General features: G+C 51.6%; 2 protein-coding genes across 2 annotated transcripts in view; one reads left to right on the top strand and one right to left on the bottom strand.

Moving 5' to 3' along the window:
* Positions 1-20,666, top strand: part of cdhr5b (cadherin-related family member 5b) — a 177,436-nt gene extending 156,770 nt beyond the window's left edge. Inside the window, exons 15-18 of the mRNA XM_059976391.1 lie at positions 9,818-10,069; positions 11,512-11,763; positions 15,767-15,930; positions 20,223-20,666. Of these exons, the coding sequence (XP_059832374.1) occupies positions 9,818-10,069; positions 11,512-11,763; positions 15,767-15,930; positions 20,223-20,666 (1,112 nt within the window). The remainder of the gene's footprint in view (positions 1-9,817; positions 10,070-11,511; positions 11,764-15,766; positions 15,931-20,222) is intronic.
* Positions 20,667-45,247: 24,581 nt separating this feature from the next.
* On the bottom strand, positions 45,248-143,495 carry LOC132397450 (interferon regulatory factor 3-like). The gene is made up of 10 exons (XM_059976267.1): positions 143,225-143,495; positions 142,654-142,819; positions 109,329-109,515; positions 109,130-109,245; positions 103,625-103,685; positions 77,719-77,856; positions 71,650-71,772; positions 62,301-62,669; positions 49,180-49,292; positions 45,248-47,484 (listed from the first exon to the last, which is right to left on the bottom strand). Exons 1-10 carry the CDS (start codon positions 143,236-143,238, stop codon positions 47,323-47,325), a joined length of 1,449 nt encoding a protein of 482 aa, XP_059832250.1. The 5' UTR covers positions 143,239-143,495; the 3' UTR covers positions 45,248-47,322.
* Between the last annotated feature and the right edge of the window lie 684 nt (positions 143,496-144,179).

The following is a 144,179-nucleotide window of genomic DNA, read 5'->3' as shown; positions in this document are numbered from 1 at the left end:
CAGTACCGCCCCTCCCACAGTGTGACCCTCCCTCCGTACCTCCCCTCCCACGGTGTGACACTCCCTCAGTACCGCTCCTCCCATAGTGTGACCTCCCTCCGTACCTCCCCTCCCACAGTGTGACACTCCCTCAGTACCGCCCCTCCCACAGTGTGACACTCCCTCAGTACCGCCCCTCCCACAGTGTGACTCTCCCTCTGTACCACCCCTCCCACAGTGTGATCTCCCTCCATACCGCCCTCCCACATTGTGACACTCCCTCAGTACCGCCCCTCCCACAGTGTGACACTCCCTCAGTACCGCCACTCCAGCAGTGTGACCTCCCTCCGTACCGCCCCTCCCACAGTGTGACCCTCTCTCAGTATCACCCCTCCCACAGTGTGACTCTCCCTCAGTACCATCCCTCCCACAGTGACCCTCCCTCAGTACCGCCCCTCCCACAGTGACCCTCCCTCAGTACCGCCCCTCCCACAGTGAGACCCTCTCTCAGTATCACCCCTCCCACAGTGTGACTCTCCCTCAGTACCATCCCTCCCACAGTGACCCTCCCTCAGTACCGCCCCTCCCACAGTGTGACCCTCTCTCAGTACCGCCCCTCCCACATTGTGACACTCCCTCCGTACCGCCCCTCCCACAGTGTGACACTCCCTCAGTACCGCCCCTCCCACAGTGTGACACTCCCTCAGTACCGCCCCTCCCACATTGTGACACTCCCTCAGTACCGCCCCTCCCACAGTGTGACTCTCCCTCCGTACCGCCCCTCCCACAGTGTGACCTCCCTCCGTACCACCCCTCCCACAGTGTGACACTCCCTCAGTACTTCCCCTCCCACAGTGTGACACTCCCTCAGTACCGCCCCTCCCACAGTGTGACACTCCCTCAGTACCGCCCCTCCCACATTGTGACACTCCCTCGGTACCCGCCCCTCCCACAGTGTGACACTCCCTCAGTACCGCTCCTCCCACAGTGTGACTCCCTCCGTACCGCCCCTCCCACAGTGTGACACTCCCTCAGTACCTCCCCTCCCACAGTGTGACTCTCCCTCTGTACCACCCCTCCCACAGTGTGACCTCCCTCCATACCGCCCTCCCACATTGAGACACTCCCTCCGTACCACCCCTCCCACAGTGTGACTCTCCCTCCGTACCGCCACTCCAGCAGTGTGACCTCCCTCCGTACCGCCCCTCCCAGTGTGACCCTCTCTCAGTACCGCCCCTCCCATAGTGTGACCTCCCTCCGTACCGCCACTCCCACATTGTGACACTCCCTCAGTACCACCCCTCCCACAGTGTGACACTCCCTCAGTACCTCCCCTCCCACAGTGTGACACTCCCTCAGTACCACCCCTCCCACAGTGTGACCCTCTCTCAGTACCGCCCCTCCCATAGTGTGACCTCCCTCCGTACCGCTCCACCCACAGTGACCCACCCTCAGTCCCACCCCTCCCACAGTGACCCTCCCTCAGTTCCGTCCCTCCCACAGTGACCCACCCTCTGTACCACCCCTCCCACAGTGACCCTCCCTCCATACCGCCCCTCCCACAGTGACCCTCCCTCCGTACCGCCCCTCCCACAGTGTGACCCTCCCTCCGTACCGCCCCTCCCACAGTGTGACACTCCCTCAGTACCGCCACTCCAGCAGTGTGACCTCCCTCCGTACCGCCCCTCCCACAGTGTGACCCTCCCTCCGTACCGCACCTCCCACAGTGTGACACTCCCTCCGTACCGCCCCTCCCACAGTGTGACCCTCCCTCAGTACCGCCCCTCCCACAGTGTGACCCTCCCTCAGTACCACCCCTCTCACAGTGTGACACTCCCTCAGTACCGCTCCTCCCACAGTGTGACACTCCCTCCGTACCGCCCCTCCCACAGTGTGACCCTCCCTCAGTACCGCTCCTCCCACAGTGTGACCCTCCCTCAGTACCGCTCCTCCCATAGTGTGACACTCCCTCCGTACCGCTCCTCCCACAGTGTGACCCTCCCTCCATACCGCCCCTCCCACAGTGTGACACTCCCTCCGTACCGCCCCTCCCACAGTGTGACACTCCCTCCGTACCGCCCCTTCCACAGTGTGACACTCCCTCCATACCGCCCCTCCCACAGTGTGACACTCCCTCCGTACCGCCCCTCCCACAGTGTGACACTCCCTCCGTACCGCCCCTCCCACAGTGTGACACTCCCTCCGTACCGCTCCTCCCACAGTGTGACCTCCCTCAGTACCTCCCCTCCCACAGTGTGACCCTCCCTCCGTACCGCTCCTCCCACAGTGTGACACTCCCTCAGTACCGCTCCTCCCACAGTGTGACCTCCCTCAGTACCTCCCCTCCCACAGTGTGACACTCCCTCAGTTCCGCTCCTCCCATAGTGTGACACTCCCTCCGTACCTCCCCTCCCACAGTGTGACACTCCCTCAGTACCGCTCCTCCCATAGTGTGACCTCCCTCCGTACCACCCCTCCCACAGTATGACACTCCCTCAGTACCGCCCCTCCCACAGTGTGACACTCCCTCAGTACTGCTCCTCCCATAGTGTGACACTCCCTCCGTACCTCCCCTCCCACAGTGTGACCCTCCTTCAGTACCGCCCCTCCCACAGTGTGACCCTTCCTCAGTACCTCCCCTCCCACAGTGTGACACTCCCTCAGTATCTCCCCTCCCACAGTGTGACACTCCCTCAGTACCTCCCCTCCCACAGTGTGACACTCCCTCAGTACCGCTCCTCCCATAGAGTGACCTCCCTCCGTACCACCCCTCCCACAGTGTGACACTCCCTCAGTACCGCCCCTCCCACAGTGTGACACTCCCTCAGTACCGCTCCTCCCATAGTGTGACCTCCCTCCGTACCACCCCTCCCACAGTGTGACACTCCCTCAGTACCGCCCCTCCCACAGTGTGACCCTCCCTCCGTACCTCCCCTCCCACGGTGTGACACTCCCTCAGTACCGCTCCTCCCATAGTGTGACCTCCCTCCGTACCTCCCCTCCCACAGTGTGACACTCCCTCAGTACCGCCCCTCCCACAGTGTGACACTCCCTCAGTACCGCCCCTCCCACAGTGTGACTCTCCCTCTGTACCACCCCTCCCACAGTGTGATCTCCCTCCATACCGCCCTCCCACATTGTGACACTCCCTCAGTACCCGCCCCTCCCACAGTGTGACACTCCCTCAGTACCGCCACTCCAGCAGTGTGACCTCCCTCCGTACCGCCCCTCCCACAGTGTGACCCTCTCTCAGTACCGCCCCTCCCATAGTGTGACCTCCCTCCGTACCGCCCCTCCCACAGTGTGACCCTCTCTCAGTATCACCCCTCCCACAGTGTGACTCTCCCTCAGTACCATCCCTCCCACAGTGACCCTCCCTCAGTACCGCCCCTCCCACAGTGACCCTCCCTCAGTACCGCCCCTCCCACAGTGAGACCCTCTCTCAGTATCACCCCTCCCACAGTGTGACTCTCCCTCAGTACCATCCCTCCCACAGTGACCCTCCCTCAGTACCGCCCCTCCCACAGTGTGACCCTCTCTCAGTACCGCCCCTCCCACATTGTGACACTCCCTCCGTACCGCCCCTCCCACAGTGTGACACTCCCTCAGTACCGCCCCTCCCACAGTGTGACACTCCCTCAGTACCGCCCCTCCCACATTGTGACACTCCCTCAGTACCGCCCCTCCCACAGTGTGACTCTCCCTCCGTACCGCCCCTCCCACAGTGTGACCTCCCTCCGTACCACCCCTCCCACAGTGTGACACTCCCTCAGTACTTCCCCTCCCACAGTGTGACACTCCCTCAGTACCGCCCCTCCCACAGTGTGACACTCCCTCAGTACCGCCCCTCCCACATTGTGACACTCCCTCGGTACCGCCCCTCCCACAGTGTGACACTCCCTCAGTACCGCCCCTCCCACAGTGTGACACTCCCTCCGTACCGCCCCTCCCACAGTTTGACACTCCCTCCGTACCTCCCCTCCCACAGTGTGACACTCCCTCAGTACCGCTCCTCCCACAGTGTGACACTCCCTCCATACCACCCCTCCCACAGTGTGACCTCCCTCAGTACCGCTCCTCCCACAGTGTGACTCCCTCAGTACCGCCCCTCCCACAGTGTGACCCTCCCACCGTACCGCTCCTCCCACATTGTGACCCTCCCTCAGTACCGCTCCTCCCACAGTCTGACTCCCTCCGTACCGCCCCTCCCACAGTGTGACACTCCCTCAGTACCGCCCCTCCCACAGTGTGACACTCCCTCAGTACCGCTCCTCTCATAGTGTGACCTCCCTCCGTACCACCCCTCCCACAGTGTGACCTCCCTCCGTACCGCCCCTCCCGCAGTGCGACACTCCCTCAGTACCTCCCCTCCCACAGTGTGACACTCCCTCCGTACCGCCCCTTCCACAGTGTGACACTCCCTCAGTACCGCCCCTCCCACAGTGTGACCCTCCCTCCGTACCGCTCCTCCCACAGTGTGACACTCCCTCCGTACCGCCCCTCCCACAGTGTGACCCTCCCTCAGTACCGCCCCTCCCACAGTGTGTCACTCCCTCAGTACCGCCCCTCCCACAGTGTGACACTCCCTCAGTACCGCCCCTCCCACAGTGTGACTCTCCCTCCGTACCTCCTCTCCCACAGTGTGACACTCCCTCAGTACCGCCCCTCCCACATTGTGACACTCCCTCAGTACCACCCCTCCCACAGTGTGACACTTCCTCAGTACCGCCCCTCCCACAGTGTGACACTCCCTCCATACCGCCCCTCCCACAGTGTGACACTCCCTCAGTACCGCCCCTCCCACAGTGTGACACTCCCTCCGTACCGCTCCTCCCACAGTGTGACCTCCCTCAGTACCTCCCCTCCCACAGTGTGACCCTCCCTCCGTACCGCTCCTCCCACAGTGTGACCTCCCTCAGTACCTCCCCTCCCACAGTGTGACACTCCCTCAGTACCGCTCCTCCCATAGTGTGACACTCCCTCCGTACCTCCCCTCCCACAGTGTGACACTCCCTCAGTACCGCTCCTCCCATAGTGTGACACTCCCTCCGTACCTCCCCTCCCACAGTGTGACCCTCCTTCAGTACCGCCCCTCCCATAGTATGACACTCCCTCAGTACCGCTCCTCCGTCAGTGTGACTCTCCCTCTGTACCACCCCTCCCACAGTGTGACCTCCCTCCATACCGCCCTCCCACATTGAGACACTCCCTCCGTACCACCCCTCCCACAGTGTGACTCTCCCTCCGTACCGCCACTCCAGCAGTGTGAGCTCCCTCCGTACCGCCCCTCCCAGTGTGACCCTCTCTCAGTACCGCCCCTCCCATAGTGTGACCTCCCTCCGTACCGCCACTCCCACATTGTGACACTCCCTCAGTACCACCCCTCCCACAGTGTGACACTCCCTCAGTACCTCCCCTCCCACAGTGTGACACTCCCTCAGTACCACCCCTCCCACAGTGTGACCCTCTCTCAGTACCGCCCCTCCCATAGTGTGACCTCCCTCCGTACCGCTCCACCCACAGTGACCCACCCTCAGTCCCACCCCTCCCACAGTGACCCTCCCTCAGTACCGTCCCTCCCACAGACCCACCCTCTGTACCACCCCTCCCACAGTGACCCTCCCTCCATACCGCCCCTCCCACAGTGACCCTCCCTCCGTACCGCCCCTCCCACAGTGTGACCCTCCCTCCGTACTGCCCCTCCCACAGTGTGACACTCCCTCAGTACCGCCACTCCAGCAGTGTGACCTCCCTCCGTACCGCCCCTCCCACAGTGTGACCCTCCCTCCGTACCGCACCTCCCACAGTGTGACACTCCCTCCGTACCGCCCCTCCCACAGTGTGACCCTCCCTCAGTACCGCCCCTCCCACAGTGTGACCCTCCCTCAGTACCTCCTCTCCCACAGTGTGACCCTCCCTCAGTACCGCTCCTCCCACAGTGTGACACTCCCTCCGTACCGCCCCTCCCACAGTGTGACCCTCCCTCAGTACCGCTCCTCCCACAGTGTGACCCTCTCTCAGTACCGCTCCTCCCATAGTGTGACACTCCCTCCGTACCGTTCCTCCCACAGTGTGACCCTCTCTCAGTACCGCTCCTCCCACAGTGTGACACTCCCTCCGTACCGCCCCTTCCACAGTGTGACACTCCCTCCGTACCGCCCCTCCCACAGTGTGACACTCCCTCTGTACCGCCCCTCCCACAGTGTGACACTCCCTCCGTACCGCTCCTCCCACAGTGTGACCTCCCTCAGTACCTCCCCTCCCACAGTGTGACCCTCCCTCCGTACCGCTCCTCCCACAGTGTGACACTCCCTCAGTACCGCTCCTCCCACAGTGTGACCTCCCTCAGTACCTCCCCTCCCACAGTGTGACACTCCCTCAGTGCCGCTCCTCCCATAGTGTGACACTCCCTCCGTACCTCCCCTCCCACAGTGTGACACTCCCTCAGTACCGCTCCTCCCATAGTGTGACCTCCCTCCGTACCACCCCTCCCACAGTATGACACTCCCTCAGTACCGCCCCTCCCACAGTGTGACACTCCCTCAGTACTGCTCCTCCCATAGTGTGACACTCCCTCCGTACCTCCCCTCCCACAGTGTGACCCTCCTTCAGTACCGCCCCTCCCACAGTGTGACCCTTCCTCAGTACCTCCCCTCCCACAGTGTGACACTCCCTCAGTATCTCCCCTCCCACAGTGTGACACTCCCTCAGTACCTCCCCTCCCACAGTGTGACACTCCCTCAGTACCGCTCCTCCCATAGAGTGACCTCCCTCCGTACCACCCCTCCCACAGTGTGACACTCCCTCAGTACCGCCCCTCCCACAGTGTGACACTCCCTCAGTACCGCTCCTCCCATAGTGTGACCTCCCTCCGTACCACCCCTCCCACAGTGTGACACTCCCTCAGTACCGCCCCTCCCACAGTGTGACCCTCCCTCCGTACCTCCCCTCCCACAGTGTGACACTCCCTCAGTACCGCTCCTCCCACAGTGTGACTCCCTCCGTACCGCTCCTCCCACAGTGTGACACTCCCTCCGTACCGCCACTCCAGCAGTGTGACCCTCCCTCAGTACCTCCCCTCCCACAGTGTGACCCTCCCTCCGTACCGCTCCTCCCACAGTGTGACCCTCCCTCAGTATCGCCCCTCCCACAGTGTGACACTCCCTCAGTACCACCCCTCCCACAGTGTGACACTCCCTCTGTACCTCCCCTCCCACAGTGTGACCCTCCCTCAGTACCACCGCTCCCACAGTGTGACCCTCCCTCAGTACCACTCCTCCCACAGTGTGACCCTCCCTCAGTACCGCTCCTCCCACAGTGTGACACTCCCTCAGTACCACCCCTCCCACAGTGTGACTCTCCCTCAGTACCGCCCCTCCCACAGTGTGACACTCCCTCAGTACCACCCCTCCCACAGTGTGACCCTCCCTCAGTACCGCTCCTCCCACAGTGTGACACTCCCTCCGTACCGCCCCTCCCATAGTGTGACACTCCCTCCGTACCTCCCCTCCCAGTGTGACACTCCCTCCGTACTGCCCCTCCCACAGTGTGACACTCCCTCAGTACCGCTCCTCCCACAGTGTGACACTCCCTCAGTACCACCCCTCCCACAGTGTGACCCTCCCTCAGTACCGCCCCTCCCACAGTGTGACACTCCCTCCGTACCGCTCCTTCCACAGTGTGACCTCCCTCATTACCTCCCCTCCCACAGTGTGACACTCCCTCCGTACCGCTCCTTCCACAGTGTGACCTCCCTCATTACCTCCCCTCCCACAGTGTGACACTCCCTCCGTACCGCTCCTCCCACAGTGTGACAATTCCTCAAAATCACAAGAGGTTCTGCAGATGCTGGAAATCCAGAGCAACACACACAAAATGCTGGAGGAACTCAGCAGGTCAGGCAGCATCTACGGGGGAAAAGAAGCAGACAATGTTTCTGGCCAAGACCCTTCCCCAGGACTGGAAAGGAAGGGAGGAAGATGGCAGAATAAAAAGGAGGGGGAGGGGGGAGGAGGACCAGCTAGAAAGTGAGGGGGAAACCCAGCTGAGCAGGAAAAGTAAAGGACTGGAAAAGAAAGAATTTGATGGGAGAGGAGAGTGGAGCATAGGAGAAAGGGAAGGAAGAGGGGACGCAGCAGGAGGTGAGGGGTAGAAAGAGGGGATGCAGGGGGAGGTGATGGGTAGGTGAGAAGAGGGAAGAGGCCAGAGTGGGAAATAGAAGAGGGGAGGAGATAGGATTTTTTTTACCAGAAGGAAAAATTGATATTCATGCCATAGGTCGGAGGCTATCGAGGCGGAATATAAAGTGTTGCTTCTCCACCCTAAGGGTGCCCCATCTTGGAACAAGAGGAGGCCATGAACTGACATCTCAGATTGGGAATGGGAATCAGAATTAAAATGCTTGGCCACTGGGAAGTTCCACAGAGCTGCTCAATTATGCAATCCTACAATTTATGACGGGTCTCACCAATGTAGAGGAGGCTGCATCGGGAGCGCAGGATACAGTGGGCAACCCCAGCAGATTCACAGATGAAGTGTTACCTCACCTGGAAAGACTGCTTGGGGACCTGAATGGAGGTGAGGGAGGTGGTGACTGGGCAAGTGTAGCACTTTGGCTGCTCCCTGGGATAAGTGGCAGGAGGGAGATTAGTGGGGAGGGACAAATAGACAAGGGAATCACAGAGGGAGTGATCTCTGTGGAAAGTGGAGAGGGGGGGAGAAGGTAAAGATATCTTTGGTGGTAGGATCCCTTTGGAGATGGCAGAAGTTATGGAGAATGATGTGTTGAATGTGGAAACTCACGGGGTGGTAAGTGAGGACAAGAGGAACTCTATCCCCAGTAAGATGGTGGGATGATGGGACGAGTGCAGATGTTCGGGAAATGGAGGAGATGCGAATGAGTACAGCACCAATGGTGGAGGAAGAGAAACCCTGTTCTTTGAAGAAGGAGGACATCTCTGATGTCCTGGAAAGGAAACTACATCTAGGCAATAGATGTGGCTAAGATGAAAGAACTAAGAAAAGAGAATAGCACTTTTACAGGAGACAGAGTGGGAAGAGGTATCTTCAAGATAACCGTCAGAATCAGCAGGCTTATAAAAGATGTGGGTCAACTATTAGTCTCCAGAGATGGAGACAGAGAGCTTAAGAAAGGTGAAAGAGATGTCAGAAATGGACCAAGTGAATTTAAGGGCAAGGTGGAAGTTAGAGGCAAAGTTGATGAAATTGAAGAGCTCAGCATGGGTGCATGAAGCAGCACAGATGCAGTGGTCAATGTAGTGGAGGAAGATTTGGGGAGCATTACTGGGAAAGGCTTGGAAGATAGACTATTCTACATAGTCAAAGAAGAGGCAGGCATACCTGGGGCCCATGGGCACTCCTTGAGTCTGGAGAAAGTGGGAGGAGCCGAAGTAGAAATTGTTGAGGGTGAGGACCATTTCTGGCAGCCTGTAAGGGTGGGGCTGGTACTGGAGGGGAACTAGTTGGTTCTTTTATTGAGAAAGAAGCAGAACGCTACAAGACCACCTTGACAGGGATTGAGAAAGACGCAGAGAGAATTCCTCAGAAGCACTCCTTCCACAATGTGACGAGTGGGAATGGGAGTCCAGGAATATTCAGAGGGAGGGATGGACCACAAGCAGTAGGAGGTAAATAGGCCTGAGAAGATGCCATCACAAGGAAATGTGACCTGTTCCAACACAGACTATCCCACGGTAGAGTGAGAGCCCGATCTGTACCCAAACACAGATGGGAACTGTATACCTGACCCATCACTGGATCCTAGGATCACACTTCCCACTGCATCTCTCTTTATTAAAATGAGCTCCTTTCAAACCAGCTCCACCCTCCGTGAAAACAACAACAGCTCGGGGAACTGGACCATCGGAACCAGTGACTCACACGGCCAGGACTGTGTCAGCCCACACGTCCAAGAACCCACCCAGGACCTCTGGAACTACAGACGGACAGCCCCCTGGACCCCGACCTACATCAACCAAACCTCCAGTCATTGGGACAACACCAAACCTGGGCACCTCAGGAGCTGGGCCATCCTCGTCTAAGCACCCCGGCCCCGGACCAGGAGTAACAAGTAAGCTAGTGGGATCACACTGTGCCAATTCCCCAGCACGTGTCCCTGGTAGAGTCCACTACCCCATTCCCCAGCACTTCCTGAGAAACCGGCGGCTCAGCAGCAATGCTCATCCCAACTGTGTCCCACATGTCCCAGCTGAGTGAGCGAGTCCAGCCAAGGCAGATCTCCCACTCCGCAGTACCGCCACTCCAGCAGTGTGACACTCCCTCCGTACCTCCCCTCCCACAGTGTGACACTCCCTCCGTACCTCCCCTCCCTCCGTACCTCCCCTCCCACAGTGTGACACTCCCTCCGTACCTCCCCTCCCACAGTGTGACACTCCCTCCGTACCGCTCCTCCCACAGTGTGACACTCCCTCCGTACCGCCCCTCCCACAGTGTGACTCTCCCTCCGTACCGCTCCTCCCACAGTGTGACACTCCCTCCGTACCTCCCCTCCCACAGTGTGACCCTCCCTCCGTACCTCCCCTCCCACAGTGTGACACTCCCTCAGTACTGCTCCTCCCATAGTGTGACACTCCCTCCGTACCTCCCCTCCCTCCGTACCTCCCCTCCCACAGTGTGACACTCCCTCAGTACTGCTCCTCCCATAGTGTGACCTCCCTCCGTACCGCCCCTCCCATAGTGTGACCTCCCTCAGTACCGCTCCTCCCACAGTGTGACACTCCCTCAGTACCGCTCCTCCCACAGTGTGACCTCGCTCAGTACCGCCCCTCCCACAGTGACACTCCCTCAGTACCGCCCCTCCCACAGTGTGACACTCCCTCAGTACCACCCCTCCCACAGTGTGACCCTCCCTCCGTACCGCTCCTCCCACAGTGTGACACTCCCTCAGTACCGCCCCTCCCACAGTGTGACACTCCCTCAGTACCACCCCTCCCACAGTGTGACCCTCCCTCCGTACCGCTCCTCCCACAGTGTGACACTCCCTCAGTACCGCCCCTCCCACAGTGTGACACTCCCTCAGTACCACCCCTCCCACAGTGTGACCCTCCCTCCGTACCGCTCCTCCCACAGTGTGACCTCCCTCAGTACCACCCCTCCCACAGTGTGACCCTCCCTCCGTACCTCCCCTCCCTCAGTACCTCCCCTCCCACAGTGTGACTCTCCCTCAGTACAGCCCTCCCACAGTGTGACCCTCCCTCCGTGCCGCCCCTCCCTCAGTACCATCCCTCCCGCAGTTTGACACTTCATCAAAAGGTGTGGGCAGGTCCATGCATATTCGGAGGTGGGATGAACCACACAGAATAGTAAGTAGACAGCAGAGTGGAGATGTTGTGACAGGGAGCTGTGACCTGTTCCACCACGGACCATCACACAGTAGTGCAAGAGCTGAACACACACGGGCACCGTATCCCTGACCCATCACTGGATCCTGAGATCCTGAGATCACCATCCCGCTGCCTCTCGCTTTATTAAAGTGAGCTCCTTTCAAACCAGCTCCACCCTCCGTGAAAACAACAACAGCTCGGGGAACTGGACCATCGGAACCAGTGACTCACACGGCCAGGACTGTGTCAGCCCACACGTCCAAGAACCCACCCAGGACCTCTGGAACTACAGACGGACAGCCCCCTGGACCCCGACCTACATCAACCAAACCTCCAGTCATTGGGACAACACCAAACCTGGGCACCTCAGGAGCTGGGCCATCCTCGTCTAAGCACCCCGGCCCCGGACCAGGAGTAACAAGTAAGCTAGTGGGATCACACTGTGCCAGCTCATCACTGCATGCCCCTTGTACATCCTCGCTTTTGTATTCTATTCCCTTGAAATGAATATTAACATTGCATTTGCCTTCCTCACCACAGACTCAACCTGCAAATTAACCTTCAGCGAATCCTGCACAAGGACTCCCAAATTCCTTTGGGCCTCACATTTTTGTATTTTCTCTCCATTTAGAAAATAGTCAACCCTTTCATTTCTTCTCCCAAAGTGCAGGACCATACACTTCCTGACACTATTCCATCTGCCACTTCTTTGCCCATTCTCCTCATCTGTCTAAGTCCTTCTGTAGCCTGTCTACTTCCTCAAAACCACGTGCACCTATCTTCATATCATCTGCAAACATTGCAAGAAATCCAACAATTCCAACATCCAATCATTGACATATTATGTTAAAAGAAACAGTCCCACCCTTTGCCTCATGCTAATCAGCCACTGCTTTATCCAAACAGGAATCTTTCCTGTTATACTGTGGGCTCATAGTCAGTTATGCACCCTCATGTGCGGCAGCTTGTCAAAGGCCTTCTGAAAATCCAAGTACACAACATCAACTGATTCTCCTTTGTCTCTCCTGCTTGTTATTTCTTCAAAGAATTCCAACAGATTCGTCAGGCAAGTTTTTCTCTTGAGGAAACCATGCTGACTACAGCCTATTATATCATATGTCTCCAAGTACCTCGAGACTTCTTGTTTAATAATTAACTCCAACATCTTCCCAACTACTGAGTTCTGTCTATCTAACCTATATTTCCTTTCTTCCGCCTCTCTCCCTACTTGAAGAATGGAGTGACATTTGCAATTTTCCAGTCTTCCAGAACCATTCCAAAATCTAGTGATCCTTGAAGGATCATCCCTAGTCCTTCATGATCTCTTCAGCCACCTCTTTCAGAACTCTAGGCTGTACACCATCTGGTTCAGTGACTTACCTACCTCCAGACCTTCCAGTTGCTCAAGAACCTTCTCTCTAGTTATGGTATCTTCACATACTTCATGCCCCCTGGTACCTGGAACTTCTACCATACTGCTACAGTCTTCCACAGCGAAGATTGATGCAAAATACTTATTCAGTTCCTCTGCTATTTTGTTGTCCTCCCCATTGCTATCTCTCCAGCATCATTTTCCAGTGGCCTCTATCCACTGTCGCCTCTCCTTTATGCTCTATGTATCTGAAGACAGGGTAAATGCAAGCAGGCTTTTTCCACTGAGGTTGGTTGGCACTACAACCAGAGGTCATGGGTTAAGGGTGAAAGGTGAAAAATTTAACAGGAACATGAGGAGAAACTTCTTCACTCAGAAGGTCGTGAGAGCGTGGAACAAGTTGACAAGTAGTGCCTGCAAGCTTGAATTCAATGTTTCAGAGAAGATTGGATAAGTACATGGATGTTAGGGGTATGGAGGGCTATGGTCCAGGTGCTGGTTGATGGGAGTAAGTAGTTTTAATGGTTCATAATGGACAAGATGGGCCAAAGGGCCTGTTTCTGTGCTGTACTTTTCTATCATTCTATGACTCTAAGACTTTATTTCCTGAAGTGTAGGAGAATGAGAAGAGATCTTATAGAGACATACAAAATTATGAAGTGTATAGGTAGGTTGATTGTAAGCAGGCTCCTTCCCCTCAGGTTGGGTGAGACTACTAGAGGTCATAGGTTAAGGGTGAAGGGTGAAATGTCGGGGGAATTTCTGCACTCAGCGGGTTGTGAGAGTGTGGAATGAGCTGCCAACACAAGTGATAGATACAGGTTCAGTTGCAATACCCTTAGTACTGCTCTCTCCCACAGTGCACCCCTCCCACCCAGCAGCCATGGTCCAGCCGTAATCCCAGCAGCCAACTTGTGTCCCAATGCGTGCCTGTGCCTATCTGAGGAAAACCTATGGGTCCTAGCAACTCACCTGCTCTTCCTTCCACAGCCCACGGGGAACCCCTCTGTGCCCACCTCTGGTATCTAACTCTGCCCTGAGAGGTGGCATGGGGTTGGGGGCCACATGGTCCTCTGAATAAGGGGCAGAGGAAACAGCAAAGCTTCCCAGTGTGCAGTGGCTGGAGAGTGGCAACAGCTCACACTGCCCCCAACAATGAAAGGGTCAATGTGTGATGGCTGTGGGCCAGTACTCTGGAGCTTAGCAAAATGGGGGGAGATCACATTGAAACCTATTGAATACTGAAAGGCCAAGAGAAAGAGGATGTTTCCAATACCGGTGGAGTCTTGGGCCAGAGAGCACAGCCTCAGAATAGAGGAACGTCCTGGATTGGCGTATTGCTCATGTGGTTCCATTGTTTAAAAAGGGTTCTAGAAGTAAGCCTAGCAATTATAGACCTGTCAGTTTGACATCAGTGGTGGGTAAATTAATGGAAAGTATTCTTAGAGATAGTATTAATAATTATCTGGATAGACAGGATCTGATTAGGAGTAGTCAGCATGGATTTGTGCATGGAAGGTCATGTTTGACAAACCTTACTGAATTTTTTGAAGAAGTTACGAGGAATGTTGACGAGGGTAAGGCAGTGGATGTAGTCTATATGGACTTCAGCAAAGCCTTTGACAAAGTTCCACATGGAAGGTTAGTTAAGAAGGTTCAGTTGTTAGGTATTAATGCTGGAGTAATAAAATGGATTCAACAGTGGCTAGATGGGAGATGCCAGAGAGTAGTGGTGGATAATTGTTTATCGGGATGGAGGTCGGTGACTAGTGGGGTGCCTCAGGGATCTGTTATGGGCCCAATGTTGTTTGTAATATACATAAATGATCTGGATGATGGGGTGGTAAATTGGATTAGTAAGTATGCCGATGATACTAAGGTAGGAGGTGTTGTGGATAATGAGGTGGGTTTTCAAAGCTTGCAGGGAGATTTATGCTGGTTAGAAGAATGGGCTGAACGTTGGCAGATGGAGTTTAATGCTGAGAAGTGTGAGGTTCTACATTTTGGCAGGAATAATCCAAATAGAACATACAGGGTAAATGGTAGGGCACTGAGGAATGCAGAGGAACAGAGAGATCTAGGAATAGCAGTGCATAGTTCCCTGAAGGTGGAGTCTCATGTAGATAGGGTGGTGAAGAAGGCTTTTGGAACGCTGGCCTTTATAAATCAAAGCATTGAGTACAGAAGTTGGAATGTAATGTTAAAATTGTACAAGGCATTGGTAAGGCCAAATTTAGAATATTGTGTGCAGTTCTGGTCACTGAATTATAGGAAAGGTATCAATAAATTAGAGAGAGTGCAGAGACGATTTACTAGGATGTTACCTGGGTTTCAGCACTTAAGTTACAGAGAAAGGTTGAACAAGTTAGGTCTCTATTCATTGGAGCATAGAAGGTTGAGGGGGGATTTGATCGAGGTATTTAAAATTTTGAGAGGGATAGATAGAGTTGACGTGAATAGGCTGTTTCCATTGAGAGTAGGGGAGATTCAAATGAAAGGACATGATTTGAGAGTTAGGGGGCAGAAGTTTAAGGGAAACATGAGGGGGTATTTCTTTACTCAGAGAGTGATAGCTGTGTGGAATGAGCTTCCTGTAGAAGTAGTAGAGGCCAGTTCAGTTGTGTCATTTAAGGTAAAATTGGATAGGTATATGGACAAGAAAGGAGTGGAGGGTTATGGGCTGAGTGCGGGTAGGTGGGACTAAGTGAGATTAAGAGTTCGGCACGGACTAGGAGGGCCGAGATGGCCTGTTTCCGTGCTGTGATTGTTCTATGGTTAAAATGGATTAGGAGGAATTTCTTTAGTCGGAGAGTGGGGAATCTATGAAATTCATTGCCACATAAATGAATGTGGAGGCCAAGTCATTAAGTATATTTAAAGCAGAGGTCATAATTTCTTAATTAGTCAGGGCATCAAAGGTTACAAGGAGAAGGCAGGAGAATGCAGGAGTTGGATAATAATTTAACCTATGATGAAATGGCAGAGCAGACTCGATGGGCCAAATGGCCTCATTCTGCTCCTGTGTCTTATGGTCTTGTGTTCTGTTTTGCAGACAACCAGACGCGCCAGCTGTTGCTGTATGACGCCAGACACATGGCGGCAGTCGGTGTGCCTCTCTCCCTCCTCCTAATAATCTGTATCATTGTCATCGGAATTCTCCTCCGGGACGGCGGATGGGCCAAACTCAAGCGAAGGACAGCAGCACGCTTAAAGAGTGTAAGTTATCAACACCTGCCTGACAGGGACAGGGAAGTAGGGGGAGGCAGGAGCTGGGTCTGGTTAATCAGTGGTGGCTTGTTGAGCCAGCTGGAGGAGTGGGGTTCATGGGGACAAGCTCCCACTACCTACTAAATGCTCCTAATGGCACACATCTCAAATAGCCTCTGACAGCCAAGTCCTGCTCCTGACCTTCAGTGTGGCTCAGCTACTAAGCCCAGTGGAACTGTTTCTACTGACAGAAGAAGGGGCAAAGACGGATTACTGGCACCTTAAAACCAGTCACTTCGGGCAGATGGGGCTTGCCAGCTGTGTTGGCAACTCACCTGGAAGAAGGTAAACTCTGATCTCAAACCTCCACTGCACTGTGGCTGTACCCACTGATGGGGAAGGCCTGGGGGTAAACCCCAGAGGCCCTAAGCCAGTCCTACATTGAGTTTAATGCTGACTGGTAACTCACTGGTACCAACCTCAAGGTTCAAGGTGCCTTTATTAAAGTATATACAGCTCTGAGATTTGTCTTTTCCCACCACCCACTGTGTCGGTCTCTGTCTTTCCTTTGCACTCTTCAGCTGCATGGAGATGGGTGGAGGAGCCTGCTGTGGCCACATTGTTCTGCCCTGGCTTGCGTTCTGGCCTGTGTAGACAGCTGGGTTGCAGCATCCATGATCAACCCCGACCACATGAGGACCTCTCTACAGTCTTGGGCTCGGTGTAGGTGTAGTAGAGAGAACAAGGATGTGGTCAGGGGCAGGGAACTGGAGGTAAACCAGCAGCATGTTGGCCAAACATGGTCGGCAGCTCTGGAAGGCCCCAGGGTGGATAATAAGGGTCCCAGCCCCACACCTTCGACACAATTGAACACTTCCGTTTCAGCAATATAAGCCATAGAGCACAGAAATAGGCCCTTTGACCCAACTGGTCAATGTTGACTATGGTGGCTTCCTGACCTTGTCCCATTTACTTCATATCCCACTAATGCAGGAGTTTCTAATGCCATGGACCCCTATCATTAGAAACAAACATAGAAAACCAACAGCACAATACAGGCTCTTCGGCCCACAATGCTGTACCGAACATGTACTTACTTCAGAAATTACCTCGGGTTGCCCATAGCCCTTTATTTTTGAAGCTCCATGTACCTATCCAGGAGCCTCTTAAAAGACCCTATCACATCCACCTCCACCACCTTTGCTGGCAGCCCATTCCACGCACTGTGGAAGGAAGTTTAAAAAAAACTTACTCCTGACATCTCCTCTGTACCTACTTCCAAGCACCTTAAAACTGTGCCCCCTCGTGTTAGCCCTGGAAAAAAGCCTTTGACTATCCACACGATCACTGCCTCTCTTCATCTTATACACCTCTATCAGGTCACCTCTCATCCTCTGTCGCTCCAAGGAGAAAAGGCCAAGTTCACTCAATCTATTCTCATAAGGCATGCTCCCCAATCCAGACAACATCCTTGTAAATCTCCTCTGCACCCTTTTTATAATTTCCACATCCTTCCTGTAGTGAGGCGACCAGAACAGAGCACAGTACTCCAAGTGGGTCTGACCAGGGTCCTATATAGCTGCAACATTACCTCTCGGCTCTTAAAACTCAATCCCATTGTTGATGAAGGTCAATGCACCGTATGCCTTCTTAACCACAGAGTCAACCTGCGCAGCAGCTTTGAGTGTCCTACGGACTCAGACCTCAAGATCCCTCTGATCCTCCACACTGCCAAGAGTCTTACCATTAATACTCTATCCTGCCATCATATTTGACCTACCAAAATGAACCACCTCACACTTATCTGGGTTGAACTCCATCTGCCACTTCTCAGCCCAGTTTTGCTTCATATCAATGTCCCACTGTAACCTCTGACAGCCCTCCACCCTATCCACAACACCTCCAACATTTGAGTCATCAACGAATTTACTAACACTTCCCTCCACCAAGTCATCCAGGTCATTTATAAACATCACAAAGAGTAAGGGTCCCAGAACAGATCCCTGAGGCACTCCACTGGTGACCGACCTCCATGCAGAATATGACCAGTCTACAGCCAGTCTTTGGCTTCTGTGGGTAAGCCAATTCTGGATCCACAAAGCAAGGCCCACTTGGATCCCATGCCTCTTTACTTTCTCAGTAAACCTTGCATGGGGTACCTTATCAAATGCCTTGCTGAAATCCAAATACACTACATCTGTTGCTCTTCTTTCATCAATTGTGTTTATTCACATCCTCAAAAAATTCAATCAGGCTCATAAGGCACGACCTGCCTTTGACAAAGCCATGCTGACTATTCCTAATCATATTATGCCTCTCCAAATGTTCATAAATCCTGCCTCTCAGGATCTTCTCCATCAACTTACCAACCACTGAGATAAGACTCACTGGTCTATAATTTCCTGGGCTATCCGTAATCACTTTCTTGAATAAGGGAACAACATCTGCAACCCTCCAATCCTCCAGAACCTCTCCTGTCCCCATTGATGATGCAAAGATCATCGCCAGAGGCTCAGTAATCTCCTCCCTCACTTCCCACAGTAGCCTGGGGTACATCTTGTCTGGTGCCGGTGACTTATCCAACTTGATGCTTTCCAAAAGTTCCTGCTCATCCTCTTTCTTGATGTCTATAAGCTCAAGCTTTTCAGGCAGCTGTGAGTTATCCCTACAATCGCCAAGATCCTTTTCCATAGTGAATACTGAAGCAAAGTATTCACTAAGTACCTCTGCTATCTCCTGTGGTTCCATACACACTTATCCACTGTCACACTTGATTGGTCCTATTCCATCACATCTTGTCCTCTTGCTCTTCACATACTTGTAGAAGAAGTGAACCAAGATGTCCATGGACTCAGCTTGGGGACCCCTGTTCTTCTAGTTGTCCGTCGTATCTGACGATGACAGGTACCCGGAAGGGAGGGTTTTTAAAGTGGGAAAGCTATTGCACAGGGATGGTTCCACTTTCTCGACCTCAGACGTCCGGGTCCACAGGGTTGCAGTGGATGACCGCGACTCTCCTGTGCCTTGCCATGCCCTTCGCTCTCCACAGAGCATTGCCGATGGATCTGCACTGGCAGTTGATCTCATCTGCCCAGTCCGCCAGAGCTGTCTCTGCATGCTAGAACAGGCATGTCCTTAATACAATGGAGTAAGAGGCCCAATGGCTACTCTCACCTAGTGTAGCTTGCCTCTCAAAGTGGTGTACCAAGGTGTGACAACTGTCACACACCTCTACTTGGAGTCGCAGGTGAGGGCTGAGTATCTGGTGGACACCAACGTTGAGTGAGCTGCCCAGAATAGACAAGCAGCTTCACCAGAGGTGCTAGCCCTCCCGGGGCACCTCATGTATTCCTCTAAATTATTCCTATCCATGTACCAGCCCAAGTGACATTTTAACGTTAGTGTACTTGCTTCAACCACTTCCCCTGGCAGCTCGTTCCATATAGTCACTACCCATGGGTGAGAAATTACCATTAAATCATTCTCCAGGGGCAGAGGAGAATGAGGAGAGATTTGATCGAGGTATACAAAATCTTGGGGGAATAGATAAGGTAAAAGTAAGCAGGCTTTTTCCACTTTAGTTGGGTGAGACTAGAACTAGAGGTCAAGGATTAGGGATGAAAGATGAAATGTTTAAGGACAACATCTTCACTCAGAGGGTGTGGAGAGCTGCGGGTGGAAGTGGTGGATGCAGGTTTGATTTCAATATTTAAGCAAAGTTTTGATAGTATGTGTATGAGAGGAATACGGTCCCGGTGCAGGTTGATGGGAGAAGGCAGTTTAATAGGCACTTGAACCAACGTGGATAACTTCACTCACCCAACACTCAATTGTTCCCCAACCGATGGACTCACTTTCAAGGACTCTTGTTCTCAATATTTATTGCCAATTCATTTATTGCCTTTATATTTATATTACCGTTTGTATTTGCACACTTTGTTGGCTTTTACACATTGGTTGCTTGTCCGTCTTGTGTGTAGTTTTAATTGATTCTATTGTGTTTCTTTCGAATTACTGTGAATGTCCACAAGAAAATGAATCTCAACATTATATATGGTGACATATATATATTTTGATAATAAATTGACTTTGAACTTTGAGTTCAACATAGACAAGATGGGCCAAAGGGTTTTGTTTCCGCTCAATGACTCTCACCCTAATCCCGTATACTCTTGATTGAGACTGCACTTCCCTGGGCAAAAGTTTATGACTACTCACCCTCCCTGTGCCCCTGTAATAACCCAGTAGATGCTGATGCCCAAACAAAGATCAGCCACTAATTTCCATGATAATTCTTTCAGTCTCCCAGACAGTCACACTCGTCAGAGGGTGACCCAGTGCAGTTCACAAACCAGGGCTTCCTGGTGGAAGAAATGTTGAAGTCATCCCTGAAGACAGGGCAGTTACCACAGGAGAGCATGCCTGTGGTCACAGCCAGCGCTCTCGACTCTGTCTTGGAACCGGCCGTGGACAGCAGCCCAGGGAAGTTGGGAGCGATTGGGAGCAGGAACAATCCCGGGGATGACTGTGATGGGAACTCGCTGGAGGAGGTCACGACGGACGGTGAGGTGAAGTCCATCCTCACCAAAGAGAGGAAGGCTGCAGAGGGCTACAAAGCCGTCTGGTTCAAAGAGGACATCGAGCCACAGGCCAACGAGGAGCGAGTGATCGAGTGCCCAGAGGATGACGACGAAGGAAAGGATGGTTCCGACAATGATGATGGCGGCTTCTTCTCCAATCTGTGATGGATTCAAAATCAGGTTGAATATCAGTGGGACATGCCATGAAATCCATTGTTTTGTGGCAGAGTACATTGCAAAACATAAAGAAATATAAATTACTATAACACAATATAGATCAAAAATTAATAGGTAGTGGAGAAAGAGGGAAAATAGTGAGGGGCTCATGGGTTCATTGTTGTTTCAGAAATTTGATCATGGTGGGGAAACAATGTTCCTGAATCATTGAGTGTGTCCCTTCAGGTTCCTGCACCTCCTTACTGATGGTAGCAATAAAAGGGGGGCGTGCCCTGTGTGAGGGGGTCCTTAATGATGGATGCTGCCTTTCTGAGGCATCGCCTTTCAAAGGTGTCCTGGGTACTGGGGATGCTACTGCCCGTGATGGAGCAGGCTGAGTTTACAACTTTCTGCAGTTTTTCCTGATGTGGTGCCTTTCGATATCAGATGGTGATGCAGTAGACGTGGGCAGCCCAGGGTCCAGCCCAAAGCCATGGGACGCGGACACACTGCTCACACACATTCTGGACACTGCACTCTGTAACAGGCCCTCACTGATCTCCTGACTCACACTCCCTTGGTGATCCATCTCACAGATTCTCCAACAATGATTATTAAGCATTTGAAATTCAGACAAACCAAAGACCTGAAATATTCTGGAGGTGTCAAAAATTTAACTGACCAAATAGTTTAATAAACTCTGCTGATTCAACTCTGACTCAGACTAATTCCACTGCCCTGCTCTCTCCCCTCAGCCCTGTGACGGTCCACAAACTAATCCCACTGTCCCACACTCTCCCCACGGTCCTGTGTCAGTCTCCACACTAATCCCACCGTCCCACTCTCTCCCCACGTCCCTGTGTCAGTCCCCACACTAATCCCACCATCCCACTCTCTCCCCACAGCCCTGTTTCAGTCCCCACACTAATCCCACCGTCCCACTCTCTCCCCACAGCCCTGTGTCAGTCCCCACACTAATCCCACCGTCCCACTCTCTCCCCACAGCCCTGTGTCAGTCCCCACACTAATCCCACTCTCTCCCCACAGCCCTGTGACGGTCCCCACACTAAACCCACTGTCCCACTCTCCCCACAGTTCTGTGTCAGTCCCCACACTAATCCCACTGTCCCACTCTCTCCCCACAGTCCTGTGTCAGTCTCCACACTAATCCCACCGTCCCACTCTCTCCCCACGTCCCTGTGTCAGACTCCACACTAATCCCACCGTCCCACTCTCTCCCCACAGCCCTGTGTCAGTCCCCACACTAATCCCACCGTCCCACTCTCTCCCCACAGCCCTGTGTCAGTCCCCACACTAATCCCACCGTCCCACTCTCTCCCCACAGCCCTGTGTCAGTCCCCACACTAATCCCACCATCCCACTCTCTCCCCACAGCCCTGTGTCAGACTCCACACTAATCCCACCGTCCCACTCTATCCCCACAGCCCTGTGTCAGTCCCCACACTAATCCCACCGTCCCACTCTCTCCCCACAGCCCTGTATCAGTCCCCACACTAATCCCACTCTCTCCCCACAGCCCTGTGACGGTCCCCACACCAATCCCACTGTCCCACTCTCTCCCCACAGTTCTGTGTCAGTCCCCACACTAATCCCAGTCCCACTCTCTCCCCACAGTCCTGTGTCAGTCCCCACACTAATCCCACCGTCCCACTCTCTCCCCACAGTCCTGTGTCAGTCCCCACACTAATCCCACCGTCCCACAGTCCTGTGTCAGTTCCCACACTAAACCCACTGTCCCACTCTCTCCCCAGTCCTGTGTTAGTCCCCACACTAATCCCACCGTCCCACTCTCTCCCCACAGCCCTGTGACAGTCCCCAAACTAATCCCACTGTCCCACTCTCTCCCCACAGTCCTGCGTCAGTCCCCAAACTAATCCCACTGTCCCACTCTATCCCCACAGCCCTGTGACAGTCCCCACACTAAACCCACCATCCCACTCTCTCCCCACAGTTCTGTGTCAGTCCCCGCACTAATCCCACCGTCCCACTCTCTCCCCACAGTCCTGTGTCAGTCCCCACACTAATCCCACTGTCCCACTCTCTCCCCAGTCCTGTGTTAGTCCCCACACTAATCCCACCGTCCCACTCTCTCCCCAGTCCTGTGCTAGTCTCCACACTAAACCCACCATCCCACTCTCTCCCGTCCTGTGTTAGTCCCCACACTAATCCCACCGTCCCACTCTCTCCCCACAGCCCTGTGACAGTCCCCAAACTAATCCCACCGTCCCACTCTCTCCCCACAGCCCTGTGACAGTCCCCAAACTAATCCCACCGTCCCACTCTCTCCCCAGTCCTGTGACAGTCCCCAAACTAATCCCACCGTCCCACTCTCTCCCCACAGTCCTGTTTCAGTCCCCACACTAATCCCACCGTCCCACTCTCTCCCCACAGCCCTGTGACAGTCCCCACACTAATCCCACCGTCCCACAGTCCTGTGTCAGTTCCCACACTAAACCCACTGTCCCACTCTCTCCCCAGTCCTGTGTTAGTCCCCACACTAATCCCACCGTCCCACTCTCTCCCCACAGCCGTGACAGTCCCCAAACTAATCCCACCGTCCCACTCTCTCCCCACAGCCCTGTGACAGTCCCCAAACTAATCCCACCGTCCCACTCTCTCCCCAGTCCTGTGACAGTCCCCAAACTAATCCCACCGTCCCACTCTCTCCCCACAGTCCTGTTTCAGTCCCCACACTAATCCCACCGTCCCACTCTCTCCCCACAGCCCTGTGACAGTCCCCACACTAATCCCACCGTCCCACAGTCCTGTGTCAGTTCCCACACTAAACCCACTGTCCCACTCTCTCCCCAGTCCTGTGTTAGTCCCCACACTAATCCCACCGTCCCACTCTCTCCCCACAGCCGTGACAGTCCCCAAACTAATCCCACTGTCCCACTCTCTCCCCACAGTCCTGCGTCAGTCCCCAAACTAATCCCACTGTCCCACTCTATCCCCACAGCCCTGTGACAGTCCCCACACTAAACCCACCATCCCACTCTCTCCCCACAGTTCTGTGTCAGTCCCCACACTAATCCCACCATCCCACTCTCTCCCCACAGTCCTGTGTCAGTCCCCACACTAATCCCACCTTCCCACTCTCTCCCCACAGTCCTGTGTCAGTCCCCACACTAATCCCACTGTCCCACTCTCTCCCCACAGTCCTGTGTCAGTTCCCACACTAATCCCACTGTCCCACTCTCTCCCCAGTCCTGTGTTAGTCCCCACACTAATCCCACCGTCCCACTCTCTCCCCAGTCCTGTGCTAGTCTCCACACTAAACCCAACATCCCACTCTCTCCCGTCCTGTGTTAGTCCCCACACTAATCCCACCGTCCCACTCTCTCCCCACAGCCCTGTGACAGTCCCCTAACTAATCCCACTGTCCCACTCTCTCCCCACAGCCCTGTGACAGTCCCCAAACTAATTCCACCGTCCCACTCTCTCCCCACAGCCCTGTGACAGTCCCCAAACTAATCCCACCGTCCCACTCTCTCCCCACAGTCCTGTTTCAGTCCCCACACTAATCCCACCGTCCCACTCTCTCCCCACAGCCCTGTGACAGTCCCCAAACTAATCCCACCGTCCCACTCTCTCCCCACAGTCCTGTTTCAGTCCCCACACTAATCCCACTGTCCCACTCTCTCCCCACAGTCCTGTGTCAGTCTCCACACTAATCCCACTGTCCCACGCTCTCCCCACAGTCCTGTGTCAGTTCCCATACTAAACCCACTGTCCCACTCTCTCCCCAGTCCTGTGTTAGTCCCCACACTAATCCCACCGTCCCACTCTCTCCCCAGTCCTGTGACAGTCCCCAAACTAATCCCACCGTCCCACTCTCTCCCCACAGTCCTGTTTCAGTCCCCACACTAATCCCACTGTCCCACTCTCTCCCCACAGCCCTGTGACAGTCCCCAAACTAATCCCACCGTCCCACTCTCTCCCCGCAGTCCTGTTTCAGTCCCCACACTAATCCCACCGTCCCACTCTCTCCCCACAGCCCTGTGACAGTCCCCAAACTAATCCCACCGTCCCACTCTCTCCCCACAGCCCTGTGACAGTCCCCAAACTAATTCCAAAAGATAGTGAATCTGTGTAATACATTGCCACAGCTGGTTGTGGAGGCAATGTTATTGGGTATATTTAAAGCAGAAACTAATGTGTTCCTGATTAGTAAGGGCATCAAAAGGTTGGGGAGAAGGCAGGTGAATGGGGTTGAAAGAGAAAATAAATCAGCCCTGATGGAATGGTGGAGAATGATCAATGGGCCGATCGGTCTAATTCTGCTCCTATGCTTTATGGTTTAACAACACCATGCTGCTTGATCTTGTAGTTACTGAATATTGTAATCTCTAATAAACTCCTAATGAGACAATTCTCCTCTTGAATTGCTAGTTGTGTAACAAGAGCTGAGCTCTGGCATAGCTTCAGACTTAACTCCAGTTGTGGGTTCAACACACATCCCACAAACCACCCACAAAATCTTCAGATCTCAGCCTGAAACATCAACTCTTTATTCCTGTTCAGAGATGCAGCCTGACCTGCTGAGTTCTTCCAGTATTTTGTGTGTTGCTCTGGATTTCCAGCACCTGTAGTGTTTCTGGCTTCTCGGTAAGCCCATCACCTCTGCTGGGTACCTCGCCAGAATCCTCTGCCCTGGGCCGAAGGTTCATTGGCCCTGTGGCTTCAGCTTTCACCACACGACTTCATGCATCTTCTAGTCAAAGATCCTCCCTCTCCCACGGATGAGGTCTTTGGAGCTTCTGGAGCTCTGGGCTTTTACAGGATGGGTTTGCTAGCCCCATGACCAACCTTCCTCCTTTTTCAGACTGGCCTGGGACCATATGTGGTGGAGTTTTGCAGCCGGGCCAGGACCGTCCATGGTGGACTTCTGTAGCCGGGTCAGGACCGTCCATGGTGGAATTCTGTAGCCGGGCCAGGACCGTCCATGGTGGAATTCTGTAGCCGGGCCAGGACCGTCCATGGTGGAATTCTGTAGCCGGGACAAGATTGTCCATGGTGGAGTTCTGTAGCCGGGTCAGGACCGTCCGTGGTGGAGTTTTGCAGCCGGGTCAGGACCGTCCATGGTGGAGTTCTGTAGCTGGGTCAGGACCGTCCATGGTGGAGTTCTGTAGCCTGGCCAGGACTGTCCATGGTGGAGTTCTGTAGCCTGGCCAGGAACATCCATGGTGGAGTTTTGCAGCCGGGTCAGGACCGTCCATGGTGGAGTTCTGTAGCTGGGTCAGGACCGTCCATGGTGGAGTTCTGTAGCCTGGCCAGGACTGTCCATGGTGGAGTTCTGTAGCCTGGCCAGGAACGTCCATGGTGGAGTTCTGTAGCCTGGCCAGGACTGTCCATGGTGGAGTTCTGTAGCCGGGTCAGGACCGTCCATGGTGGAGTTCTGTAGCCGGGTCAGGACCGTCCATGGTGGAGTTCTGTAGCCTGGCCAGGACTGTCCATGGTGGAGTTCTGTAGCCGGGTCAGGACCGTCCATGGTGGAGTTCTGTAGCCGGGCCAGGACTGTCCATGGTGGAGTTCTGTAGCCTGGCCAGGACCGTCCATGGTGGAGTTCTGTAGCCGGGTCAGGACCGTCCATGGTGGAGTTCTGTAGCCTGGCCAGGACTGTCCATGGTGGAGTTCTGTAGCCGGGCCAGGATTGTCCATGGTGGAGTTCTGTAGCCGGGTCAGGACCGTCCATGGTGGAGTTCTGTAGCCGGGTCAGGACCGTCCATGGTGGTTCTGTAGCCTGGCCAGGACCGTCCATGGTGGAGTTCTGTAGCCGGGCCAGGACCGTCCATGGTGGAGTTCTGTCGCCGGGTCAGGACCATCCATGGTGGAGTTCTGTAGCCTGGCCAGGACCGTCCATGGTGGAGTTCTGTAGCCGGGTCAGGACCGTCCATGGTGGAGTTCTGTAGCCGGGTCAGGACTGTCCATGGTGGAGTTCTGTAGCCGGGCCAGGACCGTCCATGGTGGAGTTCTGTAGCCTGGCCAGGACCGTCCATGGTGGAGTTCTGTAGCCTGGCCAGGATTGTCCATGGTGGAGTTCTGTAGCCTGGCCAGGACTGTCCATGGTGGAGTTCTGTAGCCTGGCCAGGACTGTCCATGGTGGAGTTCTGTAGCCGGGCCAGGATTGTCCATGGTGGAGTTCTGTAGCCGGGTCAGGACCGTCCATGGTGGAGTTCTGTAGCCGGGACAAGATTGTCCATGGTGGAGTTCTGTAGCCTGGCCAGGACTGTCCATGGTGGAGTTCTGTAGCCGGGTCAGGACCGTCCATGGTGGAGTTCTGTAGCCTGGCCAGGACCGTCCATGGTGGAGTTCTGCAGCCTGGCCAGGACCGTCCATGGTGGAGTTCTGTAGCCTGGCCAGGACTGTCCATGGTGGAGTTCTGCAGCCTGGCCAGGACCGTCCATGGTGGAGTTCTGTAGCCTGGCCAGGACCGTCCATGGTGGAGTTCTGCAGCCTGGTCAGGACCGTCCATGGTGGAGTTTTGCAGCCGGGCCAGGATTGTCCATGGTGGAGTTTTGCAGCCGGGCCAGGATTGTCCATGGTGGAGTTCTGTGTTTATGCACATCACATATATGAATGACCTGCTCAACACTGCACATTGGTTCCATAAAGGCTGTGAAAGTTTGTCCAGTCCAGGAACAGGAATTGGATGACATTAAGAACACAGTGGGTGAGAGTCAGGTTTCTCGCTGTCAATGGGAATCCTGACACACTCCTCACGGTCTAGTTTTCTAGTTTCAAGCCAGGTTCTGTGGTGCGTACCTGAACTGTTGACATCACATTTTTGAGAGACAGTCAACCCTACTGCTTAGACAAATTGGGGGGTGGGAACAGGAGAGTGGAGGGTAACAAGGAAAGTTCAGAGGGCATCTTGATCTAAACTGTGTGAAAAGGTGGTGGGTGAATGTTCACGTTCAAGTTTAATCATCATTCAACCATACAGTGTTCATCAGGGCCAAGCTATAAAACACATTACCCACAGCACTCTGCACATACTACAAATAACACATACTGTTATGATAGCAGAACAACATACAATCATAAAGTGAATGAAGTATATAGCCCAAGTCCCTGAGTGGCATGAGTGCAGATTCATATGCAACACTCTGTAAGATTCCACTGATAATGTAATGGCTTCTCTGTAAGGTTTAACTGCCAATGTAATGGTTTCTCTGTAGCAGCAGTGTTTGGGTTATGAATAGAGATAACAGGGGCTTTGGAATGTGCACCATCCAATGAGAGGCGTGTTGTTTCTTTCTTGCATATCTGAGAGGAGGTATTCATAGCTTTAGTTGGCGAGAGATGAAGATGGAAGATATGAGAGGAGCGAGCTGGTAGACCGCAGGATGGAGTGGACTTGAAGTGAGGGTCCAGGAGTCGACAACGCTTGAAGGAAATCGATGAGTTCAAGGACAGAAAACTGTGATCTCCAACATGCACAATAGACTGTTTCATTAAAATGAGCCCTTTTTCTTGTTTTCTGTATAGCCAGATTAAGAATTATATAAAGCTCAGTTGTTTAATTGCATCTGGTGTACCGTCTGATCTTTCACGATACTGAGTTGTAACAGGGGGACACATCACACAGCATCCACACAAGATTTCATCAGCTTGGCGGGGCCAGCGACTATCTGCCCTGAGACTAACGCAGACCACCGAACCGGGTGGGGGGGGGGGGGGGGGGGGTTGTTCCAGCTTGTACTTCTACAGAGCGAACACTGGAGAGCAGCACCAATGGCAAGAGCCAGCATCCCACCCCCCCACCATCCCCAAATCAGTATGGATTCCAGCGACACACACAACATGCTGGAGGAACACAGCAGGTCGGGCAGTATCCGTGGAAATGAACAATCAAAAGTTTCGGGCTGAGACCCTTCGTCAGGATTGAAGAGGGGTCTCGGCCCGAAACGTTGACTGTTTGTTTCCACGGATGCTGCCTGACCTGCTGAGTTCTTCCAGCATGTTATACATGTTGCTTTGACCCCAACGTCTACAGAGTATTTTGTGTTTAGTATGGATTCCAGTATGCCCCCCCCCACAAAGACCTCTGCTTCTCCCACACTGCTTTGGCATCTCCTCCCCTCAGACCTCCAGAGCCAAGGTTACCTCCAACTCACCGCTGTGGGAGGGAGGGGCAACAGTGCCAGAGTTTCTATAGTGCAGTGTGAGCGCACAGCACAAGAGAGAGCAGGGCGGTGGGGTGGAGCGGAGATGTGAAACGCTCAGACCTGTCTGCTCTAATGGAAGAGTCTGACCACGAAAGTGAATCATCTGTACCTGTCATTGTGGCAAGATTGAGCCCTCAGCATTCTGGGGCATAGGGTGGGGGCAGGGTAAATTGGTATATTATTGTCACCTGTACTGAGGTACATTGAAAAACCTGTCTTGTATACTGTCCAAACATTTCAAATGGGCAATTTCAAAGTGAGGGGAAAGTTTTTACTGAGAGTGGTGGGTGCCTGAAACACACTGCCTGGGGCAGGGGTGGAGGCAGATACCACAGAGCCATAGAACATTACAGCATAAAAACAGGCCTTCTGGCTCTTCTTGGCTGTGCCGAACCATTTTTCTGCCGAGTCCCACTGACCTGCACCTGGCCCATATCCCTCCAGACACCTCTCATCCATGTACCTGTCCAAGTTTTTATTAAATGTCAAAAGTGAGCCTGCATTCACCACTTCATCTGGCAGCTCATTTCACACTCCTACCACTCTCTACGTGAAGAAGCGCCCCCAATGTTCCCTTTAAACTTTTCCCCCTTCACCCTTAACCCATGACCTCTGTTTTTTTTCTCCCCTGGCCTCAGTGGAAAAAGCCTGCTTGCATTCACTCTATCTATACCCATCATAATTTTATATACCTCTATCAAATCACCCCTCATTCTCCTACGCTCCAGAGAATAAAGTCCTAACCTATTCAACCTTTCTCAAGTCCCAGCAACATCCTTGTAAACCTTCTCTGCACTCTTTCAACCTTATTAATATCCTTCCTGTAATTAGGTGACCAAAACTGCACACAATACTCTAAATTCGGTCTCACCAAAGTCTTATACAACCTCACCATTACATTCCAACTCTTATACTCAATACTTTGATTTATAAAAGCCAATGTACCAAAAGCTCTCTTTACAACCCTATCTACTTGTGACATCACTTTTAGGGAATTATGTATCTGTACTCCCAGATCCCTCTGTTCTACTGCACCCCTACCATTTACCTTGTATGTTCTACCTTGGTTTGACCTTCTGAAGTGCAATACCTCACACGTGTCCGCATTAAACTCCATCTGCCATTTTTCAGCCCATTTTTCCAGCTGTTCCAAATCCCTCTGCAAGCTTTGAAAACCTTCCTCATTGTCCACTACTCCTCCAATCTTTGTATCATCAGCAAATTTGCTGATCTAATTTGCCACATTATCATCCAGATCATTGATATAGATGACAAATAACAATGGACCCAGCACTGATCCCTGTGGCACACCACTAGTCACAGGCCTCCACTCAGAGAAGCGATCCTCCACTACCACTCTCTGGCTTCTCGCATTGAGCCAATGTCTAATCCAATTTACTACCTCTCCATGTATACCTAGCAACTGAATCTTCCTAACTAACCTCCTGTGTGGGACCTTGTCAAAGGCCTTACTGAAGTCCATGTATACAACATCCACTGCCCTCCCTTCATCCAATTTCCTGGTAACTTCCTCGAAAAACTCTAATAGATTGGTTAAACATGACCTACCATGCACAAAGCCATGCTGACTGTTTCTAATAAGTCCCTGTCTATCCAAATACTTGTAGATCCTATCTCTTAGTATTCCTTCTAATAATTGACCTACTACCGATGTTAAACTTACCGGCCTATAATTTCCCGGCTTACTTTTTGAGCCTTTTTTAAACAACGGAACCACATGAGCTATCCTCCAATCCTCCAGCTCCTGACCCATGGATACTGACATTTTAAATATTTCTGCCAGGGCCCCTGCAGCTTCAACACTAGTCTCCCTCAAGGTCCGAGGGAATACCCTGTCACGTCCTGGGGATTAATCTACTCTGATTTGCCTCAAGACAGCAAGCACCTCCTCCTCTTTAATCTGTATAAATTCCATGACCTCCCTACTTGTTTGCCTTGTTTCCATAGACACCATTCCAGTTTCCTTAGTAAATACAGATGCAAAAAATCCATTTAATATCTCTCCCATTTCCTTAGGTTCCATACATAGCCGACCACTCTGATCTTCAAGAGGACCAGTTTTATCCCTTACTATCCTTTTGCTCTTAACATACCTGTAGAAGCTCTTGGGATTATCCTTCACCCTGACTGCCAAAGGTACCTCATGTCTTCTTTTAGCCCTCCTGATTTCTTTCTTAAGTATTTTCTTACTCTTTTTATACTCCTCAAGCATCTTATTTCCTCCCTGTTGCCTATACTTGTGATACATCTCTCTTTTCTTCTTTATCAGAGTTCCAATATCCCTCAAGAACCAAGGTTCCTTATTCTTATTCACTTTGCCTTTAACCCTGACAGGAACATACAAACTCTGCACTCTCAAAATTTCTCCTTTGAAGGCCTCCCACTTACCAATGTCATCCTTGCCAGAGAACAACCCGTTCCAGCTTTTTAGATCCTTTCTCATTTCTTCAAATTTGGCCTTTTTCCAGTTTAGAACCTCAACCCGAGGAGCAGATCTATCAGATGCTTTTACGAGACATTTAGACAGGCACGTGAATGTGAGGGAAGTGGAGGAATCTGGGCATTGTGTAGGCAGAAGAGATGAGTTCAGTTAGCCATATGACTACTACTTTATTTGGTTTGGTACGATGTGGGCTGAGACACCTCACCCGCGCTGGATTTTTCTGTGGTCAAGGTTTTGTGTTCTAAATCATTACACTGTGCATTGAAGTCAAACAAGAAGTAAACAACAACAGATTGCAAACCAAAGTGTTACAGTTACAGAGAAAGTGCAATGTAGAAAAGCAATAAGGTGCAAGGTCATCACCCTGGTGTGAGCCCCCAAATCCTGACAACAGGGGCACAACTGAGAGCATCCTGACTGGCTGCATCACTGCCCGGTACGGGAACTGTACCTCCCTCAATCACAGGACTCTGCAGAGAGTGGTGCGAACAGCCAGTGATCTTCCCATTATTCAGGACATTTACAAAGATATGTGTGTAAAAAGGGCCCAAAGGATCATTGGGGACCCGAGTCAACCCAACCACAAACCGCGAAACAGTACCGCAGCATAAAAGCCAAGGCCCACAGGTTCTGAGACAGCTTCTTCCACCAGGCCATCAGACTGATTAATTCATGCTGACACAATTGTATTTCTATGTTATATTGACTATCCTGTTGTACATCCATTTATTATAAATTACTATAGATTGCACATTTAAACGGAGACATAACGTAAAGATTTTTACTCCTAATGTATATGAAGGTTGAAAGTAATAAAGTCAATTCAATTCAATTCATAACGAGGTAGATTGTGAGCTCTTATCCTAGGGAACCATTCAATAGTCCGATAACAGTGGGGTAGAAGCTGTCCTGTTGGATGTGCTTTCAGGCTTTGCATCATCTGCCCAATGGGAGAGGGGAGAAGTGAGATGGGGTCTTTGATTATGCTGGCTGCTTTACTGAGGCAGAAAGAAGTCACCATACCAAGCCATGTTGCAGCCTAGCAGAACTAATAGGGGACTACAATATTGAGTTAGGAGTGCATTGCGTCAGAACAGAAGGAGGGTATCCTCAACCCCATGTGGTTAAAATTGAGAACCAGCCAAGGAGCCGACCCTTCAGACGGCAATATTAGTGGCGTCTCAATGCCATACAGCATGGAAACAGGCCCTTTGGCCCAACTGGTCCATACTGACTGTGTTGCCCAGTGAGCTAGTCCCATCGGCCCATCGCCTCTCCTATCCACACACTGTACGCATGCAGAGAGCAGGAGGGTAGCATAGCGTTATTGCAGAAAGGAGCATTTGATGGCTCTGGGCCTGTACTCACAGGAGGTTAAAAGAGTGAGGAAGGATCTCATTGAAACCTATCAAAATTGAAAAGCCAAGATAGGATTGGATATTCCCTGTAGTGGATGAGTCTAGGACCAGAGGGAGCCACCTCAGAATACAGAGCCATCCATTTAGAACAGCAATCAGGAGGAATTTCTTTAGCTAGTGGGTGGTGAATCTGTGGAATTCATTGTGATGGACAGCTGTGGAGGCTGAGTCATTGGGTATACTTAAAGTGGGGTTTGATAGGTTCTTGATTAGTCAGGGTATCAAAATTTACAGGGATAAGGCAGGAGAATGCTTTTGAGATGGATAATAAATCACAAGATCACAAGACAAAGGAGCAAAAGTAGGCCATTCGGCCCATCAAATGACCACTCCACCATGAGCTAAACTATTCTCCCATCTAGATCCAATTTCCAGCTTTTTCCCCATATCCCTTGATACCCTGACTAATTAGATACCTATCAATTTCCTCCTTAAACACCCTCAATGATCTGGCCTCCACAGCTGTATGTAGCAACGAATTCCATAAATCCACGACCCTCTGGCTAAAAAAATTTCTCCTCGTCTTTGTTTTAAATGGGTACCCTCTAATTCTAAGACTGTGGCCTCTTGTCCTGGACTCACCCACCAAGGGAAACAGCCTTTCCACATCTACTCTGTCCAACCCTTTCAACATTCGACGTTGAATCAGCATGATGGAGTGGCAGAGCAGACTCGATATGCTGAGATGTCTTACAGAATCATAGAACCATAGAGAAGTTCAGGATGGAAACAAGCCCATCTAGTCCATGCCAAAATCAGTTAAACTGCCTACTCCCACCAACCTGCCCTGGGACCATAGCCCCAATACCCCTACCTCCCATGTACACGTCCAAAGTTTGCTTAAACATTGAAATCGAGCTTGCATGCACCACTTGCACTGGCAGCTTGTTCCACATTCTCATGACCCCCTGAGTGAAGACGTTTCCCCTCATTCTCCCTCTTAGACTTTTCACCTTTGACCTTTAACCCATGACCTCTGGTTGAAATCCCATCCAACCTCAGTAGAAAAAGTCTATTTACATTTATTACATCTCTACCTCTCATAATTTTGAGGACCTCTATCAAATCTCTCAATCTTGTACATTCTAAGGAATACAGCCCAAACTTATTCAATCTTTCCCTATAACTCAGGTCCTCCAGACCCAGTATTTTCGCTGTACTCTTTCAACCTTATTTACATTGTTCCTGTAGGTAGGTGACCAAAACTGCACACTACACTCTAAATCAGGCCTCATCAATGTCTTATACAACTTCAGCATTGCATTCCACCTCCTGTACTCAATACATTGACTTATAAAGGCCAATGTGCCAAAAGCTTTCTTGGGAGTCCTTGTGCAGAATACCCTAAATATTAGCCTCCAGCTGGAGTCAGTTGTGAAGAAGGTGAATGTAATATTGACATTCATTTCTAGAGGTATAGAATATAAGATGCAGGGATGTAATGTTGAGGCTCTAAAAGGCAGTTGTGAGACCACATGGAGAATTGTGTGCAGTTTTGGGTTTCTTATTTTAGAAAAGATATACTGAAATTGAAGAGGGTTCAGAAGATTCACAAGAATTATTCCAGGAATGAAGGGGTTACCATATGAGGAATGTCTGGCAGCTCTTGTTCTGTATTCCCTGGAGTTCAGGAGAATGAGGGGGGATCTCATTGAAACATTCCAAATGTTAAAGGGCCTGAACAAATTAGACATGGCAAAGTTATTTCCCATGGTAGGGGAGTCTAGGACAAGAAAGCTTGACTTTAAAATTGAAGGACATCCATTTAGAACAGAAATGCAGAGAAATTACTTTAGTCAGAGGGTGGTAAATCTGTGGAATTTGTTGCCACGAGTGACTGTGGAGGCCAGGTCATTAGATGCATTTAAGACAGAAATAGATGGGTTCTTGATTAGGCAGGGCATCAAAGGGCATGGGGAGAAATCAGGGGAGTAGGGATGACTGGAAAAATTGTACCAGCCCATGATTGAATGGCAGGACAGACTCGATGGGCCAAATGGACTACTTCTGCTCCAATATCTTAAGACCCCTGTGGCACTCCACTAGTCACAGGCCTCTTGTCAGACAGGCAAACATCTGCTAGCACTCTCTGGCTTCTCCCTCAAAGCCAATGTCAAATCCAATTTACTACCTCATCCTGAATGCAGAGCGACTGAACCTTCTTACTCACCCTTCCATGCAGGACCTTGTCAATTGCCATGTAGACTACATCCATCTTGCCTTCATCACTTCCCTGACAACTTCCTCAAAAAGATCTATAAGATTTGTTAGATATGATTTACCACGCACAAAGCCATGCTGACTATCCTTAATCAGTCCCTGTATCCAGATACTTACATACCTGGTCCCTTAGAATACCTTCCAATAATTTTCCCACAACTGATGTTAGACTCACGGCCTATTATTTCCTGGTTTATGTTTAGACCCTTTTTAAGCAGTAGAACAACACAGGCTATCACCTGAGCCCCTGGTACCTGTGTAGGCTTTCACAAATAAAACAGAGAGCTTTTTATGTTTTAGAAAAACCATAACACATTTTATTGAACACCAAAGTGCACTAAAACTCTTCCCATGATTACATCATCACACCAGACCAGCCTCTCTTAAAATGAAACCCCAACTCAGTGTTGGTGGTTGTGAATTATGTACACATCCACCATTTATGTTACCCTCCACCTCTCCTGTCACTAAGGATGATCTCAAAATCTCTGCTGGGGCCCCAGTAATTTCTGCAGTTGTCTTCTACACTGGCCCAGGGGATTTATCCACCCTGATTTGCCTCAGGACAGCAAACACCTCCTCCTCTGCAGCCTGTATCAGGTCCATGAAGTCGATGCCTCTTTGCCTCATTACAACAGACTACTGAATAGACTACCATCTATTGAGTAAATACAGATGCAAAAAATTCATTTAAGGACCTCCTTTGTTCTTACATGTCTATACATGCCTCTGCACCCCTTTTTTTCTCTTAACCAAGCCGCAATATCTGTTGAAAACCAAGGGTCCCTACACCTGTTACCTTTACTTTTAATTCTGCCAGGCACATACAAGCTTTGTACTCTCAATATTTCGTTTTTGAAGGATTCCCATTTACCAAGTACAAGTTTGCCGGAAAACAGCCTGTCCTACTTCACACTTGTCAGTTCATTTTAATATGAGAAATAAGAGCAGGAGTAGGCCATCAGGCCCATCGAGCCTGTTCCGCCGTTCAATAAGATCATGGCTGATCTGGCCATGGACTCATCTCCACTACCTGCCTTTCCCCCATAACCCTCAATTCCCCTACTATGCAACAATCTATCCAACTTTGTCTTAAATATGTCTACTGTGGTAGCCTCCACTGCTTCATTGGGCAGAGAATTCCACAGATTCACCACTCTGGGAAAAGCTGTTCCTCCTCATCTTCGTCCTAAATCTACTCACCAGGATCTTGAGGCTATGTTCTTACTTCTAGTCTCAGCTGCCAGTGGAAACAACTTTCCTGCCTCTATCTTATCTATCCCTTCATAATTTTATATTGTGGCGAGCATTGGGACCGTAATGACAGACAAGGAAGCTCTTTAACTCAACAACCGTTTTATTGCGAGTAACACAAAACAGACCGAGCACCCTGACCCAGAGAGTGAACCCCCTCCTCCCAGTCTCACACCGATGGGGGAGGTGACCATCACACACCCTGGTTACAGTTAGAGTGACCCACAAATACACAAGAAATAACTGTATAACCCAAGCTAAAATGTAACAGTAAACAAACTGGAACTTCCCACCACAGTCCCACAAAAGCATTTTAACACAAGAACAATAAACAGTACTGGTCATTAGAAGTGGGCTAGATATGGGTTGGGCTGTCAATCATGCTGCACTTCAGAACATCACAGTATGTTTCTATCAGATCTCCTCTCACTCTTCAGAATTCCAGCGACTCAATCTCTCCTTGTAGTCTAACACCCTCATCTCTGGAATCAACCTGGTAAATCTTGTTGGCACTGCCTTCAAAGCCAGCATATCCTTCTTCAAGTAAGGAGACCAGAACTGCACACAGTACTCCAGGTGTGGCCTCACCAGTACCCTGTATGGTTGCAGCGTGACCTCCCTGCTCTTCAATTCAATCCCTCTAGCAATGGCCAACACTCCATTTGCCTTCTTGATAGCCTGCTGCTTCTGCAAACCAACCTTTTGTGATTCACACACAAGCACGCCCAAGTCCCTCTGCACAGCAGCATGCTGCAATCTTTTACTATTTAAATAATAGTCTGCTCTTTCATTTTTCCTTCCAAAGTGGATGACCTCACATTTACCAACTTTGTACTCCATCACCCAGACCCTTGCCAACTCACTTAATCTATCTATATCTCTCTGCAGACTCACCATATCCTCTGCACAATTTGCTTATCCACGCAATTTAGTGTCATCAGCAAACTTAGATACACTACACTCGTTCCCTTCTTCTAGATCGTTAACGTATATCGTGAACAGTTGTGGGCCAACCAGAGTAACACTCATGTATCCCAGCTCTCTGCTTTCTATCAGTTAACGAATCCTCTATCCATGCTAATACATCACTCCCAACTCTATACATCCTTATCTTATGGATAAGTCTTTAATGTGACACCTTATCGAACACCTTCTGGAAATCCAAGTAAATAACGTCCATCTGTTCCCCTCTATCCACTGCATTCATTGTATCCTCAAAGAGCTCCAGCAAGTTTGTCAAACAGGACCTGCCTTTGCTGAATCCATGCTGCGTCTGCCTGCTGCATCCATTCCTTTCCAGATGCCTCACTATTTAGAAACATAGAAAACCTACAGCACAATACAGGCCCTTCAGCCCATGATGCTGTGCTGAAGGTGTACTTATTTTTAAAATTACCTAGGATTACCCTAGTCCTCAATTTTTCTAAGCTCCATGTTTCTGTCCAGGAGTCTCTTAAAGACCCTATCGTATCCGCCTCCACCTCTGCTGCCGGCAGCCCATTCCACACACTCACCACTCTCTGCATAATAAACTTACCCCTGTACATCTCCTCTGTACCTATGTCCAAGCACCTTAAAACTGTGCCCTCTCATGTTAGCCATTTCAGCCTTGGGAAAAAGCCTCTGACTATCCACACGATCAATGTCTCTCATCATCTTGTACACCCCTATCGGGTCACCTCTCATCCTCCGTCGCTCCAAAGAGAAAAGGCCTAGTTCACTCAACCTTTTCTCATAGGGCATGCTCTCCAATCCATCCTTGTAAATCTCCTCTGCACCCTTTCTATGGTTTTCATGTCTTTCCTATAGTGAGGTGACCAGAAATGAGCACAGTTCTCCATTTGACCTACCAAAATGAACCACCTCATGCTTATCTGGGTTGAACTCCATCTGCCACTGCTCAGCCCAGTTCTGCATCCTATCAATGTCCCGCTGTAACATCTGACAGCCCTCCACACTATCCACAACACCCCCAACCTTTGTGTCATCAGCAAATTTACTAACTCATCCAGGTCATTTATAAAAATGACAAAGAGCAGGGGTCCCAGAACAGATCCCTAAGACACCCAGCTGGTGACCGACCTCCATGCAGAATATGACCTGTCTACAACCAGTCTTTGCATTCTGTGGGCAAGCCAGTTCTGGATCCACAAAGCAATGTCCCCTCAGATTCCATGCCTCCTTACTTTCTCAATAAGCCTTGCATGAGGTACCTTATCAAATGCCTTGCTGAAATCCATATACACTACATCTACTACTCTACCTTCAACAATGTGTTTAGTCACATCCTCAAAAAATTCAATCAGGCTCATAAGGCACAACCTGCCTTTGACAAAGCCATGCTGACTATTCCTAATCATATTATGCTTCTCCAAATGTTCATAAATCCTGCCTCTCAGGATCTTTTCCATCAATTTACCAACCACTAAGTAAGATTCACTGGTCTATAATTTCCTGGGCTATCTCTACTCCCTTTCTTAAATAAGGGAACATCTGCAACCCTCTAATCCTCCAGAACCTCTCCCATCCCCATTGATAATGCAAAGATGCATTCTCCTCCCACACCTCCAACAGTAGCCTGGAGTACATCACGTCCAGTCCCGGTGACTTACCCAATTTGATGCTTTCCAAAAGCTCCAGCACATCCTCTTTTTTAATGTTTATATGCTCAAGCTTTTCAGTCTGCTGTAAGTCATCCCTACAATCGCCAAGATCCTTTTCTGTAGTGAATATTGAAGCAGAATATTCATTAAGTATCTCTGCTACCTCCTCCAGTCCCATACACACTTTTCCACTGTCACACTTGATTGGTCTTATTCTCTCACATCTTATCTTCTTGCTCTTCACGCACTTGTAGAATGCCTTGGGGTTTTTCTTAATCCTGTCTGCCAAGGCCTTCTCATGTCCCCTTCTGGCTCTCCTAATTTTATTCTTAAGCTCTTTCCTGCTGGCCTTATAATTTTCTCGATAATGCCGATGATACTAAGGTAGGAGGTGTTGTGGATAATGAGGTGGGTTTTCAAAGCTTGCAGGGAGATTTATGCCGGTTAGAAGAATGGGCTGAACGTTGGCAGATGGAGTTTAATGCTGAGAAGTGTGAGGTTCTACATTTTGGCAGGAATAATCCAAATAGAACATACAGGGTAAATGGTAGGGCATTGAGGAATGCAGTGGAACAGAGAGAGCTAGGAATAACTGTGCATAGTTCCCTGAAGGTTGAGTCTCGCAGATAGGGTGGTGAAGAAAGCTTTTGGAACGCTGGCCTTTATAAATCAGAGCATTGAGTACAGAAGTTGGGATGTAATGTTAAAATTGTACAAGGCATTAGTAAAGCCAAATTTGGAATATTGTGTACAGTTCTGGTCACCGAATTATAGGAAAGATATCAATAAATTAAAGAGAGTGCAGAGACGATTTACTAGGATGTTACCTGGGTTTCAGCACTTAAGTTACAGAGAAAGGTTGAACAAGTTAGGTCTCTATTCATTGGAGCGTAGAAGGTTGAGTGGGGATTTGATCGAGTTATTTAAAATTTTGAGAGGGATAGATAGAGTTGACGTGAATAGGCTGTTTCCATTGAGAGTAGGGGAGATTCAAACGAGAGGACATGATTTGAGAGTTAGGGGGCAAAAGTTTAAGGGAAACACGAGGGGGTATTTCTTTACTCAGAGAGTGATAGCTGTGTGGAATGAGCTTCCTGTAGAAGTAGTAGAGGCCAGTTCAGTTGTGTCATTTAAGGTAAAATTGGATAGGTATATGGACAGGAAAGGAGTGGAGGGTTATGGGCTGAGTGCGGGAAGGTGGGACTAGGTGAGATTAAGAGCTTGGCACGGACTAGGAGGGCCGAGATGGCCTGTTTCCGTGCTGTGATTGTTCTATGGTTATATGATATCTATCATTACCTAGTTTTTTCAATCTTTCATAAGCCTTTGTTTTCTTCTTGACTAGATTTTCAACAGCCTTTGTACGCCATTCTTCCTGTACCCTCCCATCCTTTCCGTCTCATTGGAAAATACCTATGCAGAACTCCACGCAAATATCTCCTGAACATTTGCCACATTTCTTCTGTACATTTCCCTGAGAACATTTGTTCCCAAGTTATGCTTCCTGATAGCCTCATATTTCCCTTTACTCCACTTTCCTAACTTGTCTGTTCCTATCCCTCTCCAATGCTATGTTAAAGGAGATAGAATTATGATCACTATCTCCAAAATGCTCTCCCTCTGAGACCTGACACCTGATCAGGTTCATTTCCAAATTCCAGATCAAGTACAGCCTCTCCTCTTGAAGGCTTATCTTCATATTGTGTCAGAAAACCTTCCTGAACACACCTAACAAACTTCATCCCATCTGAACTCCTTGCTCTGGGAAGATGCCAATCAATATTTGGAAATTAAAATCTCCCACCACCATGACTATTATTACACCTTTCCAGAATTTGTCTCATCTGCTCCTCGATGTTCCTGTTACTATTGTCTGGTCTAAATAAAACACCCAGTACTGTTATTAAGCCCTTACTATTCCTAACTTCCACCCACAGACGCTCCGTAGACAATCCCTCCATGACTTCCTCCTTTTTTGCAGCTGTGACACTATCTCTGATCAGCAGTGCCACGCCCCCACCTCTTTTACCTCCCTCCCTGTCCTTTCTAAAACATCTAAAGCCTGGCACTCTGAACAATTCCTACCCCTGAGCCACCCAAGTCTCAAGAACTGATCCACGCCCTAAGCTCATCGGCTTTGTTCATGATGATTCTTGCATTAAAATAGGCACATCTCAAACCATCGGTCTTGAGTGTGCCCCTTCTCTATCACCTGCCTATCCTCCCTCTCACACTGTCTCCAAGTTTTCTCTATTTGTGAACCAACAGCCCCTTCCTCTGTTTCTTCAGTTCAGATCCCACCCCCAACAGTTCTGGTTTAATCTCTCCCCAACAGCCTTTGCAAACATCCCTACCAGGATATTGATTCCCCCCCCTCCATCCCAGATTCGAGTGCAACCCGTCCTTTTAGTACAGGTCACGCCTGCCCCAAGAGGTCCAAATGATCCAGAAATCTGAATCCCTGCCCCCTGCTCCAATCCCTCAACCATGTATTTATCCTCCACCTCATTCTATTCCTATACTCACTGTCACATGACACAGGCAGCAAACCCGAGATTACTACCTTTGAGGTCCTGCTTCTCAACTTCTTTCCTAACTCCCTGTGGTCTGTTTTCAGGACCTCCTCCCTTTTTATACTTATGTCATTGATACCAGTATGCACCACAATCTCTGGCTGTTCTCCTTCCCGCTTCAGGATATCGTGGAAACATCCCGTGTTTCTTTCCTGTGTCCACAGAATTGCCTGTCTGACCCCCTGACTATAGAGTCCTCTATCATTACAGCTTTCCTCTTCCTTCCCCTACCCTTCCAGCCACAGGGTCAGACTCTGCACAGCCACTGTTGATTCCCCCAGGTAGGCCATTTCCCTCCCCTCACCATAGTACTTCTTGTTAAGGGGGACACACAGAGGTACTCTCTAGAACCTAACTTTTGCCCTTCCCTCTCCTGACTAGTACCCACTTCTGGCTCCCAAGGCCCCAGTATGACTATTTGCCTATAGCTCCTGTCACCTCCTCACTCTCCCTGACCAGACAAAGGTCCGAGCTGCATCTCCAGTTCCCTAACCCGGTCCCTAAGGAGCTGCAGCTCAACACACCTGGTGCAGATGTGGCCATCCAGCAGGCTGGGAGTATCCAAGACTTCTCACATCTGACAGCCAATGCAGAACACTGGCCTCAGACATATTTCTTATTTCTCACAAATAGCTTATCTCACCTCAACCTCTTGAACCAAAGCCCTCCTACTCTATAAACTGTCTTCTTTTAAATCCATCCTGGAGGTCCAACTCACTGACGTCACGCACTTGCGCAGTTGTGCCTCGATCCTGCCTTAGTGGTAGCTTCAAACATTTTCCCAACTACAGATGTTAAACTAACTGGTCTTTTGCCTCCATCCTTGTTTGAACAGTGGTGTGACATTCGCCATCTCCCAATCAGTTGGGATCTGCCCAGAGTCCAGAGAATTTTAGTAAATTATCACCAAAGCCTCTACTATAACTTCTGCCATTTCCTTCAGTACAGTGAAACACAGAAACCCTACAGCGCAATACCAGCCCTTTGGCCCACAATGCTTTGCCAAACATGTACTTACTTTAGAAAATACCGAGGGTTACCCACAGCCCTCTATTTTTCTAAGCTCAATGCATCTATCCAGTAGTTTCTTAAAAGACCCTATTGTATCAGCCTCCACCACCATTACCAGCAGCCCATTCCACACACTCACCACTCTCTGAGTAAAAACTTATCCCTGACATCTCCTCTGTACCTACTTCCAAGCACCTTAAACCTGTCCCCTGGGATGCATTCCATCAGGACCAGGGGAATCATCTATCTTCAGGCCCACTGGTTTGCTCAGCACTACATCTTTGGTGATAGCTATATCGAGGAGCTCACCTGCCATCGCATCCATAACATCTCTCTTTGGTGACAGCTATATTAAGGAACTCACCTTCCATTGCATCCATAACATCTCTCGACATGTTAGACGTGTCCTCCACCATGAAGGCCGACACAAAATAGACATTCAAAGCCTTGGCCATTTCCTCATTACCCAATATCAATTCCCCCTTCTTGTCCTCCAACGAACCTACATTCACTTTAGCCACTCTCTTCTGCTTTATATAATTATGAAAACTTTACTATCCATTTTTATATTTTGTGTTTGTTTGTTTTCATAATCTGGCTTCCCTTTCTTTATTGCTCGCTTAGTGGTTCTTTGCTGCTTTTTAAAGTTTTCCCAATCTTCCAGTTTCCCACTACTCTTGCTGACTTTGTGTGCATGAGCTTTTAGTTTGATGCCTTCTTTTATATCCATAGTTATCCAAGGCTGGCTCTCCCCACCCTTACTGTTCTTGCTTTTAACTGGAATATACTTTTGTTAAGCAGCATGAAAAATCTCTTTGAAAGTCTTCCACTGTTCCTTAACCATCCTAACATATAGCCTGTGTTCCCAGTCTACACTAGCCAAATCTTTCCTCATCCGACTGTAGTTTCCATTGTTTAGGCATAATACACTGGTTTTAGATTGAAATATTGCACCCTCCATTTGTATGAGAAATTCAATCAAACCGTGTTCACTCTTACCAAGAGGATCCCTAACTACAAGATCACTTATTTTACCTGTCTCATGGCTCAGGATTAGATCTAAGATAGCACGTTCCCTTGTAGGTTCAGTAACATGCTGTTCAAGAAAGCTATCACAAATGCGCTCTATGAAATTCTCCTCAGGATTGCCTTGACCAATTTGGTTCACCCAATCTATGTGGATGTTAAAGTCCCCACAATAACTGCTGTTCCTTTCTTACGTTTCAGATATTTCTCTGTTTATTGTCTGTGCCACTGTAATCTTATTATTCAGTGGCCAATAGTAACTCCCACCAGTGACTTGTTTTCCTTTACTATTCCTAATCTATACCCAGATAAATTCAGCATTTTGCTTCTCAGATTGTATATCATCTCTCACCATCACCCTGATCTCATCTTTAATTAAGAGCGCTACCCCACCTCCCTTACCTTCCTGCCTATCCTTCCATATTACCTGATATCTTTGGATATTTAAATCCCAATCCTCTCCACCTTGCAATGTTTCTGTAATGGCCACTAAGTGGCCTTTCGTACTGATTTGTGCCACAAGTTCACTAACCCTCTTTCTAATACTATGAGCATTCAGGTAAAGTGCCCTTTACACTCATTGTGCTTTTAATATCTTGTAATCTTATTCTCTTTTGCACTTGATTTTTCTTCACTCCACTCTTACTTTTCTCTTCATCTTTTGTTTTTTCTTTATCATTATCCACTTTTTTTAAAAACTTTATCCACACTTCTCCAATCTGTTGAACCCACCCCCCTACTACTTAGTTTAAAGCCTAGCCACAGCCCTAGTTACGTGATTTGCTGTGATCCAGGTCCCATTATGACTCAGATGGAGCCCATCCCATTGGTACAGCTCCCTCCTTCCCCAGTACTGGTGCCCACTTCCCATGAATTCAAACTCACTTAATCCTTGAACCATGCATTTAACACTCTAATCTTTTTGACCCTATGCCAATTTGCACATGGCTCAGGTAGTAATCCAGAGGTTACAACCTCACCTTTTTGGCTCTGCTTTTTTAGTCCCCAGCTGCTCAAATTCCCTCAGCAGAACCTCTTTCTTCGTTCTACCTATGTCATTGGTACCCACATGGACCATGACAACTGGATCTTTCTCCTCCCACTGTAGATTGCTCTGCACATCAGATGTCCCAAACCCGGGCACCAACACGCTCTATCCTCCTGATACAGTACTCTGTTTATTCCCAACTTTACTATCCCCAATCACTACTACATTTCTCTTCTCTTTAACCCCTCCCCCCAAACCATGGTGCCAGAGCTAGGTTGCCCATCCTTCCTACAGCCCCTGAGACAGGGCAGGTGACAGTACTGACCACAGTGCCGTAAGTTTAATAGTAAATATGCAAAAAGATAGGTGTGGTCTTTCTCCAATTTAGTATTTTAACCTGCTGACCACACCTACCTTTTTGCATTTTTACTTTGAAACTAAAGGCATTGTGGTCACTAAATGCAAAACGTTTCCCTACACACACTGCTGCCACCTGCCCTGTCTCATTTCCTAACAGCAGATCCAGTATTGCACGCTCTCTCATTGGGACTTCCATGTACTGATGAAGGAAACTTTCCTAAACACTTTTGACAAACTCTCTCCCATCTAGTCCTTTTACATGAAACTCCCTTTCTCCCAAGCTGTCTCAGGACACGACTTGTTAGCCCTTGCTGGCAGTCTCCCAACTCAGCGCCAAGAAACCCACCTTTCACCAGCCTCGTGTGTTTCGGTTATACACACTCCAGTCCCGTCGAATCCGTGAGAATGGCATATCCCGGTCTGCGTGATTTGCTGCCCTGTTACAGCTAGTCACAGGAAATAACAGACTGCACACCACACATAAGGAAATATATTTATGAATATTAACTTAACCAAATAATAGAGAAAAGAAAAAAAAACAAAAAAGGACATTATAATTAAACAGTGCACAGGTTGGACCTCTAATCTTCCAGAAATCATATTCACCGATCCCCAGCAGACTCCCGCACCTTGGATCAATCGAATCACAGTCCCCTCCGGATCAAATCTTACAACCGGTTCTCTCATCTCTCGCAGAACAAAGATCAAGACTCCTACCAGTGTTAGGCAAAAAAACCTGCTCCCCAGCTTTCTCTTCTGATTGGATGGCACACATCCCAAAGCAGCCTCATCTCTAACAATAATTAGCAGTGAAACCTTTACCAGGGCATTACACACAGTACGAGATTCCCAGTCAGTATGTGAAAAGTTAAAAATCACCTACCATAACAACCTTGTTTCTTGCAACAGTCTGTGATCTCTCTACAAACTTGTTCCTCTAAATCCCTAGGACTGTTGGGTGGTCTGTCATATAGCCCATTAACATGGTCCTACCTTTCTTATTTCTCAGTTCCACCCATAATACCTCTCCAGTCTGTCCCAATGGGACACTGCCGTGACACCGCCCCTCCTCCTTTAATCCCTCCTGCTCTGTCACGTCTAAAACAATGGATCCTATGGATTATTGAGCTGCCAGTCCTGCCCCTCCTACAACCAAGTCTTACTAATAGCTACAATGTCATAATTCCAGATGTCGATCCGCGCCCCGAGCTCACTCGTCTTTCCTAAAATACTCTTCAAATTGAAATACGCACAGCTCAGGACACTGGTCGCACCATGCTTAACGTTTCAATTCCTGACTTTGTCTGCGGTCTTACCAAATCTGTCTTCTCAACCTCTCCACTATCTGTTCTGGCAATCTGGTTCCCATCCCCCTGCAACTCTAGGTTAAACCCTACCATGCAGCATTAGGAAACCTTCCTGCTAGGTTATCAGTCCCCTTTCAGATCAGGGTTGTGTACAGGTCTCACCTTCCCTGCAAGAGAGCACAATGATCCAAAAATCTTACGCCCTCCCTCCTACACCATCTCCCTAGAGTCGTGTTAAACTGTATAATCTTCCCAGATCTGGCCTCACCAGTACATGGCACGTGTAGCAATCCTGAGATCACAACCCTGGAGGTCCTGTCCTTTAATTTAGCACCTAACTCCTAAGCAGAACCTCGTCACTCTTCTACCCATTTCTTTGGTACCTACATGGACCATATCCTCGGCTGTTCACCCTTCCATTTTAAAATACTCAATCCGAGATATCCTGGGCCCTGACATCCAGGAGACAACATACCATCCGGGAATCTTGTTCTCACCCACAGAACCTCCCGTCCACTCGTCTAACAAATCCCTTGTCACCATAGCGTGCTCATCTCCCCCCTCCCCTCTGTCACAGAGGCAGGCTCAAAGCCTTAAACCAGATGGTTGAATTAAAGAGATGCTGGAAACTTTGCTTCCTGGATTTTAATAAATGTTTTGAAAAGTGGTGGAATGTGAACCGAGGTGTCCACTTCCATCTCTGTAGGTCTTGGTGGACAGTCAACTCACACCAGGCTCCAGATCTTGCCCAGATCATCCACGGGAGAGACAGACATGAGACGAAGCTGGTCTCCTGCAAAATGTCTGCACCACAGTCGGCAAAGTGGCACAGCTGGGCAAGCTCAGGCCAAAGCGAGGATCAAGACTGCCCTTCTTACCATCTGAATGATCCATACAGCTCACCGGAGAACAGCACTGCCACAGCAGTGAGAGGGGAACCTGCGCAGGCCAACTGCCAGAGGGTTGCAAGGGTCCCTAGGGAGCTGTGGGGCAGACACAGAAGTTCAGCAGAACGCAGAGCTCCCTCACACACCTGCCTGCCTGCCCAGGGGTTGCAGGGAGTCCGCAGGGGACTGGGGGGGGGGGGGGGGTTCGGGAGCTGACCCTCCAGAACGTAGATCAGGCAGAGCTCCCTCACATCCCGGCCTGCCCTAGAGTCAAAGGCGGCTGGCGGACAGCAGAGGCCGGCGCTGAACCAGTAACAAAATGGTGGCCCCAGGCTCAGTGCTGAGGCAAGTTCTAAACTTGATTACAGGTCCACCTCCATGTCTTCAATCTCCTGGAGCAGGGCGTACAGGCTGTCCACTGATGCTGCGTTAGAGATCTGCAAGCTGGCATTCTCGCTGTTCAGTGACGAGGCGCCGCCTTGGTGAGCAATCTCAGTGAGGAACTCACAAACTTTGGGGACCACCTGTCAGTTCAACAACAGCCAAAAGGGAAGATCAGGCACCGTTGTTCTCCCACACTCAACACCCCACCCCAGCTCCAGGCATTGTTGTGGGCAGATTGGTAAGTGCCAAAGGCAGATACATTAGGGACATTTAAGAGACTCCTGGATAGGCACATGGATGACAGATAAATGGAAGGTAACGTAGGAGAGGAGGATAAGTTCGATCTCAGGGTAGATTAAAAGATTGGCACAGCATTGTGGGCCGAAGGGCCTGTAGTGTTCTAGGTTCCAGAGGATGGAGTGTACATGGAATGAGCTGCCAGAGGAAATGGTTGTAGGAGGAACGTTTGATAGTTCTGTGCCTGTACCTGCTGGAGTTCAGAAGAACAAGGAAGGAAACCTCACTGAAACCTATTGAGCATTGAGGGGCCGAGATTGAGTGGATGTTTCCGAGAGTGGGAGAGTCTAAGACCAGAGGGCACAGCCTCAGAATAAGGGACATCCATTTCTTCAGCTTGAGGGTGGAGAATCTGTGGAATTCGTGGCCACTGATGGCTGTGGAGAGCAAGTCTGGGTCCATTTAAAAGTGGAGGCAGATAGGTTCTCGATTATGCAACACTTCAGAATGGGATTGAGATTGAGCAGGATAATAAATCAGCCATGATGGAATGGAGGAACAGACTTGATGAGCTTATTCTGCTCCTATCCACTCTATCAAGGTCTTTCAATTTTCAATGGGATTTCATTGAAACCTCCCTCATTTTTCTATACTCCAGCAAGTACAGGCCTAGAGTTATGTTAAGTCTTTCATTCCTGGAATCATTCTTGCGAACCCCCTCTGGTCTGTCTCCAATGGCAGCACATCTTTTCTTAGATAAAGAGGCCAAAGCCACTCTCAATATGCTGACCGATGCCTTTAAAGCTCCTTACCATGTGCCAAAGCTCATGTGCTGCGCTCTGTGGTTGAGAAGGTGTACGGTGTATTGGCCTTCATCAATCATGGAATTGAATTTAGGAGCCGAGAGGTCATGTTCCAGCTGTACAGGACCCTAGTGAGACCCCCCTTGGAGTACTGTGCTGAGTTCTGGTTGCCCCACTACAGGAACCATAGAAAGGGTTAGGGGGAGATTTACAAGGATGTTGCCTGGATTGGGGAGCAGGCCTTATGAAAACAGTTTGAGTGAACTCAGCCTTTTCTCCTTGGAGCAAAGGAGGATGAGAGGTGACCTGATAGAGGTATATAAGATGATGATAAGCATTGATCATGTGGATAGTCAGAGGCTTTTTCCCCAAGGGCTGAAATAGTTGCTACAAGAGGACACAGGTTTAAGGTGCTGGGGAGTAGGTACAGAGGAGATGTCGGGTAAGTTTTTTTACTTAGAGAGTGGTGAGTGCGTCGATTGGGCTGCCAGTAACGGTGGTGGAGGTGGATATGATAGGGTCTTATAAGAGACTTTTAGATAGGTACATAGAGCTTAGAAAAATAGACGGCTATAGGTAAGCCCAGTAATTTCTAAGGTAGGGACAAGTTTGACACAACTTTGTGGACCAAAGGGCCGGTATTGTGCAGTAGTTTTCTATGTTTCTGTGTTTCTAAGACTCCTCCTATCCCAAATCCATTATTCCCCAGCTGCTCTGTGTAAGTTTTATAATTCCAGCCTTTCATTGGTGATTTATGCAAGGAATCCCTGATGGATAGGTGAAAATCATCCTTACCTTAACCAGAATGAGCTTCTTGCTTTGCTCACTCCCCGCGAAGTGTTGACCAAAGCACAGGAAGATAGCACATGGCGGTGCCCTGACTCTATGCTCAGTAAACTGAACTATGCCTGCAACAAGAAGCAACCTTGATTAGTACCCGAGTCTACCCCATACGCTCAAAATCCTGACATCACAACCACACTCAGTACCCGAGTCTACCCCATACACCCAACATCACAACCTCACTCAGTACCCGAGTCTACCCCATACACCCAACATCCTGGCATCACAACCTCACTCAGTACCCGAGTTTACCCCATACACCCAACATCCTGGTATCACAACCTCACTCAGTACCCGAGTCTACCCCATACACCCAACATCACAACCTCACTCAGTACCCGAGTCTACCCCATACACCCAACATCACAACCTCACTCAGTACCCGAGTCTACCCCATACACCCAACATCCTGGCATCACAACCTCACTCAGTACCCGAGTCTACCCCATACACCCAACATCACAACCTCACTCAGTACCCGAATCTACCCCATACACCCAACATCACAACCTCACTCAGTACCCGAGTCTACCCCATACACCCAACATCACAACCTCACTCAGTACCCGAGTCTACCCCATACACCCAACATCACAACCTCACTCAGTACCCGAGTCTACCCCATACACCCAACATCACAACCTCACTCAGTACCCGAGTCTACCCCATACACCCAACATCACAACCTCACTCAGTACCCGAGTCTACCCCATACACCCAACATCCTGGCATCACAACCTCACTCAGTACCCGAGTCTACCCCATACACCCAACATCACAACCTCACTCAGTACCCGAGTCTACCCCATACACCCAACATCCTGGCATCACAACCTCACTCAGTACCCGAGTCTACCCCATACACCCAACATCCTGGCATCACAACCTCACTCAGTACCCGAGTCTACCCCATACACCCAACATCCTGGTATCACAACCACACTCAGTACCCAAGTCTACCCCATACACCCAACATCACAACCTCACTCAGTACCCGAGTCTACCCCATACACCCAACATCCTGGCATCACAACCTCACTCAGTACCCGAGTCTACCCCATACACCCAACATCCTGGTATCACAACCACACTCAGTACCCAAGTCTACCCCATACACCCAACATCACAACCTCACTCAGTACCCGAGTCTACCCCATACACCCAACATCCTGGTATCACAACCTCACTCAGTACCCGAGTCTACCCCATACACCCAACATCACAACCTCACTCAGTACCCGAGTCTACCCCATACACCCAACATCCTGGCATCACAACCTCACTCAGTACCCGAGTCTACCCCAAACACCCAACATCACAACCTCACTCAGTACCCGAGTCTACCCCATACACCCAACATCACAACCACACTCAGTACCCGAGTCTACCCCATACACCCAACATCACAACCTCACTCAGTACCCGAGTCTACCCCATACACCCAACATCACAACCTCACTCAGTACCCGAGTCTACCCCATACACCCAACATCACAACCTCACTCAGTACCCGAGTCTACCCCATACACCCAACATCACAACCTCACTCAGTACCCGAGTCTACCCCATACACCCAACATCACAACCTCACTCAGTACCCGAGTCTACCCCATACACCCAACATCCTGGCATCACAACCTCACTCAGTACCCGAGTCTACCCCATACACCCAACATCACAACCTCACTCAGTACCCGAGTCTACCCCATACACCCAACATCACAACCTCACTCAGTACCCGAGTCTACCCCATACACCCAACATCACAACCTCGATCAGTACCCAAGTCTACCCCATACACCCAACATCACAACCTCACTCAGTACCCGAGTCTACCCCATACACCCAACATCACAACCTCACTCAGTACCCGAGTCTACCCCATACACCCAACATCACAACCTCGATCAGTACCCAAGTCTACCCCATACACCCAACATCCTGGCATCACAACCTCACTCAGTACCCGAGTCTACCCCATACACCCAACATCACAACCTCACTCAGTACCCGAGTCTACCCCATACACCCAACATCCTGGCATCACAACCTCACTCAGTACCCGAGTCTACCCCATACACCCAACATCACAACCTCACTCAGTACCCGAGTCTACCCCATACACCCAACATCCTGGTATCACAACCTCACTCAGTACCCGAGTCTACCCCATACACCCAACATCCTGGCATCACAACCTCACTCAGTACCCGAGTCTACCCCATACACCCAACATCCTGGCATCACAACCTCACTCAGTACCCGAGTCTACCCCATACACCCAACATCCTGGTATCACAACCTCACTCAGTACCCGAGTCTACCCCATACACCCAACATCCTGGCATCACAACCTCACTCAGTACCCGAGTCTACCCCATACACCCAACATCCTGGCATCACAACCTCACTCAGTACCCGAGTCTACCCCACACACCTGTAAAGGGGGTTTCTTTTTTTTTCTTTGTTACTGTTGGGAAAGGGTTTCCCTTTGTTAACTAGCAGGAATGCTAATTTACTGTTAACGAGAATGGTATTCCTTTGTAAACCAAATGGGGATTAATGTTCTTTCTTCTGAGTCTGTAAGCTTTTGTTGACGGGCTTTTGGGCAGATCGGCGCGAGGGGGTCGAGAGAGAGGACGCAATGCTCTAAGCTGGGCGAGGATCGGACCCCAAAGGGGGGTCCGAGGCCGGGAGATTCTCCGGGGGGGGGGGATGAAGCTAGATGTGCTTGGTTGACCACTCGGAGGGTCCTGAGCTGTTTGGAGAGTCGAGGAGTTCGGAGGGTCCTGAGCTGCAAGTCGAGGAGTTCGGAGGGGATCGAATGGTGGCCAGAAGACTTCAGAAATTGAGCTCCAACGGCTGTGCACGAAGTGGTTTGGACTTTGATAAGTTTAGCGCCTTTTCTTTGATTTTCTCTTCACATATACTGTATCGTTATTAATCACTTAGTTATAGTAACCTTTATAAATTGTACTCATTTAATCGCATATGGTGTACTGTCTGTTTTTGGGCGAGGCGGGGACATCACACAGCAGCCACACCAGCTGATTACCCAGTTTGGCGGGGCCGAAGGCTGCTCCCCCTAGACGAGAACGAGCTGAGCGAGCCTGAGGAGACCCAGGGAGTTACATTGTGGGGGCTCGTCCGGGATTGATTTCTGTGGAAGCTGTGTGATCACCCTCTTTAAATTGTGTCTGCGGCGAAGAGCTGATGTGCCTTTGTGGGTGTGCGATTGCTGGTTATCGCTGCGTGTGTGTTGGGTGGGGTGGCTGCTGTTGGTAGCCTGGAGGTCGTTGTTCGAGTTCCGACTAGTGCTGACGAAATGGTGGTGGGACCATGGGTTGTCCGTACTGTTTGGAGAGTGAGGAGTGACAGGTTGGGATGTTTCAGCAGCGGTGGGCTCCGCCTGGTTGTTGGAATAATGTCCAGCCCTAAAGGGGCGGAGGCGTGGGCGGAGCGGACCCCTCAGTTGTTGGGTGAGTGGCAGTGCTTGGCTGAGGGAAAGCGACAGGGACGGGTTGAAAGTTTGAGTAGACGGGCTGGTGACTTTGTTAGAACTGTTGGGCGCAATTACCTCGAAGTGACCGCTGCCAGTTCTGGGAAAGTGTGGGAAAATGCGTGTGGTTCGACTGTAAGTCAAATGCCGCAGCTGGGGGGCTTATCATATCCGTGGCAGGAGATTGGTGGGAAGTTTTTAGGGTATCCCTTTTTGCCTAGGGGGGCAGATAAATTGCTTGTGGTGCCAAGGGGATCTGTCAAGGGGATCAGTTGTTCCGTTGATTCGAGAGGTGTCGGGAAACTGAGAGGAGGCCCAATGGGGGAACGGCTTGGGGTCTCTGGGGGAGCACGTTCCCAGCAATGTACCAAGGAACTCCCGAAAGGAGCAGACCCTATTCCTGAAGGCTTAGAGGGGCCATGCGCACAGGTGTTGTTACGGATGGATGGAAGTCAAGTTAAAGCCATCCTCGGCACCGGGGCGCCGGTTAAGTTGCTGTACAGTTTGTTTCATAACCGTTATTGGAAGCATTTACCCTTGACGACATTGAGGACACTGGAGATTCGGGGTACCAGTGCCGGTGATTATCCAGACGACGGTTGATGGTCAGTGAAAATGGAGTTCTTGGAGGCAAATGTGGAGAAGACTGAAGTTCATGAATCGTTAATGCTGATGTGTCCGGACCCTGTTGAGACGGGCAGCGTTTCTGTTCTAGAGAGAACCAGTATCCTGTTGGTGAGCTTGGGGGCCTGTCCGGAGGAGGCGGGTGAGCGTTGTTTGGAGGCGTTGTCGATGCACCCAGAGTTTCGAGCTGCTTGTGTGGACGTGTGTAGCAGCATTGGGCCAATACCGAATTCAAACAAGAGCCAGTGGCGGTACGGCCTGGGGGAAGTATCTGAGGGTGAGACCCTCTTAGTGGACGCTGCGAAATACCACGAGGGAGCGGAGTTGACTGCTGAAGACACCTCGGAGAGAGAGAGGTTGCAGCGACTGGCCCCGACAGCCATGGAAGACGTAGGCAGCGTGTGTGTGGATTGTATTGCGTTGAAGAGGCGCACTGTCAGTGACCAGAATATGGCCCTGAGGGCCGGAGAGGCGATGGCCTGTCTGAGTGGTGCGATGTGGTTTAAGGTGCTGGATCGGAGGAGTGGATGTTGCCAGATCCCGATGAGTGGGGCCGACAAGGAGAAGATGGCCGTTATAAATTCCCTAGGAGTCTTCGGGTCCGAAAAGATGCCACAGGGCATATCTGGAGCCCTTGCAACCTTCCTGCGGGGCAGGTGGAAGACCATAGGGGATGTGGAGGCGTTTGGAGTTTTGGTGTATGTGGATGATCTCTTGGTGTTTGGATTTGCCTCAGGAGAATATGAAGTGAGGTTGTTGCAGGAGCAGCTGAGAACTACCGAGTTAAAGTGTTTTCGGGACACGTGCCAGGGCTGGCGAAGGTCGCAGCTCGTGAGTGACTGTCTCTACGGAATCAAGTTTGAAATGAAGACGGAGAGACTGGAGAAAGTGATCTGGAACCATTCGGAAGACTTACAAGTTGGAGAGAATGAAGAAAGTTGTCTGACTGAGGGTAATAGCAAACTGAGAACCCGGAGAGGGGAGTTTGCGGAGGTGAAGAAATTACAGACGAATCTCAGAAGAGAGAAGCGGAAGCTTGAAGGGAACCTGAAGATGACCATCGACAGTTCAAAAGAAGTGCAAAATCTGAAAGTTGATCTGGAAGAAGTCATGAGGAAGAAAAAGCTGGAGAGAAGTGCAGTGAATACTGAACAGGAGGCTGAAGAGACTGCGGGAGCAGTGCAGGCCACGTGTTTCCGTTTGGAGAAGATCAAACAGCAGCTACCGATCTCAGGAATGAGGAAGAATACAGATTCGATGGATGATGTGCTGGATGTGTGGTACATGCTGCCTTTTGCTGACTTTCCCTCGATTGAGGAAGAGACCTTTGGCCCTTCTCCCATTGAGTCAGGTGTAGCGGGGAGGGTTAGCTGTGTGCAGTGTGGGGCATGAGTGAGAGGTTGAGAGAGGAGTTGGTAGGTGGCCCAAGGTATCCCCAGTTGTGTCCGAGCCTGAAGGGTTTAGGTGAGGGGGTACGGAGGCCTCAGAAGGGTTAGGGAACTCCCAGATAGTTGGCCTAAGTAGCGCCTGAGGGTTACTGTGTGGGGAGGAGATGTCACTGTTTGTGCTTGGGTTACGGTGTGTTGGCAGGAAAGGTGGCGAGTTATTTAGTAGTCATGAGGACATGACTTTTATTTGGTGGAGGAAGTGTGTAAAGGGGGTTTCTTTTTTTTTCTTTGTTACTGTTGGGAAAGGGTTTCCTTTTGTTAACTAGCAGGAATGCTAATTTACTGATAACGAGAATGGTATTCCTTTGTAAACCAAATGGGGATTAATGTTCTTTCTTCTGAGTCTGTAAGCTTTTGTTGACGGGCTTTTGGGCAGATCGGCACGAGGGGGTCGAGAGAGAGGACGCAATGCTCTAAGCTGGGCGAGGATCGGACCCCAAAGGGGGGTCCGAGGCCAGGAGATTCTCCGAGGAGGGGGGGGGGGGATGAAGCTATATGTGCTTGGTTGACCACTCGGAGGGTCCTGAGATGTTTGGAGAGTCGAGGAGTTCGGAGGGTTCTGAGCTCCGAGTCGAGGAGTTCGGAGGGGATCGAATGGTGGCCAGAAGACTTCAGAAATTGAGCTCCAATGGCTGTGCACGAAGTGGTTTGGACTTTGATAAGTTTGGCGCCTTTTCTTTGATTTTCTCTTCATATATACCCGAGTCTACCCCATACACCCAACATCACAACCTCACTCAGTACCCGAGTCTACCCCATACACCCAACGTCCTGGCATCACAACCTCACTCAGTACCGGAGTCTACCTCATACACTCAACATCCTGGCATCACAACAGACTGCAAAACAGAGGAGCAGTTAGGCCACTCAGCCCATTAAGTCATCTCCACCATTCAATCACGGCTTATTTTTAAAGATTAAAGATTAAATATAGTGGATTCTGTTTAACTAAGGCAGCAGCTTATTTGGGACAACACCTAAAGAACTAATTGAGAAAATATTTAGGATTCCCTTCATTCATTTGGAACGCTATACTGCTTAACTGGGGCAGGGCACTTTCTCAGAACAGTTTCTTACGAGCGTTAGTCATGTATACTTAACAGAAGGTAGATAAGTCACCTGGACCAGATGGTGAACACCTTACAGTTCTGAAAGAGGTGGCTGAAGAGATCATGGAGGAATTAGTAATGATCACAAGATTCTGGAATGGTTCCGGAAGACTGGAAAATTGCATAGATCACTCCACTCTTCAAGAAGGGAGAGAGGTAGAAGAAAGGAAAATTATAGACCAGTTAGTCTGACCTCAATGATCGACTCCAACATCTTTCCACTACTAAGGTTGAGGTCTCAAGGTACTTGGAGGCATGTAATAAAATAGGCCATAGTCTGCATGGTTTCCTCTAGGGAAAATCTTACCTGACAAATCTGTTGGAATTGTTTGAAGTAGTAACAAGCAGGATAGACAAAGAAGAATTGGTTAATGTTGTATACTTCAACTTTCAGAAGGCTTTTGACAAGGTGCCACACAAGGCTGCTTCGCAAACTATGAGCCCATGGTATTACAGGAAAGATTCTAACATGGATAAAACAGTGCAGGAAGCAAAGAGTGGGAATAAAGAGAGCCTTTTCTGGTTGGTTGTTGGTGACTAGTGGTGTTTCACAGGGGTCTGTGTTGGGACTGATTCTTTTTACATTATATGTCAATGATTTGGATGATGGAATCGAAGGCTTTTTTGCAAAGTTTGCAGACGATATGAAGACAGATGGAGGGGCGGGTAGTTTTGAGGAAGTAAAGAGGCTACAGATGGATTTAGATTAGGAAAATGGGCAAAGTAGCAGCAGATGGAATACAATGTGGGGAAATGTATGATCACGCACTTTGAGAGAAGAAATGAAAGGGTTGATTATTTTCTAAATGGAGAGAAAACACAAAAAACTGAGGTGTAAAGGGACTTGGGAGTCCTTGTCAAGATTCTCTGAAGGTTAATTTGCAGGTTGAGTCTGTGGTGTGGAAGATAAATGCAATGTTAGCATTCATTTCAAGAGGACTAGAATATAAAAGCAAGGAAGTAATGTTGAGACTTTATAAAGCACTAGTGAGGCCCCACTTGGAGTACTGAGAGCAATTTTGGGCACCTTATCTTAGAAAAGATGGGCTGAAACTGGATATGTTTCAAAGAAGGTTCATGAAAATGATCCCAGGATTGAATGGCTTGTCATATGAAGAGTGTTTGATGGCTCTGGGCCTGTATTCACTGGCATTCAGAAGAATGAGGGGTGACCTCATTGAAACCTATCAAATGGTGAAAGGCCTTGATAGAGTGGATGTGGAGAGGATGGTTCCTATGGTGGAAGAGTCGAAGACCAGAGGACACAGCCTCATAACAGAGGGGTATCCTTTTCGAAGAGATGAGGAGGAACTCTTTAGCCAGAGAGTGGTGAATCTGTGGAATTCTTTGCCACAGGCAGCTGTGGAGGCCAAGACTTTATGTATATTGAAGGCAAAGGTTGATTGATTCTTTATTGGTCAGGTCATGAAAGGGTACAGAGCGAAAGCAGGAGATTGGGGCTGAGGGGAAAATTGGATCAAATATGATGAAATGGTGGAGCAGTCTCAATGGACCAAATGGCCTAATTTTCCTCCTCTATCTTATGGTCTTAAACTTCTCACATTTCCTCCTTAACCCATGAGCTCTGGTTGTAGTTCTACCCTATCTCTGTTGAAAAAAAACTGCTTGTATTTATCCTATCTAACCCCTCATAATTCTATATACCTCCATCGAATTTCCTCTCAATCTTCTTCATTCTAAGATATAAAGTCCTAACCTAATCAATCTTTCCTTATAACTCAGTTCCTCCAGACCCAGCAACATCCTTATAAATTTTCTGTGTAGGCGTCGTGTAGGCTTTGGTAGGTGATCAAAGCCGAGCACAATACAGGTGTCCCCCGCTTTACGCCACTTCACTTTTACAAAAGACCTACCGGTATATTGGTAACCTGTTTTCACATTACAAAGAGGATTTTCGCTTTTACGAAAATGTTTCCCAAATAAGTTAATGGTTCTTCACTTTATGCCATTTCGGCTTAAGAAAAGTTTCACAGGAAAGCTCTACCTTTGTGGGGGGGAGGGGGGAGGGGCGCACCTGTACTTCAAATTAGGCCTCAAATATCTTATACAACTTCAACATGTCATCCTGACTCTTGTACTCAATACTTTGATTTATGAAGGCCAATGTGACAGAAGCTTTCTTTATGACCGTCTATCTGTAATGCCGCTTCCAATGAATTACGAACCCATACTTCCAGATTCCTTTCCTCTACAGCACCCGTCAGTGCCCTAGCATTCACTGTGTAAGAGCTGTCCTGACTGATCCTACCAAAATACAATATCTTGCACTTGTCTACATTAAATTCCATCTGCCATTTTTCAGCCCATTTTCCCAGCTGGGCCAGATCCTGCTGCAGGCTATTATAAGTCTTCCTCGATCTTGGAGCCATCTGCAAATTTGCTGATCCAGTTAATCACCTTATCATCCAAATTGTTGATACAGATGACCAACAACAATGGACTGATCACTGACGCACACCGCTAGTCACAGGTCTTCAGTCAGACAGACAACCATCCACTACCATTCTCCGGCTTCTCCAAGAAACCCAGTGTCTAATCCAATTTACTACCTCATCTTAAATGCTGAGCAACTGAATCTTGTCTCCCGCAGAGTCCGAGGGAACACCTTATCAGGCTCTGAGGACTTATTCACCTAATTTGGTTGAGATCCAAAAGGTCCTCATAGTGTCCATGAAGTTGATGCCACTTGCCTCACTTCTGTATCCATTTCCTGAACAAATACACATGAATTACCATTCTGATCTTCCAGAGGACCAATTTTGTCCTTCGCAATCCTTTTGCCATTAACATATCCATAGAATCTCTTAAGATTCTCCTTCACCTTGTCTGTTAGGGCAATCTCGTGCCTTCTTTTAGCGTGCCTGGTTTCTTTCTTAAGTATTCTCTTGCATTTTTTATACTCCATAAGCACCTCATTTGTTCCTAACTGCCTATACCTGCTACACACCTTTTTTCCTTAATCAGGGCCTCAATATCTTTTGAAAGCCAAGGTTCCCTGCACTTGTCATCCTTGCTCTGTATTCTGACAGGCACATACAAGCTTTGTACTCGCTACATTTCACTTTTGAAGGATAATCAAGTGCATCTTTGCAGAATGCACATTTGTCCCACTGTACAGATCCTTTCTGATACCATCAAAATCGGTCTTCTTTCCAATTTAGAATCTCAACCCTCAGATCAGACCTATTTTTTTTGCATATTTATATTGAAACTAATGGCACTGTGATCACTGGATGCAAAGTGTTCCCCTACTCGATCTTCTGTCATCTGCCGTCTCACTCTCTAGTAGCAGATCAAGTATTGTATGCTCTCATTGAGACTGATTAAGGAAATGTTCCTGAACACATTTGACAAATTCTATCCCATCTAGTCTTTTTACAGTAAGTCCCCGTCAATATGTGGCAAGTTAAAATCACCTACTATAACAACTTTATGTATCTTGCAACAGTCTGATCTCTCTACAAGGTTGTTCCTCTAAATTCCTAGGACTGTTTGGAGGCCTGTAATATAGCCTCAATAAGACCATAAGACATAGGAGCGGAATTAGGCTGCTCCACAAGTCAATCATGGCTGATCCTTTTTTCCCTCTCCTCCTCAACTCCATTTCCCAGCCTTCTCCCTGTGACCTTTGATGCCATGTCCAATCAAGAACCTCTCAACCTCTGTCTTAAATACACTCAATGATCTGGCCACCACAGCTGCCTGTGGCAACAAATTCCACAAATTCACCACCCACTGGCTAAAGAAATTTCTCTGCATCTGTTTTGAATGGATACCCCTCTATTCTGAGGTTGCGTCCTCTTATCCTAGACTCTCCCACCATAGGAAACATCCTTTCCACATCTACTCTGTCTAGGCCTTTCAGCATTCGAAAGGTTTCAATGAGATCCCCTCCCCCCATCCTCCTAAATTCCAGTGAGTACAGACCCAGAACCATTAAATGTTCCTTATATGATATCCCTTTCATTCCCAGAATCATCCTTGTGAACCTCCTATGGACCCTCTCTAAAGCCAGCACATCTCTTCTAAGATAAGGAGCCCAATCAACCTCTGGACTGGGTATTGATAGTGAATGATCAGCCATGATCTCAGAATGGCGGTGCAGACTCGAGGGGCCGAATGGTCTACTTCTGCACCTATTGTCTATTGTCTATAAAGCTTCTCTGCTCTTGTATCCAAGACCTCTTGAAATGAATGCAAACATGGCATTTGCTTTCCTCACCCACCACTGACTCATCCTGCAAGTTGACCGTTAGGGTGTTCTGCACAAGGACTCCCAAGTCCCTTTGCATCTCAGATTTTTGGATTTTCTCCCCATTTAGAAAATAGTCCACACATTTATTTCTACTACCGAAGTGCACAACCATGCATTTTCAACATTATATTTCGTTTGCCACACCTGGGGACAACATGAAGGACTGGCTCAAGTCGAGGATTCTGACAAGCTGTGTTGGCAGCCTAAGCCCCTGTAGGGGTGTTGGCATTTATTTTTGTTCAGGGCAGTGGGAGAAGCTGAGGATTGTCACAGTCAACCAGCAAGGAGGGTTTGGGGTGGGGGGGGGGGGTACGCACCTCCAGCTTTTGACAGTTGACCCGAGAGTCCCACAACCTAGTGTATTCCGGGTGCAAGAGGGAGGAGTTCATGGATAAACCAAGAGTACATGGCCTAGACTGGTGCCACCCACCTCCTACACCCACCTCTCCCTCAATGATGTCAATGTGAACTGAGGCCATTTGGCCCATCAGGTTTGCAGTGCAGTCCCATTTAAACAGCCTGCATATTCAAAGACCCGCACCCGCTCTCTTCTCCCATTTCCCACCAGCATAAAATACGTACCAGCAGACTGAAGGACAGGTTCCACTCCACTGTTACAAGACTACTCAACAGTTCCCTGGTACATTAAGATGGACTCTCAATCCACCTCTTTTGGTCCACACCTTATTGTCTGCCTACACTGCATTTTCTCTATAACTGTTACACTTTATTCTGCATTGTTACTGTTTTCCCTCGTTCTACCTCAATACACAGTGTAATGATCTGATGTGTGCAAGACAAGCTTTTAACTGTATCTCTGTATGTGTGACAGTAATAAACTAATTCCAATCCTCTCTTCCAGCAGTTTGCTCTCTATTACACATGTCCATCAACAGAACCTTTTCTCTCTTGTCTACGCAGAAATTTAATTAGCATGTCTTTCAGATGTGGGAGGAAACCAGAGTATGCGAGGGAAGCCCACATGGTCACAGGGAGAACGTGCAAACAGACAGGATTGATCCCGAGCAATGTCACTACTGCAGAGGGTTATAAACTCAACCAGCTCCATCGTGGCCACTAGCCTCGCCAGCATCCATCACTAAGGATCCCCATCAGCCAGGGATGCCCTCTTCTCATCACTACCATCAGGGAGGAGGTACAGAAGCCTGAAGACACACACTCAGCGATTCAGGAACAGCTTCTTCTCCTCCGCCATCAGATTTCTGAATGGACAAGGAATCCATGAACACCATCTCACTATTTCACTCTCTTTTTGCACTACATGGACTTTTTAAAACTCAAGAGATTCTGCAGATGCTGGAAATCCAGACCAACACATACAAAATGCTGGAGGAACTCAGCAGGTCGGGCAGCATCTATGGAGGGAACTAAACATTTGGAGCCAAGACCCTTCATCAGGATGGGAAAGGAAGGGGGAGAAGGCCAGAATAAGTTCTTGGAGGGAGGAGAAGGTAGACAAGCTAGAATGAGATAGGTGAAGTAAGGTGGGTGGGGTAAGGGCCTGAAGTAAGAAGCCGAGTGGTGATAGGTGGAAAAGGTGAAGGGCTGGAGAAGAAGGAATCTGATAGGAGAGGAGAGTAGAGAGAAGTGAGAGAAAGGGGAGGAGAGGAACCAGGGGTGGTGATAGGCAGGTGAGGAGAAGAGGTAAGATAGAGGCCAGAGTTGGGAATTGAAGAAGGGGGAGGGGGAGGGAAAAGATTATCAGAGGTTGGAGAAATCAATGTTCACGTTGGAGGCTACCTGGACAGAAAATGAGGTGTTGTTCTTCCAACCCAAGAGCAGCATCATCTTGGCAGAAAAGGGGGCCACGGACTGACATGGGTATTGGAATTGAAGTGGAAATTATTTTTTTTTTAAGTCTTGTACTCTACTGTCGCCACAAAACAACAAAATTCACCATATATGTCAATGATAATAAACCTGATTTTGATACATCAATCTATACTTAGGGCTGGGGGCTGCCCCAAACCAAAGAAGAAAGGGAATGAGTGTTGTATTCCCTCCTCTCCCAGAGATACCCACTCCCCTCCCCATCAGAAACACTAAGGAAGCCAAGACCCTTTCCCAGCCTGGCTTGGGGCATGTGGACATCTCACCCTGAATGAAATCCTTCAGACAGAAGATCCTGGTCATCACATCGCGGTTGAGTTTCTGGGACTCATCACTGGTGCCGACATCCCCGCTAGCCCAGAAGACCTGGCATTTGCCCAGCCGTTTGGCCATCAGATCGCCGGCCCGGTGCCAGAGCAGCAGACCACCCTCCATGTTGCTCAGCAAGCGGTCAGTGAAGTCCTTCTGCTTGTAATCAGAAATGTCGTCTGTGCCTGGGAATCGGATCTGCTGCAAGTGAGCAGAACTCTCATCCTCCTGCTGGAAGTAGAGACGGCAGCCAATGGCGTTGGTGACAGTGGTCTGGAGGACCTGCCTGCCTCTGTAATAGATAGTGATGTCCAGGTCACTGGGGACTGCAACAAGAGGGAGAGAGGAAACACTTCATTGCCAGTACGTGAAACATACCAGACCAGAACTGTGGCTCAATGCCAAGCACAAAACACAGGTAATACCATAACAACACAATAGCAACCAACAATATCCAAAACAATAGTGCAAACAGCCACGAGTCATCGATAATTAGCACAATTGTCAATAACCAAACTTAAATAAATGTGAACTATGAAGAAACTCAAAAATAATCAACAGACCAAGCCATGCAGGAAAGACCATTTAATGGATGCCGAGCAGGAAAGGCCATTTAATGGATGCCGAGCAGGAAAGGCCACTTAATGGACGCCGAGCAGGAAAGACCACTTAATGGACGCCGAGCAGGAAAGGCCATTAACAGATGCTGACTATTTAATGGACGCTGACTATTTAACGGATACTGTGCAGGGACCGTTGGGATATCACACCCTAATAGGTTTTTTTGAGAAACTGGATAGCTACAGGAAAGAAACCTCAGTGGTGGTGTGTAGCCCTGGTGGTGAGGGACTTGTAGCATCTCCCTGATGGCAATCTGGTGAATTGGTAACTGCTAGCGCTTCCACAAGGGAAGTGGACCGATTTTCTTTTCCTTGCATTTTTTTGGAGGAATAAAGAACATGTCTGTACGTTTAGTACTTTGCTCTGGGTGACAGTTGTGGGAATCCTGGGAATCTTCCTGTCTCCCAGATGGCCACATCAGCACCAGGTGCACCAAGTTGCAGCTTCTGAGAGACCGTGTCAGGGATCTGGAGCTGCAGCTCGATGCCCTACAGCTTATTAGGGAAAGTGTAGGTATTTCAGTGAACTAAAGGAAATTACAATGGCATGAGAGGGAAGCTGGCCAAAGTTGACTGGGAAGAGACACTAGCAAGGACAGCAGAGCAGCAGTGGCTAGAGTTACTGCAAAAAATAAGTGAAGTGGAAAACAGCTATATTCCAAATAAGAAAAAAATTTTGAATGGATGGAAGACACTACTGTGGCTGATAAGTGAAGTCAGAGCCAAAGCTAGTGGGAAGATAGAAGATTGGGAAGCTTTTAAAAACTTGCAGAAGGAAACTAAGATAAAGTCATAAGGAAGGAAAAGATGAATTATGAAAAGCTGGCTACTAATATCAAAGAAATTACTTAAAGCTTTATTTTAAGTATATAAAAGGTAAAAGAGAGTTTGAGGGTAGACAGAGAACCAATAGAACATGACGCTGGAGATATTATAATGAGAGATGCAGAGATGACAGAGGAACTGAATGCATATTTTGCATCAGTCTTCACAGTAGAAGACATCTGCAATATACCGGACATTCAAGAGTGTCAGGGAAGTGAAGTATGTGCGGTGAAAATTACGACTGAGAAGGTGCTCAGGAAGCTTAATGGTCTGAGGGTGGATAAATCTCCTGGACCTGATGGAATGCACCGTTGGGTTCTGAAGGAAATAGCTGGACAGACTCCGGAGGCATTAACAATGATCTTTCAAGTATCAATAGATTCTGCCATTGTACCGGATGACTGGAAAATTGCAAATGTTACTCCACTATTTAAGGAGGGTGGGAGGCAGCAGAAAGGAAACTATAGACCTGTTAGCCTGACATCAGTGGTTGGGAAATTATTGGAATTGATAGTTAGGGATGAGATTATGGAGTACCTGGAGGCACATGACAAGATAGGCCAAAGCCAGCATGGTTTCCTGAAAGGAAGATCCTGCCTGATAAACCAACTGCAATTCCTTGAGGAAATTACAAGCAGGGTAGACAAAGGAGATGTAGTAGATGTGGTGTACTTGGATTTTCAGAAGACCTTTGACAAGGTGCCGCACATGAGGCTGCTTAGCAAGATAAGATCCCATGGAATTACATGGAAGTTACTAGCATGGGTGGAACATTGGCTGATCGGCAGAAAACAGAGAGTGGGAATAAAGGGATCCTATTCCGGCTGGCTGTCAGTTACCAGTGGAGTTCCACAGGGGTCGGTGTTGGGGCTGCTGTTTTTTATGATGTATGTCAATGATTTGGACTAGGGGATTAATGGATTAGTAGCTAAATTTGCCGATGATACAAAGATAGATTGAAGAGCAGGTAGAGTTGAGGGAACAGAGACCCTCCAGAGAGACTTAGATAGTTTAGGGGAATGGGCAAAGAAGCGACAAATGAAATACAACGTTGGAATGTGTTTGGTCATGCACTTTGGTGGAAGAAATAAATGGGCAGACTATTATTTAGATGGGGAGAGAATTCAAAATGCAGAGATGCAAAGGGACTTGGGAGTCCTTGTGCAAGATACCCTAAAGGTTAACCTCCAGATTGAGTCAGTGGTGAAGAAGGCAAATGCAATATTGGCATTCATTTCTAGAGGTGTAGAATACAAGAGCAGGGATGTGATGTTGAGGCTCTATAAGGCACTCATGAGACCACACTGGGAGTATTGTGTGCAGTTTTGGGTTCCTTATTTTAGAAAGAATGTATAAAAATTGGAGAGGTTCAGATAAGATTCACGAGAATGATTCCAGGAATGAAAGGGTTACTGTATGAGGAACTTCTGGCAGCTTTTGGGCTGTATTCCCTGGAGGTCAGGAGAATGAGAGGAAATTGCATAGAAACATTCTAAATGTTAAAGGCCTGAACAGATTAGATATGGCAAAGTTATATGGTAGGTGATTCAAGGTCAAGACTGCACGACTTCAGGATTAAAGGACGTCCATTTAGAACTGAAATGTGGAGAAATTACTTTAGTCAGAGGGTGGTAAATCTGTGGAATTTGTTGCCATGAGTGGCTGTGGAGGCCAAGACATTGGGTGTATTTAAGGCAGAGATAGATAGGTTCTGACTAGCCAGGGCATCAAAGGTTATGGGGTGAAGGCAGGAGAGTGGGGATGACTGGAAGAATTGGATCAGTCCATGATTGAATGGCAGAGCAGATTCGATGGGCCAAATGGCCTACTTCTGCTCCTATATCTTATGGTCTTATGTTGGATGTCCATATCCTGATACACTTCACCACCACCCTTGGGTGGGATGACTCCTGATGAAGGGTTTCAAACGAACATGAAATGTTCTCCTCAACCGCACCCCCCCCCCAAAGCTGTTGACCTGCTGAGCTCCTCCCTCAGATTGTTGCTCCAGATCACAACCCTGCTGTCTCCAGTATCTCTATGGGAAGAAAGATCAGACCAGTCCACATTAAAATTCTTAAAGGATTAATTTTGGAGGTATCATGTAGAAAACTCACAAAAGGCAATTGAGAAAGGCTCTTCGAAGGTGAAGGGAAATGTGGGAGGTATTTAAAGTGAGACATGGAGTTGGACACACACGCTCCTGTCAGAGTGAAGGGGAAGGTGGAAGTGTTTTTCAGATTGGAGATCTATAAACAGTGGTGTGTCATGGGGGATCAGTGCCAAGCCCCCTGACATCAACCATCACAATGAGCATGTAGGTGATGTGGGAAGTTTGCAGGTGATGGTGTAGTCAGCAGAGTAAGTGGCTGTCCAAGGTTAGAAATGGGATATTGACCAAATGGGAAGTGAAAACAGGAACATTCAGAAGGAATTTAACTTGATAAACAGCATGGCTCTCGGGAGGGTTGTAGAACAGACACCTACGGGCACAGGTACATAGTTCCAGGTGGAAGGATAGTGAAGAAGTTTTTGATATGCGTTTCTTCTTCAGTCTTGACAATAAGTGCAGGAATTGGGATACCACGTGAAGTTCTGAAAAATATTTGTTAGATTGCTCTTGGAATATCATCTACAGTTCTGCTCGCTGGGTTCTGGAGACCCACCAGCCAAGCCATGCTCTCCTCTCACTTCTGCTGTGAGGAAGATGGTATTGGAACCTCAGGGCCAGTACCACCAGCTTCAGGAGCAGTCACTACCCTTCAACCATCAGGCTCTTGAACTAGACAGGATAATTTCACTCATCCCATCACTGAACTGTTCCCACAACCCATGGACTCACTTTCAAGAACTCTTCATCTCAGATTCTCAATATTTATGCTTGCTTATTTATTACTAATTTTTCTCTTTCTATTTGCATTTGCAGTTTGTTGTCTTTTGCACATTGGTTGTCTGTCTGTCCTGTTGTGTGCAGTCTCTCATTGATTCTATTGTGCTTCTTGGATTTATTGTGAATGCCCACAAGAAAATAAATCTCAGGGTTGTATATGGTGACATGTATGTAGTTTGATTATAAACACTTTGAACTTTGTAATTCTAGTAACCCAGCTGAGGAAAGGATGTCATTAGGCTGGAGAGAGTGCAGAAAAGATTCACAACACACCACCCAGACTGGAGGGCTGGAGTTACAGGAAAGGCTTTCCCAGAGTGGAGGAGGCTGAGGGATGGCCTTAAAGGTTTATAAAATCCTTTCCTCAGGGTAGGGAAGTCCAAATCTTTCCATTCTCACCTCGTGTCTGTGCCCTCTAGTTTTAAAGGGCAAGGCTTTCTCTCAGAGAATGGCCCACGTATGGAACCAGCTGCCAGAAGAAGTGGTTGAGGCAGGTACAATAGTTAGAAGACACTTGGACACGCAGATAGCAAATCTTCAGAGGGATGTGCAGAAAATGTGAGGAAATTGTTACCTATACTGTAAAAGGACTAGACGAAATAGAGTTTGTCAAATGTGTTCAGGGAAGTTCCTTCATCAGCAGGAAGAAGTCCCAATGAGAGAGAGGGCAATTCTGGATCTGTAACAGAAGTTTGTGCAGGGGAACACTTTTCATCCAAGTCAAGTCACTTCCTATTGTCATTTCAACCATAATTGCTGGTACAGTACACAGTAAAAATGAGACAATGTTTTTCAGGACCATGGTGCTACATGAAACAATACAAAAACTACACTGAACTACATAAAAACACAGAGAAAGCTACATTAGACTACAGACCTACCCAGGACTGCATAAAGTGCACAAAACAGTGCAGGCATCACAATAAATAATAAATAAGACAATAGGCACAGTAAGTTGCTGTAAGTTGGTGTCAGTCCAGACTCTGGGTATTGAGGAGTCTGATAGCTTGGTCTGGTTGTGAGAGCCCGAATTCTTCGGTGACTTTTCCCAGATGGCAGGAGGGAGGAAAGTTTGTATGCAGGGTGCGTGGGGTCCTTCATAATGCTAACACAAGGAAATCTGCAGATGCTGGAAATTCAAGCAACACACACAAAATGCTGGTGGAATGCAGCAGGCCAGGCAGCATCTATAGGGAGAAGTACTGTCGACGTTTCGGGCTGAGACCCTTCATCAGGACTAACTTAAAGAAAAGATACTAAGAGATTTGAAAGTAGGAGGGGGAAGGGGAAATCCAAAATGATAGGAGAAGACCGGAGGGGGGTGGGGTGAAGCTAAGAGCTGGAAAGGTGATTGGCAAAGGGGATACAGAGCTGGAGAAGGGAAAGGATCATGGGACGGGAGGCCTAGGGAGAAAGGGGGAGGGAGATGGAGAACAGGCAAAGAGTGATGGGCAGAGAGAGAGAGAGAGAGAGAAAAAAAAAGGAGGGGGGAATAAATACATCAGGTCTGGTGCTCCCAGTGCGGCCTTTTATATATTGGTGAGACCTGACACAGACCGGGAGACCATTTCGCTGAACACCTACGCTCTGTCCGCCAGAGAAAGCAGGATCTCCCAGTGGCCACAGATTTTAATTCCACGTCCCATTCCCATTCTGATATGTCTATCCATGGCCTCCTCTACTGTCAAGATGAAGCCACACTCAGGTTGGAGGAACAACACCTTATATACCGGCTGGGTAGCCTCCAACCTGATGGCATGAACATTGACTTATCTAACTTCTGTTAATGCCCCTCCTCCCTTTCTTACCCCATCTCTGATTTATTCCCCCCTTTTTTTCCCTGTCTGCCCATCACTCTTTGCCTGTTTTCCATCTCCCTCCTCCTTTCTTTCTCCTGAGGCCTCCCGTCCCATGATTCTTTCCCTTCTCCAGCTCTGTATCTCTTTTGCCAATCACCTTTCCAGCTCTTAGCTTCACCCCACCCCATCCGGTCTTCTCTTATCATTTCGGATTTCCCCCTCCCCCTCCTACTTTCAAATCTCTTACTATCTTTCCTTTCGGTTAGTCCTGACGAAGGGACTCGGCCCAAAACGTCGACAGTGCTTCTCCCTATAGATGCTGCCTGGCCTGCTGTGTTCTACCGGCATTTTGTGTGTGTTGCTTCATAACGCTGTTTGCTTTGCAGATGCAGTGTGTGGTGTAAATGTCTGTAATGGCAGGAAGAGAGACCCCAATGATCTTCTCAGTTGATCTGTGATCCAGTGATCATATTACCATTAGTTTCAAATACATAAAAAGATAAGTATGGTCCACAGGTTGAGATTCTAAATTGGAGAAAGGTCAATTTTGATGGTATCAGAAAGGATCTGGCAGGTGTGGATTAGGACAGGCTGGTATCTGGCAAAGGTGTACTTGGAAAGTGGGAGGCTTTCAAGAACAAATTTTTGAGAGTACAAAGCTTGTATGTGCCTGTCAGAAAAAGACCATAAGACATAGCAATAAAAGGTAAAGACAACAAGTGTAGGGATTCTTGGTTTTCAAGAGATATTGAGGCCCTGGCTAAAAGGGGGAAAAAAGGAGCACAGCAGGTGTAGTCCAGTAGGAACAAATGAGGTACTTATGGAGTACAAGAAATGCAAGAAAACACTTGAGAAAAAAATCAGGACGGCTAAAAGAAGGCATGAAGTTGCTCTAGCAAAGTGAAGCAGAATCCAAAGATATTCTACAAATATTTGAAGAGCAAAAGTAATGCAAGGGACATACTGTATTTGCTCCTCCAAAAGACCAGAATGGCAATACATGTGTGGGGCCAAAAGAGATGGGGGAGATCTTAAATGAATTCTCTGCACCTGCATTTGCTCAGGAGGACACAGAGTCAACAGAAGTGAGATAAAGTGCAGCAATTTCATGGACCCTGTACAGATTACAGAGGAGGTGGTGTTTGCTACCCTGAGATAAAACAGGGTGGATAAATCCCCAAGGCCTGACAAAATATTCCCTCCGACCCTATGGAAGATAAGTGCAGAAATTGCCAGGGCCATTGCAAAGATATTTAAAACATACATAGTGACACAAGAGCTACCAGGGTATTGGAGGATAGCCAGTGTTGTTCCGCTGTTTACAAAACCAGGAAATTACAGGTGGGCGATTCTGACATCAGTTGTGGGAAGGTTATTGGAAGGTATTCTAAGGGACCAGATATGTAAGTATTTGGATAGACTTGGCCTGATCAAGGATAGTCAACATGGCTTGATGCGTGGTAGGTCGTGTCTAACCAATCTTATTTATAGATTATCGAGCAAGTTGAAGGCAAGGCAGTGGATATTGTCTACATGGACTTTAGTAAGGCACTTGACAAGGTCCTGCATGGGAGGCTGGTCAAAAAGGTTCAGTCACTTGGCATTCAGGATGAAATAGTAAATTAGATTGGACAGTGGTTTTGGGGAAGATATCAGAGAACAGAGGGTTGCCCCTCTGACTGGAGGCCTGTGACCAGCGGTGTATCACAGGGATTGGTGCTGAGTCTGTTGTTGTTTGTCATCTGTATCAATGATCTGGATGATAACGTGGTTAACTGGATCAGCAAACTTACGGATGACACCAAGACTGGGAATATAGTGGACAGTGACGAAGGCTATCATGGCTTGCAAACGGATCTGCATCAGTTGGAAAAATGGGTTGAAAAATGGCAGATGGAATTTAATGCAGACAAGTGCGAGGTTTGGACTTTGGTAGTACCAACCAGGGTAGATCTTATATAGAGAACGGTAGGGCACTGAGGAATGTGAAAGAACAAAGGGATCTAGGAATACAGGTCCATAGTTCAATGCAAGTGGTGTCACATATAGATAGGGTCATAAAGAAAGTTTGGGCATGCTGGCCTCATAAATGAATGTATTAAGTACAGGAGATGGGATGTTATGTTGAAGTTGTATACAACGATGCTCAGGTCCAATTTAGAGTATTGTGTGCAGTTTTGGTCACCTACCTCCAAGAGCACGTAAGGAAGTTCGAAAGAGTACAGAGAAAACTTACAAGGATGTTGCTGGTCTGGAGGAATTGAGTTACAAGGACAGATTGCATGGGTTCGGACTGTATTCTTTAGAACTTAAAAGATTGAAGTGATATTTGATAGAGGTGTACAACATTGAGGGGTATAGATAGGGTAAATGAAAGTATGCTTTTTCCACTGAGATTGGGTGGGACTACAACCAAGGTGAAAGATGATAAGTTTAAGGGAACATGAGGGGAAACTTCTTCACTCAGAGGGTCATGAGAGCGTGGAATGAGCTGCCAACACAAGTGGTGCATGCAAGCTCCATTCCAACATGCAAGAGGAGTTTGGATAGGTACATGGATGGTAGAAGTATGAAGGACTAAGGTTCTGGTGCAGATCCATGTGAGTAGACAGTTTAAATGGTTTTCAGCATGGACTAGATGGGCCAAAGGGTTCTGAATGGGACTAATTGTTAGGACAATTGGCTGGCATGATCGAATTGGGCCAAAGGGCCTATAACTTTATTTATTTAGAGATAGAGTGTTGAACAGGCCCTTCTGGCTCTACCAGCAACCCACCAATTTAATCTTACCTCAGTCACAGGACATTTAAATGACAAATTATTCTACTAAATGATATGCTTTTGGATTGTGGGAGGAAACCAGAGCACCCGGAGGAAATAAATAGACACACACAGAGGAACAAACATACAAACTTGCTTACAGAGGCCACGGAACTGAATTCTGAACTCCAGCTGCTCGAGCTGTAGTACCATCACACTAACAACTACTCTACCGTGACACCCCACGTATAGTGTGGTATGGGCCAAATATGGGGACATTTGACCAGATGTCTGGTCACTTGAACAAGTTGTGCTGAAGGACTTGTTTCTGTGCTGTATAACATTACAAGTCCATCAGGGCTGATCGTTCACTTTAGTTGACACAGTTCTCACAGTGACGAGCTCTACGTACGTTGAGACAGATGGCCCTCTGCTCCCGAGAGTGCTCCTTGGTTGGGGGGCGGCCTGCTGACTGGAGCAGGAACGTGCAGTGGTCCCTCCTGGCTCAGGTTCATCACCGGCTCCCATTGCTGTTCTGCAATGAGAAAGGCAAAAGTCAGCTGTGTGTGTTCCAGATGGTAACACTACCCTACTCCTGCCCATAACATCCAGCTATGACCCTGCTCACCGATAACCCCACCCTCCAGCCCACCACATCCAACCCTGCCTGCCAACAACCCCCACCCCCAACCGCCACATCCAACCCTGCCCACAAACAACCCCCCAACCGCCACATCCGACCCTGCCCACAAACAACCCCCCAGCCGCCACATCCATCCCTGCCCACAAATAACCCCCCAGCCGCCACATCCGACCCTGCCCACAAACAACCCCCCAACCGCCACATCCGACCCTGCCCGCAAACAACCCCCCAGCCGCCACATCCGACCCTGCCCACAAATAACCCCCCAGCCGCCACATCCATCCCTGCCCACAAATAACCCCCCAGCCGCCACATCCGACCCTGCCCACAAACAACCCCCCAACCGCCACATCCGACCCTGCCCGCAAACAACCCCCCAACCGCCACATACAACCCTGCCCACAAACGACCCCCCAACCGCCACATCCGACCCTGCCCACAAACAACCCCCCAACCGCCACATCCGACCCTGCCCACAAACAACCCCCCAACCGCCACATCCGACCCTGCCCACAAACGACCCCCCAACCGCCACATCCGACCCTGCCCACAAACAACCCCCCAACCGCCACATCCGACCCTGCCCACAAACAACCCCCCAACCGCCACATCCGACCCTGCCCGCAAACAACCCCCCAACCGTCACATACAACCCTGCCCACAAACAACCCCCCAACCGCCACATCCGACCCTGCCCGCAAACAACCCCCCAACTGCCACATCCGACCCTGCCCGCAAACAACCCCCCAACCGCCACATCCGACCCTGCCCGCAAACAACCCCACAGCCGCCACATCCGACCCTGCCCACAAATAACCCAACCGCCACATCCGACCCTGCCCACAAACAACCCCCCAACCGCCACATCCGACCCTGCCCACAAATAACCCAACCGCCACATCCGACCCTGCCCACAAACAACCCCCCAACCGCCACATCCGACCCTGCCCACAAACAACCCCCCAACCGCCACATCCGACCCTGCCCACAAACAACCCCCCAGCCGCCACATCCGACCCTGCCCACAAACAACCCCCCAACCGCCACATACAACCCTGCTCACAAACAACCCCCCAACCGCCACATCCGACCCTGCCCACAAACAACCCCCCAACAGCCACATCCAACCCTGTCCACAAACAACCCCCCAGCCGCCACATCCGACCCTGCCCACAAACAACCCCCCAACCGCCACATCCGACCCTGCCCGCAAACAACCCCCCAACCGTCACATACAACCCTGCCCACAAACAACCCCCCAACCGCCACATCCGACCCTGCCCACAAACAACCCCCCAACCGCCACATCCGACCCTGCCCACAAACAACCCCCCAACCGCCACATCCGACCCTGCCCGCAAACAACCCCCCAACCGTCACATACAACCCTGCCCACAAACAACCCCCAACCGCCACATCCGACCCTGCCCGCAAACAACCCCCCAACCGCCACATACAACCCTGCCCACAAACAACCCCCCAGCCGCCACATCCGACCCTGCCCACAAACAACCCCCCAACTGCCACATCCGACCCTGCCCACAAACAACCCCCCAACCGCCACATCCGACCCTGCCCACAAACGACCCCCCAACCGCCACATCCGACCCTGCCCACAAACAACCCCCCAACCGCCACATCCTACCCTGCCCACAAACAACCCCCCAACCGCCACATCCGACCCTGCCCACAAACAACCCCCCAACCGCCACATCCGACCATGCCCACAAACGACCCCCCAACCGCCACATACAACCCTGCCCACAAACAACCCCCCAGCCGCCACATCCGACCCTGCCCACAAACAACCCCCCAACTGCCACATCCGACCCTGCCCACAAACAACCCCCCAACCGCCACATCCGACTGTGCCCACAAACAACCCCCCAACCGCCACATACAACCCTGCCCACAAACAACCCCCCAACCGCCACATCCAACCCTGCCCACAAACAATCCCCCAACCGCCACATCCGACCCTGCCCACAAACGACCCCCCAACCGCCACATCCGACCCTGCCCACAAACAACCCCCCAACCGCCACATCCTACCCTGCCCACAAACAACCCCCCAACCGCCACATCCGACCCTGCCCACAAACCCCCCAACCGCCACATCCGACCATGCCCACAAACGACCCCCCAGCCGCCACATCCGACCCTGCCCACAAACAACCCCCCAACCGCCACATCCGACCATGCCCACAAACGACCCCCCAGCCGCCACATCCGACCCTGCCCACAAACAACCCCTCAACCGCCACATCCAACTGTGCCCACAAACAACCCCCCAGCCGCCATGTCCGACCCTGCCCACAAACAACCCCCCAACCGCCACATACAACCCTGCCCACAAACAACCCTCCAACCGCCACATCCGACCCTGCCCACAAACAACCCCCCAACTGCCACATCCAACCCTGTCCACAAACAACCCCCCAGCCGCCACATCCGACCCTGCCCACAAACAACCCCCCAACCGCCACATCCGACCCTGCCCACAAACAACCCCCCAACCGCCACATCCGACCCTGCCCACAAACAACCCCCCAACCGCCACATCCGACCATGCCCACAAACAACCCCCCAACCGCCACATCCGACCCTGCCCACAAACGACCCCCCAACCGCCACATCCAACCCTGCCCACAAACAACCCCCCAACCGCCACATCCGACCATGCCCACAAACGACCCCCCAGCCGCCACATCCGACCCTGCCCACAAACAACCCCCCAACCGCCACATACAACCCTGCCCACAAACAACCCCCCAGCCGCCACATCCGACCCTGCCCACAAACAACCCCCCAACTGCCACATCCGACCCTGCCCACAAACAACCCCCCAACTGCCACATACAACCCTGCCCACAAACAACCCCCCAACCGCCACATCCAACCCTGCCCACAAACAATCCCCCAACCGCCACATCCGACCCTGCCCACAAACGACCCCCCAACCGCCACATCCGACCCTGCCCACAAACAACCCCCCAACCGCCACATCCTACCCTGCCCACAAACAACCCCCCAACCGCCACATCCGACCCTGCCCGCAAACAACCCCCCAACCGCCACATACAACCCTGCCCGCAAACAACCCCCCAACCGCCACATCCGACCCTGCCCACAAACAACCCCCCAACCGCCACATCCGACCCTGCCCACAAACGACCCCCCAACCGCCACATCCGACCCTGCCCACAAACGACCCCCCAACCGCCACATCCAACTGTGCCCACAAACAACCCCCCAACCGCCACATCCGACCCTGCCCACAAACAACCCCCCAACCGCCACATCCGACTGTGCCCACAAACAACCCCCCAACCACCACATACAACCCTGCCCACAAACAACCCCCCAACCGCCACATCCGACCCTGCCCACAAACAACCCCCCAACCGCCACATCCGACCCTGCCCACAAACAACCCCCCAACCGCCACATCCGACCCTGCCCACAAACAACCCCCCAACCGCCACATCCGACCCTGCCCACAAACAACCCCCCAACCGCCACATCCAACCCTGCCCACAAACAACCCCCCAACCGCCACATACAACCCTGCCCACAAACAACCCCCCAACCGCCACATCCGACCCTGCCCACAAACGACCCCCCAACCGCCACATCCGACCCTGCCCACAAACAACCCCCCAACCGCCACATCCGACCCTGCCCACAAACGACCCCCCAACCGCCACATCCGACCCTGCCCACAAACAACCCCCCAACCGCCACATCCGACCCTGCCGCAGCCACTGACAATGCCACACCTTCCCTGCTCCTCCCTGCTTGGGCTGGCTATAATCCACCCCCCAACACCATTCCAGCCACATGTACCCCCCCAAATCAAACCACTTCAGCAGGAGAGACAATACCCCCCCCCACCCTGGCAGATGACAACCGCCCCTTCCCCTACCATCCTATCAGGAGATGATCTTCCCTCCCTCTGAGCGAGCAGGAGGAGGCGGCCCTCCCCACCCCAGCTGGAGGAACGGAGGGTGCTCCAGCCAGCAGGTGACCCCAGTCACTTTGCTTAACTATTGAAGGTCAGCACACCGAAACACCTCCACTGCCCTGTCTACCTGTATCACTACACTCAGGGAACTACTTTCAAGTTATCTGATTGTCCATATATACAACCAAAGATAACACGTAATTGAACATATTAAAACACAATATATATTAATTTAAATAACCTGTTCTACAACACTCCCCAGGGTCCTGCTGTTCACTGTGTACATTTAACTGACTGAAATGCATCACATGGAGATAAATTCCATCAGCCATCCCCTTGCCCACTTTCCCAGCTGAGCCAGATCCTGTTGTAATCTCAGACAACCCTCTTCACTGTCCATTTCTGTCATATGCAAACTTAGATTATAGAACAGTACAGCAGAGGAATCAGCCCTTCAACCCTCAATGTTGTGCCAAACCAATTAAATCGGTAATCAAATGGCCAACTAATGTCTCCTGCCTACATAATGCCCAGATCCCTCCAGTTTCCTCACCCTCCTAAAACATCTCTTCAAAGTCTCTAATGTATCTGCTTCTACCCCCACCCCAGACACCCAGCACTCTCTGTGTAAACATCTTACCACTCACATTTCCTTTGAAATTACCTCCCTCACCTTAAATGCATGTCCTCTGTTTTAGACATTTCAACCCTGGGAAAAGGACACGGTCTGTCAACTATCTGAGTGCCTCTCACAATCTAATATATTTCTGTCAGATCTCCCCTCAGCCTCTGTCAATCCAGAGAAACTTAATAACAAGATTAACAATATTGTCATCTAAATCATCAGTATTCTTATGTGACTAATAGAGGACCCAACAGCGACCCGTGACACATAGCCTTGGTTACAGGTCTCTGATCTGAATGACAACTCTCCAGTCCCACCCACTGACAGACAGTCCAGGTCCTTCAGCCCATGACTTAAGTGCTGATCTTGCCCATCACCTTTCCCTTTTGGTTATCTTTCCAATTAAACTTGAGACACACAGTGTGGGTTTTCAGTCCTAACAAAGGTTTTTGGCCCAAAACGTTAACTCTTTACACCATATAACCATATAATAATACACCCCTCCTTAGATGCTGCCTGACCTGCTGAGTTCCTCAAACATTCTGTTAGTCCATGACACCATAAGGCAGAGGAGCGGAACTGGCCATTTGGCCCATCGAGGCTGCTTTGCCATTCCATCATGACTGATTTATTATCCCTTTCAAATCCATTTACCTGCCTTCTCCCCCCAAACCTTTGCCCTTACTAATCAAGAACCTGTCAACCTCCATTTTAAAAATACCCAATGACATGGCCTCTACAGCTGTCTATGGCAATGAACTCTACAAATTCACTACCCTCTGACTAAGGAAATTCCTCATCTGTTCTAAATGGATATCCTTCTATTCTGAGGCTGTGCCCTCTTTTCCAAGACTAACCCAATACAGGAAACACCCTCTCCACAACCACTCGATCCAGACCTTTCGATATTCGACAAATTTTAATGAGATTTCCCCGCTCCCACCCCCATTCTTCTAAATTCCAGTAAGTGCTGGCCCAGAGTCATCAAATGTTCCTCATACACGAACACTTTCGCTACAGGAATTATTCTCGTGAACCTCCTCTGGACCGTCTCCAATAACAAAGCTACACGCTGGGGATCTGGACGGGGTGAGGGGTGCGTGGGGCAAGGATGTTTGGTGGGGTGCAGAGAGACGAGGAGGTGCAAGGCGACAGAGAGTAAGACATTCTCCACCGATGGATCCACAAATCTTGCTACCCCCTTCAGCTCTGACCTTCGCCCCGTCACTGCCACCACCCATGACCTCACCTGGTGACGAGGCGTGAGTGGGGATCTGGCTGGCTGCCTCCTGAGGGGCAGTACCTTGGGCCAGCTGACTGACGCCAGGAAGGACTGCAGTCTGGCTGTAGAAGTTTGGTGGGTACCCAGCACCAGGATCCAGCTGGTCTGCACCGGAAACACAAAGCGGATACACGGTCACACCTACCTGGTGGGAAAGGTACAGGCAGACACAGAGCAAAACGAGTCTCTGAAATCAGACAAACGCACAGAGGCACACAGCCAAACATTCAAGCTCACAGTCAGAGCACATTAGAGCACCAACACAGATGCTTCGGCAAACTGTCCGGTCCCATTCACCCACACCCGCCTCACTCCTCAAATCAGCAAACTGTCCAGTCCCATTCACCCACCCTCTGCACACTCCTCAAATCAGCAAACTGTCCGGTCCCATTCACCCACACCCGCCTCACTCCTCAAATCAGCAAACTGTCCGGTCCCATTCACCCACACCCGCCTCACTCCTCAAATCAGCAAACTGTCCGGTCCCACTCACCCACAACCTCCACACTCCTCAAATCAGCAAACTGTCCGGTCCCATTCACCCACCCTCTGCACACTCCTCAAATCAGCAAACTGTCCGGTTCCATTCACCCACACCCTCCACACTCCTCAAATCAGCAAACTGTCCGGTCCCATTCACCCACACCCTCCTCACTCATCAAATCAGCAAACTGTCCGGTCCCATTCACCCACACCCTCCTCACTCATCAAATCAGCAAACTGTCCGGTCCCACTCACCCACACCCTCCTCACTCCTCAAATCAGCAAACTGTCCGGTCCCACTCACCCACACCCTCCACACTCCTCAAATCAGCAAACTGTCCGGTCCCATTCACCCACACCCTCCACACTCCTCAAATCAGCAAACTGTCCGGTCCCATTCACCCACCCTCTGCACACTCCTCAAATCAGCAAACTGTCCGGTCCCATTCACCCACCCTCTGCACACTCCTCAAATCAGCAAACTGTCCGGTCCCATTCACCCACACCCTCCACCCTCCTCAAATCAGCAAACTGCCCGGTCCCATTCACCCACACCCTCCTCACTCCTCAAATCAGCAAACTGTCTGGTCCCACTCACCCACACCCTCCACACTACTCAAATCAGCAAACTGCCCAGTCCCACTCACCCACACCCTCCACCCTCCTCAAATCAGCAAACTGCCCGGTCACATTCACCCACACCCTCCACACTCCAAAAATCAGCAAACTGTCCGGTCCCATTCACCAACATCCTCCACCCTCCTCAAATCAGCAAACTGTCCGGTCCCACTCACCCACACCCTCCTCACTCCTCAAATCAGCAAACTGTCCGGTCCCATTCACCCACACCCTCCTCACTCCTCAAATCAGCAAACTGCCCAGTCCCATTCACTTACACCTCCACACTCCTCAAATCAGCAAACTGTCCGGTCCCACTCACCCACACCCTCCACCCTCCTCAAATCAGCAAACTGCCCAGTCCCATTGACCCACACCCTCCACACTCCTCAAATCAGCAAACTGTCCGGTCCCATTCACCCACACCCTCGACACTCCTCAAATCAGCAAACTGTCCTGTCCCACTCACCCACACCCTCCTCACTCCTCAAATCAGCAAACTGTCCGGTCCAACTCACCCACACCCTCCACACTCCTCAAATCAGCAAACTGTCCGGTCCCATTCACCCACACCCTCCACACTCCTCAAATCAGCAAACTGTCCGGTCCCATTCACCCACCCTCTGCACACTCCTCAAATCAGCAAACTCCCCGGTCCCACTCACCCACACACTCCACACTCCTCAAATCAGCAAACTGTCCGGTCCCATTCACCCACAACCTCCACCCTCCTCAAATCAGCAAACTGCCCGGTCCCATTCACCCACACCCTCCTCACTCCTCAAATCAGCAAACTGTCCGGTCCCACTCACCCACACCCTCCACACTCCTCAAATCAGCAAACTGTCCGGTCCCATTCACCCACACCCTCCACACTCCTCAAATCAGCAAACTGTCCGGTCCCATTCACCCACCCTCTGCACACTCCTCAAATCAGCAAACTCTCCGGTCCCACTCACCCACACACTCCACACTCCTCAAATCAGCAAACTGTCCGGTCCCATTCACCCACACCCTCCACCCTCCTCAAATCAGCAAACTGCCCGGTCCCATTCACCCACACCCTCCTCACTCCTCAAATCAGCAAACTGTCTGGTCCCACTCACCCACACCCTCCACACTACTCAAATCAGCAAACTGCCCAGTCCCACTCACCCACACCCTCCACCCTCCTCAAATCAGCAAACTGTCCGGTCCCATTCACCCACACCCTCCTCACTCCTCAAATCAGCAAACTGTCTGGTCCCACTCACCCACACCCTCCACACTCCTCAAATCAGCAAACTGCCCAGTCCCACTCACCCACACCCTCCACCCTCCTCAAATCAGCAAACTGCCCGGTCACATTCACCCACACCCTCCACACTCCTCAAACCAGCAAACTGTCCGGTCCCATTCACCAACATCCTCCACCCTCCTCAAATCAGCAAACTGTCCGGTCCCACTCACCCACACCCTCCTCACTCCTCAAATCAGCAAACTGTCCGGTCCCATTCACGCACACCCTCCTCACTCCTCAAATCAGCAAACTGCCCAGTCCCATTCACTTACACCTCCACACTCCTCAAATCAGCAAACTGTCCGGTCCCATTCACCCACACCCTCCTCACTCCTCAAATCAGCAAACTGTCCGGTCACATTCACCCACACCCGCCACACTCCTCAAATCAGCAAACTGTCCAGTCCCACTCACCCACACCCTCCTCACTCCTCAAATCAGCAAACTGTCCGGTCCCATTCACCCACATCCTCCACCCTCCTCAAATCAGCAAACTGTCCGGTCCCATTCACCCACATCCTCCACCCTCCTCAAATCAGCAAACTGTCCTGTCCCATTCACCCACACCCTCCTCACTCCTCAAATCAGCAAACTGTCCGGTCCCACTCACCCACAACCTCCACCCTCCTCAAATCAGCAAACTGCCCGGTCACATTCACCCACACCCTCCACACTCCTCAAATCAGCTAACTGTCCGGTCCCATTCACCAACATCCTCCACCCTCCTCAAATCAGCAAACTGTCCGGTCCCACTCACCCACACCCTCCACACTCATCAAATAAGCAAACTGCCCGGTCCCACTCACCCACACCCTCCACCCTCCTCAAATCAGCAAACTGTCCGGTCCCATTCACCCACACCCTCCTCATTCCTCAAATCAGCAAACTGCCCAGTCCCATTCACCAACATCCTCCACCCTCCTCAAATCAGCAAACTGTCCGGTCCCACTCACCCACACCCTCCACCCTCCTCAAATCAGCAAACTGTCCGGTCCCATTCACCCACACCCTCCTCACTCCTCAAATCAGCAAACTGTCCGGTCCCATTCACCCACACCCTCCACACTCCTCAAATCAGCAAACTGTCCGGTCCCATTCACCAACATCCTCCACCCTCCTCAAATCAGCAAACTGTCCGGTCCCACTCACCCACACCCTCCTCACTCCTCAAATCAGCAAACTGTCCGGTCCCATTCACCCACAACCTCCTCACTCCTCAAATCAGCAAACTGCCCAGTCCCATTCACCCACACCCTCCACACTCCTCAAATCAGCAAACTGCCTGGTCCCACTCACCCACACCCTCCTCACTCCTCAAATCAGCAAACTGTCCGGTCCCATTCACCCACACCCTCCTCACTCCTCAAATCAGCAAACTGTCCGGTCCCATTCACCCACACCCTACACACTCCTCAAATCAGCAAACTGTCCGGTCCCACTCACCCACACCCTCCACCCTCCTCAAATCAGCAAACTGCCCGGTCCCATTGACCCACACCCTCCACACTCCTCAAATCAGCAAACTGTCCGGACACATTCACCCACACCCTCGACCCTCCTCAAATCAGCAAACTGCCCAGTCCCACTCACCCACACCCTCCTCACTCCTCAAATCAGCAAACTGTCCGGTCCCACTCACCCACACCCTCCTAACTCCTCAAATCAGCAAACTGTCCGGTCCCACTCACCCACACCCTCCACACTCCTCAAATCAGCAAACTGTCCGGTCCCACTCACCCACACCCTCCTCACTCCTCAAATCAGCAAACTGTCCGGTCCCACTCACCCACACCCTCCTAACTCCTCAAATCAGCAAACTGTCCGGTCCCACTCACCCACACCCTCCACACTCCTCAAATCAGCAAACTGTCCGGTCCCATTCACCCACACCCTCCACACTCCTCAAATCAGCAAACTGTCCGGTCCCATTCACCCACCCTCTGCACACTCCTCAAATCAGCAAACTCTCCGGTCCCATTCACCCACCCTCTGCACACTCCTCAAATCAGCAAACTCTCCGGTCCCACTCACCCACACACTCCACACTCCTCAAATCAGCAAACTGTCCGGTCCCATTCACCCACACCCTCCACCCTCCTCAAATCAGCAAACTGCCTGGTCCCATTCACCCACACCCTCCTCACTCCTCAAATCAGCAAACTGTCTGGTCCCACTCACCCACACCCTCCACACTACTCAAATCAGCAAACTGCCCAGTCCCACTCACCCACACCCTCCACCCTCCTCAAATCAGCAAACTGTCCGGTCCCATTCACCCACACCCTCCTCACTCCTCAAATCAGCAAACTGTCTGGTCCCACTCACCCACACCCTCCACACTCCTCAAATCAGCAAACTGCCCAGTCCCACTCACCCACACCCTCCACCCTCCTCAAATCAGCAAACTGCCCGGTCACATTCACCCACACCCTCCACACTCCTCAAATCAGCAAACTGTCCGGTCCCATTCACCAACATCCTCCACCCTCCTCAAATCAGCAAACTGTCCGGTCCCACTCACCCACACCCTCCTCACTCCTCAAATCAGCAAACTGTCCGGTCCCATTCACCCACACCCTCCACACTCCTCAAATCAGCAAACTGCCCAGTCCCATTCACTTACACCTCCACACTCCTCAAATCAGCAAACTGTCCAGTCCCATTCACCCACACCCTCCTCACTCCTCAAATCAGCAAACTGCCCAGTCCCATTCACTTACACCTCCACACTCCTCAAATCAGCAAACTGTCCGGTCCCATTCACCCACACCCTCCTCACTCCTCAAATCAGCAAACTGTCCGGTCCCATTCACCCACACCCTACACACTCCTCAAATCAGCAAACTGTCCGGTCCCACTCACCCACACCCTCCACCCTCCTCAAATCAGCAAACTGCCCGGTCCCATTGACCCACACCCTCCACACTCCTCAAATCAGCAAACTGTCCGGTCACATTCACCCACACCCTCCACACTCCTCAAATCAGCAAACTGTCCAGTCCCACTCACCCACACCCTCCTCACTCCTCAAATCAGCAAACTGTCCGGTCCCATTCACCCACATCCTCCACCCTCCTCAAATCAGCAAACTGTCCGGTCCCATTCACCCACATCCTCCACCCTCCTCAAATCAGCAAACTGTCCGGTCCCATTCACCCACACCCTCCTCACTCCTCAAATCAGCAAACTGTCCGGTCCCACTCACCCACAACCTCCACCCTCCTCAAATCAGCAAACTGCCCGGTCACATTCACCCACACCCTCCACACTCCTCAAATCAGCAAACTGTCCGGTCCCATTCACCAACATCCTCCACCCTCCTCAAATCAGCAAACTGTCCGGTCACACTCACCCACACCCTCCTCACTCCTCAAATAAGCAAACTGCCCGGTCCCACTCACCCACACCCTCCACACTCCTCAAATCAGCAAACTGTCCGGTCCCATTCACCCACACCCTCCTCACTCCTCAAATCAGCAAACTGCCCAGTCCCATTCAGCAACATCCTCCACCCTCCTCAAATCAGCAAACTGTCCGGTCCCATTCACCCACACCCTCCACACTCCTCAAATCAGCAAACTGTCCGGTCCCACTCACCCACACCATCCACCCTCCTCAAATCAGCAAACTGTCCGGTCCCATTCACCCACACCCTCCACACTCCTCAAATCAGCAAACTGTCCGGTCCCATTCACCCACACCCTCCACACTCCTCAAATCAGCAAACTGCCCGGTCCCACTCACCCACAGCCCTCCTCACTCCTCAAATCAGCAAACTGTCCAGTTCCATTCACCCACACCCTCCACCCTCCTCAAATCAGCAAACTGTCCGGTCCCACTCACCCACAGCCCTCCTCACTCCTCAAATCAGCAAACTGTCCGGTTCCATTCACCCACACCCTCCACACTCCTCAAATCAGCAAACTGACCGGTCCCACTCACCCACACCCTCCTCATTCCTCAAATCAGCAAAGTGTCCGGTCCCATTCACCCACACCCTCCACACTCCTCAAATCAGCAAACTGTCCGGTCCCATTCACCCACACCCTCCACACTCCTCAAATCAGCAAACTGTCCGGTCCCACTCACCCACACCCACCACACTCCTCAAATCAGCAAACTGTCCGGTCCCATTCACCCACACCCTCCTCACTCCTCAAATCAGCAAACTGTCCGGTCCCATTCACCCACACCCTCCACCCTCCTCAAATCAGCAAACTGCCCAGTCCCACTCACCCACACCCACCACACTCCTCAAATCAGCAAACTGCCCAGTCCCACTCACCCACACCCTCCTCACTCCTCAAATCAGCAAACTACCCGGTCCCACTCACCCACACCCTCCTCACTCCTCAAATCAGCAAACTGCCCGGTCCCATTCACCCACACCCTCCACACTCCTCAAATCAGCAAACTGTCCGGTCCCAATCACCCACACCCTCCACCCTCCTCAAATCAGCAAACTGTCCAGTCCCAATCACCCACACCCTCCACACTCCTCAAATCAGCAAACTGTCCGGTCCCACTCACCAACACCCTCCACCCTCCTAAAATCAGGAAACTGCCCAATCCCATTCACCCACACCATCCACACTCCTCAAATCAGCAAACTGTCCGGTCCCATTCACCCACACCCTCCTCACTCCTCAAATCAGCAAACTGCCCAATCCCATTCACCCACACCCTCCACCCTCCTCAAATCAGCAAACTGTCCGGTCCCATTCACCCACACCCTCCTCACTCCTCAAATCAGCAAACTGCCCAATCCCATTCACCCACACCCTCCACCCTCCTCAAATCAGCAAACTGTCCGGTCCCACTCACCCACACCCTCCTCACTCCTCAAATCAGCAAACTGTCCGGTCCCATTCACCCACACCCTCCACACTCCTCAAATCAGCAAACTGCCCAGTCCCATTCACTTACACCTCCACACTCCTCAAATCAGCAAACTGTCCAGTCCCATTCACCCACACCCTCCTCACTCCTCAAATCAGCAAACTGCCCAGTCCCATTCACTTACACCTCCACACTCCTCAAATCAGCAAACTGTCCGGTCCCATTCACCCACACCCTCCTCACTCCTCAAATCAGCAAACTGTCCGGTCCCATTCACCCACACCCTACACACTCCTCAAATCAGCAAACTGTCCGGTCCCACTCACCCACACCCTCCACCCTCCTCAAATCAGCAAACTGCCCGGTCCCATTGACCCACACCCTCCACACTCCTCAAATCAGCAAACTGTCCGGTCACATTCACCCACACCCTCCACACTCCTCAAATCAGCAAACTGTCCAGTCCCACTCACCCACACCCTCCTCACTCCTCAAATCAGCAAACTGTCCGGTCCCATTCACCCACATCCTCCACCCTCCTCAAATCAGCAAACTGTCCGGTCCCATTCACCCACATCCTCCACCCTCCTCAAATCAGCAAACTGTCCGGTCCCATTCACCCACACCCTCCTCACTCCTCAAATCAGCAAACTGTCCGGTCCCACTCACCCACAACCTCCACCCTCCTCAAATCAGCAAACTGCCCGGTCACATTCACCCACACCCTCCACACTCCTCAAATCAGCAAACTGTCCGGTCCCATTCACCAACATCCTCCACCCTCCTCAAATCAGCAAACTGTCCGGTCCCACTCACCCACACCCTCCTCACTCCTCAAATAAGCAAACTGCCCGGTCCCACTCACCCACATCCTCCACCCTCCTCAAATCAGCAAACTGTCCGGTCCCATTCACCCACACCCTCCTCACTCCTCAAATCAGCAAACTGCCCAGTCCCATTCAGCAACATCCTCCACCCTCCTCAAATCAGCAAACTGTCCGGTCCCATTCACCCACACCCTCCACACTCCTCAAATCAGCAAACTGTGCGGTCCCACTCACCCACACCATCCACCCTCCTCAAATCAGCAAACTGTCCGGTCCCATTCACCCACACCCTCAACACTCCTCAAATCAGCAAACTGTCCGGTCCCATTCACCCACACCCTCCACACTCCTCAAATCAGCAAACTGCCCGGTCCCACTCACCCACAGCCCTCCTCACTCCTCAAATCAGCAAACTGTCCAGTTCCATTCACCCACACCCTCCACCCTCCTCAAATCAGCAAACTGTACGGTCCCACTCACCCACAGCCCTCCTCACTCCTCAAATCAGCAAACTGTCCGGTTCCATTCACCCACACCCTCCACACTCCTCAAATCAGCAAACTGACCGGTCCCACTCACCCACACCCTCCTCATTCCTCAAATCAGCAAAGTGTCCGGTCCCATTCACCCACACCCTCCACACTCCTCAAATCAGCAAACTGTCCGGTCCCATTCACCCACACCCTCCACACTCCTCAAATCAGCAAACTGTCCGGTCCCACTCACCCACACCCACCACACTCCTCAAATCAGCAAACTGTCCGGTCCCATTCACCCACACCCTCCTCACTCCTCAAATCAGCAAACTGTCCGGTCCCATTCACCCACACCCTCCACCCTCCTCAAATCAGCAAACTGCCCAGTCCCACTCACCCACACCTACCACACTCCTCAAATCAGCAAACTGCCCAGTCCCACTCACCCACACCCTCCTCACTCCTCAAATCAGCAAACTACCCGGTCCCACTCACCCACACCCTCCTCACTCCTCAAATCAGCAAACTGCCCGGTCCCATTCACCCACACCCTCCACACTCCTCAAATCAGCAAACTGTCCGGTCCCAATCACCCACACCCTCCACCCTCCTCAAATCAGCAAACTGTCCAGTCCCAATCACCCACACCCTCCACACTCCTCAAATCAGCAAACTGTCCGGTCCCACTCACCCACACCATCCACCCTCCTAAAATCAGGAAACTGCCCAATCCCATTCACCCACACCATCCACACTCCTCAAATCAGCAAACTGTCCGGTCCCATTCACCCACACCCTCCTCACTCCTCAAATCAGCAAACTGCCCAATCCCATTCACCCACACCCTCCACCCTCCTCAAATCAGCAAACTGTCCGGTCCCATTCACCCACACCCTCCTCACTCCTCAAATCAGCAAACTGCCCAATCCCATTCACCCACACCCTCCACCCTCCTCAAATCAGCAAACTGTCCGGTCCCACTCACCCACACCCTCCACACTCCTCAAATCAGCAAACTGCCCAGTCCCATTCACCCACACCCTCCACACTCCTCAAATCAGCAAACTGTCCGGTCCCATTCACCCACACCCTCCTCACTCCTCAAATCAGCAAACTGTCTGGTCCCATTCACCCACACCCTCCTCACTCCTCAAATCAGCAAACTGCCCGGTCCCACTCACACACACCCTCCACACTCCTCAAATCAGCAAACTGTCCGGTCCCACTCACCCACACCCTCCATCCTCCTCAAATCTGCAAACTGCCCAGTCCCATTCACCCACACCCTCCACACTCCTCAAATCAGCAAACTGTCCGGTCCCATTCACCCACACCCTCCACACTCCTCAAATCAGAAAACTGTCCGGTCCCACTCACCCACACACTCCACACTCCTCAAATCAGCAAACTGCCCAATCCCATTCACCCACACCCTCCACACTCCTCAAATCAGCAAACTGTCCGGTCCCATTCACCCACACCCTCCTCACTCCTCAAATCAGCAAACTGCCCGGTCCCATTCACCCACACCCTCCACACTCCTCAAATCAGCAAACTGTCCGGTCCCACTCACCCACAGCCCTCCACCCTCCGCAAATCAGCAAACTGCCCGGTCCCATTCACCCACACCCTCCACCCTCCTCAAATCAGCAAACTGTCCGGTCCCATTCACCCACACCCTCCACACTCCTCAAATCAGCAAACTGTCCGGTCCCATTCACCCACACCCTCCACACTCCTCAAATCAGCAAACTGCCCGGTTCCATTCACCCACACCCTCCACACTCCTCAAATCAGCAAACTGCCCGGTCCCATTCACCCACACCCTCCACACTCCTCAGATCAGCAAACTGCCCGGTCCCACTCACACACACCCTCCACACTCCTCAAATCAGCAAACTGTCCAGTCCCACTCACCCACACCCTCCACACTCCTCAAATCTGCAAACTGCCCAGTCCCATTCACCCACACCCTCCACACTCCTCAAATCAGCAAACTGTCCGGTCCCATTCACCCACACCCTCCACACTCCTCAAATCAGAAAACTGTCCGGTCCCACTCACCCACACACTCCACACTCCTCAAATCAGCAAACTGCCCAATCCCATTCACCCACACCCTCCACACTCCTCAAATCAGCAAACTGCCCGGTCCCATTCACCCACACCCTCCACACTCCTCAAATCAGCAAACTGTCCGGTCCCACTCACCCACAGCCCTCCACACTCCTCAAATCAGCAAACTGTCCGGTCCCACTCACCCACACCCTCCACCCTCCTCAAATCAGCAAACTGTCCGGTCCCATTCACCCACACCCTCCTCACTCCTCAAATCAGCAAACTGTCCGGTCCCATTCACCCACACCCTCCACACTCCTCAAATCAGCAAACTGTCCGGTCCCATTCACCCACACCCTCCACACTCCTCAAATCAGCAAACTGCCTGGTTCCACTCACCCACAGCCCTCCTCACTCCTCAAATCAGCAAACTGTCCAGTTCCATTCACCCACACCCTCCACCCTCCTCAAATCAGCAAACTGTCCGGTCCCACTCACCCACAGCCCTCCTCACTCCTCAAATCAGCAAACTGTCTGGTTCCATTCACCCACACCCTCCACACTCCTCAAATCAGCAAACTGCCCGGTCCCACTAACCCACACCCTCCTCACTCCTCAAATCAGCAAACTGTCCGGTCCCATTCACCCACACCCTCCACACTCCTCAAATCAGCAAACTGTCCGGTCCCATTCACCCACACCCTCCACACTCCTCAAATCAGCAAACTGTCCGGTCCCACTCACCCACACCCTCCACCCTCCTCAAATCAGCAAACTGTCCGGTCCCATTCACCCACACCCTCCTCACTCCTCAAATCAGCAAACTGTCCGGTCCCATTCACCCACACCCTCCACACTCCTCAAATCAGCAAACTGTCCGGTCCCATTCACCCACACCCTCCACACTCCTCAAATCAGCAAACTGCCTGGTCCCACTCACCCACAGCCCTCCTCACTCCTCAAATCAGCAAACTGTCCAGTTCCATTCACCCACACCCTCCACCCTCCTCAAATCAGCAAACTGTCCGGTCCCACTCACCCACAGCCCTACTCACTCCTCAAATCAGCAAACTGTCCGGTTCCATTCACCCACACCCTCCACACTCCTCAAATCAGCAAACTGTCCGGTCCCACTCACCCACACCCTCCTCACTCCTCAAATCAGCAAACTGTCCGGTCCCGTTCACCCACACCCTCCACACTCCTCAAATCAGCAAACTGTCCGGTCCCATTCACCCACACCCTCCACACTCCTCAAATCAGCAAACTGTCCGGTCCCACTCACCCACACCCACCACACTCCTCAAATCAGCAAACTGTCCGGTCCCATTCACCCACACCCTCCTCACTCCTCAAATCAGCAAACTGTCCGGTCCCATTCACCCACACCCTCCACACTCCTCAAATCAGCAAACTGTCCAGTTCCATTCACCCACACCCTCCTCACTCCTCAAATCAGCAAACTGCCCGGTCCCACTCACCCACACCCTCCTCACTCCTCAAATCAGCAAACTGCCCGGTCCCATTCACCCACACCCTCCACACTCCTCAAATCAGCAAACTGTCCGGTCCCAATCACCCACACCCTCCACCCTCCTCAAATCAGCAAACTGTCCGGTCCCAATCACCCACACCCTCCACACTCCTCAAATCAGCAAACTGTCCGGTCCCACTCACCCACACCCTCCACCCTCCTAAAATCAGGAAACTGCCCAATCCCATTCACCCACACCATCCACACTCCTCAAATCAGCAAACTGTCCGGTCCCATTCACCCACACCCTCCTCACTCCTCAAATCAGCAAACTGCCCAATCCCATTCACCCACACCCTCCACCCTCCTCAAATCAGCAAACTGTCCGGTCCCATTCACCCACACCCTCCACACTCCTCAAATCAGCAAACTGTCCGGTCCCACTCACCCACACCCTCCACACTCCTCAAATCAGCAAACTGCCTGGTCCCACTCACCCACAGCCCTCCTCACTCCTCAAATCAGCAAACTGTCCAGTTCCATTCACCCACACCCTCCACCCTCCTCAAATCAGCAAACTGTCCGGTCCCACTCATCCACAGCCCTCCTCACTCCTCAAATCAGCAAACTGTCCGGTTCCATTCACCCACACCCTCCACACTCCTCAAATCAGCAAACTGTCCAGTCCCACTCACCCACACCCTCCTCACTCCTCAAATCAGCAAACTGTCCGGTCCCATTCACCCACACCCTCCACACTCCTCAAATCAGCAAACTGTCCGGTCCCATTCACCCACACCCTCCACACTCCTCAAATCAGCAAACTGTCCGGTCCCGCTCACCCACACCCTCCACCCTCCTCAAATCAGCAAACTGTCCGGTCCCATTCACCCACACCCTCCACACTCCTCAAATCAGCAAACTGTCCGGTCCCATTCACCCACACCCTCCACACTCCTCAAATCAGCAAACTGTCCGGTCCCATTCACCCACACCCTCCACACTCCTCAAATCAGCAAACTGTCCGGTCCCACTCACCCACACCCACCACACTCTTCAAATCAGCAAACTGTCCGGTCCCATTCACCCACACCCTCCTCACTCCTCAAATCAGCAAACTGCCCGGTCCCACTCACCCACACCCTCCTCACTCCTCAAATCAGCAAACTGCCCGGTCCCATTCACCCACACCCTCCACACTCCTCAAATCAGCAAACTGTCCGGTCCCAATCACCCACACCCTCCACCCTCCTCAAATCAGCAAACTGTCCGGTCCCAATCACCCACACCCTCCACACTCCTCAAATCAGCAAACTGTCCGGTCCCACTCACCCACACCCTCCACCCTCCTAAAATCAGGAAACTGCCCAATCCCATTCACCCACACCATCCACACTCCTCAAATCAGCAAACTGTCCGGTCCCATTCACCCACACCCTCCACACTCCTCAAATCAGAAAACTGTCCGGTCCCACTCACCCACACACTCCACACTCCTCAAATCAGCAAACTGCCCAATCCCATTCACCCACACCCTCCTCACTCCTCAAATCAGCAAACTGCCCGGTCCCATTCACCCACACCCTCCACACTCCTCAAATCAGCAAACTGTCCGGTCCCACTCACCCACAGTCCTCCACCCTCCGCAAATCAGCAAACTGCCCGGTCCCATTCACCCACACCCTCCACCCTCCTCAAATCAGCAAACTGTCCGGTCCCATTCACCCACACCCTCCACACTCCTCAAATCAGCAAACTGTCCGGTCCCATTCACCCACACCCTCCACACTCCTCAAATCAGCAAACTGCCCGGTTCCATTCACCCACACCCTCCACACTCCTCAAATCAGCAAACTGCCCGGTCCCATTCACCCACACCCTCCACACTCCTCAAATCAGCAAACTGCCCGGTCCCACTCACACACACCCTCCACACTCCTCAAATCAGCAAACTGTCCAGTCCCACTCACCCACACCCTCCACACTCCTCAAATCAGCAAACTGCCCGGTCCCATTCACCCACACCCTCCACACTCCTCAAATCAGCAAACTGCCCGGTCCCACTCACCCACACCCTCCACCCTCCTCAAATCAGCAAACTGTCCGGTCCCATTCACCCACACCCTCCTCACTCCTCAAATCAGCAAACTGCCCAGTCCCATTCACCAACATCCTCCACCCTCCTCAAATCAGCAAACTGTCCGGTCCCATTCACCCACACCCTCCACACTCCTCAAATCAGCAAACTGTCCGGTCCCACTCACCCACACCCTCCACCCTCCTCAAATCAGCAAACTGTCCGGTCCCATTCACCCACACCCTCCTCACTCCTCAAATCAGCAAACTGTCCGGTCCCATTCACCCACACCCTCCACACTCCTCAAATCAGCAAACTGTCCGGTCCCATTCACCCACACCCTCCACACTCCTCAAATCAGCAAACTGCCTGGTTCCACTCACCCACAGCCCTCCTCACTCCTCAAATCAGCAAACTGTCCAGTTCCATTCACCCACACCCTCCACCCTCCTCAAATCAGCAAACTGTCCGGTCCCACTCACCCACAGCCCTCCTCACTCCTCAAATCAGCAAACTGTCTGGTTCCATTCACCCACACCCTCCACACTCCTCAAATCAGCAAACTGCCCGGTCCCACTAACCCACACCCTCCTCACTCCTCAAATCAGCAAACTGTCCGGTCCCATTCACCCACACCCTCCACACTCCTCAAATCAGCAAACTGTCCGGTCCCATTCACCCACACCCTCCACACTCCTCAAATCAGCAAACTGTCCGGTCCCACTCACCCACACCCTCCACCCTCCTCAAATCAGCAAACTGTCCGGTCCCATTCACCCACACCCTCCTCACTCCTCAAATCAGCAAACTGTCCGGTCCCATTCACCCACACCCTCCACACTCCTCAAATCAGCAAACTGTCCGGTCCCATTCACCCACACCCTCCACACTCCTCAAATCAGCAAACTGCCTGGTCCCACTCACCCACAGCCCTCCTCACTCCTCAAATCAGCAAACTGTCCAGTTCCATTCACCCACACCCTCCACCCTCCTCAAATCAGCAAACTGTCCGGTCCCACTCACCCACAGCCCTACTCACTCCTCAAATCAGCAAACTGTCCGGTTCCATTCACCCACACCCTCCACACTCCTCAAATCAGCAAACTGTCCGGTCCCACTCACCCACACCCTCCTCACTCCTCAAATCAGCAAACTGTCCGGTCCCGTTCACCCACACCCTCCACACTCCTCAAATCAGCAAACTGTCCGGTCCCACTCACCCACACCCACCACACTCCTCAAATCAGCAAACTGTCCGGTCCCATTCACCCACACCCTCCTCACTCCTCAAATCAGCAAACTGTCCGGTCCCATTCACCCACACCCTCCACACTCCTCAAATCAGCAAACTGCCCAGTCCCACTCACCCACACCCTCCTCACTCCTCAAATCAGCAAACTGCCCGGTCCCACTCACCCACACCCTCCTCACTCCTCAAATCAGCAAACTGCCCGGTCCCATTCACCCACACCCTCCACACTCCTCAAATCAGCAAACTGTCCGGTCCCAATCACCCACACCCTCCACGCTCCTCAAATCAGCAAACTGTCCGGTCCCAATCACCCACACCCTCCACACTCCTCAAATCAGCAAACTGTCCGGTCCCACTCACCCACACCCTCCACCCTCCTAAAATCAGGAAACTGCCCAATCCCATTCACCCACACCATCCACACTCCTCAAATCAGCAAACTGTCCGGTCCCATTCACCCACACCCTCCTCACTCCTCAAATCAGCAAACTGCCCAATCCCATTCACCCACACCCTCCACCCTCCTCAAATCAACAAACTGTCCGGTCCCATTCACCCACACCCTCCACACTCCTCAAATCAGCAAACTGTCCGGTCCCACTCACCCACACCCTCCACACTCCTCAAATCAGCAAACTGCCTGGTCCCACTCACCCACAGCCCTCCTCACTCCTCAAATCAGCAAACTGTCCAGTTCCATTCACCCACACCCTCCACCCTCCTCAAATCAGCAAACTGTCCGGTCCCACTCATCCACAGCCCTCCTCACTCCTCAAATCAGCAAACTGTCCGGTTCCATTCACCCACACCCTCCACACTCCTCAAATCAGCAAACTGTCCAGTCCCACTCACCCACACCCTCCTCACTCCTCAAATCAGCAAACTGTCCGGTCCCATTCACCCACACCCTCCACACTCCTCAAATCAGCAAACTGTCCGGTCCCATTCACCCACACCCTCCACCCTCCTCAAATCAGCAAACTGTCCGGTCCCACTCACCCACAGCCCTACTCACTCCTCAAATCAGCAAACTGTCCGGTTCCATTCACCCACACCCTCCACACTCCTCAAATCAGCAAACTGTCCGGTCCCACTCACCCACACCCTCCTCACTCCTCAAATCAGCAAACTGTCCGGTCCCGTTCACCCACACCCTCCACACTCCTCAAATCAGCAAACTGTCCGGTCCCATTCACCCACACCCTCCACACTCCTCAAATCAGCAAACTGTCCGGTCCCACTCACCCACACCCACCACACTCCTCAAATCAGCAAACTGTCCGGTCCCATTCACCCACACCCTCCTCACTCCTCAAATCAGCAAACTGCCCGGTCCCACTCACCCACAGCCCTCCTCACTCCTCAAATCAGCAAACTGTCCAGTTCCATTCACCCACACCCTCCACCCTCCTCAAATCAGCAAACTGTCCGGTCCCACTCACCCACAGCCCTCCTCACTCCTCAAATCAGCAAACTGTCCGGTTCCATTCACCCACACCCTCCACACTCCTCAAATCAGCAAACTGACCGGTCCCACTCACCCACACCCTCCTCATTCCTCAAATCAGCAAAGTGTCCGGTCCCATTCACCCACACCCTCCACACTCCTCAAATCAGCAAACTGTCCGGTCGCATTCACCCACACCCTCCACACTCCTCAAATCAGCAAACTGTCCGGTCCCACTCACCCACACCCACCACACTCCTCAAATCAGCAAACTGTCCGGTCCCATTCACCCACACCCTCCTCACTCCTCAAATCAGCAAACTGTCCGGTCCCATTCACCCACACCCTCCACCCTCCTCAAATCAGCAAACTGCCCAGTCCCACTCACCCACACCCACCACACTCCTCAAATCAGCAAACTGCCCAGTCCCACTCACCCACACCCTCCTCACTCCTCAAATCAGCAAACTACCCGGTCCCACTCACCCACACCCTCCTCACTCCTCAAATCAGCAAACTGCCCGGTCCCATTCACCCACACCCTCCACACTCCTCAAATCAGCAAACTGCCCGGTCCCACTCACCCACACCCACCACACTCCTCAAATCAGCAAACTGCCCAGTCCCACTCACCCACACCCTCCTCACTCCTCAAATCAGCAAACTACCCGGTCCCACTCACCCACACCCTCCTCACTCCTCAAATCAGCAAACTGCCCGGTCCCATTCACCCACACCCTCCACACTCCTCAAATCAGCAAACTGCCCGGTCCCACTCACACACACCCTCCACACTCCTCAAATCAGCAAACTGTCCAGTCCCACTCACCCACACCCTCCACACTCCTCAAATCAGCAAACTGCCCGGTCCCATTCACCCACACCCTCCACACTCCTCAAATCAGCAAACTGCCCGGTCCCACTCACCCACACCCTCCACCCTCCTCAAATCAGCAAACTGTCCGGTCCCATTCACCCACACCCTCCTCACTCCTCAAATCAGCAAACTGCCCAGTCCCATTCACCAACATCCTCCACCCTCCTCAAATCAGCAAACTGTCCGGTCCCATTCACCCACACCCTCCACACTCCTCAAATCAGCAAACTGTCCGGTCCCACTCACCCACACCCTCCACCCTCCTCAAATCAGCAAACTGTCCGGTCCCATTCACCCACACCCTCCTCACTCCTCAAATCAGCAAACTGTCCGGTCCCATTCACCCACACCCTCCACACTCCTCAAATCAGCAAACTGTCCGGTCCCATTCACCCACACCCTCCACACTCCTCAAATCAGCAAACTGCCTGGTTCCACTCACCCACAGCCCTCCTCACTCCTCAAATCAGCAAACTGTCCAGTTCCATTCACCCACACCCTCCACCCTCCTCAAATCAGCAAACTGTCCGGTCCCACTCACCCACAGCCCTCCTCACTCCTCAAATCAGCAAACTGTCTGGTTCCATTCACCCACACCCTCCACACTCCTCAAATCAGCAAACTGCCCGGTCCCACTAACCCACACCCTCCTCACTCCTCAAATCAGCAAACTGTCCGGTCCCATTCACCCACACCCTCCACACTCCTCAAATCAGCAAACTGTCCGGTCCCATTCACCCACACCCTCCACACTCCTCAAATCAGCAAACTGTCCGGTCCCACTCACCCACACCCTCCACCCTCCTCAAATCAGCAAACTGTCCGGTCCCATTCACCCACACCCTCCTCACTCCTCAAATCAGCAAACTGTCCGGTTCCATTCACCCACACCCTCCACACTCCTCAAATCAGCAAACTGTCCAGTCCCACTCACCCACACCCTCCTCACTCCTCAAATCAGCAAACTGTCCGGTCCCATTCACCCACACCCACCACACTCCTCAAATCAGCAAACTGTCCGGTCCCATTCACCCACACCCTCCACACTCCTCAAATCAGCAAACTGTCCGGTCCCACTCACCCACACCCTCCACCCTCCTCAAATCAGCAAACTGTCCGGTCCCATTCACCCACACCCTCCACACTCCTCAAATCAGCAAACTGTCCGGTCCCATTCACCCACACCCTCCTCACTCCTCAAATCAGCAAACTGCCCGGTCCCACTCACCCACAGCCCTCCTCACTCCTCAAATCAGCAAACTGTCCGGTCCCATTCACCCACACCCTCCACACTCCTCAAATCAGCAAACTGTCCGGTCCCATTCACCCACACCCTCCACACTCCTCAAATCAGCAAACTGTCCGGTCCCATTCACCCACACCCTCCACACTCCTCAAATCAGCAAACTGTCCGGTCCCACTCACCCACACCCACCACACTCCTCAAATCAGCAAACTGTCCGGTCCCATTCACCCACACCCTCCTCACTCCTCAAATCAGCAAACTGTCCGGTCCCATTCACGCACACCCTCCTCACTCCTCAAATCAGCAAACTGCCCAATCCCATTCACCCACACCCTCCACCCTCCTCAAATCAGCAAACTGTCCGGTCCCATTCACCCACACCCTCCACACTCCTCAAATCAGCAAACTGTCCGGTCCCACTCACCCACACCCACCACACTCCTCAAATCAGCAAACTGTCCGGTCCCATTCACCCACACCCTCCTCACTCCTCAAATCAGCAAACTGCCCGGTCCCACTCACCCACACCCTCCTCACTCCTCAAATCAGCAAACTGCCCGGTCCCATTCACCCACACCCTCCACACTCCTCAAATCAGCAAACTGTCCGGTCCCAATCACCCACACCCTCCACCCTCCTCAAATCAGCAAACTGTCCGGTCCCAATCACCCACACCCTCCACACTCCTCAAATCAGCAAACTGCCCAATCCCATTCACCCACACCATCCACACTCCTCAAATCAGCAAACTGTCCGGTCCCATTCACCCACACCCTCCACACTCCTCAAATCAGAAAACTGTCCGGTCCCACTCACCCACACACTCCACACTCCTCAAATCAGCAAACTGCCCAATCCCATTCACCCACACCCTCCTCACTCCTCAAATCAGCAAACTGCCCGGTCCCATTCACCCACACCCTCCACACTCCTCAAATCAGCAAACTGTCCGGTCCCACTCACCCACAGTCCTCCACCCTCCGCAAATCAGCAAACTGCCCGGTCCCATTCACCCACACCCTCCACCCTCCTCAAATCAGCAAACTGTCCGGTCCCATTCACCCACACCCTCCACACTCCTCAAATCAGCAAACTGTCCGGTCCCATTCACCCACACCCTCCACACTCCTCAAATCAGCAAACTGCCCGGTTCCATTCACCCACACCCTCCACACTCCTCAAATCAGCAAACTGCCCGGTCCCATTCACCCACACCCTCCACACTCCTCAAATCAGCAAACTGCCCGGTCCCACTCACACACACCCTCCACACTCCTCAAATCAGCAAACTGTCCAGTCCCACTCACCCACACCCTCCACACTCCTCAAATCAGCAAACTGCCCGGTCCCATTCACCCACACCCTCCACACTCCTCAAATCAGCAAACTGCCCGGTCCCACTCACCCACACCCTCCACCCTCCTCAAATCAGCAAACTGTCCGGTCCCATTCACCCACACCCTCCTCACTCCTCAAATCAGCAAACTGCCCAGTCCCATTCACCAACATCCTCCACCCTCCTCAAATCAGCAAACTGTCCGGTCCCATTCACCCACACCCTCCACACTCCTCAAATCAGCAAACTGTCCGGTCCCACTCACCCACACCCTCCACCCTCCTCAAATCAGCAAACTGTCCGGTCCCATTCACCCACACCCTCCTCACTCCTCAAATCAGCAAACTGTCCGGTCCCATTCACCCACACCCTCCACACTCCTCAAATCAGCAAACTGTCCGGTCCCATTCACCCACACCCTCCACACTCCTCAAATCAGCAAACTGCCTGGTTCCACTCACCCACAGCCCTCCTCACTCCTCAAATCAGCAAACTGTCCAGTTCCATTCACCCACACCCTCCACCCTCCTCAAATCAGCAAACTGTCCGGTCCCACTCACCCACAGCCCTCCTCACTCCTCAAATCAGCAAACTGTCTGGTTCCATTCACCCACACCCTCCACACTCCTCAAATCAGCAAACTGCCCGGTCCCACTAACCCACACCCTCCTCACTCCTCATATCAGCAAACTGTCCGGTCCCATTCACCCACACCCTCCACACTCCTCAAATCAGCAAACTGTCCGGTCCCATTCACCCACACCCTCCACACTCCTCAAATCAGCAAACTGTCCGGTCCCACTCACCCACACCCTCCACCCTCCTCAAATCAGCAAACTGTCCGGTCCCATTCACCCACACCCTCCTCACTCCTCAAATCAGCAAACTGTCCGGTCCCATTCACCCACACCCTCCACACTCCTCAAATCAGCAAACTGTCCGGTCCCATTCACCCACACCCTCCACACTCCTCAAATCAGCAAACTGCCTGGTCCCACTCACCCACAGCCCTCCTCACTCCTCAAATCAGCAAACTGTCCAGTTCCATTCACCCACACCCTCCACCCTCCTCAAATCAGCAAACTGTCCGGTCCCACTCACCCACAGCCCTACTCACTCCTCAAATCAGCAAACTGTCCGGTTCCATTCACCCACACCCTCCACACTCCTCAAATCAGCAAACTGTCCGGTCCCACTCACCCACACCCTCCTCACTCCTCAAATCAGCAAACTGTCCGGTCCCGTTCACCCACACCCTCCACACTCCTCAAATCAGCAAACTGTCCGGTCCCATTCACCCACACCCTCCACACTCCTCAAATCAGCAAACTGTCCGGTCCCACTCACCCACACCCACCACACTCCTCAAATCAGCAAACTGTCCGGTCCCATTCACCCACACCCTCCTCACTCCTCAAATCAGCAAACTGTCCGGTCCCATTCACCCACACCCTCCACACTCCTCAAATCAGCAAACTGCCCAGTCCCACTCACCCACACCCTCCTCACTCCTCAAATCAGCAAACTGCCCGGTCCCACTCACCCACACCCTCCTCACTCCTCAAATCAGCAAACTGCCCGGTCCCATTCACCCACACCCTCCACACTCCTCAAATCAGCAAACTGTCCGGTCCCAATCACCCACACCCTCCACCCTCCTCAAATCAGCAAACTGTCCGGTCCCAATCACCCACACCCTCCACACTCCTCAAATCAGCAAACTGTCCGGTCCCACTCACCCACACCCTCCACCCTCCTAAAATCAGGAAACTGCCCAATCCCATTCACCCACACCATCCACACTCCTCAAATCAGCAAACTGTCCGGTCCCATTCACCCACACCCTCCTCACTCCTCAAATCAGCAAACTGCCCAATCCCATTCACCCACACCCTCCACCCTCCTCAAATCAGCAAACTGTCCGGTCCCATTCACCCACACCCTCCACACTCCTCAAATCAGCAAACTGTCCGGTCCCACTCACCCACACCCTCCACACTCCTCAAATCAGCAAACTGCCTGGTCCCACTCACCCACAGCCCTCCTCACTCCTCAAATCAGCAAACTGTCCAGTTCCATTCACCCACACCCTCCACCCTCCTCAAATCAGCAAACTGTCCGGTCCCACTCATCCACAGCCCTCCTCACTCCTCAAATCAGCAAACTGTCCGGTTCCATTCACCCACACCCTCCACACTCCTCAAATCAGCAAACTGTCCAGTCCCACTCACCCACACCCTCCTCACTCCTCAAATCAGCAAACTGTCCGGTCCCATTCACCCACACCCTCCACACTCCTCAAATCAGCAAACTGTCCGGTCCCATTCACCCACACCCTCCACACTCCTCAAATCAGCAAACTGTCCGGTCCCACTCACCCACACCCTCCACCCTCCTCAAATCAGCAAACTGTCCGGTCCCATTCACCCACACCCTCCTCACTCCTCAAATCAGCAAACTGTCCGGTCCCATTCACCCACACCCTCCACACTCCTCAAATCAGCAAACTGTCCGGTCCCATTCACCCACACCCTCCACACTCCTCAAATCAGCAAACTGTCCGGTCCCATTCACCCACACCCTCCACACTCCTCAAATCAGCAAACTGTCCGGTCCCACTCACCCACACCCACCACACTCCTCAAATCAGCAAACTGTCCGGTCCCATTCACCCACACCCTCCTCACTCCTCAAATCAGCAAACTGCCCGGTCCCACTCACCCACACCCTCCTCACTCCTCAAATCAGCAAACTGCCCGGTCCCATTCACCCACACCCTCCACACTCCTCAAATCAGCAAACTGTCCGGTCCCAATCACCCACACCCTCCACCCTCCTCAAATCAGCAAACTGTCCGGTCCCAATCACCCACACCCTCCACACTCCTCAAATCAGCAAACTGTCCGGTCCCACTCACCCACACCCTCCACCCTCCTAAAATCAGGAAACTGCCCAATCCCATTCACCCACACCATCCACACTCCTCAAATCAGCAAACTGTCCGGTCCCATTCACGCACACCCTCCTCACTCCTCAAATCAGCAAACTGCCCAATCCCATTCACCCACACCCTCCACCCTCCTCAAATCAGCAAACTGTCCGGTCCCATTCACCCACACCCTCCTCACTCCTCAAATCAGCAAACTGCCCAATCCCATTCACCCACACCCTCCACCCTCCTCAAATCAGCAAACTGTCCGGTCCCATTCACCCACACCCTCCACACTCCTCAAATCAGCAAACTGTCCGATCCCATTCACCCACACCCTCCACCCTCCTCAAATCAGCAAACTGTCCGGTCCCACTCACCCACACCCTCCACACTCCTCAAATCAGCAAACTGTCCGGTCCCACTCACCCACACCCTCCACCCTCCTCAAATCAGCAAACTGCCCGGTCCCATTCACCCACACCCTCCACACTCCTCAAATCAGCAAACTGCCCGGTCCCACTCACACACACCCTCCACACTCCTCAAATCAGCAAACTGTCCGGTCCCATTCACCCACACCCTCCACCCTCCTCAAATCAGCAAACTGTCCGGTCCCATTCACCCACACCCTCCACACTCCTCAAATCAGCAAACTGTCCGGTTCCACTCACCCACACCCTCCACACTCCTCAAATCAGCAAACTGCCCAGTCCCATTCACCTACACCCTCCTCACTCCTCAAATCAGCAAACTGTCTGGTCCCACTCACCCACACCCTCCACACTCCTCAAATCAGCAAACTGCCCAGTCCCATTCACCTACACCTCCACACTCCTCAAATCAGCAAACTGTCCGGTTCCATTCACCCACACCCTCCACCCTCCTCAAATCAGCAAACTGTCCGGTCCCATTCACCTACACCCTCCTCACTCCTCAAATCAGCAAACTGTCCGGTCCCACTCACCCACACCCTCCTCACTCCTCAAATCAGCAAACTGCCCGGTCCAATTCACCCACACCCTCCACACTCCTCAAATCAGCAAACTGTCCGGTCCCACTCACCCACACCCTCCACACTCCTCAAATCAGCAAACTGTCCGGTCCCATTCACCCACACCCTCCTCACTCCTCAAATCAGCAAACTGTCCGGTCCCATTCACCCACACCCTCCACACTCCTCAAATCAGCAAACTGTCCGGTCCCATTCACCCACACCCTCCTCACTCCTCAAATCAGCAAACTGTCCGGTCCCATTCACCCACACCCTCCACCCTCCTCAAATCAGCAAACTGTCCCGTCCCACTCACCCACACCCTCCACACTCCTCAAATCAGCAAACTGTCCGGTTCCACTCACCCACACCCTCCACACTCCTCAAATCAGCAAACTGTCCGGTCCCATTCACCCACACCCTCCACACTCCTCAAATCAGCAAACTGCCCGGTCCCATTCACACACACCCTCCACCCTCCTCAAATCAGCAAACTGCCCAATCCCTTTCACCCACACCCTCCACACTCCTCAAATCAGCAAACTGCCCGGTCCTACTCACCCACACCCTCCACACTCCTCAAATCAGCAAACTGCCCGGTCTCATTGACCCACAGACCTCCACACTCCTTCAAGCTTCTTAAATGTGCAGGCACACGCGCATGGATATGCACAGACAAAGGAGAAAAGTGGAGTGGTGAACAGCCGCAATAACAGCTGGAGTTGTGGGCCAAGGCTCAGTGTTATTCTCGAGGGTGAGGGGACAAGCAGGCGGTCAATGGCCAGAGTTACAGCCCTCGCTGACAACACTTCCATGAGCTGGAGAAGGGAGGGAGGGAGTTCCGTGAACCACAATCCCAAAACATGCTCAATCGAAGAACCTGCATACCCTGCTGCTTTAGAACGAGGATTGGTGACCCACCTTTCGTCACCGTCAGCTCCGCTCTCTCAGAACACTGCCCATGCTTGGTTGGTTTCCACACCAAACCTGGCCAGGGTTCACATGAACCAGATGAGCAAACAGGATGTAATCGACAACTAAAAAACAAACAATGGGGTAGCAAGGGGCCTACAATTGGGCTGGGGGAGACGAAACAGACCAGGAGAGGAAGGCCTAAAGGCGAGTGGGAGGAGGAGCATGAGATACCAGAAATTTCTGAGACATGAGCCGTTACCAAAACGTGGCTGAGAAGTGCGTGACGGGCAGCTCAACATTCCTGGATACTGTGTTCAGACGTGATGGAGGAACAGGGCTGAATGAACTGGTGTTGCCTTCTTGATAAGAGAGGACATTAATGAGACCATTTGAGTGCAACTTAAAAATAAGAAGTGAAGAGAGCTAAACTGTGGATCCCTTTAAGGGACAAATGAGATAAACAGCCAAGAGTTAATACGAAAAGGCTCCAGGTATCCCGTGTGCGCGTGGGTTCCTCTGGGTATTCTGCTGTCTCCCCACAGTTCATTTAGAAGGTTAATTGGTCATTGTAATGGTTCTGTGATTAGGTTGGGGTACGTTGATGGGGTGCTGGACGGTGAGGCCCCTGGAGGCAGAAGGGCCTGTTCTGAACAGCATCCAACTACATAAAATATTCAAATCCTCTACCTCAATCACCCCCCCCAGCACGTTTTCTGTACCTGCAAACAAAGTGAAGCAACACTCACCCGGAGGACTGTCGGACAAACTCATCAACCCAAAGTGCGGCATCACATCTTCCACAGGTTCCTGTTCAACAGAACAGAGCACTCACCATGCTGTCTGCGCCTAACAACCCCCACACTGCTCCACACCCCCAAGGTAACACAGTTCCCCAGACACGAGCAGGGACAGGGCGTGATGTGTCATTCACTCAGTCACCTCCACTCACACTGTAAACCTGGGGTCAAGATCCAATTAAAGCATAGAGTCCTGGGATGACGCTCATGGTGCCGGGGGGTGTGGGGGGTGGAGGGGACTGAGGGAGGGCCTCACTGTGAGACAGACTGTGGTACGTGAGCTCTCAGGAAAGCAATTTGATTTATTTCCGGAATAAACCCTGAAGAACGGACAGAGGACAGAGGGAGGTGTCTAATCTTTGGCAGAGGACTACAGCAGTTTCCTCTCAGAGGAAGCTGCTTTGCTGAGTTTTATTGAGTCTGTGTTCAGGTCGCAAAAGCAACAGTGGCTGGTGGCTTCCAAAGTTTGATTCTGCAACTTTTACTGTGAGCTGGGCTGGACTTCTCCAGCTCCCATTGATAAACCCCTCCCACCTGGAGTACTCCGCCCAGGATGACCAGGGGAATAGCTTTCTGCTGAATCCTTGGACAGAGGAACAATCCTTGCACAATGCGTCAGCATAATTTCTGACTGTCTGGCTGCAGCTCCCAACCTGTGAGACCAAGTTGCGTAGCAGGAGTCGTAGCTTCTGGTGAAAGAACTCCTGAAGAGCCGCCACCTTTCACTGGTAACTCCAGAAAGGGCAGGGCAATGTGATATTGCTGCATCCTTGAGTGCTGAGTAAACGTTAGCTCACATGGCTGCGTCTGTGAGTGAGGATGAGAGCATTCTTGGGATCAGTTAAGATGCACCAAGAGTCACCTGTCTGCTGGAAAGGTGTCCCTGGCCCTGAGTAGGGAGATAACTATGGAAGGGTCTTCATGGCAGTGGAGCCTGTACAGAAAGTGACCTTCCATCATTGTACCCTCACCTCCACGAAGTAGACCTCCTTCCTCACCTACATTCTCGGGGTGAGGTGATATTTCACAGAAAAACAAAATGTGAATATGAGAGGGCAAAGTTCAACTCCAGAAGGCAGGAATCAGATGAATTCATCACAGCTTTGTATTCCTGTCAGACAACTGTGCATGTGGAAATCTGAGAGATGAGCTCATTACAGACAAGATTGTTGTTGGGCTACTAGACACCCAATTGTCAGAGACTCCAGTTGCAGGTAAATCTCAGACTATAGAGAACTATTACAATGGTCAGGCAGAGTGAGAATGTTTGTCAGCCACAGGAAGAACTCAGGCACGAAAACGATGCCGAGGTAAAGCTAGAAGCTGTACATAAAAAAGGGTGCAGTCAGAAAGAAGTGACAGTAGAGAGCTCAACTCAAATAAAATAGACAAGTGAACCAAAGAACAGGTAAAATGCCCAACAGCAGGAGATTCAGCAAGTCTCCATTCCACATCAAAGAGCCCTGTCCAAGGATAGATTTACTACACAAATGTTCAGTGGCAGGAGAAGTACCCAGAGTTGTTCACAGGCCTAGAGTACTGAAAGAAAAGTCCCTTATCAAACTGAGGCCAGGAGTGGTGCCCTACTTTCTAACCACTGCAAGACGTGGCTGTCTCTGATCTTATGGAAGATACCAGCGTTTACTTAGCTCAGATATGTATCACATGCATCACAAAGTAAGCTGAGTGAAATTTGCATTGAGTTGAAAAAGCACCAGATTTGCAGCAAGGTCTTGCAATACTCTGTGCATGGGTGGCCCAGCTGTTCCAAAAGGAGCTCACAAACTCAGTCCTTACTGGCTTGAAAGACACACAGTCACCATTCCTGATGGTTTGCTGATAAAGGGCTCCAGACTCATCATTCCTGCTTCTGTGCACACCAAAATTATCACTCAAATCCACCAGCTTCATCAAGGCATCAAAAAATGTCGCCTAAGAGTAAGACAATCCGTGTGGTGGCCTGGTCTGAGCACTCAGCTCGGAGATTATGTGAAGCAACGTGAAACATGCAGGAAACTGCACAACAATCTTGCTGAGCTTCTGCATCCCACAGAATTCCTAGGCTTTCCATGGCAAGTTGCAGGCAGCTGAAGGGAGAGAAATAGCTTCTCACTGCACACCACTAACAGAATGTTGAGGACTCAGCGTGGATATACAGCATCTGAAAGCTGGATTCCCTCGCTATGAAATACCAGAGACACTTGTGTCAGTCTAACGTTCACAATTCAGCTGCTCAGAACTCAAAGGCAGACAAGATGTCCACATCTCCACAGGCAAATGGAGAAGCAGAAAGCAGTGCAAACTGTTCAGAGTCTCCAACTGAAGGCTACAGACCCCTACAAAGCACTGCAAGCTTATCGCTCCACATGACTACAGTCCATCAGAGCTGTCAAGGGGCTGGAGACTGGGAACAAGCCTGGCCGCTCTTCCTTCCCTTCTCCAACCTCACTGACCAGACTTAGACAAGGTGAGACATTTTTAAACAACACATAAAAAATGAAGAGAATGCACAGTCTCAGACACAGAGCAAAATCTTTGTCGCCGCTCAGGAGCGGTGAAGCAGTTTGAGTTTCAGACCAGTTCACCAAAGGAAAAATAGTCGGGCTGCATGCACCACGACCATTTGTCGCAGAACATCACGAGGTGAAATCAGGTGGAACAGTCGTGCGTTCATGTGTCGTTCAAAGTCCACAAAAGGTAGAGGAAGAAATAGAGTGGCCTGATTCTTATGACGAGGACCACTTACCTGAGGTGGACACACTTGTTCACAAATCTCCATTCGCTCCAACACTTCCAGCAACCTACACCGGATCGGGTTGTTTATCTGTTCCGCCACAGAGATACACTCCATAGCCTGATGGCTTTGGGCAAGTGACGAAAGAGGCAGAATAATCCTCTCACTTTGCCGAGTGTTCAGGTAGTCTACCCTGACCTCCATTAGATTCTGTGCTTTTTTAAGAAGAGTTTTAACTTTGAAAACATTTCACAAAATGAAACTGTTCTTAAAAAAAGGAATTGGTGAAAAAGGATGAAAACAAAGAGAGAGCATTAAAAATCAAAGAGAAAGAGAGTTATAATGGTTTTTAAGTAAGGAGCACAAGTTACATACTATGGGTGAAGTAAGCTGAGTCACTGACTTTCAGTGACCAGAATTTCAATGCAGTTGTATGGACAAGGAGTTCGTACCTGGCTTTTCTTGTTTTCCAAGAAGGGGAGATGTAGTGGTAGTTAACATTGTTATTCCTGTGCCATTGAGTTAGCACTCCTACATGGGAGGAGTTCACACACTGTTCTAGCGGGGTTATTAATAAAGTTCAGTTCAATATCCTGCATGCTACTTGCTGGTGTGCACTCTGCATTATCCCTCACTGTGGGTGGGCACAAGTGTGGCACAGTTGGCAAGGAAGGGTGGTTTGAGGTAAAGAGCAGGAAGGCTCTCTAGGCCTCTCCGCCACACGAGAAGCCAGGGCCTTCCTGTAGCCCCAGCCTGGAGGGTGGCCCAGCAAGGGCCTGGAGAAGCTGTGAGGGAGGATGTGGTGTTGAGGACCAAGAGTTCTGCCGAAATGGAGGTCAGCCGAGCTCCCCACATTGGAGCTACGAAAAAGAAGAGGCATGCATCTTCTGATTCCGAAGATGGGGGAAGACTTACCTCAGCAAAAGGCTGCGTCCCCAGAGCTGGAGGATGGCCTCATAGAAAGAGAATCCCTCTCTGCCGGGGCTGCATCCCCTGAGCTTGCAGCCTCTGGTTTGATGGGTGCACCCGCCAAACATGCTATCTAAGGCAGTGGTCCCCAACCACCGGGCCGCAAAGCTTGTGCTACCGGGCCACGAGGAAACGATATGATTTGGCGATATGAGTCAGCTGCACCTTTCCTTATTCCCTGTCATGCCTACCATTGAACTTGAATGCACACGAGGTCATCAGTTGCCTGAGCACAGTGATACCCTCGCGCTAGGTATCACTGGTTGGCCTCAGGTAACCGGTGAGAAGTGCCGTTGCTACTGGCCTGGAGCGCGGACAGATGGGCGCCGCCTCTAAACCTGTTTACCACTCCGAATGTTCGTGAGGAACCTGGTGTTAAAATATTCGCAGACGACCTAATTCGAGCTCAGGGTTTTGTAAGTAGCAGAGCAGCTACCTCGCTGCGATCTACTGAAAGTCATCCCTCCAGCCAAACTTTTGTCGGCCGAGAGATCCTACCCTACCTACAAAGAGGGAGGGCGGGGAGTCGTCCTGTCGCACTCCTCACTCAGTCAGTCACTCTCTCCGGACTGTGACCGCCGTGGCCCCAGCACAGGGACCTCTGGCCCTGACCTCGTCCTCACACCTGGCCAAGGCATCTGGTGATGGGCGGGAGGCTGGAGTTCGGGCCCGGAGGCTGTCTAATGAGGCAATGAAGCCCTCAAAACTGCGTTGGTACCCTGAGTCCAAGCACCCTGCACTTAAAGACAAACCCAATGAGTTTTTAGAGCGGAAAAAACGTGAGCAAGCAGGACAGAAGCAAGTGCTGAGAGCCACAAAAACTAAATTGCAGAGTAGACTGGGCGTAAGGAACCTCTTTCGAGTATCGCAGTATTATGGTCGTGACTAACACCTCCCCTCCTCACTATCAGCCAGGGTCCGCAAGAATATTGCTAATATTAAACCGGTCCGCGGTGCAAAAAAGGTTGGTGACCCCTGGTCTACGGGGGGGGGAGCTGACTGCTCAGAGTGCATTTGAGTGCTGGTGAATGGGGTTACTTGTGGCAGGAATGTAGCCTGTGGGGGTGGTCTCTCAGCACAATGACTTCTCTGGTCCACAGAAAGGTCAGGTGACGAGCAGTGACCACGCCACCAGGAGCTCCTGCGAGGCCTCTTCTGGTCAGAGTACTCCTGCACCCACAGGGGGCAGAGCTCATGCCACATTTCCCATCCTGCCACAGTGGATGTGGAGTGACTCCATCCACACGGGACCCAAACCTCGAGATCTCCTTTGGGAGTTGGTCCCACATAGCATGAGCTGTCTCGCAGATGCCCGCCATGCCATTCCACGATATGTCGAGACGGTTCCTGTACGGGCTTCCCTTGCACACTTTTCACTTCAGTGCCCTTGCCTGCCATCCGGGCACACTGTGGTGGTTTGGTTCACCGTCAGGCAGTGAGGGAGGCCACCAGTAGAAGTCTCTCTGTGGCCAAGCAGCATATTCAGTCATTATAGCTGTAGTTTAATTTCAATTTGGTAACAGTATGGTTACCCTAACCTTTGAATGTCTTTTATATTTGAATATCATTTTGTACATTTGTTAAAAAAAAAGGAATAGTTCTGAGGAGGGGTTGCCGGGTGGGAGGGATGGCACCGAGGAAAGTGCTGTGCTCAGAGCTTGGGCTGAGGATGCAGCAGGGGCAGGCTATGGGAGGGTGGGAGGGGGTGATGATACAGGAGTGGCAGTGGACAGTATGTGACGAGCACCTACCTGTGCGTAGGGGTCAGGCAGCAGGTTAAAGTCCGGCCGTCCAGGCTCAGTCTCGGGGCTGAAGTACAAGATCGAGTCCAGTTCATCATCTGTCTCTGCGGCTCCAACGCGCACCCCTATAACGAGAAGACACCCCTCACCACTCAGCCCAGTAAACTCTAATTGAAGTGGTAGAGGGGAAGGAGGCGTGGAGACATACCTGAGGCAATAACTGGGTTGTGGTTCACGATACAGTAGATTTTGTGTGGATCAGAAGAGTCCTTTGAGTTGTCAGCCACCTTCTTGAATGAATCGTTGCTGTTGAGGGCACAGCGGAAGTTGGTTTTCCACTTGGGAGGGTCACTGGCATCCTGTCCGGTGAACTTCCCACTAGCAATAGCCCAGTCCTGCAAAGATCAGGGAAATTCTCTACATCTCGACCTCCTTATGCCACCCCGTTTTTTTCCCCATAAAACTATAAAAGTTTATTTACAAAACAAATACACAAAGTACAAACATGCAGTATTGACAAGAACAAGAATAATTCAAATAAAAATATGATTACTACTGTCAATAAAACGGTCAATTCCCTGGGGAACCCACTGCTCCTGGAGATCCCATTGTGACCACACACTCTCTCTCCAAGGACAGCCGGGCACGGACGTATTCATTTAAATGTGGCACACTGACTCCTCCCGGTCACAGGATGGACAGGTGGACGGGGCATCAGTGAACCTGCTCAAAAACCTGTTGTACAGTACAGCCCGATGCAACGCCTTCCACACCAGGTCCCCAATGTACAGGGGAAGCAGTGACTTCAAATAAAAGTTTTCCCATTCAAATCCGCTACTGCAACAATCTCCCTCACAGCCTCCAACAGTCTCTGCCATGGCCTTTCCGGTGGCATCCCTACCGACTGAAGTAGGCACTGTACAGCATTCTTTAAAGCCAGTAGCTTGAGCAGGTGGTTCACTTTGAGAGCTGCCACTCCTGAGCCAGCAGTTTGTGCATAGGACTTGGGCCGCGCCATCTTGGAACTGCACCCAGCCATGGCGCAGTTCAAACTGTACCGCTGGGGGGGAGCGGGGAAACAGTCTACACCCAGTGGAACACCAGCAAACACTCAAAGGGAAACAGTTCAGAGATGAAACTGGACAGGATGAGAGGGGAGGAGGAGTAGATAGGCAGAGAAATCCGTGCAGTGTTAGAAGAAACTTCAGCACTATCTGTGCAGAAGTTGCAAACAGATGAAAGCTTTTACCCGGCTGGTCCGCTGCCCTCTTCACCCTGTGACAAATGGAATAAATCTGTCTCTGCCCCCAGCAAAGTCAGACGTGAACTGCCAGCTGCACCCACCATTCAACACCAAGACACAAGGACCGAGAGACTTCGCCAAAACAAATTCTCCCAAAAAAAGTTTCAGTCCACTGCCAAGGTGATATGCCACACTCTCAAAGTCCTCTGGTAGTCTCCAAAACCATTCTTGGGCAATTTTACAACAAATTTTCAATTTTAGGAGACAGAGAGCTCCCACAGTGTGACCCTCCCTCGGTACCCGCCCTCACAGTGTGACCCTCTCTCAGTACCGCTCTTCAACACTATGTATTTTTGTAACATATAACAATATTTATGTTTGTACTACAGTTCTGTCACAAGAGAATTTAACATACCGTATGACAATGATAATAAACCTAATTCAGATTTCATATACTTATCCCAATTTTTCTTAAATACTGCTGTTGTATCCACATGCACCACTTACACTGGCAGCTCATTCCACACTCTCACCACCCTCTAAGAGAAGTTTCCCCTCAGGTTCCCCTTAAATATTTCACTTTTCACACCCAACCCATGACCTCTAGTTGCATCCCACCCAACCTCAGTGCAAAGTCTGCTTGCATTTACCCTATCTACACCCTTGATAATTTTGTATACTTCTATCAAATTTCCTCTCACTCTCCTTTGCTCCAGGAGCACAATGGATCTTTCCCTATCACTCAAATTCCAGCAAAGTCCTTGTAAATTTTCTTTAAACTCTTTCAATCTTGTCATCTTTCCTGTAGGGAGGTGACCAGAACTGCACAAAATGCTCCAAATTAGGCCTCACCAACATCTTCAAGGACTTTTTATCTCATGTTCTCCACATTTATTGCTTAGTTATTTATTGTTGTATTTGCGCATTTCATTGTTTTTTGCACATTGGTTGTTGGTCCTGTTGCGTGAAGATACAATGACTTTGGAGAGGGTTCAGAGAAGATTCGCGAGAATGATAGAGTTACCACATGAGGAACGTCCGGCAGCTCTCGGACTGTATTCCCCGGAGTACAGGAAAATGAGGGGGGATTTCATAGAAATTCCATATGTTAAAAGGCCTGAAAAGATTAGATATGGCAAAGTTATTTCTCATGGTAGGGGAGTCTAGGACAAGAGTGCATGACTTCAGGATTGAAGGGAATCCATTTAGAACTGATATGAGGAGAAATTACTTTAGTCAGAGGGTGGTGAATCTGTGGAATTTGTTGCCACGAGCAGCTGTGGAGGCCAAGTCACTGGGTGCATTTAAGACAGAGATTGATAGGTTCTTGATTTGCCAGGGCATCAAAGAGTATGGAGAGAAAGCAGGGGGGTGGAAATGACTGGAAAAATTTGATCAACCCGTGATTGAATAGCAGAGCAGACTTGATGGGCTGAATGGCCTACTTCTGCTCCTATATCTTATGGTCTTATAACCCTTCCACTCAGCTACCCGACTTCTTAATGGCAACCTGTACCTGCACGTTCAATTGACAATAGCTCCAGTACAGACATAACCAGGTCCAATTGTGGTCCAAGAGGGCAACACTATCACAGGGGACTAATGGGCAGGGGGGTGGCCTCTGTTGGTTACCTCTGTTACTTTAAACTATTTCTTATGACACTGTTTACATTGTAAACAGTTGCTAGTATTTATAACTCCGCCATGTACAGTCCCAAGTGCGGCTGCAATCGAGGGGTTGGGCATTAACTCTGTCATGGATGGATAATCCCAAGCCCAGCTATAAGAGGAGGAGGGTTGGGCATGGAGCCAGTAAGGCTGTTCTATAAAAACCCAAAGTGAAAGAAACGGCAACCATGTCTGTACTTTAACCTCTTAACTTTATTTTTACATAATTTTTCTCATTGTTGAATGTTGTGGTTTGTTGCATGCCACACCCGGACAAGTTGCCAACAGAAGCGGTTGAGGCAGATACAATAGTCTAATTTAAGATGAGCCTAAGAGGCATATGGGCTGAACACAGGAAATGGGATCTGCAGGCATTATATGGGTGAACACTGTGGGAGGAAGGTCCAGTTGGGCCAAGGGCCTATATCATTGCTGGTTTGCTCGATGTCTCTGTCATCTGTGTGAAAACACTGCTACTCAGCTCCTTTTTTGCAGCAACAGTACAGAGCAAAACATAAAATATAAAGTACTAACTACAACCATGAGCATATGTATGCATATATATCCTATATTGTATATACAGACACATGCACGCTGGATATTGTGGGGTTGGTGCCAAGTAGAACAACAGGGCAGCATATGATGGGCCAAATGGACTCCCCTGCTCCTACAGTGCTGAGGTCAGTTTGCTCATCTTCCCTGCAGTCAGCATCTCCCACAGCCAGAACTGTAAACCTGCTGGACAATGCAGAGGTTAATGTCACCCCCTCATCCTCAATGACCAATCCTCGGGCACTCGGATAACATCAGTGACTGATCAATCAGGCAGCCCGAAACCCGCCCACCGACCACACCACCCCTAAACACCCAAATAATGCACTGTAATAAAACCCTCTCCACACCACACCGCCAAACGTGACACTCTGAAACTCAACCCACCCAGAACCCCTCCACCAAATGCACCACCCCCACCCCCACACCGAATGTACTGACCGAAACCCCCTCCTGACCACCCTGTCCCAAACCCCATCCCACCCCCACACCGAATGTACTGCCCAAAACCCCCTCCTGACCACCCCGTCCCAAACCCCACCCCCACACCAAATGTACTGCCCAAAACCCCCTCCTGACCACCCCGTCCCAAACCCCACACCCACCCCCACACCGAATGTACTGCCCAAAACCCCCTCCTGACCACCCCGTCCCAAACCACACCCCCACACCGAATGTACTGACCGAAACCCCCTCCTGGCCACACCGTCCCAAACCCCACCCCCACACTGAATGTACTGACCGAAACCCCCTCCTGACCACCCCGTCCCAAACCCCACCCCAAACCCCCACACCGAATGTACTGCCCAAAACCCCCTCCTGGCCACACCGTCCCAAACCCCACCCCACCCCCACACTGAATGTACTGACCGAAACCCCCTCCTGACCACCCCGTCCCAAACCCCACACCCACCCCCACACCGAATGTACTGCCCAAAACCCCCTCCTGACCACCCCGTCCCAAACCACACCCCCACACCGAATGTACTGACCGAAACCCCCTCCTGGCCACACCGTCCCAAACCCCACCCCCACACTGAATGTACTGACCGAAACCCCCTCCTGACCACCCCGTCCCAAACCCCACCCCAAACCCCCACACCGAATGTACTGCCCAAAACCCCCTCCTGGCCACACCGTCCCAAACCCCACCCCCACCCCCACACCGAATGTACTGACCGAAACCCCCTCCTGACCACACCGTCCCAAACCCCACCCCACCCCCACACTGAATGTACTGCCCAAAACCCCCTCCTGACCACCCCGTCCCAAACCCCACCCAACCCCCACACCGAATGTACTGCCCAAAACCCCCTCCTGGCCACACCGTCCCAAACCCCACCCCACCCCCACACTGAATGTACTGACCGAAACCCCCTCCTGACCACCCCGTCCCAAACCCCACCCCACCCCCACACTGAATGTACTGACCGAAACCCCCTCCTGACCACCCCGTCCCAAACCCCACCCCCACCCCCACACTGAATGTACTGACCGAAACCCCCTCCTGACCACCCCGTCCCAAACCCCACCCCCACCCCCACACTGAATGTACTGCCCAAAACCCCCTCCTGACCACCCCGTCCCAAACCCCACCCCCACCCCCACACCGAATGTACTGCCCAAAACCCCCTCCTGGCCACACCGTCCAAAACCCCACCCCACCCCCACACTGAATGTACTGACCGAAACCCCCTCCTGACCACCCCGTCCCAAACCCCACCCCACCCCCACACTGAATGTACTGACCGAAACCCCCTCCTGACCAGCCCGTCCCAAACCCCACCCCACCCCCACACCGAATGTACTGACCGAAACCCCCTCCTGACCACACCGTCCCAAACGCCACCCCACCCCCACACTGAATGTACTGACCGAAACCCCCTCCTGACCAGCCCGTCCCAAACCCCACCCCCACCCCACCGAATGTACTGACCGAAACCCCCTCCTGACCACACCGTCCCAAACCCCACCCCACCCCCACACTGAATGTACTGACTGAAACCCCCTCCTGACCAGCCCGTCCCAAACCCCACCCCAAACCCCCACACCGAATGTACTGACTGAAACCCCCTCCTGACCACACCGTCCCAAACCCCACCCCACCCCCACACTGAATGTACAGACCGAAACCCCCTCCTGACCACCCCGTCCCAAACACCACCCCACCCCCACACTGAATGTACTGACTGAAACCCCCTCCTGACCACCCCGTCCCAAACCCCACCCCAAACCCCCCACACCGAATGTACTGACCGAAACCCCCTCCTGACCACACCATCCCAAACCCCACCCCCACACTGCATGTACAGACCGAAACCCCCTCCTGACCACCCCGTCCCAAACCCCACCCCACCCCCACACTGAATATACTGCCCAAAACCCCCTCCTGACCACCCCGTCCCAAACCCCACCCCCACCCTCACACTGAATGTACTGACCGACCCCCTCCTGACCACCCCGTCCCAAATCCCACCCCACCCCCACACTGAATGTACTGACTGAAACCCCCTCCTGACCACCCCGTCCCAAACCCCACCCCACCCCCACACCGAATGTACTGACCGAAACCCCCTCCTGACCACCCCGTCCCAAACCCCACCACACCCCCACACTGAATGTACTGACCGAAACCCCCTCCTGACCAGCCCGTCCCAAACCCCACCCGCACCCCCACACTGAATGTACTGACCGAAACCCCCTCCTGACCACCCCGTCCCAAACCCCACCCCACCCCCACACCGAATGTACTGCCCGAAACCCCCTCCTGACCACCCCGTCCCAAACCCCACCCCACCCCCACACCGAATGTACTGCCCAAAACCCCCTCCTGACCACACCGTCCCAAACCCCACCCCCACACCGAATGTACTGACCGAAACCCCCTCCCGACCACCCCGTCCCAAACCCCACCCCACCCCCACACTGAATGTACTGACCGAAACCCCCTCCTGACCACCCCGTCCCAAACCCCACCCCACCCCCACACCGAATGTACTGCCCGAAACCCCCTCCTGACCACACCGTCCCAAACCCCACCCCCACACCGAATGTACTGACCGAAACCCCCACCTGACCACACCGTCCCAAACCCCACCCCCACACCGAATGTACTGACCGAAACCCCCTCCTGACCACCCCGTCCCAAACCCCACCCCAAACCCCCACACTGAATGTACTGACTGAAACCCCCTCCTGACCACACCGTCCCAAACCCCCACACCGAATGTACTGCCCAAAACCCCCTCCTGACCACCCCGTCCCAAACCCCACCCCACCCCCACACTAAATGTACTGACCGAAACCCCCTCCTGACCACCCCGTCCCAAACCCCACCCCCACACTGAATGTACTGACCGAAACCCCCTCCTGACCACACCGTCCCAAACCCCACCCCACCCCCACACCGAATGTACTGACCGAAACCCCCTCCTGACCACCCCGTCCCAAACCCCACCCCCACCCCCACACTGAATGTACTGACCGAAACCCCCTCCTGACCACCCCGTCCCAAACCCCACCCCCACCCCCACACTGAATGTACTGACCGAAACCCCCTCCTGACCAGCCCGTCCCAAACCCCACCCCACCCCCACACTGAATGTACTGACCGACCCCCTCCTGACCACCCCGTCCCAAACCCCAACCCCACACCCACACTGAATGTACTGACCAAAACCCCCTCCTGACCAGTCCGTCCCAAACCCCACCCCCACACTGAAAGTACTGACCGAAACCCCCTCCTGACAACCCCGTCCCAAACCCCACCCCCACCCCCACACTGAATGTACTGACCGAAACCCCCTCCTGACCAGCCCGTCCCAAACCCCACCCCCACCCCGAATGTACTGACCGAAACCCACTCCTGACCACCCTGTCCCAAACCCCACCCCACCCCCACACCGAATGTACTGACCGAAACCCCCTCCTGACCACCCCGTCCCAAACCCCACCACACCCCCACACTGAATGTACTGACCGAAACCCACTCCTGACCACCCTGTCCCAAACCCCACCCCACCCCCACACCGAATGTACTGACTGAAACCCCCTCCTGACCACCCCGTCCCAAACCCCACCCCACCCCCACACTGAATGTACTGACCGAAACCCCCTCCTGACCACCCCGTCCCAAACCCCACCACACCCCCACACTGAATGTACTGACTGAAACCCCCTCCTGACCACCCTGTCCCAAACCCCACCCCACCCCCACACCGAATGTACTGACCGAAACCCCCTCCTGACCACCCCGTCCCAAACCCCACCACACCCCCACACTGAATGTACTGACTGAAACCCCCTCCTGACCACCCCGTCCCAAACCCCAGCCCACCCCCACACTGAATGTACTGCCCGAAACCCCCTCCTGACCACACCGTCCCAAACCCCACCCCCACCCCCACACCGAATGTACTGACCGAAACCCCCTCCTGACCACACCGTCCCAAACCCCACCCCCACACTGAATGTACTGACCGAAACCCCCTCCTGACCACCCTGTCCCAAACCCCACCCCACCCCCACACTGAATGTACTGACCGAAACCCCCTCCTGACCACACCGTCCCAAACCACACCCCACCCCCACACTGAATGTACTGACCGAAACCCCCTCCTGACCACACCGTCCCAAACCCCATCCCAAACCCCCACACCGAATGTACTGCCCAAAACCCCCTCCTGACCACCCCGTCCCAAACCCCACCCCACCCCCACACTGAATGTACTGACCGAAACCCCCTCCTGACCACCCCGTCCCAAACCCCACCCCCACACTGAATGTACTGACCGACCCCCTCCTGACCACCCCGTCCCAAACCCCAACCCCAACCCCACACCGAATGTACTGACCGAAACCCCCTCCTGACCACCCTGTCCCAAACCCCACCCCCACCCCCACACCGAATGTACTGACCGAAACCCCCTCCTGACCACCCTGTCCCAAACCCCACCCCACCCCCACACCGAATGTACTGACCGAAACCCCCTCCTGACCACCCCGTCCCAAACCCCACCCCACCCCCACACCGAATGTACTGACCGAAACCCCCTCCTGACCAGCCCGTCCCAAACCCCACCCCCACCCCACCGAATTTACTGACCGAAACCCCCTCCTGACCACACCGTCCCAAACCCCGCACCACCCCCACACTGAATGTACTGACTGAAACCCCCTCCTGACCACACCGTCCCAAACCACACCCCACCCCCACACCGAATGTACTGACCGAAACCCCCTCCTGACCACCCCGTCCCAAACCCCACCCCAAACCCCCACACCGAATGTACTGCCCGAAACCCACTCCTGACCACACCGTCCCAAACCCCACCCCACCCCCACACTGAATGTACTGACCGAAACCCCCTCCTGACCAGCCCGTCCCAAACCCCAACCCCACCCCCACACCGAATGTACTGACCGACCCCCTCCTGACCACCCCGTCCCAAACCCCAACCCCAACCCCACACTGAATGTACTGACCGAAACCCCCTCCTGACCACACCGTCCCAAACCCCACCCCACCCCCACACCGAATGTACTGACCAAAACCCCCTCCTGACCACCCTGTCCCAAACCCCACCCCCACCCCCACACCGAATGTACTGACCGAAACCCCCTCCTGACCACCCCGTCCCAAACCCCACCCCACCCCCACACTGAATGTACTGACCGAAACCCCCTCCTGACCACCCCGTCCCAAACCCCACACCCACCCCCACACCGAATGTACTGCCCGAAACCCCCTCCTGACCACACCGTCCCAAACCCCACCCCCACCCCCACACCGAATGTACTGACTGAAACCCCCTCCTGACCACACCGTCCCAAACCCCACCCCCACACCGAATGTACTGACCGAAACCCCCTCCTGACCACCCCGTCCCAAACCCCACCCCAAACCCCCACACTGAATGTACTGACCGAAACCCCCTCCTGACCACCCCGTCCCAAACCCCACCCCCACACTGAATGTACTGACCGAAACCCCCTCCTGACCACCCTGTCCCAAACCCCACCCCACCCCCACACTGAATGTACTGACCGAAACCCCCTCCTGACCACACCGTCCCAAACCACACCCCACCCCCACACTGAATGTACTGACCGAAACCCCCTCCTGACCACACCGTCCCAAACCCCATCCCAAACCCCCACACCGAATGTACTGCCCAAAACCCCCTCCTGACCACCCCGTCCCAAACCCCACCCCACCCCCACACTGAATGTACTGACCGAAACCCCCTCCTGACCACCCCGTCCCAAACCCCACCCCCACACTGAATGTACTGACCGACCCTCTCCTGACCACCCCGTCCCAAACCCCAACCCCACCCCCACACTGAATGTACTGACCGAAACCCCCTCCTGACCACACCGTCCCAAACCCCACCCCACCCCCACACCGAATGTACTGACCGAAACCCCCTCCTGACCACCCTGTCCCAAACCCCACCCCCACCCCGAATGTACTGACCGAAACCCCCTCCTGACCACCCTGTCCCAAACCCCACCCCACCCCCACACCGAATGTACTGACCGAAACCCCCTCCTGACCACCCCGTCCCAAACCCCACCCCACCCCCACACTGAATGTACTGACTGAAACCCCCTCCTGACCACCCCGTCCCAAACCCCACCCCACCCCCACACTGAATGTACTGACCGAAACCCCCTCCTGACCAGCCGGTTCCAAACCCCACCCCCACCCCGACACCGAATGTACTGACCGACCCCCTCCTGACCACACCGTCCCAAACCCCACCCCACCCCCACACTGAATGTACTGACCGAAACCCCCTCCTGACCACCCCGTCCCAAACCCCACCCCACCCCCACACTGAATGTACAGACCGAAACCCCCTCCTGACCACCCCGTCCCAAACCCCACCCCACCCCCACACTGAATGTACTGACTGAAACCCCCTCCTGACCAGCCCGTCCCAAACCCCACCCCCACCCCCACACTGAATGCACTGACCGAAACCCCCTCCTGACCACCCCGTCCCAAACCCCACCCCCACCCCCACACTGAATGTACTGACCGAAACCCCCTCCTGACCAGCCCGTCCCAAACCCCACCCCACCCCCACACTGAATGTACTGACCGACCCCCTCCTGACCACCCCGTCCCAAACCCCAACCCCACACCCACACTGAATGTACTGACCGAAACCCCCTCCTGACCAGCCCGTCCCAAACCCCACCCTACCCCCACACTGAATGTACTGACTGAAACCCCCTCCTGACCACACCGTCCCAAACCCCACCCCACCCCCACACCGAATGTACTGACCGAAACCCCCTCCTGACCACCCTGTCCCAAACCCCACCCCCACCCCCACACCGAATGTACTGACCGAAACCCCCTCCTGACCACCCTGTCCCAAACCCCACCCCACCCCCACACCGAATGTACTGACCGAAACCCCCTCCTGACCACCCCGTCCCAAACCCCACCCCACCCCCACACTGAATGTACTGACTGAAACCCCCTCCTGACCACCCCGTCCCAAACCCCACCCCACCCCCACACTGAATGTACTGACCGAAACCCCCTCCTGACCAGCCCGTCCCAAACCCCACCCCCACACCAAATGTACTGACCGACCCCCTCCTGACCACACCGTCCCAAACCCCACCCCACCCCCACACTGAATGTACTGACTGAAACCCCCTCCTGACCACACCGTCCCAAACCCCACCCCACCCCCACACTGAATGTACTGACCGAAACCCCCTCCTGACCACACCGTCCCAAACCCCACCCCCACACTGAATGTACTGACCGAAACCCCCTCCTGACCACCCCGTCCCAAACCCCACCCCAAACCCCCACACCGAATGTACTGCCCGAAACCCCCTCCTGACCACACCGTCCCAAACCCCACCCCACCCCCACACTGAATGTACTGACCGAAACCCCCTCCTGACCACACCCCCACACTGAATGCACTAACTGAAACCCTCCCCCTGACATCGCCACCTCAAACACCCCTCTGCACCAGATGCACCTCCCGGAAACCCCCTTCCTGAGGACATCCAAACCCTTCTCCCTATGACACGCCCAAAACTCAGGTTCCAGCTCATCGTTGGAAGTTCCTAGATGTGCAAAGAGCATGAACCAAGGCAGTCCAGCAGCATACCCCAGTCAGCTCTCACACTGAACACGTTGCCTGCTCTTCTCACCTTCATTCTGCGGTTTATCAAGAAGCTCCTCCATCACCCAACCTTGCCACAATCTCTCACTGCCTTGTCCAAGTCCACAGACATAGTCTCATGGGGACCACTTGCCATTCCCAACTCAGAGTCTTGGTTCCTCACTACCACCCTCTCTGTGGTGGGTCCAATCTGGTTTCTGGTAACACTGACCCCTCTCTGGAGATGTTGGTGGAACAGTCACCCTGTGTTGGGAATGTCAAGGGTATGGAAAAGCTTGGAGAAGTGCGAAGGCAGCAAATGAAAAGCAGAGAGCAGGATTGGTGACAGCGTCAGAGTGCAGATACACTGAATGAGCTCCCTCTCCCCGGCACCAACCCCTCCTCAAACCCGTGTGCTGACAGACTCTACAGCTGAACACATCACCAGCAACAGCCGACCTGCCACCAAGGAGAGAGCAACATACCAGATAGAGACCCTTTGGTCAATCAGTCCAGACCCATCATGCTGCCCACAAAGCAACTTCCAACTTCAGGCCATATCCCTCCAAGTTCTGCTTAAATGATACTACTGTACCTGCCTCAACTTCTTCCTGCGGTAGCTCGCTCCATATACTCACCAACCCACTGTGTGAAAAGTTGCCCCCAGGTTCCCTTTAACCCTTTCCCACACATGCCAAATCTATATTTCCTAGGGTTGGACTACACTACTTGGGGAATAGACTGTCACCATCCATCTCATAACTTTAAACACTTCTAGGAGGTTGTAACTCATTCTCAAGCGTCCCAGGGAATAAAGACCCTAACTTTAGCCTGGCCAACCTCTCCCTGTAACTCAGGCCCTCGAGCACTGTCAACATCCTCATAAACCTTCTCCACGCTCTTTTCAGTTTAACCACATCCTTCCTACAACAAGATGACCAGGACTGTGCAAACACCAAGTGAAACCACATCAATGACGAGTGCCACAGCAGCATCATGTCCCAGATCCTAGACCCAGCACCTGACTGATGAAGGTCAACGTGCTAAACACCTTCTCACCACCTGACTGGTGACCAACGTGCTAAACACCTTCTCACCACCTGACTGGTGATCAACGTGCTAAACACCTTCTCACCACCTGACTGATGACCAACGTGCTAAACACCTTCTCACCACCTGACTGGTGACCAACGTGCTAAACACCTTCTCACCACCTGACTGGTGACCAACGTGCTAAACACCTTCTCACCACCTGACTGGTGACCAACGTGCTAAACACCTTCTCACCACCTGACTGGTGACCAACGTGCTAAACACCTTCTCACCACCTGACTGATGACCAACGTGCTAAACACCTTCTCACCACCTGTCTGGTGACCAATGTGCTAAACACCTTCTCACCACCTGACTGGTGACCAACGTACTAAACACCTTCTCACCACCTGACTGGTGACCAACGTGCTAAACAGCTTCTCTCCACCTGACTGGTGACCAATGTGCTAAACACGTTCTCACCACCTGACTGAAGATCAACGTGCTAAACACCTTCTCACCACCTGACTGGTGAATGTCAAAGTGCTAAACACCTTCTCACCACCTGACTGGTGAATGTCAAAGTGCTAAACACCTTCTCACCACCTAACTGATGACCAACGTGCTAAACACCTTCTCACCACCTGACTGGTGAAAGTCAAAGTGCTAAACACCTTCTCACCACCTGACTGATGACCAACGTGCTAAACACTTTCTCACCAGCTGACTGGTGACCAACGTGCTAAACACCTTCTCACCACCTGACTGGTGACCAACGTGCTAAACACCTTCTCACCACCTGACTGGTGACCAACGTGCTAAACATCTTCTCACCACCTGACTGGTGACCAACGTACTAAACACCTTCTCACCACCTGACTGGTGAATGTCAAAGTGCTAAACACCTTCTCACCACCTGACTGGTGATCAACGTGCTAAACACCTTCTCACCACCTGACTGGTGACCAACGTGCTAAACATCTTCTCACCACCTGACTGGTGAATGTCAACGTGCTAAACAGCTTCTCACCACCTGACTGGTGACCAACGTACTAAACACCTTCTCACCACCTGACTGGTGACCAACGTGCTAAACACCTTCTCACCACCTGACTGGTGACCAACGTGCTAAACACCTTCTCACCGTCTGACTGGTGACCAACGTGCTAAACACCTTCTCACCACCTGACTGGTGACCAACGTGCTAAACACCTTCTCACCACCTGACTGGTGACCAACGTGCTAAACACCTTCTCACCACCTGACTGGTGACCAACGTGCTAAACACCTTCTCACCACCTGACTGGTGACCAACGTGCTAAACACCTTCTCACCACCTGACTGATGACCAACGTGCTAAACACCTCCTCACCGCCTGACTGGTGACCAACGTGCTAAACACTTTCTCACCAGCTGACTGCTGACCAACGTGCTAAACACCTTCTCACCACCTGACTGGTGACCAACGTGCTAAACACCTTCTCACCACCTGACTGGTGACCAACGTGCTAAACACCTTCTCACCACCTGACTGGTGACCAATGTGCTAAACACCTTCTCACCACCTGACTGGTGACCAACGTACTAAACACCTTCTCACCACCTGACTGGTGACCAACGTGCTAAACACCTTCTCACCACCTGACTGATGAAGGTCAAAGTGCTAAACACCTTCTCACCACCTGACTGGTGAAAGTCAAAGTGCTAAACACCTTCTCACCACCTGACTGATGACCAACGTGCTAAACACTTTCTCACCAGCTGACTGGTGACCAACGTGCTAAACACCTTCTCACCACCTGACTGGTGACCAACGTGCTAAACACCTTCTCACCACCTGACTGGTGACCAACGTGCTAAACATCTTCTCACCACCTGACTGGTGACCAACGTACTAAACACCTTCTCACCACCTGACTGGTGAATGTCAAAGTGCTAAACACCTTCTCACCACCTGACTGGTGATCAACGTGCTAAACACCTTCTCACCACCTGACTGGTGACCAACGTGCTAAACACCTTCTCACCACCTGACTGGTGACCAACGTGCTAAACACCTTCTCACCACCTGACTGATGACCAACGTGCTAAACACCTTCTCACCACCTGACTGGTGACCAACGTGCTAAACACCTTCTCACCACCTGACTGGTGACCAACGTGCTAAACACCTTCTCACCACCTGACTGGTGACCAACGTGCTAAACATCTTCTCACCACCTGACTGGTGACCAACGTACTAAACACCTTCTCACCACCTGACTGGTGAATGTCAAAGTGCTAAACACCTTCTCACCACCTGACTGGTGATCAACGTGCTAAACACCTTCTCACCACCTGACTGGTGACCAACGTGCTAAACACCTTCTCACCACCTGACTGGTGACCAACGTGCTAAACACCTTCTCACCACCTGACTGGTGATCAACGTGCTAAACACCTTCTCACCACCTGACTGATGACCAACGTGCTAAACACCTTCTCACCACCTGACTGGTGACCAACGTGCTAAACACCTTCTCACCACCTGACTGGTGACCAACGTGCTAAACACCTTCTCACCACCTGACTGGTGACCAACGTGCTAAACACCTTCTCACCACCTGACTGGTGACCAACGTGCTAAACACCTTCTCACCACCTGACTGATGACCAACGTGCTAAACACCTTCTCACCACCTGTCTGGTGACCAATGTGCTAAACACCTTCTCACCACCTGACTGGTGACCAACGTACTAAACACCTTCTCACCACCTGACTGGTGACCAACGTGCTAAACAGCTTCTCTCCACCTGACTGGTGACCAATGTGCTAAACACGTTCTCACCACCTGACTGAAGATCAACGTGCTAAACACCTTCTCACCACCTGACTGGTGAATGTCAAAGTGCTAAACACCTTCTCACCACCTGACTGGTGAATGTCAAAGTGCTAAACACCTTCTCACCACCTAACTGATGACCAACGTGCTAAACACCTTCTCACCACCTGACTGGTGAAAGTCAAAGTGCTAAACACCTTCTCACCACCTGACTGATGACCAACGTGCTAAACACTTTCTCACCAGCTGACTGGTGACCAACGTGCTAAACACCTTCTCACCACCTGACTGGTGACCAACGTGCTAAACACCTTCTCACCACCTGACTGGTGACCAACGTGCTAAACATCTTCTCACCACCTGACTGGTGACCAACGTACTAAACACCTTCTCACCACCTGACTGGTGAATGTCAAAGTGCTAAACACCTTCTCACCACCTGACTGGTGATCAACGTGCTAAACACCTTCTCACCACCTGACTGGTGACCAACGTGCTAAACATCTTCTCACCACCTGACTGGTGAATGTCAACGTGCTAAACAGCTTCTCACCACCTGACTGGTGACCAACGTACTAAACACCTTCTCACCACCTGACTGGTGACCAACGTGCTAAACACCTTCTCACCACCTGACTGGTGACCAACGTGCTAAACACCTTCTCACCGTCTGACTGGTGACCAACGTGCTAAACACCTTCTCACCACCTGACTGGTGACCAACGTGCTAAACACCTTCTCACCACCTGACTGGTGACCAACGTGCTAAACACCTTCTCACCACCTGACTGGTGACCAACGTGCTAAACACCTTCTCACCACCTGACTGGTGACCAACGTGCTAAACACCTTCTCACCACCTGACTGATGACCAACGTGCTAAACACCTCCTCACCGCCTGACTGGTGACCAACGTGCTAAACACTTTCTCACCAGCTGACTGCTGACCAACGTGCTAAACACCTTCTCACCACCTGACTGGTGACCAACGTGCTAAACACCTTCTCACCACCTGACTGGTGACCAACGTGCTAAACACCTTCTCACCACCTGACTGGTGACCAATGTGCTAAACACCTTCTCACCACCTGACTGGTGACCAACGTACTAAACACCTTCTCACCACCTGACTGGTGACCAACGTGCTAAACACCTTCTCACCACCTGACTGATGAAGGTCAAAGTGCTAAACACCTTCTCACCACCTGACTGGTGAAAGTCAAAGTGCTAAACACCTTCTCACCACCTGACTGATGACCAACGTGCTAAACACTTTCTCACCAGCTGACTGGTGACCAACGTGCTAAACACCTTCTCACCACCTGACTGGTGACCAACGTGCTAAACACCTTCTCACCACCTGACTGGTGACCAACGTGCTAAACATCTTCTCACCACCTGACTGGTGACCAACGTACTAAACACCTTCTCACCACCTGACTGGTGAATGTCAAAGTGCTAAACACCTTCTCACCACCTGACTGGTGATCAACGTGCTAAACACCTTCTCACCACCTGACTGGTGACCAACGTGCTAAACACCTTCTCACCACCTGACTGGTGACCAACGTGCTAAACACCTTCTCACCACCTGACTGATGACCAACGTGCTAAACACTTTCTCACCAGCTGACTGGTGACCAACGTGCTAAACACCTTCTCACCACCTGACTGGTGACCAACGTGCTAAACACCTTCTCACCACCTGACTGGTGACCAACGTGCTAAACATCTTCTCACCACCTGACTGGTGACCAACGTACTAAACACCTTCTCACCACCTGACTGGTGAATGTCAAAGTGCTAAACACCTTCTCACCACCTGACTGGTGATCAACGTGCTAAACACCTTCTCACCACCTGACTGGTGACCAACGTGCTAAACACCTTCTCACCACCTGACTGGTGACCAACGTGCTAAACACCTTCTCACCACCTGATTGAAGATCAACGTGCTAAACACCTTCTCACCACCTGACTGGTGACCAACGTGCTAAACACCTTCTCACCACCTGACTGGTGACCAACGTGCTAAACACCTTCTCACCACCTGACTGGTGACCAACGTGCTAAACACCTTCTCACCACCTGACTGGTGACCAACGTGCTAAACACCTTCTCACCACCTGACTGGTGACCAACGTGCTAAACACCTTCTCACCACCTGACTGATGACCAACGTGCTAAACACCTTCTCACCACCTGTCTGGTGACCAATGTGCTAAACACCTTCTCACCACCTGACTGGTGACCAACGTACTAAACACCTTCTCACCACCTGACTGGTGACCAACGTGCTAAACACCTTCTCACCACCTGACTGATGAAGGTCAAAGTGCTAAACACCTTCTCACCACCTGACTGGTGAAAGTCAAAGTGCTAAACACCTTCTCACCACCTGACTGGTGACCAACGTGCTAAACACCTTCTCACCACCTGATTGGTGACCAACGTGCTAAACACCTTCTCACCACCTGACTGATGAAGGTCAAAGTGCTAAACACCTTCTCACCACCTGACTGGTGACCAACGTGCTAAACACCTTCTCACCACCTGACTGTTGAATGTCAAAGTGCTAAACACCTTCTCACCACCTGACTGATGACCAACGTGCTAAACACTTTCTCACCAGCTGACTGGTGACCAACGTGCTAAACACCTTCTCACCACCTGACTGCTGACCAACGTGCTAAACACCTTCTCACCACCTGACTGGTGACCAACGTGCTAAACACCTTCTCACCATCTGACTGGTGACCAACGTGCTAAACACCTTCTCACCGCCTGACTGGTGACCAACGTGCTAAACATCTTCTCACCGCCTGACTGGTGACCAACGTGCTAAACACCTTCTCACCGCCTGACTGGTGACCAACGTGCTAAACACCTTCTCACCGCCTGACTGGTGACCAACGTGCTAAACACCTTCTCACCACCTGACTGATGACCAACGTGCTAAACACCTTCTCACCACCTGACTGGTGACCAACGTGCTAAACACCTTCTCACCGTCTGACTGGTGACCAACGTGCTAAACACCTTCTCACCACCTGACTGGTGACCAACGTGCTAAACACCTTCTCACCACCTGACTGGTGACCAACGTGCTAAACACCTTCTCACCACCTGACTGGTGACCAACGTGCTAAACACCTTCTCACCACCTGACTGGTGACCAACGTGCTAAACACCTTCTCACCACCTGACTGGTGACCAACGTGCTAAACACCTTCTCACCACCTGACTGGTGACCAACGTGCTAAACACCTTCTCACCACCTGATTGGTGACCAACGTGCTAAACACCTTCTCACCACCTGACTGATGACCAACGTGCTAAACACTTTCTCACCAGCTGACTGGTGACCAACATGCTAAACACCTTCTCACCACCTGACTGGTGACCAACGTGCTAAACACCTTCTCACCACCTGACTGGTGACCAACGTACTAAACATCTTCTCACCACCTGACTGGTGACCAACGTACTAAACACCTTCTCACCACCTGACTGGTGAATGTCAAAGTGCTAAACACCTTCTCACCACCTGACTGGTGATCAACGTGCTAAACACCTTCTCACCACCTGACTGGTGAATGTCAAAGTGCTAAACACCTTCTCACCACCTGACTGGTGATCAACGTGCTAAACACCTTCTCACCACCTGACTGGTGATCAACGTGCTAAACACCTTCTCACCACCTGACTGGTGACCAACGTACTAAACACCTTCTCACCACCTGACTGGTGAATGTCAAAGTGCTAAACACCTTCTCACCACCTGACTGGTGACCAACGTGCTAAACATCTTCTCACCACCTGACTGGTGAATGTCAACGTGCTAAACAGCTTCTCACCACCTGACTGGTGACCAACGTACTAAACACCTTCTCACCACCTGACTGGTGACCAACGTGCTAAACACCTTCTCACCACCTGACTGGTGACCAACGTGCTAAACACCTTCTCACCACCTGATTGAAGATCAACGTGCTAAACACCTTCTCACCACCTGACTGGTGACCAACGTGCTAAACACCTTCTCACCACCTGACTGGTGACCAACGTGCTAAACACCTTCTCACCACCTGACTGATGACCAACGTGCTAAACACTTTCTCACCAGCTGACTGGTGACCAACGTGCTAAACACCTTCTCACCACCTGACTGGTGACCAACGTGCTAAACACCTTCTCACCACCTGACTGGTGACCAACGTGCTAAACACCTTCTCACCACCTGACTGGTGACCAACGTGCTAAACACCTCCTCACCGCCTGACTGGTGACCAACGTGCTAAACACCTTCTCACCACCTGACTGGTGACCAACGTGCTAAACACCTTCTCACCGCCTGACTGGTGACCAACGTGCTAAACACCTTCTCACCACCTGACTGATGACCAACGTGCTAAACACCTTCTCACCACCTGACTGGTGACCAACGTGCTAAACACCTTCTCACCGTCTGACTGCTGACCAACGTGCTAAACACCTTCTCACCGCCTGACTGGTGACCAACGTGCTAAACACCTTCTCACCATCTGACTGGTGACCAACGTGCTAAACACCTTCTCACCGCCTGACTGGTGACCAACGTGCTAAACATCTTCTCACCGCCTGACTGGTGACCAACGTGCTAAACACCTTCTCACCGCCTGACTGGTGACCAACGTGCTAAACACCTTCTCACCGCCTGACTGGTGACCAACGTGCTAAACACCTTCTCACCACCTGACTGATGACCAACGTGCTAAACACCTTCTCACCACCTGACTGGTGACCAACGTGCTAAACACCTTCTCACCGTCTGACTGGTGACCAACGTGCTAAACACCTTCTCACCACCTGACTGGTGACCAACGTGCTAAACACCTTCTCACCACCTGACTGGTGACCAACGTGCTAAACACCTTCTCACCACCTGACTGGTGACCAACGTGCTAAACACCTTCTCACCACCTGACTGGTGACCAACGTGCTAAACACCTTCTCACCACCTGACTGGTGACCAACGTGCTAAACACCTTCTCACCACCTGACTGGTGACCAACGTGCTAAACACCTTCTCACCACCTGATTGGTGACCAACGTGCTAAACACCTTCTCACCACCTGACTGATGACCAACGTGCTAAACACTTTCTCACCAGCTGACTGGTGACCAACATGCTAAACACCTTCTCACCACCTGACTGGTGACCAACGTGCTAAACACCTTCTCACCACCTGACTGGTGACCAACGTGCTAAACATCTTCTCACCACCTGACTGGTGACCAACGTACTAAACACCTTCTCACCACCTGACTGGTGAATGTCAAAGTGCTAAACACCTTCTCACCACCTGACTGGTGATCAACGTGCTAAACACCTTCTCACCACCTGACTGGTGAATGTCAAAGTGCTAAACACCTTCTCACCACCTGACTGGTGATCAACGTGCTAAACACCTTCTCACCACCTGACTGGTGATCAACGTGCTAAACACCTTCTCACCACCTGACTGGTGACCAACGTACTAAACACCTTCTCACCACCTGACTGGTGAATGTCAAAGTGCTAAACACCTTCTCACCACCTGACTGGTGACCAACGTGCTAAACATCTTCTCACCACCTGACTGGTGAATGTCAACGTGCTAAACAGCTTCTCACCACCTGACTGGTGACCAACGTACTAAACACCTTCTCACCACCTGACTGGTGACCAACGTGCTAAACACCTTCTCACCACCTGACTGGTGACCAACGTGCTAAACACCTTCTCACCACCTGATTGAAGATCAACGTGCTAAACACCTTCTCACCACCTGACTGGTGACCAATGTGCTAAACACCTTCTCACCACCTGACTGGTGACCAACGTGCTAAACACCTTCTCACCACCTGACTGATGACCAACGTGCTAAACACTTTCTCACCAGCTGACTGGTGACCAACGTGCTAAACACCTTCTCACCACCTGACTGGTGACCAACGTGCTAAACACCTTCTCACCACCTGACTGGTGACCAACGTGCTAAACACCTTCTCACCACCTGACTGGTGACCAACGTGCTAAACACCTTCTCACCACCTGACTGGTGACCAACGTGCTAAACACCTTCTCACCACCTGATTGGTGACCAACGTGCTAAACACCTTCTCACCACCTGACTGATGAAGGTCAAAGTGCTAAACACCTTCTCACCACCTGACTGGTGACCAACGTGCTAAACACCTTCTCACCACCTGACTGTTGAATGTCAAAGTGCTAAACACCTTCTCACCACCTGACTGATGACCAACGTGCTAAACACTTTCTCACCAGCTGACTGGTGACCAACGTGCTAAACACCTTCTCACCACCTGACTGGTGACCAACGTGCTAAACACCTTCTCACCACCTGACTGGTGACCAACGTGCTAAACACCTTCTCACCATCTGACTGGTGACCAACGTGCTAAACACCTTCTCACCGTCTGACTGGTGACCAACGTGCTAAACACCTTCTCACCATCTGACTGGTGACCAACGTGCTAAACACCTTCTCACCGCCTGACTGGTGACCAACGTGCTAAACACCTTCTCACCACCTGACTGGTGACCAACGTGCTAAACACCTTCTCACCGTCTGACTGGTGACCAACGTGCTAAACACCTTCTCACCACCTGACTGGTGTCCAACGTGCTAAACACCTTCTCACCACCTGACTGGTGACCAATGTGCTAAACACCTTCTCACCACCTGACTGGTGACCAACGTGCTAAACACCTTCTCACCACCTGACTGGTGACCAACGTGCTAAACACCTTCTCACCACCTGACTGGTGACCAACGTGCTAAACACCTTCTCACCACCTGACTGGTGACCAACGTGCTAAACACCTTCTCACCACCTGATTGGTGACCAACGTGCTAAACACCTTCTCACCACCTGACTGATGAAGGTCAAAGTGCTAAACACCTTCTCACCACCTGACTGGTGACCAACGTGTTAAACACCTTCTCACCACCTGATTGAAGATCAACGTGCTAAACACCTTCTCACCACCTGACTGGTGACCAATGTGCTAAACACCTTCTCACCACCTGACTGGTGACCAACGTGCTAAACACCTCCTCACCGCCTGACTGGTGACCAACGTGCTAAACACCTTCTCACCACCTGACTGGTGACCAACGTGCTAAACACCTTCTCACCGCCTGACTGGTGACCAACGTGCTAAACACCTTCTCACCACCTGACTGATGACCAACGTGCTAAACACCTTCTCACCACCTGACTGGTGACCAACGTGCTAAACACCTTCTCACCGTCTGACTGGTGACCAACGTGCTAAACACCTTCTCACCACCTGACTGGTGACCAACGTGCTAAACACCTTCTCACCGCCTGACTGGTGACCAACGTGCTAAACACCTTCTCACCGCCTGACTGGTGACCAACGTGCTAAACACCTTCTCACCACCTGACTGATGACCAACGTGCTAAACACCTTCTCACCACCTGACTGGTGACCAACGTGCTAAACACCTTCTCACCACCTGACTGGTGAATGTCCAAGTGCTAAACACCTTCTCACCACCTGACTGGTGACCAACGTGCTAAACACCTTCTCACCGCCTGACTGGTGACCAACGTGCTAAACACCTTCTCACCACCTGACTGGTGACCAACGTGCTAAACACCTTCTCACCACCTGACTGGTGACCAACGTGCTAAACACCTTCTCACCACCTGACTGATGACCAACGTGCTAAACACTTTCTCACCAGCTGACTGGTGACCAACGTGCTAAACACCTTCTCACCACCTGACTGGTGACCAACGTGCTAAACACCTTCTCACCACCTGACTGGTGACCAACGTGCTAAACACCTTCTCACCACCTGACTGGTGACCAACGTGCTAAACACCTTCTCACCACCTGACTGGTGACCAACGTGCTAAACACCTTCTCACCACCTGATTGGTGACCAACGTGCTAAACACCTTCTCACCACCTGACTGATGAAGGTCAAAGTGCTAAACACCTTCTCACCACCTGACTGGTGACCAACGTGCTAAACACCTTCTCACCACCTGACTGGTGACCAACGTGCTAAACACCTTCTCACCACCTGACTGGTGACCAACGTGCTAAACACCTTCTCACCACCTAACTGGTGACCAACGTGCTAAACACCTTCTCACCATCTGACTGGTGACCAACGTGCTAAACACCTTCTCACCGTCTGACTGGTGACCAACGTGCTAAACACCTTCTCACCATCTGACTGGTGACCAACGTGCTAAACACCTTCTCACCGCCTGACTGGTGACCAACGTGCTAAACACCTTCTCACCACCTGACTGGTGACCAACGTGCTAAACACCTTCTCACCGCCTGACTGGTGACCAACGTGCTAAACACCTTCTCACCGCCTGACTGGTGACCAACGTGCTAAACACCTTCTCACCGCCTGACTGATGACCAACGTGCTAAACACCTTCTCACCGCCTGACTGGTGACCAACGTGCTAAACACCTTCTCACCGTCTGACTGGTGACCAACGTGCTAAACACCTTCTCACCACCTGACTGGTGTCCAACGTGCTAAACACCTTCTCACCACCTGACTGGTGACCAATGTGCTAAACACCTTCTCACCACCTGACTGGTGACCAACGTGCTAAACACCTTCTCACCACCTGACTGGTGACCAACGTGCTAAACACCTTCTCACTACCTGACTGGTGACCAACGTGCTAAACACCTTCTCACCACCTGACTGGTGACCAACGTGCTAAACACCTTCTCACCACCTGATTGGTGACCAACGTGCTAAACACCTTCTCACCACCTGACTGATGAAGGTCAAAGTGCTAAACACCTTCTCACCACCTGACTGGTGACCAACGTGTTAAACACCTTCTCACCACCTGATTGAAGATCAACGTGCTAAACACCTTCTCACCACCTGACTGGTGACCAATGTGCTAAACACCTTCTCACCACCTGACTGGTGACCAACGTGCTAAACACCTTCTCACCGCCTGACTGGTGACCAACGTGCTAAACACCTTCTCACCGCCTGACTGGTGACCAACGTGCTAAACACCTTCTCACCGCCTGACTGGTGACCAACGTGCTAAACACCTTCTCACCGCCTGACTGATGACCAACGTGCTAAACACCTTCTCACCACCTGACTGGTGACCAACGTGCTAAACACCTTCTCACCGTCTGACTGGTGACCAACGTGCTAAACACCTTCTCACCACCTGACTGGTGACCAACGTGCTAAACACCTTCTCACCGCCTGACTGGTGACCAACGTGCTAAACACCTTCTCACCGCCTGACTGGTGACCAACGTGCTAAACACCTTCTCACCACCTGACTGATGACCAACGTGCTAAACACCTTCTCACCACCTGACTGGTGACCAACGTGCTAAACACCTTCTCACCACCTGACTGGTGAATGTCAAAGTGCTAAACACCTTCTCACCACCTGACTGGTGACCAACGTGCTAAACACCTTCTCACCACCTGATTGAAGATCAACGTGCTAAACACCTTCTCACCACCTGACTGGTGACCAACGTGCTAAACACCTTCTCACCACCTGACTGGTGACCAACGTGCTAAACACCTTCTCACCACCTGACTGGTGACCAACGTGCTAAACACCTTCTCACCACCTGACTGGTGACCAACGTGCTAAACACCTTCTCACCACCTGACTGGTGACCAACGTGCTAAACACCTTCTCACCACCTGACTGGTGACCAACGTGCTAAACACCTTCTCACCACCTGACTGGTGACCAACGTGCTAAACACCTTCTCACCACCTGACTGGTGACCAACGTGCTAAACACCTTCTCACCACCTGACTGGTGAATGTCCAAGTGCTAAACACCTTCTCACCACCTGACTGGTGACCAACGTGCTAAACACCTTCTCACCACCTGACTGGTGACCAACGTGCTAAACACCTTCTCACCACCTGACTGGTGACCAACGTGCTAAACACCTTCTCACCACCTGACTGGTGACCAACGTGCTAAACACCTTCTCACCACCTGATTGGTGACCAACGTGCTAAACACCTTCTCACCACCTGACTGATGAAGGTCAAAGTGCTAAACACCTTCTCACCACCTGACTGGTGACCAACGTGCTAAACACCTTCTCACCACCTGACTGTTGAATGTCAAAGTGCTAAACACCTTCTCACCACCTGACTGATGACCAACGTGCTAAACACTTTCTCACCAGCTGACTGGTGACCAACGTGCTAAACACCTTCTCACCGCCTGACTGGTGACCAACGTGCTAAACACCTTCTCACCGCCTGACTGATGACCAACGTGCTAAACACCTTCTCACCACCTGACTGGTGACCAACGTGCTAAACACCTTCTCACCGTCTGACTGGTGACCAACGTGCTAAACACCTTCTCACCACCTGACTGGTGTCCAACGTGCTAAACACCTTCTCACCACCTGACTGGTGACCAATGTGCTAAACACCTTCTCACCACCTGACTGGTGACCAACGTGCTAAACACCTTCTCACCACCTGACTGGTGACCAACGTGCTAAACACCTTCTCACCACCTGACTGGTGACCAACGTGCTAAACACCTTCTCACCACCTGACTGGTGACCAACGTGCTAAACACCTTCTCACCACCTGATTGGTGACCAACGTGCTAAACACCTTCTCACCACCTGACTGATGAAGGTCAAAGTGCTAAACACCTTCTCACCACCTGACTGGTGACCAACGTGTTAAACACCTTCTCACCACCTGATTGAAGATCAACGTGCTAAACACCTTCTCACCACCTGACTGGTGACCAATGTGCTAAACACCTTCTCACCACCTGACTGGTGACCAACGTGCTAAACACCTTCTCACCGCCTGACTGGTGACCAACGTGCTAAACACCTTCTCACCGCCTGACTGGTGACCAACGTGCTAAACACCTTCTCACCGCCTGACTGGTGACCAACGTGCTAAACACCTTCTCACCGCCTGACTGATGACCAACGTGCTAAACACCTTCTCACCACCTGACTGGTGACCAACGTGCTAAACACCTTCTCACCGTCTGACTGGTGACCAACGTGCTAAACACCTTCTCACCACCTGACTGGTGACCAACGTGCTAAACACCTTCTCACCGCCTGACTGGTGACCAACGTGCTAAACACCTTCTCACCGCCTGACTGGTGACCAACGTGCTAAACACCTTCTCACCACCTGACTGATGACCAACGTGCTAAACACCTTCTCACCACCTGACTGGTGACCAACGTGCTAAACACCTTCTCACCACCTGACTGGTGACCAACGTGCTAAACACCTTCTCACCACCTGACTGGTGACCAACGTGCTAAACACCTTCTCACCACCTGACTGGTGACCAACGTGCTAAACACCTTCTCACCACCTGATTGGTGACCAACGTGCTAAACACCTTCTCACCACCTGACTGATGAAGGTCAAAGTGCTAAACACCTTCTCACCACCTGACTGGTGACCAACGTGTTAAACACCTTCTCACCACCTGATTGAAGATCAACGTGCTAAACACCTTCTCACCACCTGACTGGTGACCAATGTGCTAAACACCTTCTCACCACCTGACTGGTGACCAACGTGCTAAACACCTTCTCACCGCCTGACTGGTGACCAACGTGCTAAACACCTTCTCACCGCCTGACTGGTGACCAACGTGCTAAACACCTTCTCACCGCCTGACTGGTGACCAACGTGCTAAACACCTTCTCACCGCCTGACTGATGACCAACGTGCTAAACACCTTCTCACCACCTGACTGGTGACCAACGTGCTAAACACCTTCTCACCGTCTGACTGGTGACCAACGTGCTAAACACCTTCTCACCACCTGACTGGTGACCAACGTGCTAAACACCTTCTCACCGCCTGACTGGTGACCAACGTGCTAAACACCTTCTCACCGCCTGACTGGTGACCAACGTGCTAAACACCTTCTCACCACCTGACTGATGACCAACGTGCTAAACACCTTCTCACCACCTGACTGGTGACCAACGTGCTAAACACCTTCTCACCACCTGACTGGTGAATGTCAAAGTGCTAAACACCTTCTCACCACCTGACTGGTGACCAACGTGCTAAACACCTTCTCACCACCTGATTGAAGATCAACGTGCTAAACACCTTCTCACCACCTGACTGGTGACCAACGTGCTAAACACCTTCTCACCACCTGACTGGTGACCAACGTGCTAAACACCTTCTCACCACCTGACTGGTGACCAACGTGCTAAACACCTTCTCACCACCTGACTGGTGACCAACGTGCTAAACACCTTCTCACCACCTGACTGGTGACCAACGTGCTAAACACCTTCTCACCACCTGACTGGTGACCAACGTGCTAAACACCTTCTCACCACCTGACTGGTGACCAACGTGCTAAACACCTTCTCACCACCTGACTGGTGACCAACGTGCTAAACACCTTCTCACCACCTGACTGGTGAATGTCCAAGTGCTAAACACCTTCTCACCACCTGACTGGTGACCAACGTGCTAAACACCTTCTCACCACCTGACTGGTGACCAACGTGCTAAACACCTTCTCACCACCTGACTGGTGACCAACGTGCTAAACACCTTCTCACCACCTGACTGGTGACCAACGTGCTAAACACCTTCTCACCACCTGATTGGTGACCAACGTGCTAAACACCTTCTCACCACCTGACTGATGAAGGTCAAAGTGCTAAACACCTTCTCACCACCTGACTGGTGACCAACGTGCTAAACACCTTCTCACCACCTGACTGTTGAATGTCAAAGTGCTAAACACCTTCTCACCACCTGACTGATGACCAACGTGCTAAACACTTTCTCACCAGCTGACTGGTGACCAACGTGCTAAACACCTTCTCACCACCTGACTGGTGACCAACGTGCTAAACACCTTCTCACCACCTGACTGGTGACCAACGTGCTAAACACCTTCTCACCATCTGACTGGTGACCAACGTGCTAAACACCTTCTCACCGTCTGACTGGTGACCAACGTGCTAAACACCTTCTCACCATCTGACTGGTGACCAACGTGCTAAACACCTTCTCACCGCCTGACTGGTGACCAACGTGCTAAACACCTTCTCACCACCTGACTGGTGACCAACGTGCTAAACACCTTCTCACCGTCTGACTGGTGACCAACGTGCTAAACACCTTCTCACCACCTGACTGGTGTCCAACGTGCTAAACACCTTCTCACCACCTGACTGGTGACCAATGTGCTAAACACCTTCTCACCACCTGACTGGTGACCAACGTGCTAAACACCTTCTCACCACCTGACTGGTGACCAACGTGCTAAACACCTTCTCACCACCTGACTGGTGACCAACGTGCTAAACACCTTCTCACCACCTGACTGGTGACCAACGTGCTAAACACCTTCTCACCACCTGATTGGTGACCAACGTGCTAAACACCTTCTCACCACCTGACTGATGAAGGTCAAAGTGCTAAACACCTTCTCACCACCTGACTGGTGACCAACGTGTTAAACACCTTCTCACCACCTGATTGAAGATCAACGTGCTAAACACCTTCTCACCACCTGACTGGTGACCAATGTGCTAAACACCTTCTCACCACCTGACTGGTGACCAACGTGCTAAACACCTCCTCACCGCCTGACTGGTGACCAACGTGCTAAACACCTTCTCACCACCTGACTGGTGACCAACGTGCTAAACACCTTCTCACCGCCTGACTGGTGACCAACGTGCTAAACACCTTCTCACCACCTGACTGATGACCAACGTGCTAAACACCTTCTCACCACCTGACTGGTGACCAACGTGCTAAACACCTTCTCACCGTCTGACTGGTGACCAACGTGCTAAACACCTTCTCACCACCTGACTGGTGACCAACGTGCTAAACACCTTCTCACCGCCTGACTGGTGACCAACGTGCTAAACACCTTCTCACCGCCTGACTGGTGACCAACGTGCTAAACACCTTCTCACCACCTGACTGATGACCAACGTGCTAAACACCTTCTCACCACCTGACTGGTGACCAACGTGCTAAACACCTTCTCACCACCTGACTGGTGAATGTCCAAGTGCTAAACACCTTCTCACCACCTGACTGGTGACCAACGTGCTAAACACCTTCTCACCACCTGATTGAAGATCAACGTGCTAAACACCTTCTCACCACCTGACTGGTGACCAACGTGCTAAACACCTTCTCACCGCCTGACTGGTGACCAACGTGCTAAACACCTTCTCACCACCTGACTGGTGACCAACGTGCTAAACACCTTCTCACCACCTGACTGGTGACCAACGTGCTAAACACCTTCTCACCACCTGACTGATGACCAACGTGCTAAACACTTTCTCACCAGCTGACTGGTGACCAACGTGCTAAACACCTTCTCACCACCTGACTGGTGACCAACGTGCTAAACACCTTCTCACCACCTGACTGGTGACCAACGTGCTAAACACCTTCTCACCACCTGACTGGTGACCAACGTGCTAAACACCTTCTCACCACCTGACTGGTGACCAACGTGCTAAACACCTTCTCACCACCTGATTGGTGACCAACGTGCTAAACACCTTCTCACCACCTGACTGATGAAGGTCAAAGTGCTAAACACCTTCTCACCACCTGACTGGTGACCAACGTGCTAAACACCTTCTCACCACCTGACTGGTGACCAACGTGCTAAACACCTTCTCACCACCTGACTGGTGACCAACGTGCTAAACACCTTCTCACCACCTAACTGGTGACCAACGTGCTAAACACCTTCTCACCATCTGACTGGTGACCAACGTGCTAAACACCTTCTCACCGTCTGACTGGTGACCAACGTGCTAAACACCTTCTCACCATCTGACTGGTGACCAACGTGCTAAACACCTTCTCACCGCCTGACTGGTGACCAACGTGCTAAACACCTTCTCACCACCTGACTGGTGACCAACGTGCTAAACACCTTCTCACCGCCTGACTGGTGACCAACGTGCTAAACACCTTCTCACCGCCTGACTGGTGACCAACGTGCTAAACACCTTCTCACCGCCTGACTGATGACCAACGTGCTAAACACCTTCTCACCACCTGACTGGTGACCAACGTGCTAAACACCTTCTCACCGTCTGACTGGTGACCAACGTGCTAAACACCTTCTCACCACCTGACTGGTGTCCAACGTGCTAAACACCTTCTCACCACCTGACTGGTGACCAATGTGCTAAACACCTTCTCACCACCTGACTGGTGACCAACGTGCTAAACACCTTCTCACCACCTGACTGGTGACCAACGTGCTAAACACCTTCTCACCACCTGACTGGTGACCAACGTGCTAAACACCTTCTCACCACCTGACTGGTGACCAACGTGCTAAACACCTTCTCACCACCTGATTGGTGACCAACGTGCTAAACACCTTCTCACCACCTGACTGATGAAGGTCAAAGTGCTAAACACCTTCTCACCACCTGACTGGTGACCAACGTGTTAAACACCTTCTCACCACCTGATTGAAGATCAACGTGCTAAACACCTTCTCACCACCTGACTGGTGACCAATGTGCTAAACACCTTCTCACCACCTGACTGGTGACCAACGTGCTAAACACCTTCTCACCGCCTGACTGGTGACCAACGTGCTAAACACCTTCTCACCGCCTGACTGGTGACCAACGTGCTAAACACCTTCTCACCGCCTGACTGGTGACCAACGTGCTAAACACCTTCTCACCGCCTGACTGATGACCAACGTGCTAAACACCTTCTCACCGCCTGACTGGTGACCAACGTGCTAAACACCTTCTCACCGTCTGACTGGTGACCAACGTGCTAAACACCTTCTCACCACCTGACTGGTGACCAACGTGCTAAACACCTTCTCACCGCCTGACTGGTGACCAACGTGCTAAACACCTTCTCACCGCCTGACTGGTGACCAACGTGCTAAACACCTTCTCACCACCTGACTGATGACCAACGTGCTAAACACCTTCTCACCACCTGACTGGTGACCAACGTGCTAAACACCTTCTCACCACCTGACTGGTGAATGTCAAAGTGCTAAACACCTTCTCACCACCTGACTGGTGACCAACGTGCTAAACACCTTCTCACCACCTGATTGAAGATCAACGTGCTAAACACCTTCTCACCACCTGACTGGTGACCAACGTGCTAAACACCTTCTCACCACCTGACTGGTGACCAACGTGCTAAACACCTTCTCACCACCTGACTGGTGACCAACGTGCTAAACACCTTCTCACCACCTGACTGGTGACCAACGTGCTAAACACCTTCTCACCACCTGACTGGTGACCAACGTGCTAAACACCTTCTCACCACCTGACTGGTGACCAACGTGCTAAACACCTTCTCACCACCTGACTGGTGACCAACGTGCTAAACACCTTCTCACCACCTGACTGGTGACCAACGTGCTAAACACCTTCTCACCACCTGACTGGTGACCAACGTGCTAAACACCTTCTCACCACCTGACTGGTGACCAACATGCTAAACACCTTCTCACCACCTGACTGGTGACCAACGTGCTAAACACCTTCTCACCACCTGACTGGTGACCAACGTGCTAAACACCTTCTCACCACCTGACTACCTGGTGCAAACACAAGAAAATCTGCAGTTGCTGGAAATCCAGAGCAACACACACAAAATGCTGGACAAACTCATTAGGTCAGGCAGTATCTATGGACAAGAGCAAACAGCTGACATTTTGGGCCGAGTGTGACACTGCTTTCAATGAACTACGCTCCTCTCTTTATAAAACTCTAGTCAGACCATTTGCACACACTTCTGGTCACCCCGTTATATGTTGAGGCTTTGGAGAGGGTGCTTAAGGATGCTGCCTGGTTTAAAGGGCAAGTGCTATCATGAGAGACTGGACAAGCTTGGGTTGTTTTCTCTGGTCTGGCAGAGTCTGATGGGAGATCTCATAGGGGTTTACCGCATAAGATTGAGAAGCACAGACAGAGTAGACAGTATCTTTGTGCTGTGCCGTTCTATGATCTAAGCCCATTGCATCCCCTCATGCCCTACATTCAGAGTATTAGTCGTACGCAGCCCTGACTTTCCAAAAGGCATCTTCTCCTTTGCCACAGGCTTGGAGAGGCAATGTGCTCATTCTTGGGACAAGCACCAGGCACTTGAACAGCACTGAGGAAAACCAATTCACAACACCAGCAACAAACATGTCACGGCTTAGGTACCTGCTCTGAGACAGAAATCTCTGCGTGGGTACAAGAGTGTCTCCAGGGTAAGAAAGTTTGCTAAGGCGGCCAACTTCTCTGCAACAGAATGGGAAAGTTTAGAAATAAACCAATTTAAATTGCATCGAACATAGAACAGTACAGCACAGGAACTGGACCTTCAGCACAACGTTGTGCTGAATCAACTAAATTAGTAATCAAGCAACACACACAAAATGCTGGTGGAACGCAGCAGGCCGGGCAGCATTTACAGGGAGAAGTACAGTCGATGTTTTGGCCCGAAACGTCAACTGTATAGTCCTGACGAAGGGTCTCAGCCCGAAACATTGACTGAACTTTTTCCTATACATGCTGCCTGACATTTTGTGTGTTGCTTGAATTTACAGCATCTGCAGATTTCCTCGTGTTTGCATTTTTTAAATTAGTAATCAAATGGCCAACTAAACTATATCCTGCCATTTTCCTCACATTCACATGTCTATCTAAACCTCTTAGAAGTCTTCAATGCATCTGCCTCTACCCCCACCCCAGGCAGCACATTCCAGGCTCTCACCACTATGTGTGTAAAGAAAACACACATCTCCCTTGAAATTACCCTCTTTCACCTTAAATACACATCCTCTGGTATTAGACATTTCAACCGTGGAAATTGATACTGTGTGTCTACTGGTAATCTGCTAACGGGCAGTAACTCGGTCCTTTGGGGTGCCCCAGGCTGGAGAGAGTGAGACCCAGCAAGGGAACATTGGACACTCTCCTAGTCCAGGTGTAACCAGCCCTCCTCCTCACTACCTTGAAGATGCGGTAGTCATCCTCCGACAGGTCCTGACGGGACGCATGTTTCCAAGGTATGCGGAACATGTTCTTTTCCTCGTTAATCCAGCAAAGACCCTGGTAGCAGCCACTGTCGATCTGCGCAATCAGCCATGGTCGCAACTGCGGTTTCTGTTGGCTCATCCTGGGGTTGGGGGGGGGTGAGGGCAAAGTCGGGGGAGGGGGGTGAGGGCAGAGTCGGGGTTCGGGGGGTGAGGGCAGAGTCGGGGGAGGGGGGTGAGGGCAGAGTCGGGGTTCGGGGGGTGAGGGCAGAGTCGGGGGAGGGGTTGAGGGAGGTGAGGACAGATAGTTCACATGTTCAAATTCTACTGCACAATCAATTACCACACCTCCTCCCCTCCCGTAAGGGTCTCGGACTGAAATGTCCCTATTCACAGATGCCGAGGTCCTCCAGCACTGGGTTTCCAGCCATGTTTTCAGCCCACTCCTCCGCTCCCCGCGTCCTGTCCACCTCCACCCCGTCCTCCGCTCTCGACTCCTCATCCTCCTCCACTACGTGACCCTCTCGCCACTCCCTCATTCTCCCTACCTTTGCTTCCCCATCCAGGAGAGTGTGAGCAGCTCTATGGACAGCCCAACCCCGAGCGGCGGTTTTTATTAGAAGGGCGGTCCCCTCCCCTCAGTCTGCGGGCGGCGGCGCTTCGGGCAGCCACACCGCCCCTTTCCAGGAAATCACATGAGCGCCTTTGGTTTCTATTTCATTTCACAGCGAAGCGTCTACTCCAGCCACGGGTAAAGCAGGAAAAAGGAAGCACGGACTCCCCCAGGACAGAATCGTCCGGCCGAACGACCACCTTATCAATAATATTGTAAATTCACTATTTCTTCTCTCCGATGACACGCATTCTGTACAACTATCCCTCCAATCACAAGCTCCTTGAACACCCATTCCTCCAATCACAAGCTCCTTGAACACCCATTCCTCCAATCACAAGCTCCTTGAACACCCATTCCTCCAATCACACGCTTCCACTGAAATCGATCCCTCCAATTACAAGCGTTTCCGAAACTCGTCTCTGCTGTTAACATAATCTCGTCCATCGAACCGTACGTGTCCCCAAACCTCGTCCCGCCAAAAACATGCGTTCCCTAAACAATAGATATTCCGCAGATGTTGGGAATCCAGAGCAGCACACACAATGCTGGGGGAACTCAGCAGGTCAGGCAGCATGCATGGAGGGGAATAAACAGTCGACGTTTGCGGCCAAGATGCGGAAAGTAAGGGGGAGGGGAAGGAGTACAAGTTGGCAGGTGATGGGGAGGGCGGGCCACATCCCTCTAAATTTCTTTCTGCTGAACTTCACCCATTCTGGGGATCACAATTTTCTAAACAAACCCATCTGAGATCCTTAATATTGGCCGCAGAGAGAAATCCCACAACTGCAACATGGGAATCTACTAAAGCCAAAACACAGCTGGATCACTGACATTCTTCAGGGAGGGGACATCCCTATCACCCGGTCTTCTCCGACACAGTTCCAGAC

The sequence above is a fragment of the Hypanus sabinus genome, chromosome 7, assembly GCF_030144855.1.
Source record: "Hypanus sabinus isolate sHypSab1 chromosome 7, sHypSab1.hap1, whole genome shotgun sequence".
Lineage (NCBI taxonomy): Eukaryota > Metazoa > Chordata > Chondrichthyes > Myliobatiformes > Dasyatidae > Hypanus > Hypanus sabinus.
This window is presented reverse-complemented; position numbering and strand designations above follow the sequence as displayed.

Coding starts and splice junctions, on each gene's coding strand:
- LOC132397450 (XM_059976267.1), bottom strand. Junction 109,516..142,653: donor ATGACTACCGCATCTTCAAG/GTAGTGAGGAGG, acceptor TGATCTTTGCAG/GACTGGGCTATTGCTAGTGG. Junction 77,857..103,624: donor TTTGTCCGACAGTCCTCCGG/GTGAGTGTTGCT, acceptor TTTCCGGTGCAG/ACCAGCTGGATCCTGGTGCT.